The sequence below is a fragment of the Sphaeramia orbicularis genome, chromosome 18 (assembly GCF_902148855.1).
Source record: "Sphaeramia orbicularis chromosome 18, fSphaOr1.1, whole genome shotgun sequence".
Taxonomy (NCBI): domain Eukaryota; kingdom Metazoa; phylum Chordata; class Actinopteri; order Kurtiformes; family Apogonidae; genus Sphaeramia; species Sphaeramia orbicularis.
This window is the reverse complement of record NC_043974.1, coordinates 23,108,642-23,252,820: the sequence shown is the minus strand read 5'-3', so window position 1 is coordinate 23,252,820 and position 144,179 is coordinate 23,108,642. Positions and strand designations below refer to the sequence as shown.

Below are 144,179 nucleotides of genomic sequence, written 5' to 3'. Positions count from 1 at the left end.
GTGTCTGTGTTGTTCCTCCACTGTCAATGTGATGACATTGTCATTCGACTAGTCAACTCAACTTAGACTTTTTTAACAAATAAGTTGATTTGAAAAAATCTGAAGTCACTAATGCCCTAGTTTCTTTACTCAAACTATATGCCACTAACCAATGAAGAAACACATTCACAATTAATAGATTACAAGAAACAAATAGGTCACATTTTGCATTTTTGTTGAGCAAGAAAAGTCTCCAGAGAATTTTTTTTTCACAATTTCCCAAAAGCAAATCCTCTATTATGTCTATTTCACACACACACACACACACACTCACACCTGGATGCAGAATTTAGCAGTACTTCCAAGGAGGGATTTTGCACTATATCTGCCATCTCTCCCATATCATAAAATAGGGCATGATAAACACATCAGCTCACTGACTGACATGGCAGATCAGTGGCTAGAAGGAAAAGACATTTCTGCCAAACAGCCACAAGAGCTACAGGTAAATACACCCAAGATAACAACCTCCATCTCACTCTTTCTTTCTTTATTGCCACCTACTCTACCTCCTCCTCCTCTCGGCTCTACCCCAGTGTCGCCAACCCCCCCACCCCCCCCACCCCCACTCCCAACAACATCCTCCCCTAACCTCCCTGTGTGTTGTCGTGGCAACGCCGTGGCCACCCCATTATAATGCCTGTGTGTTTGTAAGTGGAGTTGTTGCTTTGCCGCTGTTGGTTTCTCTCTTCTTCTCTCTTTGTCCCTTTGAAATAGAGAATAAAAAACAGGGGCCGACAGACAGAGGAGAGGAGGAGGAGAGGAGGTAGGTTCGGAAAGGGGGTGGTGGGGGTAAAACAGGAGCTCTAGCAATCATTTAGCACTTTCCTCCCTTGCTTTTATCTGTCCTTAGAGCTGCTTTCTACATTTCCTTTTGTCTAGGAGGATGGAGGCTGCTCGCCGCTCCCGTAAAAGTAGCGGTGTGAGAGAGCAGCTGTGAAGTTTATTAGGTTGATCACACGCACACACTCACACAAGTATTTTACACTTTCTCCCTTTTCTTTTAAACACACGCACACTCTCACCATTTCAGAGGCCGAGTCTATAGAGCTATTAGATGCATTGATGAGCATGCGGATATCAAAGAGAATCAGCAATGAGAACAAACATACAGAGCAGATGAAAAACCTCCTTTGTGTTCGGCTCCAGGAGCACAACACCTTCTAATGAGGAGCTGCATGCAAAAGGTGTGCATGCGCATATGTGTGCGATTGCTAAATTTCTTGAGGTTTTTTTTTTTGTTTTGTTTTGTGTACCCTGCCAGCTCGTATTTGTTCAGAGTTGTGTCTGGCAGTGTGTCGACACAATCAGTCAGGTATATGTGGGTGTCTGTGTGTGTGTGTGTGTTTGTGTAATCTTCCAGATAAGGTGTGCAGATACAGAGAGCAGATAGACAGGGACGTTGGGGATGAGATTGCAGGAGGGGCTTAAATCTGAAGCTGTAAATCACTTAACCTGGGGCTAATGGGCTTATAGGCTGTACTACAATAGACACACAAACACAAACTCTACTGCAACCTAAACATATAAACACACACACAGTAACTACATTTCTGCTGTGCTGGGCCCTGAGGCCTCAATAACTCTTATCTGAAACGTTAACTATTAAATCACTTCAATGCAGAACCTCAAATGAAAAAGTGACTAATTTAGAATATGAGTGCACCATTGATGTATTGCTCCACTATGTTCATAATCAATTTAGTTTGTGTTTTTGTATGTGTGTGTGTGTGTGTAGGTACAATATTTAGTCCTTGTTGTCCCAAATAGTTATTCACCGTGGCTTACATTGGCGTTGCGTCATAATGCGTGTGGCTGCGTACATGTGTGGGAGTTGTACATGAATATGCAATATAAGCTTTCATCTGATGTACATGTGAATCACTGTAAAGCTCCTCCGGTGAAACAAAGTGGGCCTGATGCACTACTCAGTTTGCTTTGAGAGTGACAACTGACTCAACTCATCAAATTAAAATGCGTTTGAGTCATCTGCATGATAGGTTTAAAGGAAAAATATAAAAAAAAAAAAAAAAAGAGGGGTTGGGGTCTTTCTCTTTGCAGTGTGTCCTAAAATTGACAGTCAAGCGATAGATGACAGCGCTGGACATGCACACACGTAGAAACATCAAATGGTATATTATTACAAAAAAAGGCGTGCGTGTGTGTGTGTGTGTGTGTGTGTGTGTGTAAGGCAAAAAAGAAGCAGGCTGTACAGCACAAATACACACCCACAATGCAACACAAACACTCACACAAGGTACATAAACACATATTTCCTTCATGTAGGGTCACATATGGTGGGACATTCTCCTGGTCAGTAGCTCATTACATTTCTCATTATGTCTTTACACACATTTGGTCGATCCTCTGCACCTGTTGAGGTGTAATATTCTGACTCTCTGTTTACACCTGCTCCTCTCCTCCTCCTCCTCCTCCTCCACCACCTCCTCCCTCCTCTGCTACATCTCACCTTCCTGCCCTCCATCTCACACTTTTTCTCTCTATCACTCCATCTGTCTACCTGTCTCCCTCCCTGCCCGTCTCATCATCCTCCTCGTGTATCGGACGGAGACCACGCTGTTGCCAAGGCTACCGTAGCTATTGTGTACCCGGTTGCCAGGTGACTGGTCGCTGTGGCGATGATCAAGAATTCTGAAGCGCCACCGCCACTGCTGCCACTCCTCCTCCCCTCAATAGATAAATCTTCACCATTTTTTCTCTGCGCCGCCGTTGTCCTTCCCTCCCTCCTGTCGACACTTGTGGGAGAAAAACACAGCAACCTTTAAGGGGAACTCAACAACAATAGAGGGATGGGATGGATGACGGCTTGTTTGTTTTTATTTTTTTATGACAGTCTCTCTTGCTTTTTTCCCCCCTCTCTCTCTTACAGATACTCTCTTTCTCTTTCTGGCCCCAACTCTATTTTTCTACCTCGATCCATATAGACTCTGTCCACTTTAATAATGAATTGCATTCTGTTTTCTTTGTCGTTTCCCCTCTCTGCCCACTTGTTTGCTCACCCCTCCTAATTCCTCATGTCTCCCCTTCTTGATCCTTGTGTTTCATTTCACCAAAATGTACTCCATGAATGGCCCTCCCTTAGTCTCTCCTTATCTTTGTTCATTATAGGTGTGCACAATCTTTTGTTCCCCCCCATTTTCCACTCCTGCCCACCTTTGTTTTCATTGTGAGCACCTCTCTCCATCTCTTTGCCCCCTTTGTCCTCTCTCCTTATTACTGGACAATTTTGTCAGGCTTGTAGTGATGCTCTTATCCTTTTAATGCTTACTTTAATGTGTTACTTAATTCCTGTTCCAAATCACAAAGAAAGATGATGGCAGATAAAATTGGGGTGCAGCAGGGTTTGAAAATTATGTTTTTTTTTAAAGACTTATGAGTGTTTTTCCGCATTTCCATTTCCATTTCCATTAGCCTGTATTTGGGCTGAAATCCATTTAGAATTTGACAGTTTCCAGGCCAAAAAAAGATTAAACTATCTAGTTTTTGCTCGAAGGATTTTATTTGTGCCTTGAAGATGATGTGTCACTAACCTCTATTTTAACTTTGAACATTGACAATGATGGTGACAAGGAGAAAAAAAAGAAAACAAGGGCGGACATATCTAGAAACGTGGAATCTAATTAAAGTGTGAACTATATCAAATTTTTCATCAAAGGCCCGAATTAGTTCTCAGCAAGCTGATGTGCTCATTTATCCCAAGTGGCTATCAGACAGAGAGATGAGGGCAGCTACAGCAATACTTGAAACATAAACTATATTTATTGCATACATAGCTGTGCTTTTATTGCATCTCTCATGAGGAAATGCTAAAGAAATGTCTGCATTTTCAGTACATAATGTGTAAGGTTTTAAGGTAAAATGAGTGTGGACATCTTAACACCAATATGTCTTAGTTGAACATGTCATTCTAAACCCATTGACATTAATCTGCTATTAATAGCCTCCACTCTTCTGGGAAGCTTTCCACCAGATTCTTAAAACTGGTCTTGTGTTAATGAGGTTGGGGAATGTCAGGTGATAAGGCCTGGGTTGAAGTAAGTGCTCCAGTTTATCACAAAGGTGTTAAAAAAGGCCAAGGTGACGGCCCACGAGCATCCACGCTAATAGGATTCTGATTTGAAATACATAAGTTTTGCTGCATATGCATGGAGTGTCCGCACTACTGCTGCATTTTAAAATCCTTTTAAGTGAGGGAACATCAACATAGACGCATACATTCACTGTCTGATGGGGTCTTATGAAGAACTGTCGACCTTTCCTTGATGTCTTACGACCCTGTGATGTGACTCTTTCTGGAACAAGTCATGAGTCTTAACTGTCAGCTGTTACTACATCATGTACACTGATTTAACTTACAGTACCATTCTGTCATTGTTGTGTCTGCTAGCCGCTGGTGTAGTTAGACTCATTTTAATCATTATACTACTAATGAGTCTGGATTGGTGGAAGTTAGGGCTGCACGATATTGGAAAAAACTGACATTGTGATTTTTTTTAACCCTGCGATATATATTTGCGATATGAAAAAATACTGAGGAGGATATAATAGCTGTGTGGTGCCGACGTAAATAGTCGAAATAATTAGTTGTGTTTCCTCTCGTTGTGGCGACAGGTGGATGGCACTGTCGACACAGAACACGTGTTTCAGTATCATCCTTCTTGTCACCGAAATAATTCCAGATAACTGACGTTGCTTTTCTTTTTGGTACCAAGTTTTCATTTTCTGTGATTTTCTCTTGTTTGTTGCAAATTTTTCAGTGTTGTTACCAGCGACTCACTCCATGTACATGGGCGTGGTCTGCTTCGGCAAACTGATTAAGAACAATTGTGATTGGTGGATCGCTGCGTGCAGTGTGTGTCAGGTACTCTTGCCTCCTACATTGCAGATCCTGCGATGTGACTGTTGCGCACACGTACATTGCAATGACGATGCTCAAACAATATATTGTGCAGCTCTAGTGGAAGTACTCTACTGGAATAAGGATTCATTTTTCCAGCAGTGGTAGGATTATTATTCTCCTTCCTTCAGTGATCTGTGCATTGTTACTTTAAAAGCTCATTTCCAAGATCCAACAACACTCTGAAAACGGTATGTTTTGGCCATGACATGCATCTTTTTATTCCATTTTGTCTTGATGGTATTTGGTCATTGTAAGACCACAACATGCGCCAACAAAACCTCTTTTCTAACATTATTTTCCAAATGTATTGTCACAGCATCCCGCACTCAGGGCCGCCCAAGACTTAGACGAACAATGTGAACTTTTATTGGCATTTCAGAGCGATAGTGAACAATGTCGGATTTATTTACAGCACCGGCCTAGTGCTAACAAAGAGTAAAGATAGGTTTGGTTACTGTGAGACTATATGCAAACTGGACCCTCCTCCTCATCACCTCTAAACATGGCTTTGTTGAACACATTTTTCTGATTTATTTATGGCATCCAATACAATAGTGCGATGTGTTCTATAATTATTGTATTTTTTTATATATTATTAAAACAGACTGTTGATATGTTACAGATTCCCAACAGTAGAATCTATCCTTTTTGTGTGGAAGTGACAAAATACTTTCTTAATTCATTTCTTTAGTAAGTAGCCATGTAATGAGCGAAATAAACAGTCATTATTACAGAATAAACCCCTTCAGGGTGATTTAATTCCTTCATCACCTTGTCAGGGTTTATTTGGCTCGCTGTACATTATCCCTTACGTGTTGCGTCAGGTTTTTCCTTTACTGGACTGAGAACACCTTGCCAACAAACATGAACACTACAGCAGCTGGACACAGCTCTGGGAAATAGTGTACATTGAGGTAATCTTCACCAGCTTTGTGTCCTCAGATTGATTCCTTTAAATAGTTGCAGTTTGCCAGTAGTAATCAGCACAGCAGATTTTATTGTTAAAGTAACCTTGCCTGCTCACCCAACCTCTAAATGTGCTAGCACAAAGTGTGCGTGTCGTAGTGTAAAGGGCAGGTGATTGCAGTTTCCTGTGCCTGCATGTGGTGAAGTGATGTGTGGGTGGGTGGAAGTGTATGTGCAGCTTCATTGCGTGTGTGACCAGGCCTGTCCCCTGATGCGTCCCCTACCTAAGCCTGATGCTCCATTGATTTGTATGGAAATAGTGGCTGTTCACCCAGCAGGCCGCCCGCCCTCTCTCTCTCATCAGTGCCCAGCTGTGGGACTCTCACCGCGTCCTTTATTTGATTGTGTGTGTGTGGATGTGTGTGTCACAGATACAGAGTGAGGATACAGTACTGGGGTGAAATGATTACAGATGAAGGTGTGTGTGTAGCTCATGAGCTCATCAAATGCTTGTGCCTGTGTGTAAGTATAGGAAATATGTTAAAGTGTATTAACACTGATTTGTGCCTTGATGCTGCCTCCAGTTGAGTCCCAATTAAAAACTTTTCTTTAAAAACACTAAACAAGTTTTTCCCTGGAGTCAGCATGGATTCATTGGCTCTGTTTGGACCCTCTTAAGTACCCCAGTGGTCCTTTTGTGAATTACTGCTTTGTCAATAACATTTTAGTGCAAATGCAAGAATACTGTAAAAAAAAAAAAAAAAAAAAAAAAAATACATCAGCGTTCCAATAATTTAATTCCAATACCTTTCCTTTTGACATAATTTAGCTACATTAGCTAATATACGCATTAATTGTGCCTTACATGGTCTAAGTAGCTGGCATTAACCAGTGTCCAAGTTACTGTGTTGTCTGTTGTAAATAATTAAAGCACTAGTTTTGGTGATAACTTGGGAAGTTTGACCATGTTGCCTAAATATGGTCACTTACAGCTCCAAAAAACCAAGATGGTCACCTCTCTTTTGTCCTCAGTGTGACAAGGTTCAATTAGCAACAAGTGGCAATGACTCTAAGGTCGAACAAGCACGGACAGGCATGGGTACGGATAAAAGAAGTGTACATGCTAATTTCCATCTCTTTTATAGTCTGATGCTTTGACATGTGGCCTGTAAATAGCCTGGCTGAAACATTATTTATGGCTTTTTACAGTCACTTTATGTCATGCAAGATGCATCACAGGCATGAGAGAATGATGAGATAGCTTGTCCTGATCCGAGGGGAATCTACCACTCCCAGCTCGCCACCACGTTCATGACACAAAGCAAGGCACATCGAAATGAAAAACAGAAAGAGAAAATCATTTACTGAGATTGTGAAAAGAATTAGGTTTTTGCAATATCCACACTAATATGTCGGAGGTAAAAGCTGTGGACTGCTCCCACTCTTGCTCACACATGCACAGACACGACTGGACCTGCCCTGACAGAATCCATGGGGTAAAATATAATAACTAGAAGCACCATTCAACATCCTCCATCAACACCATCCATCCCTTTGTTTACCACCTATTTTTTCACTTGTCCTCCACTTCCTCCCGCACGACATGAGTCAGTGCTGCCCTTTTCCTTCTTCACATCCTCTTCTACCTCTCTGTCTCCTTCCCTTTTCTGTTTCCATCTAAGCCCTACTTTCTACCCGTCTTTCCTTCTCCTCTCTCATCTGTCTACTTTCTCTCTAACTGCCTCCTTTCTTCCTCCGTTTCACTGTCTCGCTCCATGTTCCATTAATGTCACGACCCTATTCTGTTCACGTGCTCATCACTAAATGACAAACCAGAGACAGCTTCCGCCTCTTAAAGGCCAGAGTGAGACTGTGCAAATCTATCTCTCTCAGCCTTTTTACCACTCATACAATATGTGTTTTTTTCAATCACCCTGGGCTTTGCTCTGTCTAAAACTACACGTAATGGCACTATTCACTCTGAATAAAGACCGCACAGAAAGAAAAGGTCTAGTTATTCGGTGTTACTTCATTTACTGTGTTAGAACATGGACCAACTGAGTGTTTCACCCTTTTGTTGCTGTGATGGGGTGGCTGCTATTTGATTTTGAAATATGTACACATGTAAATGACAGCCACCAAATCTCAAATCTCAGTGTACACCTTTTATTTACAAACCAGAATGTACCCGTCTGTTGAGGCTCCCATCAATATTTATAAGACAAACCTGTTGTCTACATCATAGCAAGTATCATCAAACAGACGCAGGTTATCTGAAGATAGGGTGTTCTAAGATGGTAGCAGTAGGAATTGAATTTTGTTTTTTTTTGTTTGTTAGTCTCATGATGGCCATATCTTTTTATCTTCCACCCTCTCTCCACTGCATAAAGGCACACAAACTCAACTTTAATCTTCTTTGTGAGGAATATTATATGCTTTTCCAAAATAACATAAGCCAGCACATTTTTTTTTCCAGTAAATCAACTGAAGAAATGTCTAGGAAAATACAGTACTTGCAGAAGCTCAACAAAATGATCAAATATGGTGTCCTACCTACATACCCCACAGTAGGTAATCAGAAGAAAAATGTTTCTCATTTATGCAGTTGTTGTTTCCAGCTATTTACCTCATACAAGCCTTTGAAGACATGCACCTCCTGTATAAAGTATTTGGGACTACAATTGGTTTACCGCTGCGTTTTGTGCTAAAGCAACAGTTTGATCTGAGTAACTACCCCTGCATTTATGAAACTGCACTGGGTGAGTGGGCTGCAGCGCTCAAAGTGATCTCACATCACTTGGACTCTTGAAAGCCTTGGTGAGAAAGCACAGGGAAAAAAAAAAAAAGAAAAACTTTTGATCGATTCTAATATAAAGGATAATTAGCTCCTGCTGGTGGCATTATAGTGCATGAGGCCGTCATGACATCACTACAAAGCGATCTGTCCTTCAAAATCTGTCTCCAGGCTGAGACTCAGCAGCACAATCCAGACCGTGCAACTACAAACAGCCATCATTTATGGCTGTATGTGATGACGACAGAAAGAGATTCACGTTATGGCTCAATTTTATGCTACTCGTTTTTCGTGAAGGGTGCGCAACAGGATGAGGTACAAGACAATATGACTATGTGGAGTTTGTGCGTGGCTGTGCATGGAACTAAAGCATAAATTGAACCATCATAAATTTGGTTTATTGTGGTGTGTCGGTGTATGTTTGTGTAAGCGTGAGTGGACGAGGCTTTTACAACTCAGTGACGCCAAAAAATGCTCCCGGGGGACACATAACCCTAAAAATGCAGTCTCCTGCGAGTCCTTTATCCTGCACTATATTAGAAAAGTGTCTGTCTTTAGGGTAGAGTGTATAGGTTAAGGGTGAGAATAGTCGTCACCAGTAAATTAAAACATGCCCTGAATGTGCACTTATTGCACTTCAACAGAAACGTGTGAAATTTAAGCTTTCATCTGGAACAGTGCTAAAAAACTTTACTTTCCCCATGCCCTTTGGTGTGTATGTGTGTGGTATTAACCGACAGCCATGTAAGTTCAATACCGGAATCAGAGTGATATTGGATATTGGGCTGTGGATGGACTGTAACATATTACACCACTTTACCGTCATGGACGACTGAGTGCTTATAGCAAACATCACTTACTGCACACACTCAAACACACACACTTACAGGCTGGTATTAGATAACATCCATTTAACACACATGCCTTTTATGATATTTAGAGCTTGAACGTAAGTGACAAAAGAGGAGGACGTTTAAGAAAATGTCTTCTTCTGAGACATTTAGGAAAGGGAAGTGCGTGGCGCGCATTAAGCATGTTCTTGCCTTTATGTGAGCTTGCATAAAGCTCTTTTATATCATTTTAGATAATTTCTCGCTCGTACAGGCTCCAGCAAAAGCATATTTCTTCCCTTTTATCAGCTTTTTTTTAATCGCTCCATCCTCTTAACAAGCATTTTCCTGTCTCCTTTCCCCAAGTACTGTCTTTTTCACAGGCTCTCTCCATTTTGTCAATCTTCCAATTTTGTCAACTCTCATTCACAGTCATCACACACACACACACACACTCTTTCTCTTTCCTTCTATCATCAGTCCGGTCCTTTCTAAGCATTTATGTACTCTTACATTTTTTTCTTTGTAGAGACGATACGGCAGAGGTGTAGCACACTATCTTCAATCACTCCTGACCTTTCAGAGCTCATAATAGAATCTTTGTGATGTTTTTATGTGTTTTAATGCATTTCAGCAGTTAATGCTGCCTGGGGAAGAATATTGCTGATTGAATTGTAATGTTTAAAATTGGATCTGTTCTCTGTTTGTCTTCTTATCCTGCTTCTCAGGCTTCCATCCATCTCTAGAGATTCCTATCTGCTTTTTGTTCGGTTTCTACCATCTTAATCTCTTTTTTCTCTTTCATTATTGCATTTTTCCTCTCTTTGGCATCTTCATTCATCTTCCTATAGTTGTCTATTACGATACCTGGTTCCACTTTGGATCTGGTTCTTGTTTGACAAATTAAGTAAAGACCGGCAAATGATTATTATATGGAATATTTTATTTCGACTTGTCCTTGTCTGGTTGAAATGGCAAACACAGCAGGTGGCAGATTATATCCCCAGCTGATAACAGACATTAAATCTGTATGGAACCTGCACGTCTTAATGTACAGATTAATTATTTCATGCTTTTTAGAATATAAGTCTTATTTTTTTCTTCCAAAGCTTCCGTTTTACATATATTTTTATAGCACAGTATTTCTTTCAAGACTCTTTTTCTGCCGTTGTCTATTGTCCAATATTATTGAGGTAGGTTCAAGCAGCTGCTTAGAGTTAAGGAAATACCTGGAAGAACAAAACTTTCCTCCTCTAGTAATGCACTGGATAAGAACTATGAGATACAAAATCATTCAATTTGGAAAATAATCCTACAGATAACAGGCTGGTTATTTGGTGAATACAATTTGCTCTCTGGCCACTTGACCAGAGATTGTTTATCTCTGTACACCATTGTACTCGCTTGATTGTTTGTGATGAAATTTGTGGCTATCTAGTTGTATGTAATAAGACCATCAAAATGGTAAGCCTTTAGTCAAATCTTCACATATGTTGTAGCCTACATTATCAAAAATGACATTCGGTGAAGAAAAAAAAAAGTCTGGTCTACTCTTATAATACCTTTCATGCAATTTCCTACTAATCATCTCATCTCATATCCTCATCTTGTGGATTTACTCCCTTTCCCACTATACACTCTCCTCCTGTCTCTTTATTTTATTTTATTTTTTTTTTTCCCGTATCATTTATTCCTCTTCCACTGTCTCCTTGTTTTGATAAGCAATACACTGACCTTCTTTCAGTGCCTGGATCTATTGTCGGACTTTTTCCTCCATCTCTCTCTGACTCTTTCTCTCTATCTCTTTCTCTCCATCATATCTGAAGCGAGTTGAAAAAATGGGGCAGACACTGCATACATTTATGTTACTGGCACACACATTAATACACACAGGAAGAGACAGACATGGGAAGCATAGCCACAAGGGAGAGAGAGAGAGAAAGAGAGAGAGAGAAAGAGAAAGAGGAGGAAAAGTGGGGAATAGGTGACACAAAAATGCTGTTGTGTTTATTCATATCATAAACACCACCTCATCTGGCTGTAGCTGCACTCCCACGGTGACACCCATCGTGAATCATAATACACGCTTGTCTTTTTTCCAGCAGCCACCGCATGATCACGTCATGTACATACAAAGACACAAATACACACGGTCAGGAGGGTTCGCAAACCTGTAGGAAGGCACACTTTGACAGAGATGCAAGAGCAAACACACACACAATGACTCACAAAGACACGCATATATGTGTCACTCTTGTCTCACATTGTGTTTGCTTACAGGCTTTGTTCCATCCATCACACCATGACAGCCAGTCGCTGTGGATTAGAGCCATGTCAACTACGACAGAGAAATCAATACTGAAATATATAAATAAGAACACAATTAAACCAATTGAGTGGAGGCGAGGCAACAAGTGGTGCTGAAGTGACACTTTCTGCCAGCAGAGGGTGCTGATGAGCTTCCCAGCCTCAGCAGAAGGAGGGGATGGTGGTCTGAGGTTTCCTTTGTTAGTTCTCCATCATTCTCTCCATTCCTTCAACTACAATGTGGGTACGATTGTAGAGAAATATGCTTGTATGTGTGCTGGCACTGTATGAGCTTGATAATGACCTCACCCTTGCAAATTGTTTTCGTCTGAACTTGAAAACAGCAGAGGAACGTATGCTAAAAACACAATCCTCTTTCTCACCATCGATCATTACACAGAACTCAAATGCACAGTTGGCCCCTGGAGCCCCCGGCAGCATCATTCAGAGGCCTGTCTGATCGTGAATAAAAATGATTCATGCGTTTTGGGGTTGGTGAAAAGCGAAGTGCTCGGCCTTGAAACTTGGAGAAGCTGTTGAGTGTTTGAAACCAAAAAAAAAAAAAAAATGTAAGAAAAGGAAAGCCATGGATCGAGTGTAAGACAGGCACACAGTGAGGAAATAAACTGAGAAATACACAAATGAATGCAGGAAACTAAAAATAGAAGAAGAGACTCGTGAAGAGGGAACTAGAGTGGCCCAAAAAGGAGAGAAAAGAAAAGGAAAAAGAGAGAAAATGCCGCCAGCTGCTCCTGATTCTTTGGCGGAGAAGTTGAGTGGCATTTTTATGAAGAAAAGGCACGCAAGCCAGGACACCGAACTGCACCCCCTTCATGACAGTCTGGTGAACACGCACTTAGGGGTAAAAGAGGCCTGCACTATTGCATACTCTACAAGTGCTTTGTGCATGTGTGGAAGCCATGATGTGATTGTGCAACTTGGAGCAGGAATGCACTAAAAAATGCTAATGCAAACCTCATCTCCATAACCTGCATTATTGTGCGTGTGTATTTCTGGCATTTCCAGGCTTCATGTTTATGGCTCTTAACAAGTCACTTTCATGTCAAATCTCAAATGGATGCACACACATACTCAAAATGTAACACCCCGGCGTGGTGTTGCTAATAGCACTAATTAATGGGCTAAATTCTGCTAATTGAACTCGCTTATGCTGAACCTCTCTCTTCTCTCTACTCCTCCACTTCTCTTTCATTCTCTCTGGACTTAAAGTCCATGCTGTTAGCCTTAATTTAAATTTGCATGGTGATTACATTACTGTTCCATAGACTAATGCAATCTCTGTTCTTTCATCATTACTGTAAATAATTTCCCAACCTTAATCCCACATTTGCTTTCTTACAACCCTCTCTCATTTTCAGTATTTTCCTCCTCCTTTAAGGCTTGTATAACCCCTTCAAATTTACATACACACATACACCTGCTTATGTTTGAAGCCTCGAGGAGTAGAGCTGGAGAAGAAGCAGTGTTCAGTTGAGTGAACAGAGTGTGGAGAAGAGGACGAGATCTGGGAGGGACATGGGGAGGGACAGCCATTAGCCACGCCAGCTGTTTCTCTTGCATATTAATAAACGGGTAAACACACACATATGCACACATGCTGGCAAACATGCAAACTCATACTGGGAGGACAAAACCAACCGAGACAGGAAGAAATCTGACATACTGTACTCTACATTAAACATCAAAGTCATGCACGAGATTTACAATGGAGACACATGCCACTGAATCGTGACAGATTAATGAGAACATGGGCACATGCATGCTATAAAAGGCAGGAGCACAAATCAGAAACAACACAGACAAAAACACAGGCACCAGATTTATAACGGATATGTCCATATTCATAAGAAGAGTACTCACATGCAAGAACACACATGCTCCCAAACAGCCTATAAAGACTAACATAGAAATCATGTGCATGAAAAGCAGATGCTTGGGATTTTCAATGTCGAGACAAGTAGTGCAGATACCTAACAGATACAGCAGAAACCCACACACACAAACAAGCTATCAAGACAAGCATAGAAATCAGACATTATATTATATCATATATATATATATATATATATATATATATATATATATATATATATATATATATATATATATATATACACACACACATACATACATACATACATACATACACACACACACACACACTGTATATATGACCAAACACACTCAAGAAAGAAGGGAATAATATATATGCACTTAACATGTTTGTCACAAGCTGGGCAGCGCGTTAGCTGAAGTGCTAGCAGAATCGCTGACTATCGTATGCTTTGCATTCGAGTGGTATTTTAAGCTGGAAGTGCTTCGGTGAAAAGAAAACTCCTTCCTACAGAGTGTGCATAATACTTTATGTCGGTTGACGGCCAACATGCTGTTTAGCGCCTTCCATCTTTACGGTTTGGTTCTGCTGCCTGTCACTACTGGATCAACTGCCCATTTGCGCATTTGCGACGCTAACTCTACTTGGACAAACTGCCCCAAATGCACTGGCAGAGATGTTCAGAGTCATTCTGCACTACAGATGGGTTAATTTCCTTAAACTTTTTAATCAGATTAATCATGATGATGGATTCGCCCGCGTTAATTTTGACAGCCCTAATATATATAATATATGCTTATACATACACATGCATACAGTACATACATTCAAGCCCTGGAATACACTCACACAGGAGACCCATGCTGTGCAGATACATATCAGATGTGGATGCACACAACACAGGAGTCTGTAAAAGAAGGAAGAAGCCAAGCAGTGCAGTGTGATGGGTAGAGAGAGGAAGAGAAACAATGAGAGGAGAGTAGAGAGGGCAGAGGGTGGTGATGATTGTGGCTGTGGCTCAAAGAATTCCCCGAGTGAGCATTATGTATTGAAAGGGGGATAAAGTGCAGAATTGCCTCTTCCTTTTTTCTCTCTCTGTTATGTTTCTGCCACAACGAACAAACACCACCACATCCCAGAAAGCTTTAAACAAAAATGTCAGGATTCTACACTATACTAGATGGAAGAAACACTAATGTTGGGTTAAATGTTCATTGGACCTGATTAAAGCACCAATCATATGGATAGGATCAGTAATTTTACACAGCAAGGCAAGAACATTTCCATATTTCTAGCTGGAATCTCAAATATTATCCATGGCAGTCTCAAAGGTGCTTGTTGATATATTTAAAACTATAAAGATTTTAGCCAAGTAATTTTCCAGATGCCCTTTCAGTTAAACTTTGTTGGACTAAAACCCTCCTGCATTCAGAGATCCATGTGTAAAATTTAAAACATTCCGACTGGTTTATTTATATGTCACTTTTATATGTAATCATGGGGTTCGTCAGCATTTTTATGCAGATTTGTATGTGTTGTTGTGCAATGTTGTTTGTGCATAAATTATTTGTGGTATTTGTATAGAGGCTCCTCTAGGGATCAGCAAACAAGGCTATGCTATATGACACTGTTAAATGTTGTATACAGTGCAGTGTTAGCCTATAAACTGCAGTACAGAAAACCATATCAACATCTGAGGTACATTTGGCTTTTGATAGTTTAGTTTAATTATTTATTTAACAGAAGAATCACACACTGAACATATGACATGGGCTGTCATTACACATTATTACATTTGGTTCATAATTTTTAAGTGCTTATTTTAAACTAATAAATAATATAATGTTATTACTAAAAGCTCTATATTAGTTGTGGCCCTTAAACGACATGCTTTAACATTAATATATATGTCGTACTACCAGCTAAGGGGTGAAAAAAGAAAAAGTCCTGGGCTCTGTAGGAAGTCTCCCACATGTATTTTCTCCCGCATCTATAATGCATCAGTGCTGCAGACAATTCTTTCTTCACTGTTGTATAGTGGAGGCAGTAGAGGCAGATAAGTATATTGAAATATAAAACTGAGCCTTCTCTCAGCCCTATCAGGCCTTTCCTTGTGACTTCTGACAGCTAAAAGGAGAGGAAAGCCTGTTTTTACCAAGCAATTGCTCATGGGGATGGTACAAAAGTGCAGCATTAGTTCAGATATCATGCAGCAGATAGCATCAAGGCCTTGGAGACCGTGCACCCTAATGGCACAGAAACCCAGGCAAAACAAGAAAAGCACCTGGATAAAAGACCAAAATGAGCAAAGATAGACAGATGAATATGGAGAAAATAATGTGTCATTTTACCCTAGACAAAAAGTAGACAGGCTCATGAAGCAAAAAGGACAAACAGAGTGAGAGAGAGGAATTTAAAGTAACACATATTCAGAGGCGGGGAGATACACTGTAAGACAGATGCTCGCAAAAGCACACATAGACAAGCACAGACACACACAAACGCACACAGCAGAAAGTAATAAGTGTTGTGACATAGATACTGAAACACTAAGACAGGGAGAGAGATGATCGTAATGTTAGCAGATACACAAACACGCATATACACACGTCTCCAGTGTTAGCTTGACTTATGAAATCCTAACTGTGGCTCAACACCGCAATATTGTCTGAAAATGTCAAGGCTTAGATGGAAGCCCCACTGGGACAAAATGTACTGTCAACACACACAGGGCTCAATCTGTTCTCGCAGAGACATATGGCTTTCATTCATCACATTCAATGCTCAGACAAATTATTTTCCCAAAACCTCGATGTGCAACACAGCGAGAATGGTAAAGATGAGGTAAAGGAGAGATGTCACTACAAGGAAACAAGACCGAAGAGCACCATAAGGCAATACAGTGTATTACTGCTACACCAATATGTCGGCTTCTTAATATACATCCTGCTCAAAAACACAATAATGTGGACATTTCTGTACACGTACGATCAATTTTACTTAGTCAGTGACTGAGAGGAAGATTTTTTGTGTTTACTGGGTGAAAACAGCATGATTACAGGTGAACTGGAGTTCACAGACAATTAAAAGCAACACAGACTAAATATTTTATTTATTAGACTTTTATGACTTCCCAGTTAGTTTAAAATTTGGCCCTGAGGGGGGGACACCAAACAAATCTGATCCCAGTCCCTTAAACTTCAGCTCAACATAATAGGTTTGTGTTTTTATAATTAACCTCCACTGGTGTACAAACCAGTTAAAAATACATACAAAATTAGAATCTGAGCATCAGCCCAGACTGAAATCTGCCTTCACTTATTTTTGTGTCTGTTATGCTTTCCAAGCACCACTGACTTGGCTTTAAGATGTTATAATCTGTCTCCATATACCCATAAACCCTTGCGTTCCAGAGCAATTTCCTGTTCAGATTATGTTCTTGCTTCTACCACAACATGCTGCAGTTGTCAGGGATGAAGCAGAGAAAGCTGCATTTTCTGATATTTCTGTTAACAAGAACAGCTTGGTTCTCACCTGGTCCGACAAATCAAACATGAGTTCAAGAGTTCAACCTAAAGTGCTGCACCACAAGCCGTGGTTTCAACACATCCTTAATGACAATATAGATCCAGTCACTCAAACTTCGGATTGAGATCTCCCAAAGGAAAATCTTTCATCATTCATTCCCCTAAAACAGAAAACAGAGATTGTAAATGAAGCTGTTGAATAAAAGCAACACAACTTCGACAACTCTGACACCTGCAAAAGCTTCACCTGAAACACTGCAGGGTGTGCAAACATACAGCACATAGTGTGAGCGATGCATAGTCGCAAGCACCATATGTGCAACACACACATCTTGATCCACTTCCTTAATTACAGTTGCCTATATTTTTCTCTACTGTGTTTCACGCTAATTAGACAGAAGTGGTCTGTCGCGAGATAAACGATCCCATGTGGCACCCTTATTTTGACTTACTGTACATTACACCCACACATGCATACACAAACACACATGCACAATCAAAATGCAGCAGCCCGAGTGTGCATCATCTCATTGGAGACATACACAAGACAGAAAATTATGACACAGGCGTGTACATACATACATGCACACACACTAAAATATGCTATGCAGACAGTGGATGCTAATTAGGACGTGCTGGTTTTGATGTTTATAAAAAGACAAAAACAAAATCCATCAGTAAACCTCAGTTTCCTGTTGAGAAGGGCTGTTGGACTTTAAAACATCTTTATTGGCTCTGAAAGCAGGGAGGTGCGACACGCTGGGTGCATGACGCCAGGCTCGTAAGGCTCACCGCGGCGCTGCCACTGTCGCCACCAGCCTCTAACCTTTACCTTCTCCCCCTCGGCACCACCCCAACGCTGGCCACAGGACCACACCCTACCCTGGGCCTCTGTTTATAGACAGGAGGTGAGCTGTGTGTATGTGTGTGTGGAAAAGCTTTCACTTTCCTCCCCTGAGGCAGTCTTACATTGTGACTCCCAGCTTGTGAAAGCCTGCGGTGTGGCAAGCGGGACACCGGAGACCCAGAAATGGCCCTGGCACTGAAATTTTATTTGGCCTCAAATTGATCCAAGATGGCAGCACAGATTCCTGACTAACAATGCAGATGTGAGCTGCTGTTGTTCATTAGGAAAGGCCATATTAGTTTAGCCCCAGGTTAGGGCACTGGGATGATGAGGGATATTAACTTTGGGCTCCTTTTCATTGGGGTTTTAACCTTCCCCCACCTTCATCTCCCTTCCATGTATTCTACCCTGACCTCTCCCTCTGCCCGTTTCACTTCACTTGACCTCTGACCTGTGAGCTCCACCCAGCCAACAGTAGGGCCCTCTGTGTCAAACACCGTCTGTGAAAACACTACCATCCAGATAAGCTGAGGAGAAAGCTGGCCAAACACGAGACAGCATTCAGACGTAGCAAACTACAGCGGGGCTAAGAGACCCCGCAGCCCTGCTCTAATGTGGACAACACAATGAGATAAGCCTAGTGAAGTACCAACACTGAGAAAACACTGCACCGAGATAAGACGAATAAAGTACTACACATTATGACTGCGTTTATTTCCAAGTTGCAGATAACAAGATGCTGCTGGCTGGAAGATAAGCTAGCGCAAGTAGTCAGACAAACATATTGCTCCAAGCCTGTATGCATACATGCAGAGTACAGTAGAGTGCTGCAGGTGGAGCTCCGGGCTGGTCACATGACAACATCCACATTATTACAGGAATTGATCAACATGTTTTAATTCCTGTTTGCCACTTTTCCCTCACCAGAAATTTGTTAGATTGTGAGGGGGTAATGTTTTACCATCCTTTTTCGCCCAAAGTATGAGTAGCATGTAACACCCCCCCTTACAGTTCTGATTAAATGCAGAATTGATAATAATAAGCATATTCATATTTCTAGCTAATGGGTAATTAAAGAGGTGAAAATAGGTGATAAGTATTTCTGGTTACATGGTATCTCTTCATAAGGAATATATCATCAAGACATTTTACATAATAACTACAATATTTTAAAGAGAAACCCAGCATATTCCCCTTGTATAGACAAAAGCAAACTTTTAATGGGAAGCAACCACCAAATGTTCCAGGCTCAAAGTGGGCGACCACCTGCCTTGAACAGTTAGGGTGAATGGAAAACCGAGATGAGAAATAAGAGCATAGAAAAATAATAAACAAACACCGAGTAGGTTGGAGGGGCCAGGAAGCAGGCATCAGAAATGTACAGCTCCAGAGATACCAGCAGAAAAGAACAGGGAGAGAGAGGACAGAGGAAAAAGCACAAACTAGAATGTGTCATGGGAGATTCCCAGCAGCCTATAGGTCCTATAACAGCATAATTAAAGATGGTTCAGGGTCACTGGAGCCAGCCTTCACAATAACTAACAATTCAGCTCAATCTCACAAGGAAAACGAGTTGCTCTGTTTGCATTCCCTTATCAGCTTATGTTTGTGTTCCTTGTTGTTTGGTGACCTCTTGTAGATTTATGAATAGGTGTGGGAGTAAAGAAAAAGTGACATTGTTAAATGGGGCTAAATCTAGAAAGCAGAGGAAAGATCTGACAGAATGTGAAAAGTTGTGGACTTGCACACAATAGACCAGCGTGTGTTTGTGTTATGCTCTTCGTTATTTCACTCCTCTCCTTCTCCCCTTTCCTTAACCCCAAAGACATTGTTTTTGTGCCTCACTGCACCCCTAACTAGGGATGTACCAATACCAGTATCGGTCCAATACTGAGTGTGTAATACTTGTGTGTAATACTTGTAATCGTAAAAAGGCTCCGATACAAACACACCAATACCACTTGACAGCAGCATGATGTTCACCTCATAGTGCAGCAGGTACGTGACCGAGGAGTAATGTCAGCAGTGTGGAGATTTTTTTAAATAAACGACAGTGACAAAATTAACAGTGACTGCAAGTTACGTTAAAGAAACAGACTGATACGAATGGAGCATTCTGTCCATCCTCTGCAAACATTTCACACACAATTCTGTCCATTTTCCGGGAGCTAGTGGATGCATACCCAGAGCCATATGAAGATCCTCATATTATCTTATATATATATATATATATATATATATATATATAAAAGGCTCTGTGCGTACACAGATGGAGAAGCAGTACCACCGGGAACTGTGGAGGTAGTGGATATTTTCAAAGAGTGACTGTGTGAGTTAGTGAAAAACTGACATATTTATGACAACTACCCTCATCAATATCAATATTAGTATCCATATTACTATTACCTCCTCTGTCGTCACCATGTTTTTTATTACCAGCTTTCTTCTTCTTCTTCTCAAAAAACATTACTCTTCTTCGTGATATTTGGCAAGTATGGTTAATTAAGAGTGGCACCCTCTGGTGGATTGATTGAAAAACAGTCATTCCAACACATTAAATGTCAGTAGCAGCACTTTGTTACAGTCAGACTAATGATAATGACAATAAAGCATATCAAAAGCAACTAAGAACTATAATGGTATTATTAAGTACTCATATCGATACTCAGTATCGGCAAGTAATCAAATTTAAGTACTTATACTTGTACTTGGTCTGGAAAAAAGTGGTATCGGTGCATCCCTACCCCTAACTATATGTTCAGGCAAGATACTTACATCACATTTAACAGTTTACTGAGGATAACAAACCACTCTACAAGTGCCTGAGAGTATGAATGGATAAGAAAAAGCATATATGAATAACAAACCTATGTGCACAAAAATGCTGGCTTTTATATTTTTGGTAATTCAGGAGGATGTTTTGGAGGTAGGCAACATGATTTTTCACAGATGTACAGGCCAATGAGTGGGGTGGTGTGTATACTCCAGAATGAATGAGCATAGCCTTGGTTATAAATCGTGCTAATTAGAGTGGGGCTGACTGAAGTCATGAATAAAGGACAGAAAGGAGGTTGTGAGCAGCTCTGAATGTGACAAAGCTGCATTACAATCATTCTCTAGATGCAATTTTCTTATTTTATTTCCCCCCCAAGCCTTATTTACTTTATTTATTTTACCCCTAAAAAAACCCTTTTTGTGTCTAAACATAACCAAACCCTAACCATGATACTTACACAGCCTAAATGCAATAGTTTTATAGTTTTAGTGAATTGGTATTTTATGTAACCAAATGTGTAAAGTGTGAACCCTAATCTAGTCGAGAGTAGGTGTCTGCTTCCACAGGAGAGGACACTGATGGGTAAATGTTCTCATTTTCCTCCTGGAAACTCTTAGAAATACAAGTAATCCTGCACTCTGAGAGCTAAGTGTTCTTGGGATAATACACCACGGTGAGGTCTTTAAGATATGATTGCTTTGTATGCAAGGAGAAGGATTTAAATTTCTAATCTAAATTCCTATCACAAATTCAAAGAGCCTACGGGAGCAACTACAAATTGCTTCACATGCTTTACCATCACAGAAAAATAGAGAAAAGCCTTACATGAGAGAAGCTAGGATCAGTAAATCTTTGGTGACTGGCAATGATTAATAGATTAATAGTGTTGTCAACTGACTAATCCTTTCTGCAGAAGTAATGTGTCACGCAGTTATGTACTGATGTGTTTTTTTTCTCTCTCCAATAATGTCAAAAGTAGCGCAATAAATTCCAATTTCAGATACCAGATTGAAGTAGAATTGTCATTTCTCCCATTTTCTTCAGAATTAGCTGTCAAATCTTTCTGCACGAAGCAAAATAAAAAACTATTCCTTCAAGGTTGTATAAGCAATATTATTGCTTTTGAAATGAGCAACATATTGAGTCATGTGTCACTTTTTCAGATTTACAAGCCCAACACTGCTCCCTGCTATGCTCTTTAGAAAGGCAAAAATGTCCAGCTCTTTCATTCTGAATAAGGAGACTCCAACAGGTTTCTGTCACTAGGATGAAAAACCAAAGCCCAGACACTCACCGCTCTCAAATAGAGAGCCTTTTAAATCCTCTGACAATGAGCGAGACAGATAAGGAGAGAGAGAAGAGTGTGGGAGACGCACACAAACAGAGGGAGAGAGAGATAGAAAGGTGTAAAATGGAGAGGATAACGAATGAGTGCGCCGCTGAGAGGGAGCCTTAATGATGTCAATGTGATAAGTCTAAAACGAGGTGAAAATTGAAATGAGTGCTGCCACGGCGGTGGTCGGCGGGGAGAGTGAATAGGAGGTGTGCAGCCGCTGCTGCCGCTGCATTCATTCGCCCAGATTAGCCGGGGAGAAAATAGAGAGGAGGTGAGAAAGAAGTGAGAGGGAAGAAGGAGGAGTAGAGGTGGAGAGATCTGTGAACCTGTGGATGGAAAGAAGCTAAATGAAAACACAGGTGAAAGAAAGTCAAGAAAGGTAGAACCAGCTAGAGAAGGACAGAGAATACGAATATAATACAGGAAGTAGATGTAAAGAAAAAAAAAAAGAAAGAAGGGTGTGACTGAGTGAGAGTGGGAGCTAAGTTCAAGCTAAAGTCAATTGAACAACTAATGTGAATCGATTTGTTGCCTCTGCTTTTGCTCTTTCGGGAGCGAGTGACATTTTAAAGGCATATTTTATTATTGGGAAGGGGCGGGGCTGTTTGCCTGGCAACTGAAGGCAGTGACAGCCTGCTGACAGCTGGACAGAATACACTGAATAGAAGAAATACTGCAAATGGTTTGTGTGTGCTGGAGCATCTATTGTGTGTCTGGTTAAGTGTGTGCATGTGTGTGTAAATGTGTCAGATAACATAGAGAGAACATCCCTGGGAAGTGTGGGGTTGTGAACACTTGCTTCAATGTAGGTTTGTGTGCGTACATTCTTGCATAAGTAGTATGTGTCTGTATGTTTACCTTCATGATAAATGTTGCAAATGCCCCGTGTTTTACTGTCATTAGTAAACATGTGTGTTCAATGTACAGCGGTCATGTTTTATTAGGTAGGTGTGCAGACTTGCCTCTGTGTCCACTATAGCTTTCATGCTCACATGCCTCCTGAATGTGAATGCTGATGTACTGTACACGTATGCATTTGTGTGTATGCGAGTGTGTTCTATGAGAATAATTCATGGCAGAAAGTGAGTGAAATGTGGTGGCCGTCCACGGGCAGCCTGGAGTTCTGCCAGTATGGAGGGCCAGCATTAATAATTAAAACAGTTTTACAGGGAGGATCTCTGCAGCGTCTGTTGTCAGCTGCCATTTCCAAGGGCATATTCAGGACAATCACACAGACAAAGTTGGGAAAATAGATCAGTGTTATGCAGGGAGGCCATGACAGAAAGACATCCACATGACTTGAACAATCATCCAACTAAAATTAGCGTCTTTTTCCGCCCCACAACCATCCACCTGACCGGGTAATCCAGTTTCTCATCTATTATTTGTAATTGATTCAACGTGTTTAGTTTGGTCTGTTCTTTTCCACTGACAATACAACTATTTCTGGTTTCAGGACAATAAAAAGTCAAAGAGGCGTCTCAGGAATTCACTCAGTCCCGAGGACCTAGTTCCAAAAGCAGGGCGCCAAAATAAATAATTGAATGGGAGTAGTCTTAACAGACCTCGGTAGACCTCATCTCTCAGCAGTCTTTGGTCGGAATCCAGTGAGTCTAGTAATCTACTTTTCATGGTATATGTAATCCCGGGGAAAGTCTTCCAAACAGCATGCTGTGCTGAGGAGTGGATCAAAACAAACAAACCAACATAGCTGTTCACCATCATGGCCATGTTCCAACCCAGAGGAGTCATCCTTAAACCCAAACGGCTCGCCAAGTATCTGCATTGGGCCAATCCATGGTTTATTGCAAACACTAATGACTAGCAAGGGAAATCAGCTTTTGCAACCACACACATTATTGTACATTGAGGACACTGGCACATTATTTTTTGATTTGTAGCTAATCAGAAATTAGGACATGCTCTCCTTAAAGAAACAAGTCAACAGTTTCTCAGTGGTGTCTTCTGTCTGCAACTTAACACATTTCAAATGGAATGTAAGAAATGATTGTGAGCTGTGCACATCATTTTCAAAGATAATTTAATCACTTCAATCAATTGTGAACACTCACATCATGTCACCTCTGTAATTGGCTCTTCAGCCCACGAAGTCTGAATAAACTAAGTGATGAATAAAACCATATGGAGACAGAAGCTGCAAGCCCTGAGATGGCATATGTGTCTCAAATGTCTCAAAAAAAAAATAAAAAAAATAAAAAAAAGAAAGAAAGAAAGAAACAAGTGTCACAGATGCAAATTGGTTACTGAAATTGATCATTTAAAAAATGTGTTGAATGAAATGTAATTTCATTTGTTTAACACTTTAACATCTGGTAACTCAGGAGAAAGTCACAGTTTCCCTGTGACTATTTAGCAAGTACTCAAATAATTGCAATTTGAGAATATGACAGCAGTGCTCTTACATGCCAAGTACAACCAATGCAGTAAGATCTAAAACTTCCTGCCAAAACAGAGCTCTTAGGACATGGGTATGAAATCATTAGTCCTACCCCAATCAGCAGATTAGCAGATGATCCCTCTGGTCAGGGCCATCTATGCATCTACACATTATTATAACAGGCTATCAATATCTCTAATTGTTACTGATGTTAATGTGAAATAATGCTGCTGCTAACTACAGCTCTCCAACAACTAAAAACATGAAAGCTGGTTTTAGCTGCTGCTCACGGTTTCTGAAACTGACAATCTGACAGTCACACCCACTTCATGCAGTGATTAGCCATCTGTGCAGAGGTAAGAAATTAAAAATATATATATCTATAGAAACTTCCCTCTCAAGCTGTCTTTTTCAGTCTTTACACCACTATTGCTTGCATTTTACACATGGGGACTGGTTGAAAATATGTTTTCTTACCCACTAAACTCATAACAAGTGCATCTTTCCACCGTTTAAGTTTGCTGTTTTAAACTTTCAAAGATCCAATGTGTATATTTTAGACAAATTTAAAGGGATGAAGAATATTATGTAAAAGTCTTAGGCCACTGATACGTTGTTAGAAAAATCTCCCAGTCTCTATTAAGATGCAACAAGAAAATATTGTGCACAGTATTAAAGAACTCACAAAAAATGTCTTCTACAGGCAACAGCCAGTATTTAGCGCCACCCCTGTTCTGCTGACAAAAAGCAGCTCAAACAAAAAGAACCATGTGACGTATGCTGAATGAAGCCTGGTGCAAAATGCCAGAAGATTAGTGCAGTAAATCTCATGTTGTTTGCCCAGAGGGGTTCATGTTAAGTACAAAGGGAGGTGACACTAAATACTGGACACTTTGGTGTGTTCTTTCTCTGAAAATCTTGCTCTGAATGCTGCTTATGTTTCTGACAATGTATTTCAGTTGCATCTTGTTACAGAGACTGACATATTATAACGTACATACGCATTTCTCTGAGTCTTGCTAAAATAACAAAAACCTACTGGTGGCCTAAGAATGTTGCACAGAAATGGAATTATGAACAATTCGGATTTCATTAGTGTGTAGTCACCCAAAAATAAGAATTATTCTTACTTTAGCATAAACCACTTAAACCTAATCTAGTGGGGCAGGTCAGATGAAGGCAAAGTGACGCAACCTCCTCTGCAACCTCCTCACTAGACATGACACTCTGAACGTTTATGTACCCATGGCTTCCAAAGCACAGAAAACACCATTAATCCATTGTGAAATTGAAAGAAACTGGTTCTAACAGCTACTCATGCATTGTTGAGTAGGTTGCTTTTTTTCTGCTTTTGCTGATGCTAACCTGTCTGTATTGACTGGTCAGCAGCCACCACTGCATTGCAAGCTGATTTTTATAACGTTCATTCATTCATTTCAGTTAACCGCTTCATCATCCGGAGGGTGAGTGGGGGGCTAGACTATACCCATATAGCATTGGGTGAAAGTGGGATATGATGTGGAGAGATCCACAGTTTGTCACAGAGCTGACATATGGAGGTGAACAACCTTTCACTCACACTTTCACACCTGTGAGAAATTTATAACAACCACTTATATAAAAAATCATTTCTGTAGACTGTGCATCCAATGTGACGACACCCAAACTTCTAACATCATGGCTGGTGGTGGTTTCACAGCCAGGACCTTCTTACTTCTCCATTTATTATTAACACAAAATAATGTCAACTTAAAGTGTTGTGGCAACAGCGTCAGTAAAAATATTTATGCTATTATTATTACTATTATTATTATTATTATTATCATTATTATTATTATTATTATTATTGCATTAACCCATTTCACAACTGATAAGAGGACAAGGCTGTTAGAGACTTTGCAGTACAATACATCATTCTAATCACACAGTAAAGACACTTCCATATTATTAAGAACAAGGCAGGTGAAATGTATCTGTCATACTCAAACTACAATATTTTGCACAGATATTACACATTTCTAATGTGTGCACAGTATGTTCATTTTGAATGAGATCAAATCAAATCAAAGAGCACTACATGAGGGAAAGGGATAGGAGAAACTAATCAAGCAGCGTGGAGTAATTTCTGCGTTTTCACCAGGGTATTATAAAGGTGAGCACCTTTTCCTGAGCTGCTTGACATTCTCCAGATGTCTTTGTAGTGGAAGCCAGAGAAGTGGCTACACAAATTAAAGGCAATATTGAGTTGTTGTTATCGACAAATCGGTAAAGTGAGGTAAAACTGTACAGTGCCTTTGTGCAGCATCAACATAATGGCTCCTCTTAATGAAAAAGAGACAAAACAACCCTGTCAGGCCTTGCGTTGAGTGTGTGTGTGTTTAGTAACAGGCACAGATGTTTGTCTTGAACGTGGATCTCGGGAAAAGAAAAAAAAAAAAACATGCCAACGTGTCAGTGTTCAGAGGGGTGTGATAGAAAGGCTGAAAATGAATCCCTTTTGCACACACATACAGATGCACACACACCCACATCCATTACCCACTACCCAAACCTTCCTTCCCCCATTCTCGTGGGTGTCGGAGTGAGAAATTAAATTTTTCTGATGAGAAAGTTTTTCCTGCCCCTATTCCTCTCTCTCTCTCCTCCCATCCATTCTCTAATTTATTCGTTTATTTATGAACTATTAATTTATGCACTGAGAAAGAAATTAACAGTTGTGCAGTCAAGTGTTCTGGTTGCTGCCACGCTCACAATAGATGATCATCACAGAGGGACTGGCATGAGTCACAGGAGCTCACAAAAACACGACACAATACGCTCACTCAAAAAGAAAGCAAGATAGGTGCATATTAATTAACACTAAAACAGCCGTCCGCCAATTTTGTGACCGAGGCGCCTAATTCCAGCTGCTTTTAAATGTTAATCTAAGCTTGAGCACTCCCAGCAATTGCTGTGGCTCTGTCAGTACTGGAGGTGTGTACCATGTTTTAAGTGAGGAAAACTAATTGAATAATCTGTTGCTTACATTCTGCTGACAGTGTGTTCATCACAGTAAAAAAAAAAATGCGATGCTAGTTTGTAATAAGGGAAATATCGTAAAACAGAGACATAATATTTGAGGACTTTTGAAAACGGTACCATAGGCCTATATTAAACTTCAGATTTTATTATTTTAAAAATTGTCTATATTCCAGTCCAGAGTTGACAGACAAACTGAAATCAATAAGTCATCCACTTTTTTGTGTCAAAAGATAATCCACAGCCATATCAGCATATCAAATTATTCATATTATAATGACTAGCTATAGCTGGGAGCAACAGTTGCCAGTAACTTCCCCTTGCATAAATACTATTATAATATAACTATTATAACAGTGGGTTTTTTTGGTCATACTAATAGTGTCACTATTCATTCCAGCCCAGTCAACACCCACATGGTTTGCTCTAGGTTCCCACGCCCACGCCATCCCAGCATGCTATATGTTTACCAAGTCATTTGTCTACATGGTCAGTCAGTAATTCAGTCAGTCAATTAGGCGAGGCAGTCCATCAGGCAGCCAGCGTGGGCGGGAATAAGATCGACACGCAGACAGGTCAGCCTGCCCCGTGGGGGTAAGCGGAACACGACACAACCCGTGCCGCCTCATTAGTAGGTTAACTGGCACGTGTGGGCGGCCAATGACTGTGTTTATATGTGTGTGGGACGGCAGAGAAGACAGGCGGAGCTATGAGTGAGTGACAGCGGCGTGGGCGGTGGGCTGTGTTTCGGTCGCCGAAGATCACCCCAGGGAAGGTAACAGTGTGTGTTTAAGTGTGCGTCCTTTGTGAAACCCAAGTGTAGGGCAATTCGGTCAGTTGCGGTGGCGTCTACAAGGTTCTTGGTGAAAGCGCTCGTGGGTGGACAGGCTGTTTGTCGAGCACTCAGTTCCCATTTACCAATGACAAGTGGATCACACAGGGCACCTAAATGACCACTCGGTCTGAGTGCCGACCTCCCTCTGGCAAGTCTAGACCAAAGATCTACCTCAGTTGACATGACTGTGCACCTTTAAGTCATGTGTGGATACAGATGTCCAGAAGACGCTGGTCCTGAATATTAACAAAAAAAAAAAAAAAAAAAATCGGTCTTCTGCAGCCAAGAAAATGCTGGCATTAAGATGGCAGCCGTCTCATACTTTATCACGGCAACAATGGACCAATTATTTTCTAGATATAGTTATGATGGAGAGGTCAGTGGCCCGGATGCATGCAGCCAGTCGAAAAACCCTTAGTTTGTGGGATGCTGTTTACATTATGGTTAAAGAAACAGTGCAACATAATTGTCTGTGACTATCCTGATCACCTATCTGTTTGTATCTGTAAATTATATTCATTTTCATCTATATACATGTATTTGTTTTTATTAGTGGTTTTCACAGGTTGGGATGGTATGGGGGTCACCATCGGTTCGGGGGGGGGGGGGGGGGGGGGGGGGGATGCTGTGTGGCACAAAATCTTGTATCATAAAATGTTAATTTCTCTCTTTTTTTGTATTGTACTTTTGGAGATGTACAATGAAAATAAATAAAAGACCGATTCAAAAAAAAAAGAAAGAAAAAATGGTCTAACCCATATGACATTACAATTAGCATGCCCTCCATCCCAAGCAGATTTACACTGTTTGGTTTAGATGTATTCCCTATACTGAGGTAAGAGTATGATATTCATTATCACAAGGTTTACTTTAGACCTTTAAGTAGTAAATTAGAATGGCAACTAACAATCATTTTAATTGATTATTCCCTTGATATATTGAATAATACTAGAAAGTTCATCAGAAAGACTCTAAAGTTCCATTTTCAAAGTGTTTCAACAGTCTACAACCCAAAGGTATTTATATAACTCCGAAGCTGACACATTTAAATAGATCAAACCAGACACTTGACTTGAAAAAGAAAGCAAATCACTGAAATGACTCTTATCACATACTTAAAACTAATTAACTAATAATTATCTAATTGTATAAGTAAATTAATCATCATCGCTACAGTACAAATAGTAGAAAAGCAACTGACATACTTAAAAATCCTGGCATTTAAAGCATTCTGCAACTAGCGTTTGACTTTCTCTATTGTCTTTGTTGCTCAACCTGAGAATGTTTTGAAGACCAAAGAGAAGGATCTGAGGCAATGAGGGAGCTGCTGACAATGACACCTTCAGATGAGTCAGTGTCACAGTGGAGCTAAATACATGCAGAGAGAACAGTGGCGTCAGGAACTTAATGGAAATTGTTAGAAAATGGCTCCTTCTGATGCTTTAGCGAAATCTTGCTAATGAGAACTGATATTAAACTTACTCCAACTTGACAGAATGATTAACTGGTGTTAAAATATTACTTACTCTTTCCCTTCAAACTGTGAATTAAAAGTGGATGAATCAATAAGCATGCCTTTTTTGTTTTTATTTAACTATTCACTTACATAAAACTGCTGTTTTCATTATTTAATGTCTTTTATCCACTTTATAAAAGCTGCAGGTGGTCGCCTAATGATTCTTTTGTTCCAACCGTCCCAATTACTGGACCACATGGGAAAATCTGGATGATAAAGTGCTCTCACCTCCCTCCACAATTAATGTCAAAGTACCCTTGAGCACAGCAGTTAACCTAATATTCAGTAGTAGTGGATTTCGGTCTGGGTAGTGTCTGTGCTAACCCTGAAGTCATAAAATTTCTTATCTGGTTGAATGAGAGGGGAAAAGAAAATCGGTCTAACTTCAGGATTATTGACATCAACCCATTTGCTAATATCACCAAGCCAATATTAGCAGGGATAACAAAGAGCATGAACTAATTGGTACCCACATTCACACAAGCTTAAGACAGATGGGGCAGGCAGACATGTAATATCTCATCCGCATAAACACACACACACGAACATAAGCCCCCTCCAGCGTCCTACATAGACGAAGCCAGACTGGACCTGTCCGTGCAGTAATGATTGACGGCTTAGCCAGAATGAAATGCTGCAGAGCTCTGTGCATGTGTGTGTGTGTGTGTGTGTGTGTGTGCAGCTGAAGGGGGCTACCAAAGTCAGTTATTGATCTGCAGGACCCCTTAAGGCCACGAATCAAATGAAGCGGACGCTGAGGGGACACAAGAGGCAGTTGAAAGTTTCTCAAGTTTCTCAGACTGGCTCTGTGTGTGTGTGTGTGTGTGTGTGTGTGTATAAGTCCGTCAATCTGTTGTTCTATTTGTGCATATATGTGTGTGTGTCTACAAGGAACCCAACAACCTCTCCGTCTGTCTGAGCCATCCATCAGCCCCAGTGACTGATGGGTTAACTCCAGCAGGTCTAGCTCCGCAGATGGACTTTTCCCCGCCGCTGAAGCCCAGAGGGAAAGGCCGTCACTGGGCCAGAGCTCGTAGAGAGGGTGGGTGTCTGGACCGGAGCCCCGTAGCTTGGGGATGTGAGAAGAGGATGAATGGTAGCCTTTAAATATCTCAAGCCTAAAAGAATAAATGTGGTGTGTGTTTATTTGTAGATGGTTGATGATAGATGGGAAAATAGTATGGATGGAACGGTAGAACGGATGGATAGATACTGACTATTATCTTGGCAGCAAATCTATAAAATAAAATGGCACTGAAGATGATTGTAACTTTCAAGGTTGTAATATACGATGGAAATATTGAGCAAAAGTACCCAAAAGACCATTCCAACTAATATCAGATACACAACGCCACAAGATGAGCTTTAACTCATGACTCAGCTGTGTGTCATTCCATTTTTTAGACCTCTCTGGTGCAGAATAATAAAGAAAAGATTTACAATAATCTTCAAAAAGAATAGCAAATTGCAGCCATTTGGAAGGGACTACCCAGTGTGTTGCAATATGCCAGGGTGCCGACCAAGAATACAGCACAATCACTGTTCCCACATCTGTTGCTGGGGTTAATCAATGACTATACAGTGATGCCGAATAGACTGCTGATTCCATATGCCCAGTAAAGAATAGACAATCATTGACTAATCAGAACTTGATAGAAGCCCCATAGGGTGGAGAACAGCTGCTGAGCCCGGTGAGGCTGCTGTAATCACATTATATATTATTGATCTGCTAAACTGAGGATTATGGGTTCTGATGTTTCTATTGTAAAAGAGACCAGACATAATTCCCAAGGTCAAAGTTAGAATGAACAAAGAATTATTAGTCCAAGTTACCATGTTATTAGGTCACTTATCAGAATATGCAGGTGCATCCTGCTGTGTATGTGTGACACGACACCAATTCTACCCATTTTCTAACTTTCTACATATACACATAGTGAAGCAGCCACTCTGCCACACAGTCACAAAAAGTTTATGATACATACGGACCAAAAAACTCTTAACACTTGAATATTGGAGGTGGTGCTTCGGGCATTAGAAGTGTAGCTGTAAACTGTCCACACTGCACTGCAGAGATATTGATGTCTTAATACAATAAAAAGCAAAATAAACATTATTATCCTGATCGTTATAATTATCTTCAGCCCAGAGGCTCAAACTGAATTATTCATAGAGTGCTTAATTAAATGGGTAGACTAGGCTGACTGTGTGTGTGTGTGTGTGTGTGTGTGTGTGTGTGTGTATATATGTGTGATGTGTGTTGTGTGAGTGTGTGTGTGTGTGTGTGTGTGTGTGTGTGTGTGCAGGCCTGTATTGCCCGATGTCTTTTGGACAGTAACAGCAAATGAGAGTAAATATTCAATCATTCTTGGGGGACTGAAAAAGAACGAGATGATGCTGTGACAGAGAGGGGGAAGAGAAAGCATGAGAAGGGGGGGATGGATTACACACACATCCTCGTTCGCCCTTCACTGCGGTCTCCATCGAGGAAAAGGAAGACAGACAGCTATTTAACGTTTCAAAACGACAGGACTCTTTTATGCACTTCATACATTTAACAGCTGGCACAATAAGCAACCAGTCACTGCACTCCACATAGCGATTCTCCTAAGGCCTTACACATTCTCAGACACACACACACACACACACACACACACACACACACACTACACACAAGTGCATAACGAAGCTGAATGCGACGCCTCAAATGCAGTCAATAATGAAGTCAAGGCCACAGTAGTTAAATGGCGGCGTAGTAGACAGTTATTACTTCTCCCTCACTGTGATTACTGTATCAACCACTGGATGAAAGCACTTTCTTTGGCCCTGACACTGATATTACTCTTTGAAAAATGTAGATTGAGTCACAGAGCCAATACAGACACACACACATACAGTAAGCACAAACACACATATTCAAGAGCATGTACAGACACACACAAAGTACAGCAACTTCAAGAGGCGATAACTTTTAGAAGCACAGATTAGGTCCATAAAATTCAGTCACACTTGAAGACATTAGCATATGTGCAGACACCATGCCCATACACCAACACAGTATACAGGGAATATGCATGCATAAACACCAGTCTGTATATGTAAATGTTCCTTATGCTAATATATTTGCACAGTCTGTATGTATGCACACGTATGGGATCCATCACAGACTGCAGGCGTGGAAAAGCACTTCTTGCCCTTTCCTCTCTTTCTTCAAACACATAAGTTGGCGTCCTTTCAGCAGTAACTATGTTTCCGTCATCTTTTCCTCGGATATTAGATATAGGGCTGCTACACACATACACGTACAACCCAATGAAGTGCTGATGTGCCAACAGGCGCAGTCTGGATGCTGTGGTAATGTAACAGCCCATTCACTTTATTATGCATTAGTACCAGGGCAGCTTTTTCATTACACCCTAATGACATTTGGTAAGGTCCACTAATCAGCCTCCCGGGACCCCTGCTGACTATCCAAACCTGCACACATACTATAGAATACTTAAAGATGTGCTTCCAGGCATGTATAGCCATATGCACACATATTGAAACTGGGCACACTCCTTTATACTGTTCTATACATTAGAACAAGCCATTTTTGCAGCAATTTCAACCTATCCTCCCAAGGCAAAAGTCTGCATTCTGTACATACTTATCAGACACACATAGTAAAAGGACCAAGGACATCTGACGCCCCTTGGAGTTAATATTCAGGCCAAACCTACAGCATAACATGATACATTACAACTGCTCCAAAAATGTCACGCAAAGGAGATCACAAATGGTGTACAGTATGTTGAGGAAAACTTTCTTAAACAGTTAATATGACAAAATCAGATTTAGAAAAAGGTTCTAAAACAGGGAGAACTCCTGCATACAGAAAGAGTATCTTAACCCATAAAGACCCAGTGCCACATTTGTGATAGTCCCCAAATGATTTTTTTCTCTATATTTAACCTTTCTAAAGTGATTAATTACCAGTAATTGTAATATTATCTTCTGTGTTTTGCTTTGTGTGTGTGTGTGTGTGTGTGTGTGTGTGTGTGTGTGTGTGTGTGTGTGTAAACCTGGTATTTTCCTGTATTTAATTCACTGATCATGTAAAACTCAGATTAAAATTGAGGGTTATTCAATCAAAAATAGAGAAAACTGAAGAAAAAGTTACTTTTAAAGCAAAATCTGTCATTTACTGAACATAATTCAAGTGTCTCCATCCACTGTCATTGATCAAACTCTATGGGTTTTACTGGTGAATCAATGTTGCAGAAGATGATGGTGTTTCCATGTTCACTACAGAGCCTCTGAACGTCCAAATGGGTCATATCTGATGACCATGAAAAGATGACAAACCGTATTTTACACCAATTATCTACATGTATTGATAGGATTAGTGGATCAACAGGTATTAAACAGTTTATATCAGTAGATGGTTTGTGTCACCGGTGGCTGTTTATGTCTTTATGGGTTAAATGGAGAAATTAGGACAAAATCAGCTTATTGTACTACAGTGTACACCTCTAATGTCCATTGAGCCAAAACGGCACAAAATAGACTGAACCTGATATAACTGGGTGCAAAAAGAGTAAAAATAGAAGACATAGTAAAAAGTAGAGCTAGGGGATGGCACAGTGTAGAAAATGGGGACACCCCTGCAACCAGGACAACAAACAAAGCCAAAATACTGTCATGTAAGTGCACATTGGCCAACAGAGCTCACAGAAGCATCCTTCAGTTTACAGACAGAACAGGCGTATGGCGCACACACAGACATATAAAATATAAAATGTTTACAAGGGCTCCTTACCTGTAATGCAGCAAAGGGAAACGGGTGAATGATGTCCGCCTTCTGGAGGGATATCACTCTCCTGGGATGTTGCGCAACATCGTATAGCGAGTAATTTAACCTTACTACATCCTATTTCTGTTTGACAACATACCGAGAGAATGCAGACAGATTTTATATGTTTGGCGTTACGTTTATAGTCTTCCTTTCCTTTTTTATATCCCGTTGTACCACTACAACATGCTAGCGCTTTTTTTATGCCTACCATGACGACAGCCGGTCTTAATTAGGTGCACCTGTATGACCTTATCTGAATGGTCATCTCCATTCAAGCAGCAGACTAATCACGTGACAGACGTAATCTCAAATCAGTGTGTGATTTGAGTCTGCAAAAATGAAATGAAATAAAAATGAATTTATTAATAAGTTGGATAAATTATTCAACACATGAATAATACATCAATATAAAGTAATTAATTAATTAATTAATTAATTAATTAATTAATTAATTAATAAACAAGTGGTGCCAGGCACAACAAACCCCGCCCCTCGCACTTATTGTAGTTTATTTTGGCATCAATCCAGCTGATGTCATCCTGTCTATGCACATGCTGATGTCAGCATATTAATTGCCTATATATATGTCTATATATATGCCTACATATACATACATACATACATACATACATATACATACACATATACATATACATACACATATATATATATATATATATATATATATACACACACACACACATATATACATACACACACACACACACACATATATATGCCAAGTTTGAAGTAATTTGAAAGAAAATGTATGTTTTTTTAGACATTTGAAATTTCAGCCATTATGAGTAAATGGGAGGAAAAAAGATTTTAAAAATTCATTAAAAATTTGAACTTTGACCTACTTTTCCCAAAATGTAATGCCATCTATTCTGGGTCACTGGCAATCTGTAAACCCAATTTGGTATGAATTCAAACAATAGGTTTGCTGCTACAGACATGTGAAATTTCACCCATTATAAGTAAATGTGAGGAAAAAAAATATTTTAAAAATTCATTTAAAAAATTTAACTTGAACATACTTTTCCCAAAGTGTAGTCAAATCTATTCTGCATCACTGGAAATCTATAAACCAAATTTGGTATGAATTCAACCAGTAGTTTTGCAGCTAGAGTGTTAATAAACAAACAAACCAAACCAAAAACAACAAGAAAAGCACTCAGAGAGCACAGACCTCCACCAAGACAGATCTGCCCCCCCCCCCCCACCCCCCCCCCCCCCCCCCCCCCCCCCACCCCCCCCCCCCCCATCACCACCAAAATTTAATCAGTTGTTCCTTCTGCCTGTATCAACATTTCCTGAAAATTTCATGAAAATCCATCCATAACTTTTTGAGTTATCTTGCTAACAAACAAACAAACAAACAAACACACAAACAAACACACCAACACACAAAGCAAAGTGATCACAATACCTCCTGGCAGAGGTAGTAACCCTTAATGAATAAATAAATCCTCTGCTACTGGGAAACAAATATTTGATAGTGACTAAAACAGACTGATCCCAAATCTGAAACCAGATTTTCTCCAGCACCTCAGGTTACATGAAAATTGAAAACTACAAATTTTTAAAAAGTTTTACTGCAATGTGATTATGATATGTGTTAAATTGCTCAAATGTGCTTAGTTATAAACCACATATCAGAGCCCATCATCTTGACTCAGAATTGTTCAAGTTTCGCGTTTCTGTTGCTGGCTGTGGCAGTTAGTAATCACCATCATGTTTGTGTTGAAACCCCTTGGTATCTGGTTTCCATTACCGACATATCTTAATGAAATCCGTCACCATGCTCATCTCTTACATCGCCCTAACTGTGTGGAAAATCGTCAAGGTGCGAATGGAGGAAATGAACACTGAATGACATGTTGCCTGTCCTCAAGCTGTTCATAATTCTGGGCTCTATGGTAGGAGAAAAGGCTTTGCACCTCTTGCACAAATGAATCTCAAGCTGTTAATTCTAGAAAATATGAGATTACCAACAATTTATTGATTCTGCAGTCCGGTGAAAATTCCATCTTCAGTTTTAATCACTTTGAAGTGCAGTTTTCAACAGCATCTAAGAAAAGAAAGGTACTGAAAGCATCTTAGAATTTATACGTAGAACTAAAAAATGAAATGTATGTGATACGCTGCAAGTGGCAATATATTGACTTGTGCATAACTTAACCCATAAGGACCCAAACATCCACTGGCAACCAATATTATTTACTGATATAACAAGTTTAATACCTGTTGATTCACTAATCCAATCAATACATGTAATTAAACGGTGTAAAATGCAGTTTGTCGTCTTTTCATGGTCATCAGATGTGACCCATTTGGATGTTTAAAGGCTCCATAAGGAATGTGGAACCACTGTCATCTTCTACAACAATGATTCACCAGTAAAACCCATGGAATTGGATCAATAACAGTGGATGGACACATTTGGTTTATGTTCAGGTAATGGTATATTTGACAGAAAAAAGTCATTTTTTTCTCACTTTTCTCAGTGTTTTTGATATAATAAGCCCCAACTTCAATCTTTGCTTTTAAGATTGTCTACATTATCAGTGAATTAAATACAGGAAAATACCTGATTTTTACTTAAAATGCAAAGGACAGAGGGTAATACTAGGGGGAGAAATTGTGATAAGTCACTTAAAGGTTAAAAATGGGGAAAAATTCATTTGGAATCTGACACAAAATTAGCTATGGGTCTTTGTGGGTAAAAGCTCAGAATGTAATATCAGAATGGTGATTAAAGTACATGATTAATAAATTTTTAAAAAATCGAGATCTGATTTCAAATTTGGAATCAGTGTACCTGATTTAGGGGAAAAAAATCAAGAATATCAGAAACATCTGAATCTAACAGCAAGATGGATTTAACCCATAAAACCCAGTGCTACTTTTGTGGCAGTCCCCAAATGATTTTTTCTCTATTTCTACTTTTCTCAACTGATTTACCACCAGTTTCTTTTATGATATTATCCCTTGTATTTAGATTTTTTTGGTGTAAATTATTTATTTTCCTTTATTTAATTAACATATAATGTAGATGTTCTTAAAAACTTAGAGTAAATTCAAAATTAATTATATCAAAACAGAAAAATGATGAAAAAATTACTTTTTGAGCAAAGATATCATTAACTGAACATAAACCAAGTGTCTCCATCCACTGTCGCTAGTCGCTTTTCCATTGATCCTCAAATTGTGCATAAAAATTTACAAATGGAAAAACGTCAATTTCGCCAAAAGTCTCATTTTTCGATTAAAAGTTTTTGCGCTGGCAAGGTGTTTTATTTGGGCGTAGCATAAATGGTATATCACGCAAAACTGCAATGGAAAGACCTTTTTTCGCAACTAGAGTCAGGTGAATTAAAAAAACAGATGTTGACAGATGTTACAACAAGCGAAGAAGAAGAAACATGTCGCGGTATGTGTGGACACACCAGGAAACCCAATCATGATTTAATTTAGTATGAGATAGAGGGGTAATATATAATAATAATGAATTTATCTGTAAATCAACACGATATTTACGTTCGTCGCTATGTTTATGGAATGACTTCTTGTGTCATCTCACGATAATAAATAAACAAATCATTGCATTTGTGATTTAATGGAAAAACCAACATTACGCACTTCTGTTTTTTTGACATTTTGTAAATATTGGTAAAATTTTGTGCAGATGTCCAATGGAAAAGCGACTATTGATCCAACTCCATGGGTTTTACGGTTGAATCAACGTTGTAGAAGATGACGGTGTTTCCACATTAACTACGGAGCCTCTGAACGTCCAAATGGCTCATATCTGATGACCATGAAAAGATGACAAACTGTATTTTACACCAATTATTTACATGTATTGATAGGATTAGTGGATCAACAGGTATTAAACAGTTTAGATCAGACAGAGGTTTGTGTCGCCAGTGGCTGTTTGGGTCTTTATGGGTTAAATTCAATCTTATATTTTCCTCTAAAAAAAAATGTTGTTGACCAGGGTTGTTTTCAGCCATAGTTTTTATCATTCTGGGACAATCAGTATTTGACCAGCCAGTAGAATTGTGTACAAAATACTGCACAGATTTTTATAAAACTTGGATGAGTATTAATAGGGCAACTGTTAATTCTGGAATAGATCCATAGCAATAAGCTTTGCTAGTTTTACCCCAGGCTATCTTAGAATCACAACATTTGTTACCATAGTTACACTGGTTACATTAAACATCAAGTGGTAAAAGAAAGGAAAACACAGGTCATAATATCTGGTTTGTGGTTTAATAATGTTATGGAAGGAGAAGTAGAGTGCACTATATCGGCCTTGGTGGAGGTCTATGCTCTCTGAGTGCCCTTCTAGTTTAATAATCATCATCATCACCATCTTGCATTATGATTTATTATTGTCTACTCATATATTTTAATTACTTTAATAAGCTCTATTAGGCTCAGCGCTGTATTAACGTCAGTTCGAATACAGTCAGTACACTCAGACATGAAGAGCTCCGATATATAAACACAGTCAAGTTGCGTGGATTTCACCCAGAGGAGAGCACATGCAGTATTTAAGCAAACTCTCCAGCTGTTTATTCTGATGATGCTCTACACCACAGCCCTAATATCTTAACATAAGAGAGTAATTTTCCATATTCAGTCGTATATAGTATATACACATGCTTGTATGCACACAAACACAGCTTCAAACACACAAGAAAAAAAGAAATGGGGAGATTAGATTGCTGAAGCCCTGCAGTTTTGCCTCCAGTGAGTAGCCTAACTGTGTGATTAGGTTTAGAGTTTCAACCTTGGGGCTACAGCAGACAGGGGACATTGGAGTGTATGTTTGTGTGGCTGTATAGGTGTGTGTGTTTGTGCGTGGGGTGCCTGAGGCCAGAAGTGTTATTGTATCGGGGCTAGGTGTATTGTTTCAACCCTGAAGTGTTTCTGTACACAGCGTTTTATTGACCCCTACCTGAATGCTCTTAAAACTGTTTTCAAAACCAAAGCTCTGGCACGCTTTCCCATAATCATCTAGAGAGAGTGCATCATTTGAAGGGCAATTTCGCCAACAGAGAGAACCAAGGGTGTTCTTTTATTACACTTTTATCCCTGTTTTGCTCTCTGTTGTTGCAGTGCCTGCTGACGGCAACATTAGTACTCCATGATGTACAAGCACCTCGTCTTATCACTAATTTTAACCATCAACTTTACTACCAATTACTGCTATCTAGCTATTAACTTTAGTACCTCAATAATACAGCCCAAATGCAATGTAAAGACACTTGTAAATAAAAACCCAACAACTCTTTTTTTTGTGTATGTTTACTGTGATTTAAAAAGAATTAACTTTATTACCCAATGCACAGCCAAAACATAATGTGAGGGTAATGGCAAATATAAAAAAAAAAAAAAACATCAACTATTTTTTCCTCTTTGTATGTGCACTGTGATTTAAAGAGAAGAGTGGCCAATATTCTGCATGATGACGTCTTTCTGCAGTGGCTTTTTAATTAAGTTTTGAAATAGTTTTCCTGCCTTACAACTCCTATAATAAAATTTCCAACAAGTTCCCACCACATCACTTGTAAATTAAGTTTTTTTTTTTTCCAGGAAGCAAAGACAATGTGCTCCCTTGGTCTCCAATCGAGCCAGAATGCCCTTTCTTTTTACTCACATAGTGCTATAGAGCTAATCTAATATTAGCTCTGCTCAATAGAGAAAGATGACCTTTTGTCAGGGCACTTTTAAGTCTGCCATGGCTTGAACAACTAATGGTGTATGTATAGTCTAGCAAGCAGCCACAGTCAGCTTCATTGGCTACTTAATGGTGGCTGTTTAATCAAATTCTTTTTTTCGCCCCTTGTCTCTTAATTGTGTCTTTCTTACTGGTAATGTTTTTCAAAGGGAATCTACTGAGTGCATGAGAGGAAAGCGGAGGTGGGAACCAGATGTACACTGGATGTGTGGTTGGTTTGTGTGTGTGCGTCCCAGTAGCTCCAAAAGGAGAAGACAATGGTGTTTGCTGCTGGCACTAAAGCCTCATCATGGGCGGCCCCTCCTCAGCTGATACACACAAACACAAATCTACACAAATGCATGCAAGGAAACACACACTCCAGCTGGGACGGTACCCAGCCACAGGCACTAGGACTCACAGATGCCCAGGTGGCGCAGGAAACCCTGGAGCGATGCCCACACTGGCATAAGAGATACTGCCTACACACACACACACACACACACAGAAAAAAAAAAAAAAAAAAATCAGCACACACACACATATACAGTTGCTAAGGCTTACACACACCTTTAAAGCTCATATTCCCGCAGACTGACACACACACAAAAGCATACCCTTGCTCACTCCCCACCTTCTCGCAATTAACACTGCTCTTATAGCTCGAGGCACAGAGGAAATGAGGTTTTGGTTTTGTAACTGTGTGTGTGTGTGTGTGTGAGAGAGAGAGTTGTAAGAGGTAGAAGGATTAAGGAGGAGGTGGGTGGAGGGTTATGGTTGGCAGAGGAAATATAATGTGTGGCATGGAACTATGTACTCAGGGTACGGTAGTGACTGTGCATGAAGAGCTGTGTGTCAGTGTATATGTGCGCCCGGATGTGTGTGCATACGTGCGCCCACATTAACTTGTTCCCACCCTTTCCCTGTGTAAGTATCATGTTCAGAGGCTGCAGTTCATTCCTGTCTGTCTGATTGTGTTGTTGTGCAGTCATGGCTAATTACCTTGATAGTCTGTTGACAGCGCTGAGACAATTAAACAGCCAAATGGAAAACAGGAGGGGGAACTTGTCTGAAATGTCCTCTCAGAGTTGAACTAAAGAGTGATTCATCTCCAACATGTGTTTATAATAGGAAATCGTTTACAGGCAAAAGGGATGGCGTTTGTTTAGCAAACTGTAGGATGCTCGCTCCAGTATTAGGATCAGAATGAAAACGATTACAGTTTTGTTTGTCTTACTGTTAAGGCGTATAAACATGCACATCTCAAGTTCAAGAAATTCAGTGTCTTCAGTATTCTGTCTAAGTACAATTAAACTAAAAGCAGACTGCCATTTATTAAAAAATAATAATAACAGTAATAGTAATAATAATCCAGATCCAAAGGATATTTCAGAGTCAAACAAGTCTGACAGTCTATTAACTGCTGGCTGTACAAGGTTATACTTACACACAACAATGCTTTGAGCTATTGTCCTCATGCTTACAATCACAATGCTAATCTGCTGAGTATTTTGGGTCAGTGTGTTAGTACACAATACAAAAGAATGTCAGGAGTTTGCAGGTATTGGCCTAATGATGACAAAAGATCAAAACTCATGTAATAACCTTGTAAGACTCAACATCTAATAACCACACATGCCCCAAACTGACAGCATATTGTGCCGTTTCACAGGAAAAAGTTACATTTTTTGACCTATTGTGCTGTAACTGTAGCAGGTCAGTTGGAAGAATGCCAAAAACACAATGTCTTATCTTCAGGGCACTGTATCAGTTATCACATTTCATAGCAATCCATCCGGTAGTTAAGCAATTTCTCCAAACCCCTGTGTGTGTGTTAACCCCTGTGATGAGCTGGCACTACATCCAGGTTATACCTCCGCCTAGCCTGGATAGACTCCAGCTTCCCCCCCTGAGGGCTAAGCAGTTTAGAAAATGAATGAATGAAAGGAAAATATGTTAACCTAGAGCAAAAGTGATCTAAGTCAGTACAAATATGAGCTCTGAACAAGGGGTAAGGACTTCCACTGTGAAACAGAAGCCACTGCAGAAGTATCTTAAAGTTGTAATACTGCTGATGACCACTAGGAGTGTCTTTAAAAAGCACTTGGCTTCCACAGACTTACTTTCCAAGATTCATTTCAGTCTCATCTGTTTTTCTGGGCACCTCTATTAAGTGAGCTAGTGGTACAGCTTTAATTTTGTCCCCTGTTGATTAGATCTCAGACTGAATAGAGGCTTTGATAGATTTGACTGACAAGCATGGATGACAGTTTGTAGCACCGCATTATATTATAATGGTGCAATATGTAATAGATTTTCACCTCATTTTGTGATAACATGCTGCATTTTGTAATAAAATTCTTAAACACATTTTGTAATAACTTATACATATTGTGTCTTCCAAATTTCAGTGCACCAGTAAGTTTCTTGTCAGTAATAAGTAGTGCAGCTTTTTCTAGCTTGCGAACACATTCTCCATTATAATGAATACAGTTATGTTTGATTTAGGTTAGACAAATGAAACATCCTAATAGTTTTTTCAAATGAATTCTAATTAAGCTGGAATGGTTACTGTTGTTCTGCTGGTATGATTGTTTTTCCAGTCAAGGCATCAATTTTAATGGTGTATTATATAATGCATCAAATTATTACATTTCCTTTAACCCAGAGGTGTCAAACTCATTTTAATTCACGGGCCACATTCGCCCCAATTTGATCTGCAGTGGGCCAGACCAGTAAAATAATAACAGTGAAAAAAGTAAAATTATATCATGATCAGGTTTACATCTACAAAGTTTCCTTAAAAATCTGAATAACATGAACAACTTGAATTGTCTTAAGAAAAACAAGTGCAATTTTAACAATATTCCGCCTCTGTTTATCAGTTTATCATTTACACATGTGCGTTACAATCGCACAAAACATTTAGTAACAGGCAGAAAATTGGTAAAATTGCATTTACTTTTCTTAAGACATTTCCGTTTGTTCATATTTGTTCAGGTTATTCACATTTTTTTTGTAAAAGTATAGTTTGGTAATGTAAACATTTTCATGTAATTGTACTTTTTTTACACCAATAAACAAAGAGAAAATTTGGGGTTGTCATTATTTATAGGTTATAATGATATTTTACTGGTTCTGACCCACTTGAAATCTAATTGGACTGTATGTGTCTGTATGTGGAACCTGAATTAAAATGATTTTTACACCACTGATTGTTTATATCTTCAGTGTAATTTTTGCTTTTCACAAATTCATCCCACAGGCCAGATTGGACCCTTTGGTGGGCCAGATTTTGCCCACGGGCCGCATGTTTGACACCCCTGCTCTAACCCATAAAGACCCAGCGCTACTTTTATTCCAGTTCCCAAATGAAATGTTCTCTGTTTCTGACCTCTCATAAGTGATACGTCACAATTTATTTATGATATTATCCTTTGTATTTTATCAGTTTAAATCTGGTATTTTCCTATTTAATTCAATGATCATGTAGATATTCGTTAAAAAAACCCAGATTAAAGTTGAAAGTTATTATATCAGAAACAGAGAAAACTGAAAAACTGTCTTTTTCAGGTCAATCTATCATTAACTGAACATAAACCCAGTGTGTCCATCCACTGTCATTATCCCAACTCCATGGATTTAATGATGAATCAATTTTGGTGTTTCCACGTTCACTCTGGAGCCTCTGAACGTCCAAATGGGTCATATCTGATGACCATGAAAAGATGAATAATTGTATTTTACACCAATTATTTACATGTATTGATAGGACTAGTGGATCAACAGATGTTAAATAGTTTAGATCAATAGATGGTTTTGGTTGGTGATGGATGTGATGGATCTTTAACCCTTTTATGCATAGTGGTCACTACAGTGGACAGCTATTCTCTTGTATATTCATGGATTTTGTTGTTTTAGTTCCATATCAGCGAACACAGTGGGCGCTCACATTGCAAAAATCTAAATCTGACCAAGTGTATTTTTCTCATTTCTAGTCCAAATATCTCATCACACTTAAAATAAGACACAATCACCTAAAGAGGAACTTTTCAGTGAGATATAAGAACTTATTTTTAGACAATAGATCTGCAAAATCTTATTTCAAGAAATCTTGCCAAGATAATTTTCACTTGTTCCATTGGCAGACTTTTTTGCTTGAATTAAGCAAAAAAAAAAAAAAAAAGTTACTCTATAGGTGATTGTCTTATTGTAAGTGTGATGAGATATTTTGACTAGAAATGAGAAAAATACACTTGGTAAGGTTCAGATTTTTGCAGTGCATGCACCATCCCATACACTGCAATTCATACCATTACTGTAACTTTGCTGTTCTTGACAAACCTGATCTGCACTAACATGTTTGAGAGTAAATCAGTTGCCTGTTATTGTTATTAAACTGTAATTAACAGGTTTTTGTGGGGTTTTTTTTGCATATTATCTCCATGAAGTGAGTAATGACTAGTATTAGTATATGATAAAAGATGAGAAAACATCAGATTAGCAGCATTAAACATGTTTTCATTTCATAGTTTTCACACAGTAAATACGTTTCTTTGCTTCAAAAATTTAATGCATGGTGTCCAGCTGAGTGGACATTTTTGCAACTCCATGAAAAATGGGTTCATAAAAACTATTTCAATTGCATTGTTTTTTTTTTAATGCCTCGAGGAATAAAAACACTCACAAATAAAAATCTTGATTAAGGCTCTTATAATTCATGCATGGAAGGGTTAAGGGTTAAAAAAAGTGCTACACCTGCATTTTGTAATAATTGTTGCAATATGTAATAAGTTATTGCAGAATGCGACAAAGTTTAATACAAAATGCGTTCAAGAATTTTATTACAAAATGAGGCATGTTATTATAAAATGCTGCGTTATTACATAATGAGGGGAAAAATTATGACATTATTACATACTGCACAATTATTACATAATGCGGTGCTAGACAGTTCATTCACCTGCTAAGTTGGACCTTGGGAATTTAAGGTTATTAAATAAAACACATTTTTCCCTGTAAGACAGCTCAAAAATACTTGCATTTAACAGGTTACATTAACAAGACTATAAAATTGCCTTATTACACATAGCCTTGGGTGATGTCACAATTCCTCGTCCACTGCTCGTATACTGGCTACAGCTCTGAGATGATCCACTGAGGATTAAAGTGACAAAGTGCCACTGATATTTTCATCCCCACAGCCATGCTGCTAGTATGATCATAACTTTGAATTTCCCTGACCTCCATTTGAGGTCTTGAAATGGAGGTCATGAAAAATGGACCAAAAAATGTCAGGTGTGGGTAAGAAAAATTATTATCATTGCATTAGTCAATCCACATCTTCAGGAGAATCCTTTATTTGCTGAAGTATCTCTAGAATATAAATCTACAATTCACCCCTGGTTACTGTGCTGTGCATAATCAGATTTACAGGCCTTGCTTGTCTGAAATATGAAACATATTTTCCCATCAGCAGTCTCCATATATAATCTTTATCAGCCCCTTTATAATAGAGAGGCCTCCATATAAGTCTGCTCTGTTCCATAGGTGATAGCAACATCCATTATGTACACACATTACGTACAAATACAATTTGCATAAACATGATTAGGGAATTAAGAGGGTTAGGAGTTAGTGTCGCTTGGAGACAAGGGGGTCGGACTGAAAATGGGTTTAAAAATGCATTATGGGATTTCAAACAATGATATTTTTTAGGCATTTCTTTACAGATAGTATGTTTTGATACAGAGGGTGAAAAAAAAATGGGATGACATGCTACAAAGGCTCCGAGTTGAATATAAATCCACCTCATCAGCTCTACATGATACTGTGCGCGTCTGCAAAAACACCAGGTTTCCCTTGGGAGTAAGTAAATTGTGGGTATGCGCACAAAAGGTTCTTCAAGGCTAATACTTGCCTATGGAAAACAATCTCTTCAAAAGTTACTGCTCCTAGCATTATGCAACATCCAGATTGATTTTCCTCCAATGTTTCACAGGAATACAAATACTCTCAAACTATTCAAACCTTCAAATTCATTTCAAGCTCTAAGCATTGTGCTGTGTGATCAGTCTTTTTGTCAAGAGCTCAGTCAACCTGCGTCTCACTCTGCGAAATAAACACAAACAAGGCCAGCAGCAGGGTGAGCTTGGCACCGGAGTTGTCGCTGTAGACTGCTTCCAGATTGGGTCTTCAGGGGTTGTGTGTGTGTGGGGGGAGTTGTGGGTAGATGGATGATGGGGGTGGGGGTACAGTTGGCAGAGTTGTTCACACACTTAGGGCCAGGCCTGAGGGTGTGTGTGTGTGTGTGTATGTTTGTGTGTCTGGCTCCTGGTGTGTGTTGGCAGGTTGTGTGCTGGCAGTACCCCCGTCTGACACCACTACAGTTGGTCCCCTCTGGATATCCTTCGCACCCCCTGTTCCCCTGCTCCACAACCTGGCCTCCCTCCTCCTCTCTTCCGGGGAAGAAGCATGGGTGCCTTCTTCCCTCTTTTCGCCCCCTCTTTTTCCTCCTACCCCTTCCTCCTTTGTCCCTTCATATCCCAGTTTTCCATTCTCTAAACCTGGTTCTGCCAATCTGTTCTTTGATGGCAGGCTCTGACATTTGAAGACCGAAAACATCTGATGTTATAGTCGCCGTTTTAATAAAGAATTAACTATAACCGAACAATAAAATAATGAAACATAGCTACGAAAGAAAATAAAACTTTATTGGTGGTTTTACAGGCTGTTTTCAGACAGCTGTAGTCAGAGGGGTACTGCCATCATATTGGCAGCGGATGATATGCAATAAAAAAGAAATGACCGCCCAATGTAACTGCAGATCATATATCTACCACAGATCTAACTAACCAGCACTGAACAACGACAGGGGAATTCAGTCTTTATTTCTGTTTGGAAGCTGTGCCCCTACATCTAAAAGTGTTCATGAAGTTTCCTCGAAGCTAAATTTCCTTTTTGACTGGAACAGATTTTCATTTAATTTTACAAGTTCCCACACAAACCTAATCTCTTTACAACTGAGTAGTACAGTATTCTTTTGGATTAAATAACAACTTTATATTTAATTGAATAAATAGATTTTTCACCAATTTGATAAGCTCAAAGAATTCTTTTAAGTTAAAGGTTGAAATTTAGCAAAAAGTGGAGATCTTTTTTCAAAGTTTGCAGCAAGCCTCTCCTTCCCCCATCGACCCTCACGATCCCTGATGTCTTTGTTCCCTCACTGCTCCTCATCTGTTCTACATTCAGGACAGTAGTCAGCCTGCTTCCCTGAGTATTTTCTTTATTTATAATAGGAAGTCTGAGACGGCTCCAGTTTAAAGGAGGCGGCGGACAGGAGGTTCTACATAGATCAGCCCCAGGCTAGCAGGAGCACATTTAGTTCTTGAGGTGTTTGTGTCTATACCACTTTGTGTGTGTTGTACTGGATGAGAGAAAGGCATGGAGAAAGAATAAAAAAAGAAGGGGTTGAGGGGTGTATGGGGGGGGGGGGGGGGGGGTTCTAAAGCCACTAAAACTTCTCTAGGCACCAAAAAGCACATCTGTGCAAAAGTGAACTCAAAATTTACCGTGAAGACACATTCTTTCTTTGGTCTGTTCCGTCCTAAGTTGGACCAGCCCCCACATCCCCCATACCCCCACTCAAATCCTACCTCCCTCTCCCTCAGGACAACCTCACCCCCAACCCCGCCCCTCCCTCTGTGCCTCTCTGTGGCAGATGGGCACTGTGTGTGACAGCAGGGTCATTGGGTCACATCCACATGGGGTTGGGGTCTGCTTTTGTGGGTGTATGTGTGTAATTTGACCTTTTGCATACACACATGTATTTTCTGTGGTATATTACATGTATGTGCAAAAATGAATGACCTAATGCATGTATTTACACAGATATTAGCTCTGATTTTTTGGTGTTTTTTTGCTTTGTGCTGTATATTTCTGCATGTCACTGTATATGTTTCTGTTCTAGTGAGAGTGCATAATGGCAGCCATATACAAGGAAACGGGGAAATGGTTTGTTACCCCTAAAAATGGTTCGTAACCTTAAGCATTCCCTTTTAGCCTCCGCACACAAGCACACACATACACACACACCCACTCCCCTGCCATGCCTCCAGTCTCAGACATGATATGCGTGACTGTGCCACACAGACACAGTCACGCATGTTTTCATGAGTGTCTGAGCATGTGTGTGTGTGTGTGTGTGTGTGTGTATGGGGGGTGAAAGACACAGACTGCATGGATAAGAGTATTTATATGCGGCAGTGTTTGTGTGTGTGTGAGAGCGACAGAGATAGAGTATTTGTGTGTGTGTTTGTGAGTGCCATTGTGTGTGAGACAGAAGCCTGAGGGCATGCTCATCAGCAGAGAGACATAGATTTGCATAATAAAATTCCCTCTATCGCACTGCCGCAGAGGACAAAATAAAACAAGACCCTTAACAAACGCTTTAAACACCTAGGTGGATGCAACAAAAGTGCACACACACACACACACACACACACACACACACACACACACATGCATACACTTAGTTTCAGACCTTTGATTGTACCTCAGACCTTGCAAGAGGCTTTGGAAGTTAGTTTGTGTATAGTAGGTGCCATCACTCCTGATGCGTGTGGTGTTTATTTCGTCTCGTGTGCATGACACTTGATTCACTCAATATGACAAAAAACACAAAACAAAACAAAAACAATGGTGTTGTGCTTTTCAATTGCCATCCTCTTCACAGCTGAAAAAATAAAATAAAAAAAATCATTCTGTGTCTGCTTATGACTATCCATAAGCCAGACATCATATGGAGCACATCAGGCCTTTCATGGCTAGATATGTCCATAAAAAAAAAATCTCATCGCTTTGACCGGGTCATTCAGTCGAAGAATACGTCTCGGATGAACATCATATGAACACCTCAGTCATGTCTGTGTCTGTGTGTGTCTGTGTGTGTGTCAGAGTGAGAGAGGCTCAGTGTATTCGTGCGCCATGGTGCTATCAGTGTATCTGTCAGGCGAGATGATAAAGGCAACCGGGGACCTTCACATGTGCACGGCTGGCAGACAGGAAATCTCCCATCACTACTGTTCTCTGCCTGCCTGCCTGAATGTAATGTGGTACACGCTTCAGCTGCAGAGAGAGGAAAAGAGAACAAGGGGGAAGGGTTGGTGGTGGTGCTGGTGCTGCTATGTGTTGGGGGAGAAACTGGTCGATAGAAGAGGGGAGTTGAGGGCACAGAAGGAGGCTGAGTGAAGGAGAAGGAAAGGCAGAGAGGGAGAGATCAGTTGTTTTGGACACGCATCATTTTTCCTCCAAAGGACACTGGCAGCTGTTGTATGTAATGGTGTGGGGGGGTAAGAAGGAGGGGAGCAGCGAGGGACAGGCAAACCACAGTAGAGAGCTGAACTGGGGAGATGTTGTGAAAGCACTGAGGAAGAAAAGCATCCTTTAGCTGTTATGGAGAAATCCTACAGGGAATGTGTATGTTTGAATAGTTGAGGGGGGTGGGCTGTTGGATCTATACAGTGACCACCTGTTTCATGAGAAAAAAATGACAAAAACATAAATTGAGCATGTTGGCAAACAAGGGCATAAGCAGCCGCAGATTTCACAGTTCTCAAAGATGCTATTCCTCTACATGTTTAGAAACTATAGGCTTCATTTAACCAGCACTGGCAGCAGGTCTCCCATACACAACAACAAGCTTGTGTCTTCCAAGCTCAAACACTACGCTTTTTCAAAATACTCTCCAGAAAGCAGCAGCCGGAGCGGATTGTGGAAAGGAAAGTTGGTGCCGTTTAAAAATTCTGATGCTCTATTCTTCTGATGTCATGAGGAGACATACGACTATTTTGTTTTTGTCCCATTCCTCTGTGTCTCCACAGAGCAGTCAGCTGGCTCAGCTAAAGTAGGACACTAAAGTTGGTGGTCTGTGGAACCCAAATGTTTTTCTGTAGAAGTTTTTGCAAAATGTGCAATTGATGAAACTTTAACCCATAAAGACCCAAACACCCAAAACCATCTAATGGCCTAAAATATTTAATAACTGTTGATCTCCTAATCCTATGAATACAAGTAAATAATTCAGATGAAATGCAGTTTCTCAGCATTTCAGGGTCAACATATATGACCCATTTGGACGTTCAGAGGCTCTGGAGTGAACATGGAAACACCACTGATGAAACTTTAACCCATAAAGATCTAAACATACAAGAGCATCTAATGGTCTAAAATATTTAATAACTGTTGATCCCCTAATCCTATAAATACAGGTGGATAATTCAGATAAAACACAGTTTCTCAGCATTTCAGGGTCAACAGATATGACCCATTTGGACGTTCAGAGGCTCTGGGGTGAACGTAGAAACACTGTTATTTCCGCCGATAAAACCCATGTAGTTTGTTAAACAACAGTGCTTGTTTTTATGTTCAGTTAATGATACATTTTGTTGAAAAGGTCACTTTTTCATCAATTTTCTGTGATTTGATCAAATAACCTTTGAATTTACTCTGAGCTCATATGAACGTCTACTTAATCAGTAAAATAAACCTTGAAAATACCTGATTTTCACATTTTTTAATAGCTGGTGATAAATGACTTGGGAAAGACATAAAAAATCATTTGGAGGTTGTGACAAAAATAGTTGTGGGTCTTTAAGGGTTAAAAAATATGCTTTGCACAGTACATGTGGTGACATGTAGAGCTACAAATGTGTCAAGTTTATGCAGCTACTATTATTTTTTGTTTTTGCATGATATATTTGGCAGCACAACATAGTTTTCCTTGCTGCTGTGGTGTGGTAGATCTGTATAGATAGTATGTAAAGTATGTGTGTATCAATGTGCATATCTCTGATGTGTGTATTGTTTAGTCTGCAAGTATCTGTAAGTACTTTGTGGATGGGTGTATGCTTAATGTGTGCATGGTGGTGCATAATGTGCTGTATGTATGAATGTATGCAGTTTCCTCTCTATGCAATATATGCATGTGTCCACACCACACCTACGCCATTATCCATGCTTTTCCACTTTCAAAGTCACACATGTGAACGTGTATTGTTTTATAAAAATACACTAAGCTGGAGAAGCTTTATTTCAGTTATTTTAATGGTTTTTCACATGTCTTTTACCCATTTAGAGGCGCTGTAGTGTTTTTTGACCCCGATCCATCTCATCCCATCAATGCTGCCCCCATCCCAGAGATAAAAAGTCTACACAACAGGCAAACTTCTTAACCTGCACCACTTCACTACACTCTTCTCTTGCTATTACCAGCCACTTACCACACCTCACACACTGGCCAGAAAATCAATACTTTTACTGGGTTTGTGTGTGTGTGTGTGGGGTTGGTGATGGTGGGGGGTGGCGGTGGGGGACTAGAGCCCCAGTTTGCTTTCAAAGCAAAACACACGATCATTGAACTCCCCCAACCCACATAACTACACACACACACACACACCCTCACACCCTCACACACACACACACGCACACACACACACACACACGCACACACACACACCTCATTCAAAGCCACCACTCAACTACCAACACCCCGCTCTCTTCCGCCCCTGCAACTGTTCAAATACACACACACATACACTCATGCACATCACTGAGACAAAGAGCGACGAACACCTTTGTCTGCAGCCAGCTGCATGGTGTGTAGCCTGAAATGTGCGTAGTTTGAACGCCAGGCACGCACACACAACGAAACACACACACACACTTGCCCAGATAAACTTAATGAGGACTTGGTGAATGTAAGGCACTATCCATACTGATGTCATTGGTACAGTGAGGAGCAGGGCCCCTTTGGTATGCTGGCCACACACACACACACACACACACACACACACACACACACACCCCGATGCTGGGCCTTGTGTTCTGTTTCCTTTGGCAACGGAAGTTTAGTATTTAAGAGAGCTGCTAGACAAAACAAATACCCCTATGCACTCCTCTGTTTCTTACTCCCTCTTTCCCATCCTTCTCCTTCTCCTTCACACATGCCTCAAACTCCTTCCCAGGTCTCTTTCTGTCTTTTTTATATCTCTTTATCTTCTCATCTATTTTCATTCTCCATCATTTGTCTTTCCTCTTCCTCGTCTTCCCCCTCTCCCTCTTTCTTATGCCCTCTCTCTGCCTGGTTCGCACACTAACACGGCTCAGTGCCTCCCTGGACACACACCATTCTCCATGCTCATTGTTCCCCCTGACAGCTTTTGTAGTGGGCAGAAAAAGCGACCTCACCCCCCCCCCCCCCCCACCACCACCACCACCCCTTTCTCCTTCCATAGTCCCCCACATCTTCCAAATTCACCAACTCTCCCTCCTCCCGTTCATTGCCTGCCTTCACCACTCTACTCCCCTTTACCATTGGCTCTAACCACTGCTGGTCCACGCACACACACACACACACACACACACACACACACACACACACACACACACACATACACACATTCCACAAGCGCAAAGGTCAAAGGGTGCAGCTGCCTCAATAAAGAGACTGAGGGGGAGGGAGAAAGGGGGAGAGATAGAGAGGGAGGTGGGTGACTCATTCACTTTCCTCCCTTTCTGAAATGAGGAGAAAGAGAGTTAGTGCATTGGAGTTGGATGGGGGGGGGGGGTTCAGTGGGGTATGAGGATAGGGGGAGTCGACTCGTTTTTTGGCTTGTTTTGCAGCATTTGGAATAGGGGTTGTTGTACCTCTTTCTCACACTCTGTTTACTCTCTTTGGCTTCAGCAGATGTAAACACAAACGGTTGGTTACAGCTATTTACCAGAGGAGGCTTGGCCATGTCTTCTTTGTATTTATGATCAGTAACATGCTGGTTGTGCTGCTGGCTAATGGACAAAATCCTCTATTGCTAATGTGTGGGTCTGGTTTCAAACTTTTTATATAAAACCAGATTGCGGCCAGTGATGTAATCTACCACTGATATGATATGAAGTTTTCCATTTGGCTGCAACTACTTGCAAAAAAAAAAAAAAAAAAAAAAAAATAACACTTTAATCCCTCAACACATGGGTGTAACTCAGATTTTTAAGTGAAGGGCTGTAGACGGTCCCCTTGCTTTTAAAGAGTTGTTAACACTGAGAGAATTTCATTAGCTGTGATTTTAGTGCAGACTTTTAAAACAGCAATAAAGAGAAGGTTAGGGACTAAGAAAGGTATAATAGAGCAGTGGGGGGGTGAGAGGTTGGGGGCCACTGAGATTGGTCGGGACCTACACTGATATGCATCTACTCCTATCCATGTCTTTTTCTTTTTCTCTATTTTACACTGCAATATTTGGGGTTTTTCTACATTTGCAAGTAGATAAAAAGGAATATTTGATTTTGGACTCTTTACAACAGTGAAAAGCACACATTTTAGATGTAAAACACATTTAAAACATTAAATATCTGACTTACCAGTTCTGGGGAAGAACTAATGTGATTATGTTGTCAGTCTACAATGATGGTGTTTATAGTAGTCCTTCTGACTGTGGTTTGCAGCCACTTGATTCTATACTTTTAACGTCATCAGTTCATATAACCTGTGTATACTTGTAAACTGCCCTGACACAAAGGAAAAAAAGTCACCACCTGGATTTAACTAAGCAAACAGGTAAGACCCTCCCTCTGGATAATTACTGCAGGGATTAATAGATTTCAGCTGCAACAAGTTTTTTAACCCTTACTCGTCCCTCACACTAGATCCAAGAAAGGGGAGGCAGCTTTTAGTGTATATGTCCCACAAAAATGGAATGTGCTGCCTGATAAAATTAGACTTCCCACATCAGTAGCCATTTTTAAAAACAGGTTAAAAATGTACCTTTTTTCCACAGCGTTCTGTTGAGTCGTGTGTGTGCATATGTGTTATGTGCGCATGTGTGAGTTTAAGTGTGTGTACATATGATTGTTTACTTGCACTTGCACTTTTTTAATGTTTGTTTTTTTATGTTATATACCTGTTGTGAAGCACATTGAGTCTGCCTTGTGCATGAAATATGCTCTATAAATAAAGTTGAATTGAACTGAATTCTTAAATAACTATGTTATGGTTGTGGAAAATATGTTCATTCTGTTTCTTAAGTGTCATATTATTGGCATGCATTAACCCATAAGGACCCAGTACTGTTTTTGTGGCAGTTCCCAAATAAATTTTTATATTTAACCTTTCTTAAGTGAATTTTCTACCATTGATTGTAAAATTATCCTCTTTATTTTGAGTTTTTTCAGTGTAAAGCATGCATTTTCCTATATTTAGTTCACTGATCATGTAGGTGTTAATTAAAACTTAGAATAAATTCAATAGTTTTAATATCAGAAACAGAGAAAAGAAGGGTTGCCAGTGGCTGCTTGGGTCTTTATGACTACGAAGTAAACTGAAACCACTAAAATTTAATCAAAAAGTGTCCAGTGCATCATTACAACCTGTAAGGACAGTGGTGAACCATCATTTTTGAGAAAGAAATATGGGAAAATGATAACAATTGAAAATCACTTAGAGGTTTAGTACAACTGTAAAAAAAAAAAAAAAATCTACATTAAAACTCAGAACTATGTTTAATATTGAAAGTAAGAGTGTTTCCTCATGCACAGTGTAAATAGAACTCAAGGGATTGGGACTAAATACTATGTAGCCTTAAAAAAAAAAAAAACAATCATTGAGGCTAATAAGGTTACATTTAGTAGAGGGTAGAAAGATCAGACTATGATAAATAGAAAAAGGTCATGTGGTCTGATGAGTCCAGATTGACCCTGATCCAGAGTGATGGGTGCATCAGGGTGAGAGGAGAGGTGGAGGAATTGATTACCCATCATGCTTAGTGCCTACAATACAAGCTCGTGGGTGTGGTGTTATGATCCAGGGTTGATCAAGGTCAGATCAAGGTTTAGTGAAGTTATATGTTCAAAAAATGACTTCACACAGTGGTCCGACACCCCCATGATCAGTAAACGACTCTAGACGGACTGTGCATGTTGTGACGTTAACTGTCACAGCATAAGCATCATGTGGAATAAATGATGTCATGGTAAATACATTCCAGAATCAACACTAGCATTTGTGATTAGTGCTGTTAACCCATTAAGACCCAGAGCTAATTTTATGGCAATTCCCAAATGAATTTTTCCTCAGTTTTTAACCTTTCTTAAACGGTTTGTCACTATTTATTCTAAAATTATACTCTGTATTTTGCATTTTTAAGTGAAAATCAGTTATTTTCCCAGTTTTAATTCACTGATTATGTAGATGTTCATAAATGCTCAAATTAAAGTTGAGGGTTATTATATCAAAAACAAAGAAAACTGAAGAAAAAGTGACTTTTTCAGTAAAATATATTATTAACTGAACATAAATCAAGTGTGTCCATCCACTTCCATTTATCAAACTTCATTGGATTTACTGGTGAACCAGTGTTGTAGAAGATGACAGTTTCCATGTTCACTGAACGTCCAAATGGGTCATATCTGATGACCATGAAAAGCTGAGAAAATACATTTTACACCAATTATTTACATGGATTGACAGGATTAGTGGCTCAACAGTTATTTCACTTTTTATATCAGTAAATGATATTGGTTGCCAGGGGATATTTGGGTCTGTATGGGTTAAGGATCAATGGCAAAGTCCTGAAACAGTTACACCACACCCCAAAACAAATCAAACTACTTTTTGTTGTTGCACAAATTGAAATCTCAGGTGTGAACCATCATGACTAAGCTCTACATGCAGAAATGTCTTCTTAAACATGTCCAACCCTCCTAGACTAAAAGACAGAACAGAATATTAAAGGTGAAACCATGAGTGACAGTATCCTGACACTATCCTGTCACTGACACCATATCATCCTGTTATGATGTAGATTGAATCAAGTGACAATTTTTCTATCCGTACCAAAATAGTTCTTGACTTTTTCGCTCAGAAATAGTCACTTCAGTATTCCTACAGAGGCCAATGTCAGCAAGTGTTTAAAAATGGCACATGAACCTTTTCAGAACTGCCACAGTCACACAATGATGGATATCTTTAATATCCAAAACACAGAGGGAGTTACTAATGGAGGAATATATTTGATTTTAAAGACATTTTTCTTTGCGGTTTGTCTCGGTTCAACTGGACTGGTTTAGACTGGAAGAACAAGAACGGTGACCTGGTCAAATGAGAACCTACACAGACAGATTTTAAAGACAGTTAATAACAAAAAAATATCTTTTTAAACACCTGGCTGAGGATGACAGTAGCTGTCCAAGGACGGTAAGTTCCAAAATCAGGGACTGAGCCGGGGAGCTGTGAAGAGAGAGAGACTGACATTCAGAATAAAATTTGACTCTCACTGACTGCTACTACCTGCAAAAGCTAATGGGAGGCTGCCACAGCACAACTGGTGTGAAATCCTTCTTGATGGATTGAAAAGTGTCTTTGGGGATCCAACAGCTCGTCTTCTTGAGCATCTCAAAGGGTGTGGTGCTAACCAGGATGACTTTGCCATGATCACATTTAGACTTTACTGAGTAAAAATTAAATCTGATTTCCTTTGAACAGGCTTTGCTTTGAACTCTGTCTGGGCATCATTTAGAGAAAGGTCTCATGACACAATTTGAACGTGGAAATGTGTGCAGGTAGAAATCCACCTCCCTGTGGTTAGTCCTAAACTTTGAACTTAACATGAAAAACTTCCCAGCTCTTCATGCAACCTCTCATCTTGTTATACACACACTTCCTCGCGGCTATGATGATGCATTAAAGAGTAGAAATAGGTGTGACGTGGGCCAATTTGTATGATGAAAACTATTCTGTATCTTGCATGTTGCACACTTCTTTGCCAAACAGAGAGTCTTTCACTGTTAATTAGTTTGGTTAAACATTACATAAAGATGCAGCATATTACAATCAAATTTATGCAAATGTATAAAAACTGCAGGTATGGCCACTCATTCAGGAAAAGAAGTTCTGCTTTTTATTCTTTCTCTGCAGGGAGGTAAGAAGTCAGGTTCTGTTGCAGAACAGTGAACCTAGCTGGTGAAGATTCACATCCAGAATCATCAAGAATGCACTGTTGTGAGGACTATCTGCATATTTTATGCGCTTCGCTAGCTTGAACTATAAGTGGAGATTTTTCATCTCAGTCTAAGACATTTATGCAAATCAAGTTGTGGCACAAACAAGACCTAGAGGAAGAGCATCCAAAAAGCCCTCTTCATCACCGATCGCCAAGAGAAAATTGCGTGCTTCAGCTGTTAAGACTGATCCTATGTCTGGCACCCAAACTACATCCTAAAACCCTGTGCAACTGCAGCTTTTTCTCATCTGATTTGTGATTCTTAGTTATAACACACTTTCTATTGCTTTTCCCTGACCTGCTTACAATCATTGATGTAGGCTTGGATTCTGAGTTTTTATTCCAATTTGTCTGTCCATTAAATATTAAAGGAAGGAAAGTCGCCAAGCACATTATAATAAACACTACATTTTAGTTTTCAAAACAGACATAGTTTCTTTTCATATTTCAACATTTTGAGAGTTTTAGTCCTGTTCAGCTGCAGCAGAAATATTCCTTTATTGCTTTATCTGACAGCTGTAGTTACCTGAACAGATTTGTTAGAATAAGTAAAACTTTTAAAAAATTTTAACAGACAAAAATGTGTTCGGTTCCAAGCAATTTTCTTTTTGATCGAATTTTCTCCAATACCTTAACAGGGGTATGAGCAATTTGGTGTATACATGTTTATTTTGGATGTTAAATCTTAACTAATCTAACTGTGCTCAATATGTTGTGACTATTGCATCATTTTTTGACTGTTACTGCCTTGGGCTTTGTGTCCCTTTACATAAACGTCCTCCTTCAAAGAAGTGGAACTGTTAGATCACCAACAAGCTTAGAGTACTTCTCTCAGGTTCATGCAATAATCCTGTAATTTTGTGAAAGAGATCAGTCTTTTAAGAGGAACGGTTTCATGTCTGATGCCAGCTCTTCTACACTTCCTGATCCAGTCGTTTTGCGCAAGATTCCATACAGGACAGCCTTGCTCAAGGACACTTCTGCAGTGTAGATGTTTGTGAATAAAGAACCAAGAATCCTTCAGCTGTGGGACTCTCTCTAACCACAAGACCACCCTGATGCCAGTAACACAGCCTCTTTGTCAGAAAGTGGGAGCATTCCTTCAGTTTCACAATGAACTTGAAATCCAAGTAGCCTTTTTTTTTTTTCTTATAAATGAGGTTCCTGGTACACTGGCAGATGAAACAATAGACGGGTGTTTTGGAAATAAACTTCAATCATGACACGCCCGCACAGCAGTGCTTAAGGTTTGTTTTGCTAGGTTACTCCTGGAATTTCTCTGAGAAAGCGGTTTATGTAAAGTCTGATTTTGGTTTGTTTATCAGGTCTGGGTGTCTGTGTGTGAGCGTGGAATGTATTTGTATACAATATCTTGCTGTGTTCTCATGCTGTCTTGTTTTAATGTGTATAAGAGAAAGTGAAGCCTGGAAAACTAGACTCTAACCTGTTACGTTACCCAAATCTGGAAAGGAACTATTGAGATAACCTTCAGTTTGAACTTTGAACACTAATAATATTTAATCCTACTAAACAGACGTATTGTTCAGGGTTTGGTGTCACTGCACCCACAAAAACAAACATAACAGCCTTGTAAATTTGTATTTTCTGATAATAATTTACTGCTTATTTACTATATATTATATCTTTATTGATATCGTAATTCGGATATAATTTGATATTGTCTGTCTTATTGAATACTGTGCAAGTGCTACTTTTTATGCACAGAGAGTAAGACACTAAAAGCATTCATAAATAACGATATTATCTTTCAGAAGCAGCAGAGGATCAAATTTAATGGCAAAGCTTTTTAATTGAATACAACCTACTTTGTTTATTTCCTGCAGCCTCAGTTGTGTGTGTGCATATTGCTTTGTGTATGTATAATGGGTGCATGTGTGCTGGTAAAGGGGCGGGGGGGGGGACATCGGGGGAGTTGTTTGCGTGACAAGCAGAGGCATTACCAAACTTCTGCTCGTCTCCAACAAGGCTGCAGTGGCTCTATCCACTCAGGAATATTAACAAGTTAATCATCTGAAATTAACGCTCTTATATCCTCCAGCCAAACATAATGTACAACATCCCCCCTCAACCCCCCCCACTGTGCAACCAAGCTATTTTCTAACCGTTTTCCCAGCCCCTCCCTCTCTCCCTCTTGGTCTCACACTCTCCATCAGCCTCACATTTGCAGATTGCAGCTGCACTTGTCATCAGGCCTGTTATTAACTGTAACATTTTTCTCACTCTGAGATGGAGGGAGAGGTGCAGAAAGTGAAAGATGCAGGGAGGCAAGGAGAAAAAGAGAGAGAAAAAGCAGGAGCAGGTATTGAGTTAGACACAGAGAAGATAACTGTGAAAAGAGGGAGGGCAATAAGAGGCACCGAGAAATAGCTGCCAGCGTCAGTGGTGTAAAATCAGGGATTTTCTTCTGATAATTCCTCCTCTGCTGAGCTTTAATTACTCTCTGCCTGAACTATCTGTCCGCCTCCAGGTCTGGCCACACACAGACAGGCCTTTGCATCCAATCACAAAGGTTTGGCCTTATAACCCTTCATCTCTCCTCCAATCATGACATGACATTTCGGGTCTGTCAGGTGCGAACCATTCGTGCGCCCTGCGAGCCTCTCCTCCTGAGGGTGTGAGGACGTTATACTACATTAATCACTATGACATTGTAATCACAGCACTTTTGCCCTGATTCAGTATGCAGATTCTTGGGTATATTTCTTTGATTTACAGCGTTGTCTCCCTCTCGCCATCCTTTTTTCTCCCTCTCCTCTTATCCTTGACCTTTGCTCATTCCCATGGTAACTGCGTCTTACTTGAGAATTGTTTTGTTGGTAAGTCAAGTGGGCCAATCCTTGGGTTTTAAGTTGCGCATCAGCGGCGAAGCTTTTCAAAATCTAATTTAGGGGATTATCTCTCTATTGATTTCACTTAAAACTGATTCTTTTCTCTTTCGATCCTTCTGCTGCTGTGATAAAGTATCAGGGAAAGAAGCGGCGGGTGTGTTTCTGTGTGTGTGTGGATCAAGCTTTCCTTCCTCCGTGGAGTTGAGGAGGAGGTTCAGTCGTCTCACTTGGCAACGCAAGAGTGTGCGTGTTCATCTTTGTGTACCAGTGGTTGTGCCGTTCCAACTTTGGGCGCATATCTGCATCTGTCTGTGTGTGTTCATGCGGCACACACGCGTGCTATCATCCTCCATGGCATTAATATTCATCTGTGTGTGCATTGAGCAGAACAGATTAGCAGGAGTAATGATGAGCACATAATGATAAGGGGACCACAGCAGTCCCGATAGTCTAAACAGGCCTCCTTTAAACCCGACTGGAAAGAAGCAAGCAAACTCATTAAGGCTTAACAGCCATTAGATTAGCATTAGTTCCTCTTTGAAGGGAATATTGCTGGTGGTTTCTATGGATTAACAAAAGTGGTGAGCCACTGAAGGAACATTATCACTACTGGTTTGGTAATAGAGTAAGCGACTCATTGGCAGCTACTTGCTTCTTCATTGTTAACCATTTTCCATTGACACTGAGTCATACAAAGACATATTTGGCGAGCAGGTATTCATTTATAGAACTAGTCAGAGGTGTGTTAGCTCTGATTTTATGGATGCTGTTTCAAGAAAGTAGCTGTGAGTGCCAACATAAGATACAATATGTGTATAAGCTGTGTATTTAAAGCATTTGAAGTTGGGTGGATCTAAACTGTTACCCATAAAATTGGAATAATTTGGTTTTCAGACACATTCCTTGTTTTATTCCTATTTATACACATGAGTAATCACTTTGGAGCAGGTGCAATGATTACATACTGAGTCCCAATTACACTTTGTCTATAAAAAATAAATCACATTGTCACAGTCATTTCACAAGGAGAGGTAAAAATATTTTATTCCAACTTTATGGGTGATAGTGTATATGTCTGAGAAACTATATAGAATATTATGATAAAGGACAAAAGTATATGTTACTCCCCGACAGGTGCAACCCAGCTAATGAGCATGAAGCACAGTTTGTCCAAAGAAAAGGTCTCTAGGTGTGCAAATGGTTTTATTTTTGCAATGTAATAACTTTTTCACAGCAGGCAAGCCGACATGTCACAGTAAGAAGAGCACAGGTGTGAGTAATAAAGATTTCTGAATCCATTTTCCTCCTTCAGTTTCAGGGCCTGATACTGTACATGCTGATTGACTGTCATGAGGGTGACTTGAGAACAGAGCCACTATCAAACAGCTGTGCCTTTCCTCATGTAACAAGATATCTGCTACCAAAATGACCCTCGATAACAGGATATATTAGTGTACGATTAGTAGATACTACACTAAACCTAGAGAACTGGTTTAATTTAATCTTACTGCGAACTTGTTTAATTATGATGTGGGGTCATGGCACAGCTCATTTATGAGAAATGTACAGCTAGAGTGTACAGAAGGGTAGAGAAAGGAGAGGCTGCAGAAGGTGACACTAACACTGACTGAAGGTGTTTGGTAGATTAGCAGCCTTAGCAGGTTGTTGGTGAATAGATGAGCTGTTTACTGTTTGCCAACCTTCATTGTATTTGGCTTCAGTTCCAGTGACAGGTTGTCATGGCAGAGGCAGTGACAAGTGTCTCCCAAGATCAATGCTGTTGTGCGTCTGTGCACAAGATTGCATTTGTGTTTGAACATGTGGTGGTGTTTGTATATGGGGCTGGGGGTCACTGGATGTGTGTGTTATGGCTTGTAATCTACTCACACACATCGCAGATCAAAGGGCAAAGGCAGCTGCCTGGTCATCTCATCCTACAGGCCACCCTGGTGGCACACTACAAACCTCGAAAGGATGAGTGAAAAAAAAATCTGAAAAGGAAGCAAAGAATGCTAAGAGTTGCCATAGAAATGTGCCACAAAGCTAGAGGAAGAGAGGGATAAATAGATGAGGAAGAGGGGAGAAGACAGAATGAAATCAGCTTGGTCAATATGTTGCCAAGCAACACTCAACACTAACGAAGCCAGGTTTGATAACTTGTTGATAAGACCAGTGGGAGAGCTAGAGTGTGTGTGTGTGTGTGTGTGTGTGTGTGTCTGAAATGGCAGTGTTATTAGCAGAGGCAGTGAAAGAGCCCCTGCTGAGACAAGCCTAAACCAGAGATAAGGGGAGAGACCTTCTATTAAAGGCAGGGTTACCAGTGGGCCTCTGAAACACACATAAGCACAGGAGCAGAACAAAAGACCTCAGCAGACCCTCACACAATAATGAATCACACAACAGGACCAAAAGAGTGGTGCTTAAACATTTTTGTTTGTTTTTTATTCAATCTTTTTTTTCCAAACCAGGAATGTACTAGTTTTTTCCTCTCTTTAGAGGTGTGTTGGGGGAGGGGAGGGGGCACGGGGGAGGGGAGGGAGGGGGATGGGGGGTACAGGGGTTGCTGTGATGAGTAGACAAGGGGGTAAGGAGGAGAGAGGAAGAGGAGGAGAGGACACAAAAAACCCCTTCTCACACAGAGGTGTCCCAAATACAAAGTCTCAACACGTCACATACGAGAGCCACCTTGCTCCACGGCCTCCGCTCGCTGGCTATTGGCACAAAGAAACACACACACTCACACACATTTACACACACATACACACACTTTCACCAACGGAGAGGTGAGGGAGCCAGGCGGTAACAGCTTTTTTTTCTCCTCAACACCCATTCCACATAAACAGCACTTTCTTCTTTCTTTTTTCAAAATGACAACCAGTAGCCGTGTCCATGGTTTTTAGAAAAGCCAACACGTTGAGTCGACCAGTCAAACACAAACAGTGAGAGCCAGAGACACAACTTTGAAATAACATCGACATGAAAATAAAACAATTAAAAAAGAAAAAAAAAACTAAACTTGGAGTCCAAGAGATAGTTTGACATTCTGCTGAGCGAGAGGGGGGAAGAGGGAGCGAATTGGACTGAAAACAGGGCAGTGGCTTCTTTTGTCGGAGTCGACGCCGTAAAGTCCGAGAAGTTTTGCCTTCCTCGCGGCAGCAGCCATTTTTGAAAAACAAAACAAAAAAAACACTGTCATTTTGGATCAGAGTGCTCCAAAGAGTTGCAGAAGAGTAAGTGACACTTCATTTGGCTTGGAGGATATTTTAAGTACTCTGAGCATGTTTAAATAGACATAGACTTAACAGCATACATTAAAAACACAACCTGGTAGTTGTACAAAAAGAAAACTTTGAGGTGTTTTCTCCTCATTTCATCTTTGAAATCAATTCTGATACAGTTAAATACAATTTAAACTCATCCATGGTATAAAAAATAGTTGAACATCATCATAGTGTGTTGAACAAATTCATTTTTAGACAAATGTGACACTTATTGTAAGTATGAAAGATACCTTGATGTTAGATACTGATACAAAACACAGCTGAGAAATGTGGTAAGGTCCAGAGTTAACACTGGCGTCACACAAAACATGGCTACATCACTGGAGGCCTTACAGTATGGGCATGTTAAAAAAATGCTTAAGCTCTCCACTGCCACTCAGTTTACACATAAGCCATAAACATGTTTGATTAACACAAAACAGCTTTATTAGTATGCACATGTGAACATATTGCACCTCTGAAGGCAGCAATGCATTATTGCCCTCCAAGGTTCAGGTGCTGGGCACTAGTGTGTTTCTGTGTGTGCGTGCGTGCGTGTGTGTGTGTGTGAGGGCGTGAGGGTGTGTGAAAGACAGGAGAAAACACACCACACACAATCACTCTTTTCATCCCTCCCATGTCCATCTGGTTAGTCGTAATCACACAAATACAGTCATATGAAAGAAATCAGCATTTTTGTCGAGCGTGGGTAAAAGTATGTGTGTGTGTGTTTCCAAGAGAAAAAGCCGGCGAGAGAAAGAGAGAGAAATGTATGTCATTCAATGCAATCAGTCGGCATTTGTGACAGTCATTAAAACGTGTGAAATTTGTGTTCGGTTGTGTGTGTGGGGGAGTTTGTGTCCAGGAGAAACAGAGTGTACCGACTGCCTGGGGGGGGGGGGTATTTCTCTTGTGTGTCCACAGTTAGAAATATACTGTGCAGCCTTAAGAACAAATGAGACAGTAAATGTGTGTGTGTTTATGCGTGATGCATAGAGGTGCATTTCCAAACAAATCCTGCAGGAAAAGAGGAGCAAATCTAAAATGTGCCACCTCACGCTAACATTAAGTGTGACCGAGTTACAGTGGATGTGTGTCTGTGTGTGCGTGAGTGTGTGTGATGAGATCTCTCCTTTCCACGGTTAAGAGTTCAACTGCTCTGAAATCCATTCTGGCTGTTGGTCCGTCGCCTCCGTTCAGAAATGCTCAGAAAAGGTTCCTCATCTTCGCTAGCCACTCTTTCATCCGGTCTCTCCATCCCGTCCTTCTTGGGATCCTTCATCTCACTCCTGCCGCTCCCATCCTCCCCTCCCTCAGCTTTTTCGTCTTTAGTGTGCAATTCCTTCACAGTCTTTTCTTTCCTCGCCTCGCCTCCCTCCCTCCCTCCTTCTTCTTCTCTTTTTTTTTTGAAAGTTCGGTATTCAGACACTGCTTTATTCCTCCTCCCCAGACAGCACTCTCTTTCTCGCCCTGCTCTTTTTTTTCCTTTATTCTTCTTTTTCATTTCATCCCCTCTCACCCCCCCTCCTCACCATCACCACCTCCACTCACCCCTCCCCCTCGCCCCTCACTTCTTTTCACTTCTGCGTTTCAAAAAAAAAAAAAAAGCATTTGAGAAAAAAAAAAAAAACAAAGAAAAAAACTTTCATAGATGGTTCTACCTCAACACTTCCACAAACGAGGTCTAAACTTCAAAACTACAGCATAGTACAAGGAGCTATAAAAATATACACAGAGTTCAGAGACCCTAGAGGGGAGGGGGGAGGAGGAGGAGGGGAGGGAGGGAGGGAGTGAATGAGTGAGGGAAGAGAGGAAGAGAGAAACAACCTCTGTTCACTGGGAAAATTAAAAAGGGGATTAAATTAATATACATTGCAAAGGGAAAAGGAAGGAAATAAGGTCATTCTACGGTGTGGAAAAAAAAACAAAAACAGCAGATAAAAAAATGTAACAGAAGTGTATTTTAACAGATTGGGTAAAAATCATAAAACAATAGAGAACGGGAAAAAAAAACATCTAGAAATTATTTACTGGATATTCATATATATAATCTATAAGTGTTGATAGCGATAAAAAATCTCACTTTTTTGATATTCGCTCACTATTTTGTGTTTTGGTATTTAAGACAAGTCTAAAGGACGCACACGTACGCACAGTCACTCACACACGAAGCGTACACATACAAACTAAACCCCACACGTGCATATGCAAACTCATATGCAGACTTGCTGTACTGAAGCGCACCGACTGCACACACACCTCTAATGTGGAGCAGCAGTGCCATAATATTATCCGAGTCCTATGCGCACACACACTTTCTCTCACACACACACACACACATTATTAAAATATACAAGATTCTGAGTGTCACCGTGACGCGATTGGTCAGATCTCCTCAGGCCTGGGCCTAGTCATGTGACTGCCGCCCGGGTTTGCTGATTGGGCGAGTCCGTAACCCCTGCTTCCTCAGGAGAAAACAAACACAAACAAACTAGAATCCTATTGGTGAATTAGTGGCAGGGGCCGGTCTCTGGTTGGCTGATGGAGCTCTGAGGGGCGGGGCAGTGGGCTCGGCAGGTATGGCCTCTGCGAATCAGAGTTCTCCGGTGCTAAGTAGGATCAGGGTTATAGTTTGTTTTGTTTTTTTTGTTTTTTTTTAACTTGTAGTTCTTCACTTTCTTTTCTTTCCCCTCTTTCTTTTTTAATACATCATAGGTCCCAGTGCCAGGTCCATAGTCCTTGGAAAAGAGTGTGCGCTGCAGACGCATACTGGCGTTTTGGGGATGACGGGCGGGGCTCTGAGTAAGCAAGAAGGGGGCACTCAGAGGCTCTTGCCCATTCACGAGGGCCTTGTTAAGAAGGGCGATGTTCGGTTATGACATTGCCCTAAACACACACTTAGTGGCCCACTCGTGTGAAAATGGGGAAGGGAGGTTGATTCAGCTAGAACACAGCTGTGGCCAGGGGGGTGGGCTCACGGGGCGGTGAGGGGGAGTCCAAGGGAAAATACTGGTAGTATTAAGGGGTGGGAGCTGTAATGGCAAGCTTTGCTGTGGCTTCATTTGTAGCGGGGTTTGGTTGGTAGTGGGTAAAGGGATGTGGGTGTGTCCAGTCGGCCGGAACTGGGGCCGTCTCATACTTTGTAGTAGATGTTCGCCGGGCTCTGAGGCGGCATCTCCTGGACGATGTAGACGGGGTGTCCGTAGTCCCCGCTCACCTTCTCGTAGTGCGGGCAGTAGGCCGAGTCTGACGTCCGTAGAGGGATGATGATGTCGCTCGGCTCGGACCCGTTGTTGTTGGAGCTGGTGATGCCGCCACCACCTCCTCGCTTGGGACTGGTGAGGGAGGAGAGCGACAGCGGAGGGTGATGGGTGTCCGAGTGCTTCGCGTGTCGCCGTCGATAGCACACCACGCAGATTACAGCGGTGACCAGCAGGAGGAAAGCAGATCCTCCGGCGGCCCCGGCGATTAGAGCGATGTTGGAGGGTTGGAGGGGCCCGTTGCCGCCGGTGTCATCGCTGCCGAAGTTGTTGGTTCCTCTAGACTGAGTGGTGTTCCCTGTGCCGCCTGAAACAACACAATCACAACATTAGTCCAATAACTACAACATCATAAACAGACTTATTACTGCAAAAACAACCTTAATACTAAGTAGTCAAATATCCTTAAATATAATTAAATCATGGATAAAGCAACACATTCTGGGGCCTCATGGGGTGTCTACATTTCATAAAAGTAGAACAAAAATCTAATTTGTGCAATTTAAGTAATTTGCACTTATGACAAGCAACAAAAACATTTCTTTGAGAGACTTTCTGAACATGGTCTCAGTATTACAGAAAAACCATGTTGCCTCTTTGCCAAAAACATGGTCTTAATAAGCTATCCAGTACCAGACCAAAACAATGTTAGACAGATTTTTTTAATGAGGCTATATTTCTACAATTTTTCTTTTGAGAAAAAAAGACAAATTTCCCAAGAACAAGACAACTTTTTTTGAAATTCCCTTTGTTCCAAAATTAATTTTGAGGGTTTTTTTTTCCCCGAGTTTGCTCCTATTATGTTTACAGCTGCTGATTTCAGCTTAGTTTTAGTACCTTTATGTGCACCCTTGTAGCTATCAAGGGTGTATCGACTGTGTATCAACTACTTTTATTCTGTTTTTATTTATTTTTTAATTCTTGTTTTCCAGGTCGTATAAGGAAGGCTGCGATTTTTAGAAGATTAAAAAAGGTGACATGAATGAATGCATGACATGAAAGATGAATTACAAACCTACTGTTTATTAAAGGTCTCCTGGTGTGCAAAGATATTGTTTTTTTGTACAGCAAGAACATTAACATTAGGGCAAAATAATAACATTTTTACCTACAATTCTGTTTAATTTTTCTAGATGTCCTGTTCTTAGTAGTTTCTATTTAACATTTAAAGGCTGCCATGTTGTTTTTATCTCAGTTAACATGCATTTTTTCACTCCTAGCTTTAGTCTTCAGACACTATAATAAGCTGCATTCACTGTTTCCCTTTGATTTATATATGCATATTAATCATCAAGACCATGCCAGAGCAATAACACAGCTTGCTTTCACAACTTATGCTTTCATGAGTTTTTAAATAAACACACCAATCCTCATGGCTCTATACCACTATAACATGAGTGATGGTGCTGGTTTAGCTCGGCTAGTGACGGCTACAGAGTCTGATCCCAGTGGTATGCAGTAAAGTATGCAGGAAATCTCACAGAGGCTCATATGTGGTCTCTTTATTGATGTGATGAAGTGGTCAGCAGTGCATATAAAAAGAGAGAGGAATGTGTGTAACCGTGTGAGTGTGAGTGCATTCTATAGTATATACTCTTGTGGACAGCACGGCTAAGCCACAGTGTGTATCAAGGTAACACACTCTATTTCCCTAACCTTAACAACTGTATTTACTTAGCATTACATCCAGCCACATGAAGAGAACCTCCCCACTCTGCTTCTACCACCAGACCACACACTCCGTCCGTCCATCCGCCCGCCCGTCGGCCTTCCTCCCTGGCTGCCTGTCTGTCTCTTGTCATCTATCGGTCTTGTTTTCAAACTGTCTGTCATTCTACCTTTCTGTTTGTCAGCTGATTGCTCCCTCTGTCTGTTGTGTGTCTGGCTTAAACCTAAGATCTTCACAGCCCCAGCGCTTGCAGTTTCTCCACAGGGGGCCAGGTCAGAACTCAGCAGGTGGACGCAGGTCTGGATATGTGTGTGTGTGTGTAGGTGTGTGTGTGTGTTTACGGAGAGGAGAGCGGGTAAGGCTCTGGCACCGCACCGTGTGAATGTGTGTGGTGAACTGGTTAAGGCCGGTAATGGGAGCCTCTGCTATATAGAGCCTTCGGATTGGTCTATCATTATTCTTGGCACACATCCCTTTCGTTTCTCCCTGTCTGCTTCTCTCCTGCGCCTCCTCTGGTTCCTCGCCCTCCCTCGCTCCGTGGTTCACTCCGTCTTCAGGTTATTGTTGCTGTAATGACCTACCTTGCTCGGAGCTCAGTGCCTAGCAACTCGAACACACCAACCGACACACTCACACTAAGATATGGACATACACAACCGTGTAAGCAAATACACGCAAACACACCTCATCCCCTCGGCCCCCTGTCGCGCTGGACTGGCTGGAAGCAAAGCACTAATACCCAATGTGGATTACACTGCCTTCTCCTCCTCCTGCTTTCTTCCTCCCTCCATTAACCCTACATCCCTCATTCTCCATCTCCATTATGACCGCCGCCTTTCACCGGCTCGCTTTATTATATCCCCTTCCTTCACCTTTCCTCCTCGCTTCGCTCCCTCTACTTTCTACTCCCTTCACCTTTTTTTGTCGTGGGTTCGGACTTCCAGGGCTCTTTTTCACCCTCCCTGTTTTATATTTCTTTAGTGAATCTCACCTTGGAAGGAGGTCAAAAATAAAAGACCAGGTCAAGGTAATCTTGTGACATAATCTTATTTACCTTAAAGCCACCTGTTGTTGCCTTTCTTTTTCTTTCGTATTATTCATTTCTCAGGAGGCGACTATGCTACAGACAGTAGTTGGTAGTTTCTCCCACTCAAGAGCCTCTCAATCAAAACAATAAAGTAGTAACAGAGGACACTGTGATACTGTGTGATCATGGGAGTTGTTATCGCCATCAGTGGTTAAGTAAGTCTATCCAACATGACAGATGAAGCAGCGCATTTAAACTCTTCATCACACTGAATGCATGATAGATATTGTGTTACGTCATTTCAAAATCATTAAAAAGCTGCAAGAAATTCAAAATGTAACATGAGCAAAGAGGATGTGACACCTTGAATATTAGGTGAAGAAATAAAATGGGCCTTTTCATTGCAGACTTACATATTTCTCAGATTTTGGGCATTTTTGAAAAAGTGATATAACCTAAATACATAGAATAAGTCAATAAAATGTACAGTGTTGATCCTCCTGGTGGCCGGCCGGGTAGAAGGTCATAACAAAGAAGATTGATGCTCCGTCTTACAAACAATGGCTTTCAATCATAGATGATATACTTGTCATGGAAGATTTTACACATAAACTGAAGTTGAAGGAAAATCTGTGTATAAAAAAACTGGGGAAAATGGCTGACATTCAGGGAAAAATGTGTCTATTAAGGGACCTAAACACATTTTGACACAAACACAGGCAGTTCTATTCATTTGTTTGTTTTCTGTTCTTTTGTTTCTTTTCTTGCTCCTCAACATGAGGAGATTGGATTGTATTATACCGATAAAAATGAGAAATAAATAAAAATTGTGAAAATTGGTGGAATATTTTTACATTTTGAGTGTTAATGTGGAACTGCTATGTAATGTAGCTTCATAATATGTGGCATTACTGTCTTTAAACTAACAAAAATGAGTGAAGCACAATGGATTAAAAACATTTTTTTTGCTACTTTCCATCTAATTTGTTATTTTTCCTCTCTAGATAAATGTGCCAAAATAAATCGCCAACATTTCAGTGTCACATAAATTGCCTTTTTTTTTTAAATAATAACTGGGATTTTGGTTTTTCTACAACAGGTTCCTCAATATATCAGGTCTATTCGACAAAGATCTGTTTCCTCCCGCCATCTTGAAATGTGTTGAGTGTGATTAATATTAGCAACTGTCAGGGTGTTGTGGTCACGTAGTAGTGCGTGATGCGTGTCCACATTTTGATTCCAGTTGCTTTGTGACAAGTTGAGAGAGAGTCTGATGGTGAGCACTGTCAGAACTGTTGGCCCCTGAATGTGTGAAGATCAGATTAATTACAAAATCACAACATGACAGCAACCAGTAATCCAGTATTTAGCTGGGCCAATGATTTTGAATCATCCTCAGTGTGCTGACATGACTGTTGTGCCAGGAGTTTGAATATTTTCAGCTATGTGGTTAAGTGTGTGTTGATATGTCCCTTTTCTGAGGAAAAAAATGTGTAAAATGCCTCATTATGTGATGCAAATCACTCTAAAGCGTGCCCCGGTAAAAACAATCCACACTGCTTACTTCACACATACCGCTCTCACTTATGCAAGGTATGGACAAGTGATTGGACTATGTGTAAATGCCCATTTCACACATTTGGTATAGCGCACAAACTCCCAGCAAAAACCTGGAATGAACAGCAGAGAGAGTAAATAGTGTTTTCTGTCCTCCACTGACTGGCTTTGAGATAGAGCATGAGTCTAGCTTCTCTCCATTTCATCTCCTTGTTCTATTCCCTTCTCCTCTTTGCTTTTCAATTATTCTTTTCTTTGTCCTCCTTATGAGCCTCCCACATCTACCCTCTCTGTTCCATCACTCCCCTATGTCTCCTTCTCTCTACCCTCATCTTTCAGTAATTCTCCTTCCTTCCTTTCTTTCTCTCTCTCGACGGAACTACAGAATCCAGGCCGTACAAACTAATGGCAATCATAAGTTTCTCAAATGTCGCCGCCGGTCTAGCCCTCACTCCTGCTGCCCCTTTTCTCATTCTCCTTCTGTCTCTTTCTTCCTCCCTCTCTTTTTCTTGTCCTTCTCCCAAGGTAGCTATTAGCAATCCATTCCCCGCCTGCAGCACTTAGCTCATAGGGCCGGTCGCAGAGATGAAGAGCAGAGGGATAGAGAGCAGGCGAAAAAGAGAGAGAGAGTGAGAGGGAGGGAGAAAGATATGGAATTAAATAGAGAGATCCACAGATGTCACCGCTGCACATTCTCCATCTGTCGCCCCGTCCCTCCCTCTCCCTGCTGCTTTTCTTTTTATCTACCAGTCTTTGCCTATTCCCTCCATCCATTTTGTGGATGGATCTGCCGTGGATTATCTCCATTTGGTCTTGTGCTTACCTGAGTTTCTGTTGGTGGCACGTGGTGGTGGCTCCGGCTTCTTCGGAGGCAGCCCATATGGACCTGCGGAAGAAAAATATGGGTGGAAATGTAAGCAGAATGGCAGAAATACCGAGATAGACCCTATCTGCTTTTGCAGCCAAGGCTCCCGGAATTGGAACCAATAAGTGACAAAGAAGGTGCCAGCCAGAAAGATAAAAAAGAGACAGAAGAGGTTTAATAAAGGCTTCCCTCCCTTCAATTCCCATTATAGGGGAGCACATATTGATTGGGCTTGGATGTGTTACGTATGAGCACTTTTCCATTTGTTTGAATGGGAAACTAAAGAGAGGCCGTTTGTTGTTTTGGCCAGAGTGAATTTACACAAGGCCATAACGGCTTGTAATCTGTAGTTGCTAAATCAGGCCATCTGTCTCGCAAGCCCTCGGTAATGGTGATGGTATTAAAGTGCATTTATGTGACACATGCAAACGCACACGCACATGTATGCACACACGCTCACGCACAGATGCAGCCATTGTAGAAGTGCCACTCCTCACCGCTAAAAGAGATGGTTCAGAAATACTAATTTTGTTTGCTTCGGAGCCATCTGGCCAACAGTAGGCGCAAGAATAGAGCTTTATGCAAGGGTATGACTATACAGTCCTGCAGGTTTCAAAAAGAAAGCCTGCTATTGGTCGTTGCAGCAGCTGGCGAGATCAAAATGGATATGATGATAGGATGAAACTATAGTAAACCCACAAAAGGTGCATCACACCCATGCACGCGTAGTATATACCAGTGTGTATGCATGTGCAAAGCCTTCAACCTATATAGACTGACATTTAGAGATGTGTAAAGCAATTGGCTGGTGTTCCCACATGACAGACAACCAAACAGAAGATGGGGCGGCGCTGTCCCGATCAATAGGAACTGCTGTGCGGTCAGCAGGGGCTAGTGGAAGGAGGTATGGGCTATATGTGCGTGCGAGAGTGTATGGATTGTGTGTGTGTGTGACAGAGACAGAGGGGAAGCAAGATAGATAAAAAATAAAATAAGAAAGGACAGGTCAATGCTTGTGTGTGGGAGGCCAAGAGTGCAAGAGTGTGAGTGTGTGTGTGTGTGTTCCTCAGAGCTGAACAGACCGCCATATCTCATCAGAGATCACCATGAGGCGGCACACTGCTTATTTAGACGACAAACAGCACAGACGTGACCTTTCAGCCACACAGCAGATAAGAACAGAAAGACAGAGGAAAAGAAAAAAAATAACAGAGATGGGGATTGAGAGGGAGCTGTAAGGAGAGATGGCAAGCATGCAAAGTGAAAGGGAGGTGATGAGGATGGGGAAAAAGGGAATTTGAAAAGGAAATGGGCAATGTTGCTTGAATGAAAAAGGGGTTAAAAAAAGAAAAAAAAATGGGCAAAACAGAGAATGAGCAGCTAAAGAGGAAAGATCTATGTTTGTAGAACTTCAACTGTGTTAAAGTGTTTGTGTATCACAGGGAAGAGCACTTCTGTCGCCTGCGTGGTGAAAGAGCAAGAGGAAAGAAAGTGTGTGAGTGTGTATGTGTGTGTTGGGTGGTATTTCTATTGAACTGAGCTGACTATGCTGATGGTATGGGCTGATAGAGCTATAGAAGCGCCACTTGGCTCTTTACTGAAGAGCACCTACAACACACGAGGCCTGATAACACCGGATTGGCTAAAGGAATAGAAATGGGCAAGTGTGTGTTCATGTGCATGCGTGCGAGGAGGATGGGGGGGGGGGGGTCGTGTGAAGGACAGGTGCCTATTATGTGTAGGAATGTGCAGGTCAGTGAAAATGCTTAAATGGGCTTTTTTCAGCAGCTTTTTTTTTTTTTTAAACCCTGCATGTGAGGGTCATTACCTGAGAATATTTTCCAAACAAATTAGAGTGTGCAGCCACGAGTCATTAAAAAACCAAAAAAAAGAAAAAAGATTGTGCTGAATGGAGTCATTTTGTTATCAGGCTTTAGCTGTGTGTGTTCTTCTGTGCATGTGTGTGTCCATATGTCTGAGTGAACACATATCGTCTGCGCCATGTGTGTCCTGGCTTGTGTGGGGTTCATGCTTATGGTACTAATGTATATACCACTGTGGGATGAGTGTGTAGAAGTGCATCTGTGAGTGTGTGTCCGGCATGAGTCTGTAGTAGTTAAAAGGCAGAGTGAGACGGGAGTCAACAGGGCTCATTAGAGCTGACTGATCCCACACTTCTCCACTGTTCTCACCACTTAACGAGCCCTAATATGCTCAGTGAGAACACACACGTACAAAGCGAGGTGCGTGTGTAGAGTGTGCGAGTTCGGAAAGGGGAAGATAAGAGATGGCTTAAAACTGGAAGAGGCTGCATGTCAGATAACGTGCAGTAATGAATGTGTACTGCTCTGTACTGTACAGATGGGAGATGATGTGAGATGCGGTGGACTGGAGCCAATCTGTGTTAGTCACACTGTGCGATAAGTGAAGGATTGTGTGTGTTGCATGAATAATAATTTGTGTGTTTTGTGTATTTGTGAATGTGTAGAGAGGAGCGAGTGTGTGTTGGAGCTCCAGGAGTTGGACATATGGGATAGCTCACGTGTGGGTGCTTCAGAGTTTGCGGGAGAGAAAATAAGGTAGAGAGGGAGTACTTACTTTGTCCCACTTTCAGGACCACCTTCATGCCTTGCGTGGCACACACTCCCCCTCTCATGCTATCCAGGCCTTGGCGCGTCCCATCTGACGTAGCTGCAGGGATGGAAAGACAAAAATTACACAATTAGCAAAAGAACAGGGTGGCACACTCACACACAGACACACACACACACAAAATAGAAACTCATCTGTTAAAGCCACACAAAATCACTCACTCTCAATCTATAGCCCACACCAACAATAGCTTCTATTCATATGGTCGGCCATTCCGGAGAGTCAGCGAGTGACATTTGCAGAGGCAGCGATTTAAAACTCCACCAGAAGCTCTGAAATGTCAAACTATGAGGCAGTAGTGCTTTAATAAGTCTCATTTAGCAGGCTGCTGGAATTTATTAACACCCCCGCCACGCTGCATGGACTCAACCGCTCTCAGTTAACTGCAGTTGCTACTTGGGCTGGAGAAATAGCAGGAGAGGGGGGGTAATCTAGAGGGGCATAGACTGGCGGATGGAAAAAAGGGAAAGTAATCCAATCAAGGGTGCATATAAAATAAATAGAGCCCCTGAGACACTAAAACACTATGTGCAGAGAGAAAGTGAATGAGAGGATAGAATACACACTGCGTTGAATGATTTAAAGCGCCAATAATACCTCATTAGCTTTGCTTATGTTTTAATTTAAGTGATATTAACAGAATTTTGATTTGAATTTGGGGGCTGATGTCAAAACAGGCGGTTTAACAGGCTTTTTCACACTGGAAAATTAAACAATTACATTTAAAGAAAGTGTGGGATTACTGCATATTGCAACAAATAAACATCTTAACATCACACTCTGTGTAATCAAATCAAAGATGTTCATTTCGAGGCCCAGAAGGATGGAGAAGCGGCTTGTGACTGAACGGCTGCAGGTTCAAATCCCCAAACCAGCGGAGAAATTGTGTGCCCTTGAGCTAGGCACCACCTGTTTGCTCCCAGTGCACCTGACATGGCAGCGTACTGCTCCTAGTCTGCAGTGTGTGGTGTGTTCCTGCAGGTTCAGCTAGTGATGAGGGTCAAATTTGATGCGTGTTGCATGTCCATAATATAAACTGAATGTTTAATGTTCTTCTTGTTATTATTTCTAGCAATGATGCGTAAAAGGAGGGAGGTCAAGCTGTACTAACCCGATGCATTAGTGCAGATATTCCTGTTACATTTAATTTTAGATAAAGGGTGTGAGTAAATGAATTAAATATAAGTAGTCTGCGGGCTGAAGGCATTGAAGTTCTTATCTTTAAAACTTTATTTGACAATGTGGCCAGAGTACGACTTGGAGTAAACGTAATTTTCTTGACTCCAGCAACCTCCCTGGACACCTCAGCCCACACCACCCATCCTGTTTTATTTTCTCTGCCAGAGCCCCTAAAGCTGACCCTCACAAACTCTTCTTAAAAAAAAAATTAAATATACTGTATATATATATATATATAAAAGTCACCCCCCCACACACACATACTTTTTCCCCTCAGGCTGTAGATTAGCCTGTCTGAGGAGCGGCGGAGAGGAAGGGATGGCGGATGGCTCGGGCGAGAGAGAAAAAAGGGAGGTGTGAAAAAGAGGCAGCTTTACTTCTAACACCTCCCTCACTCTCTCTCCATCGCTGCAGGATGCAGAGTGTGAAAGCAGGAGGAGGAGAGAAACAGGTGGAGGTCAAGCTGAACAGCAGTGTGGTGGGTAAGCCAGGAGACGGGGATGGATGGAGGGACATAGAAAGAATCTTTACAGGAAAGGCTGTGAGAAGTTTGTGCAGTCCTCAAGTTCGTCCACTATTTACTCTGTTGTGAAGTCATTTTTAATTCATAGTATTTCTTCCTCCCTGAGAGGCCTGTGTAATATTTTCTGCTAAACTTAGGTAGGAGGAACACATTTTTTAATGCAGTGCAGATTAAAAGTCTGCCAAATTGAGAACTAAACTGGGATTTAGACAAATATTTTTGGTTTAATCAGATATCATATTCAGGTTGTGGCAACATGCACTGAATATTATTTATAGATACTTAATTTCCATTGAGAAAACATTTTGCTAAATGAAACCAGCACATAGAAATAGAAACATTTTGGATCAATATTACCTTTCTGTGATATATTTTGGGTCTTTAATGCCTGTGTTTTGATGGGAATGAGGAGAGATAACAGGAATCTAGGGAAGTTTAACTTCTACTTTAACAAGTAAAAGCTGACAGACACATTGGAGTTTTGTGATGGGCTGTTAGTTCAACTAAAGCCCACGTTGAGAAATGAAGAGTGGAGTAAATACCCTTAAACGGGTCTATTTGAGAAAAGAGGACAATGATTTCAGAGAGTAATAACTCCTGACACACGAAGGAGGACAAGAGGGTGACGGGAGATGAGGGAGGTGAGGAAGAAGACGGCGAGGAAGAGCGAGGAGGAGCTGGGGGGGCGGGGGAGGGGGGGTTGGAGACTGATTGCCTGTGACAAGCTGTTGGTGATATGATGGGGACAGGAGACTATGTGAGACGATAGAGATGAGCCCAGTGGACGGACAAAAGAGGAGGGAGGGGGAAGACGGATTTTAGAGTGAGAGGAGGAGGAGGAGCAGAGTGACAGAACAGAGATGAAGTGGAGAAGTTAAAAACAGAAAGTAAGGAAGTAAGGAAAGAGTTTAAATGACATGATAGATAGCACAGAGGTAAAAGACTCTGATGTCTCCATTATGGAAAAGTGGAACAGTAATGGATACAGAGAAGTGGGAGACACAAAGACAGAGACTGAAAGCAGGGGAGCCAAATTGACCCAGGAGAGCCTCCACAAATGTCATTTTGCAAATGCAAGCTATTTTTTAAACATAATAATCAGCAGGTCACAAATATCACAAAGGCAATTTTTGTTAAAACAGTGAACTGTATCACGACAAATCCTCTTAAATCCATTAGAAATGTCACAGGTGCCACTATTTCAGTAAATCCTCACAATTTCACAGGAACACAGCGAACAAAGAGATCACAGCTGCTCTGGAAAAATATTCCCCCGCAATCTTAGTCGCTAAACACTGAAAATGCTGGAAATTTTGTCGCACTTCAGGGGGAAAAGATATCACCAAATCAAAGCAGGAATAATCACAGAACATCTGTGAAATCCTGGAGTTGCTGATGAGAGGCAGAGATGACAGAGAGTTGTAGTCATGGTGAGCATCGCATCCTTCCCACCTCGCTGTGGGAGGGCAGTGAGGGAAAGAGGGAGCGAAGGGAAGAGTGGGATTTTGGGATCAGATAAGAGGAGAAAGGAGGAAGAACAACGAGGGGACGGGAGGGAGAGGAGGGATGAGTAATTGAGACAATGATCAGCAGTGATGGGGGGGATGTGAAGCGCCAGAGGACGGAGGAGAGGAAGGGCGTCGCTCTGCCACCCTCGTTCGACAGGAAGACAGGAGGGAGAGGCGGAGGAAGTGGAAAAACTTAATTAATGAAAATAATACTGCAGTCAACCTCAATCAGACTGCACAGCGCTGTAGCAATGCACACAAGGAGGCAGACAGTCAGGCAGGACGGGGTGGGGGGGGTGTATTTAGTCCATATAAAGGATCACAGAGTGGATGAGAGTCTTTCTATGTATCTCACTTGTTATTACCAAGGTCAGCGCTCGGCCAAACCTCCATTATCGCTGGTCGAACTCGCCCACCCTCACCAGCTTTATAACACTGGATGGTGCCATATTGTTCCTCCACGCAGGGACTTAAACCCTACATCTGACTCCATATTGACTGTCATTCGCTGCAGTGGACTATGCAAAGCTACTTCATTTGCATCAAGACGCATCCCAGACCTCAGTGTTTGCACTCCCACTCTATTCCTTCCCCCTCCCGTGGAGCATTTTGCAGCCCTGGTTATATATTCCACACATGCTGAGTGACAGCCGGCCTCCCGCAGCAAAACACCCGCTCCTATGTGAGTGATGTGAATTTGTGTACATGCTGATGTTGTTATTTCCAGCACGTCGGTCTGTCTATCTGCTTCGGGACGCGACTTCCATTTAACTCCAGCACAAAAGTCACAAGAAATGCAGTTTTATCGCTCGATTTCATAGATTTCTGGTTGAAACGGGACATTGGGAATAGATGCTATGTATACATTATTTCAAGTGGAAGTAGAGTTTTGCTTGTGGGTGGCATTTAGAGCTACTGGAGCTGAAACTGGTGGTGGGGGGGGTGTTTGAATTTGACAATACACGCACCATCCTTCTGCAGCTCGGTCCAAATCACGACTACATAATACAAATATAGACAGAAGATGTTTTTCCATGTTTCTATGTTGGGACACAGACAGGGCCTGAAGTCATGTCCGGGTCACATCTGACTGAATCTGATCAGGGATTGGCCATTACAGCTGTCAATCACATATTAAACCCTGCTACCAGCTAAAATCAGAGCATTAAGGTTTTCTACAGTCCAAAAACACAAGCAAGGAATAGATGCAAGAGTCTCATTTCCCCTAACTCTCTTGAATTACAATACACTGGGTTATTTGCCCACAGACGCTGAATACTATAAACCACTACAGCTTTAAGTAAAAAAACTGTCAAAAATGTATCCAAGACAAGAAAATATGCAGTTTGAACTATGGTGCAACATGCCAAGAATCCAAAAAACTCAAGTTTGCTTTGTTTTTGTTGGTTTAGTGTAACATAAATACAAAAAATGCTTTAAAATATGTAGAAATTACAGCAAAGAGCAATATCAAATGAACCAGACAATAGCTGGGTGATCATAATATACACCAACCTGAAACGAACCCTGAGTTTCTGTTACAGAGGCTATTTTTTTGTTCAGACAAAGTAGTAGTAGAGTGATGTTCTCATACCTGACATGGAAGCGGGCCAGCGGTACCATCAACTGGGACAAGTGGGCGTACATGCTCCCACACACTTGGGACTCCCTTCTCCAGAGAGCATCACACGGTGTGTGTGTGTGTGTGTGTGTGTGGGGGGGGGGGGGGGGGCGTGGCCGTCCCAGTGGATTTGACCAGTTCACTGGGACGGCCACGCCTCTGGGTAAAAACAGCTGATAACACGTCAGCTGCAGCGACAGCCGAAACATGTCAGGTATGAGAACATCACATTACTACTACTTTGTATGAACGAAAAAGAAAATAACCCCTGTATCATTAAGATAAGAAGACAAAATGAAAACTCTTGAACCGAGTTTCTGTGTTTTTGTTGTTTGGTTGAAAATGATAAAACACTATATTTATATCAGGTAATTAGAAAAGATTGTTATAGGGATAATACAAGTTCATCATGTTCTGTGTATTACATCCACAGTCAACCTGGACAGTTCAATGTGTTGTTTTTTTTCCCTTCATACCATATAAAACAAAAATACACTGAAATTCATTTTGCATCCTAAGGCAGTTTCTGTTTTAGGTTGATTGAGCTTTTCTTTTAATAACTGTTGTTTTTGTGTGTACAGCATGTGTGACCATTCTGTTGCAACAATCCAAGCAAGCGCACACTCAAATTACACACAATTGGCTTTAGTGTGAAATGGGAACATGTTTTTTTTTTTTTTTGTTTTGTTTTGTTTTTATGACAGCTAGATTAAAGGGAGCAAAAAATGAGAATGTGGTGTTAAGCAAAAGAGCAGATTAAACATCTAACACAATAAATTAACAAGAAAACAAGGGTTGGAAAGCAGCAAAGCTCAGTGTGTTTGGTGTGTTTGTTAACATGAGTCCGCCTGCCTCTGGTGTACGGTGCGGAACGTGTTAGCTGCATCATGAGTGTGTCTGAGTTAACAAACGCAATAATAAAGAATGCAAATGCAACGTGAAAGACACAAATGCAAGTGGGTGTTCTGTTTAGCTCTGGGCACAGTGGTGCATGCGCAGACTGGAGTGGTGTCAGTGTGTGTTTGTGTGTGTGTGTGTGTGTGTAAAGTGTTCCCCTGTGTGCAAAGCAAGCTAAAACCAATGTGTTGCTTCACAGCAGCTTTGCCTTTAAAACATTCCCTTTAGTTCCACTTGTTTGGCTTTTGGACCGCACTCTCCGAAAATGACAACGAATGTAAGTTTGTCCCTTGGACGGACTCGGAGTGTGTGTGTCTGAGTGTGTGTGTGTGTGGGCACTGAGGGGATTTGGGGGCGGGATTTATCGCTGCCTTCCTGTTTAAATTTGTAGTCCCCACTCTCTGAGGGTCTATGAGCTCCATGTGTGTCATCTCGATGATGAAGAGCATATAACCTGATCCCCCTTCCCTTGAGGCAAAGCTGAAGGATTCATTCGCTCTCCTTCTTCCTCCCCGCGTCCCAGCTCCCCCCTAAAAAAAATCCTGGATCTTGCCATCGAAATTTCCTGTAACTAAAGACGTCTTCATAAATCTCCAATGGCGCTTTTATAACCTGGCTATGACGCATTAACGAAGCTATCACAAGCCATTACCTTGCCGCGGCAGAAAGACGGGGAGAGGCATTAAGTTGTGTACTGAAACAGAACGGGCATTATTTTAGCTCCCACCTTCGCAAAAACACCCCAGCAGAGTATTATTTTCACTTGCATTCCACCTCTAAACACACAACACACCATTACTTCCAACCTAGCATGAGGTTTTTCAAACTTGTTTTTCTGCAAAGGGTGCAGGGTTTGGTTCCATTGTTGCAAACAAAGGGTCTCTGTTGACTGTTGTGGTAGCACTTGATCCACAAATGGGACAAACTACAAACAAGGATATGACAAAGGCATCTGCGTGTTTGGCGTCTGTGTTGCACGGTGACATGATAGTATGTGGTTTAAAGACATGAGGAGTAAAACGTGTTGATGCATGAAATGATGTGAAATAATGAAGCCATTTGTGCAGATCAGAACAAGTGTTACTAAAATGTTCAAGACTGGATCATTTATTTTCTATATTTCATCAACTTGTCACCAAATTACTAACTTTAATATAACTTTCACAATAATATGTGTACTGAAAGTCAAGATTTAAGAGATTCTTCGGTTTCTAGGATTAATGATTTTGCTGTAAAAAAAAAAAAAAAAAAAAAAAAAAAAAAAGAATGTGGCTGTCTTTACTAAAGAGTATGCCTATTTAATCTAGCCTATGCATAACATGATAGGGATTCTCTATAATTCAGATTCTATTAATGTTATTTAAAATGAGTTGTGCACCAAAACAAGTTTGATAACATTCCTTATGAGCAAGGTTATTATCGTTAACGAAAACTAACGGAATGACGAAAGCTAGAATTGTAAAAACATTTTCGTTTACTGCAATAAATAAAAACTAGAATTAACAGAAAAAAACAATAACTAACTGAAACTGTATTGTGTGCTTACTAAACTAAAACGGATAAAACTTATGGATAAAATTCCATTCGTTTTCGTCTTTGTCAATGCGGGATTGATACGAAATCGATTTATTTCCCTCAAGCAATTTTAGCTGACAGTTATGACAGTTAACAGTCCATCACTTGTCGTTTAGAGTTGTCTTCGCGTCCTCACTCTACCTGGAAATATGGAGACTAAAGTTGGGAGAAAGCAGCAGAGTCCTGTCTGGGATTTATTTGAATATGACGACAAAGAAGATAAAAGATATAAAAAAAAAATAAAATTAAACTAAAACTAAGCATTTAGAAAATAACGAAAACTAATAAAAACTAGCAAACCTGCTGTAAAAACTAATTAAAACTAACTGAATTAGAGAAAAAAAAAGTCAAAACTAAATAAAACTAAACTATAATGGAAAATCCAAAACTATTATAACCTTGCTTATCAGTTCAGTGTGCTCTCCTGCAGTCTTCATGGATTTGTGTGAGAGGCCACAGGACCTGGACAGGCCAACATTGGGAACAAAGTCATGGTCACACGTTGAACTCACATGACACGTCACATGCTGACCACACACACACACACACACACACACACACAGATAGATATAAATTCACAGGGAAGAATCTCACGCAAACCCCTAATTTCACACATACCTCCATTATAATCCAAATGCAGCTCATACGCGACCTCACAGACACACAACGGGGTAAAACGTTCTCAGTGTCTTTGCTTGCGTGTGGTTGATCTCTCCTCTTCGCTCGATGACATTTTAATTCTCAGCAGTTATTTGCTTTCTAGCCATCCCGTTCCATTACAATCAACCCCCCTGCTCTTCATTCGCCCATGCCCCGTCTCTCCTCTACCCCCTTCCCTCCCCTCTGTCTCTCCGTCGTTCCGTGTCCTGTGAGCTTGGAGGGTGGGCGGCTCAGAATCACATCGTATTAACCTCCAGCACCAAAACACACACAACAAACTGGGCCATGGCACAGCAGCTTCCACTTCCCTGCCTCCCCTCACCCTACCTAAACCCCTGTCAGAGTTCCAAAAAGGAGGACTAGAATGAAGAACGCACCTGACTTCCACATCTGACAAACACACACATGCACGCAAGGCAGCCAGAGTCTGATTGCTTATGACAGATCTGCTGCCATTTCATGGTTAAGTTCTGAGGCAGCGAGTAAAGACGCTGTTGCCGGCATAAAAATGCTGCTGTTTGCTGTCACAGTGTTTTCTTCGCTTTGTCTAAATCCATATCATGATTTATTAGACGGCACTGCATGTGTCACACTGTCATTCCTGCTCTGTATCTAGTGTATACATCACTGCATATCTGTGACATTACTGAACATGCGCAGCACATCCTTCACAGAACTAGCACATCTAAATGTTTCATGAACATGTGCAAAGGTCATCACTGTGTACATACTGTATATGTCCGTGTGCATGAGAGGGGGAAGCCTCCAGCTGATAATCTGCTTCCATGCACGATTAATGATGGCTGACCTCTGCAATATTAACACTGTATGGTCATTGTGTCTCTCTGCATCAATAAACAATCTATGCATAACCCCTAAAGCAGCTTATAGCCTCTATAAGAGAGATATTTATAGCACAGAGGGAGTGGGGGGGTCAAAAGAGTGTGTGTATGTCTGTATGTGTGTACATCAGTAGGTTGAAACAGAGTCCAATTTCATTCCATTCATTCTCACGTTAATTAAATGACGCAAAGCAAATCATGGCCCAGCACACGTAATAAGTCTGACTGCCCGTTTCGGAAAATAATCCACGCCAAATAAATGTGACTGCCAGAGCATAGACATGCATAATGGACCAAAAGAAAGACAGCCAGGCACAAAGCAAGGGAGAAAAAAAGGCAAAGCAAAAGAAAAGAAGGAGCAGGGCCATTAAAAAGAGACCTAGTGACTGCGTGGATGAGCCTTGTGTAACATCAGTAAAGTGCTAGCCATGTAGGACAGTCACGACCAATGTTCCTTATAACTGGGTCAATGTTTCCGTCCCGGGGCAGCGAGGGCATTCTGCGTGGTTGTTTTTTTTTTTTTTTTTTTGTAGCGTGTAGTGACTATATCTGTTAACTTCCACAGACCTGCTAGAAACTGCTATACCTGCAATCCCTGTCAAGTGCACCTCGAAGTGGACCCCCATACATATTAAATGAATACTTCAATGACTACTTATCAATACTTAATGAATACTTATCAGCGAATCCCTGAGTGACTTCTACAGCACTGATTTTTTTTAAAGGCTTTTAAAAGGCATGCAAAGCCTTTTTAGATGCGGCTCGCTACGTAAAGCGCTTCAACGCCAGCGGGGCAGTGGAGAAGTGGCTGAGCTGGCGGAGCGGGCCGCTGAGTTCATGGTCACGTTTGAATGTCTGAGTGGGATATCTTCCCGTGGCGGCTGAGGTGATGCTGGGTTTGGCGTAGTCACACAGAATGAAAACGAACACTTGAAGATATTGCTGTGCTGTGTGTGTGTGAATGTGTGCGTTTTTTGTGTTGGCGTCTGCCGTCATGTGTCCGTCTCTGTCTGAGGATCGTCTGTGCATCTGGGTAGCTGTTCTCCATTATATCAGCCACTAGATTGGAGGCCTGGAGAAATGGGTCAGCACCAGCCTTGTCGTTCTTTCTCAGTGTCTCTCCTGCTCTGTGCTCATGTTTTTTTTTCCCAGCCTCTCTTATTCCCAAGTCGCTCCCAGAATAAAAACGAAACACCTCCGGTTGTCCACTCCTCCTGCGGCTGCCTGGATCTGGGTTAAACCAGAGAAGTCCATCACTCAGTCCCCCTTTTTCCTGTCTCTTCTTTGCTCTTTCACTTTCCTCTTTTCAATAAAGAAACTTCGAGAAGTCTCTGCAGCCTTTCGTCCATGTATCTAATATTTTCATCTGTAGGAAAACAGATCTTTAGACAAAACAAATGGGGCTCAGTGAGTGGTGCTGCCTCCTGACGTTTATATAATAGATAAAAGAAGTCATGAACACAAGTTTAGATCTTAGCACAACCTGCTCACCGTGTTACGGTCAACAACCATGAGTTTGTTAAAAAATATATTTACAACATTGCTGAGTAGATGTCTGTGTCTCAACATTTTCTTACGGAAATGCCCATTGTTGTCTGTGAAATTGCCTGAGGAAGATCTGTTTGGGTCGAGATGTTTCCATGTAGGAGAAAGCATTAAATTATTTACTAGGAGCTAACAGAGTGCAGACTGTGATGTCTTTGATTTCTGTCTTGCACCTGTATACTTTGGACTGGAAGTGTGCAGTTTTCTTTTCTCTCACATTTTCTTAACAAAAAGAAATCTCTGCACATGTCACAGTAAATTTCCATCTCACTCTCCTTTTTGTGTATCTTTGTTCCACGGTTTAGTGTCTATCTCAAGGTGATCAGAGCTAAATGTTTTGTCAGGGAGCCCCCCCCACCACCACCACCTCCCACACACACTCACACACCTGTTGAAAAACCAGTTGGAGAAGGCAGTATGTAACAGAGGTAACAGGATACTATAGTTATGACTAATGGTACTGGGGGGATGCCTTTCTCTCCCTCTCTTACATTATTGCCCCCATCATTTATCCTGTAAGTCTTCTTAGGGCCTGTATGTAACCCCCCACCCCCACCCCCTTCACCCAAAACCCTCCCTCCACACAATATCCATTACATCCCATAAAGGCCACACCACCATCCTACCGCAAAAATCCATGTACTAACACATTCCCACACAAATTACTCACCTGTGTGAGCACACAATCACAAAATAAAAGCCCACAGTCTCACATTAGCCTGATTTACTGTCTCAATTTAGCCATGAATTCTGTGCAGCGAAGAGGAAAACAGGAGACTACTACACCTAACTCGTAGTTTCACGTCTCCTGTCACTTTGTCATACTTTCATCACGGGGGGGTTGCAGCAATCACTCTCTTCCAGTAGCTCTTTGGCTTCCCTTCTCTCCAACATTTCCCTCTCACTCTCCCTTCAATTGCCTTTATGCTTCCAGTCGTCCACTCTTTGTAGGGGCTTCCTCTCAACCAGAACCTCGCTGTGACATTGTCTGTCATTGCAGGATTACAGCATTGGCGTCGTGCCATGAACATGCCGTAGACGTGGAGGAGGCGACCCTCGCCACATGCATTCTGCTCTGCCACGGGGTACAAACCCATCAACTAGAAAAAACAACTTAGAAAGGAGCAAAAGTATCTGAAGCCAAAACTTCCCTCTGGGACGCTGAGCTGTCAGATTTTCTTAACATAAATGACTTTGAATCTACTTTGTAGCTGATTGTGACTTTTAGACAAAGCTACTGGTGGAAAATTAGTATGCAACTACAGTTTAGTGGGTGCACCTGAAGAGATAAAAGTAAAATATGATACTGTTCTGAATCTTTTCTCTAAAATTAAGAGTCCCCTTAGTATTTAATACCAAATTTACCCTATTTACACCAAACTAAGTGGAAACCCCAGACAAGTAATAACGTCACACTGGAACAGCAGCAAAATCATTTTGAGATTACACAAATTCCCTCTGAAGGACATGCGGTCAAATAATACGGGGCCTACTTCTTGCTTTTGGGTTGAGTATGTAGGTTATGTGTCTTTTGGTGAAATAGAAATTGGGAGAGGAGGGGGAACAGGCAAAAGAGAGGTTGCTCGACTGAAGGGCAAACGTCTGGTAGAACAGAAAGCTAGGAACAACGTGAAAAAAAGAGGCAAGTGGGTCAACGGTCTGAAGGGAGGAACGTGACAGCGATCTGTAACATGTAGCAGGAGAAAAAGAAAGCGAAAGCAAGCAGGAAGATGGCGGCGGGCAGGAAGGAGGGGTTTCTAAATTAAGAAAAAGGGAGGCAGAAGGGTGTGAAGGAGGAGGAGGAAGAGTGAGGGTGAAAATGTGAGACAAGCAAAGGCAGAATCCATGGGAGGCAGGAGCTGTTAGAGAAAAGGGCCTCATAAATGTCACTCCTTTCTGGGTGATATTAATGGCAAATGTCAAAGACGGAGAACTTACAGGAGGTTAGGTCTCCTGAAAACACACAAACACATGTATGAACACTCACACACACAGAGTTTCTCCCTTCAGACAATGACTTTTGAAAGGAGGCAGTGAAGGAGTGGGCCTGCAGAACGGCAGATGAGCTGTACATCTTAAAGACTGTAATTACACATAACTGTCAGTCTAATTAAGGCTTTTAATGAACTCCATGAGAGCTCAGAAAGGACAAAATGTGCCAGCCGTTGGAACTGTGTTTGCACGCGCATGTTTATTTGCATGTTGGTGATAAATGATGTGTTCATGGACGAACGTGCACATAAACGCCAACACAATCAAACATTTTAATGAGACCAGAGTGCAGCTTTAAGGTCCACCATCTAATACCTGTTAGGGTCTCACATCCTATTGCAACACACACACACACACACACACACACACACACACACACACACACACACGCATTAATTATTCCTGTCGCACTCTTGATGGTGATAAAGTGTTAAAGCCCTGCCCACTGCAGAAGCGTGACTGAACTTATAGGAAAGACCTTTAAAACAATTGAATTTGCCATTAAGAAAAACTTTATTTGAAATTTAGCTGAAATACTTTATATTAGAGGGTAACGAGTTAATCAACATTATACATCATTAAGCCTGGCTGCTAACACTCTTGGCTGCACTCTGCTGTTGGCTGGCATAAGTATAGGAAAATAGATTGCACTCAAAGGCTGGAAAATGTTAGGTCTTGATCTAGTGGCAGATACAGGGCAATAACCAGAATCAAACAAGGTTTGATTTTGGGTGGGCGAGCTCAATTATGCATAATGATGGAACAGAATACACTCTCTGCTGCTCTCTGGTGTGCAGATTTTAACAGGTCAGTACACCCAAATCACTTTAAAAACATATTTTTTTCATTTAGGTCAGTCCTGCAAATAGTTTTGCTTTTATTTATCCAAGATTTAATATCTCTTTGACATTTCAAAGCAAGCCGCTGCAACGTTTTCATATAACTCAGCATTAAAAAAGCCACAGTTGCAAACAATTCTTTGCAACTACGGCAGTAGAGGCTGCAATAACTGCACTAATAGCGGTAATAATAATGTACTTATGCTACTTAGTCAAAAATCATGGGTCTGCAAGATTTCCATTACATTTAACAGCTATTATAATTTCTTTCCATGTCAGGGGTCAAAGCAAAGTTCCCATTTTAGGGCTCAAGCTCATAGATCAAGAAGCTCAAACAATAACAATCAGCCTTTTCTTTCTCCCTTAAGTTTTCTTCCTCCATTGCATGCCATTCTTTCAACCAGTGGCTATGTCACATAATGTAGACACTGTGTAAATACACACACAATACACACACAGAAGCACTTTAAACCTGGCTCAGTTTTAGTGTTTAAATGCACCAGCCAAGACTCGGCTGTAACACAGTCCTGACGAGCATGGAGGTCCTTCTAATGGATCAACACAGATCCAGTACAATGCGGCAGTGTATATGTGTGTGTGTGTGTGTGTGTGTAAGCTTGCCTTAAATGTCCTTGAACCATGACTGTAACACATGAATAAAAAGTCATGCATCAGTGTGTGTGTATGCTCTAAGTAATATATGTTTATGCATATATGAGAATATACATTGTAATTTAGACACTTTTTCTTAATCTTTAACAGTCTGGCCCCCTTCTTCTTCCTCTTCCTCACCACCCCCTACTGTTAGTCTTGTTTCCAAAAGAGGAAAGCAGGAGAAACACACACACACACACACACACATATACAGAACATGGGAGCCAGCCAGCCGAAATAATACATCTTGACATCTGTGCCTGCATACTGCTCGAGGGAGAGACTGGAGAGAGAAAAAGTGGAAAGAAGAAGGGTGAGATATGAAGGGTAAGATGATGGACAGCAGAAAGCATAGGGCAATTATATATTGTTTGTGTGCGAGTGCATGTATGGTGAATGTGTGTAGGTGTGTGTGTGTGTGTGCGTGAAGGGCTATATGTGCACAGCAGTAAGAGGAAAAAAGAGTGATGACAGTTGTGTTTGTTTAGCTCCTCTGTGATTAAAGCAGGCTGCTAGAAGCTGTGTGCTTAGCTGTATGGCAGTCTGTCTGTTTTATTTTTTAACCCTCCGTGTGCGAGTTTGTGTGTGTGTGTGCACATGCATGCTCGTGCTTGTCTCGGCTTTTTAGAAATGTGGGTGTATTCGCGTTATATGCATCAGTCTGTCCTCAGTTTTGAAGTGTGTTTATTTGTGTGACTTAAATCGTATTTGCATGTCATGAGTGTGTCTTACGGATGATGCATGTGAGCGTTTCAGTCTGTCTGCATCTCCTCCCCGAATGTGTGTTTTACTGTCTAATCTCCCGGTCTCGTACATTTAAGTCAAACCATCCACGGATGTCTGGTGCATGTGGGACTGGAAAAACCTGTATGTGCTCATTAGTAAAAGGTTTCTCTCAAGGCAATCCTGAGGATTGTTTACATTCTTGTCTGTTTGATTTCGTTTATTTAATCCGACAGTTGAAAGAAACCTGTCTATCTCTGTCGATCGCCTCAATTTTCAAGTTCAGCAAGCTTTATTAGCTTGATAAGATCATTCTTGCACTGACAGAGTAAAGGACATTGCCAAATTGTGTCAACGATGATAAAACAAACATACTAAGCACACCCTTACCTAACAACTGCAATGGTTAAGTCTAAAACAATTCTGACATTTATGTCACTGAGTTGTCAGGTGATGAAGGAGACAATGACCTGTGTTTGAACCTACATACCTCAATTATAAAAAAAAAAAAAATTCTTTATTCTTGTGTTTTTCTTTTCCTGGTATGAACTTGCTCAGTCTTGCAAGATGAACACATGTTAATTACATTCATGAATGTGACATTGAAGTATCATAATTCAAAACATCCTCCAAGTCGAACTTTGCAGTTGTTATGATCATAATGAAGTCAAAATCAGAAAAAAAAAGTATTGTAGTAGAGAGTGTAACTTATGTAAAATAGCAGTCATCAATCATGAATTCACTGGAAGAATTTTCTGATTTAATCATTTGACTTATGCGTTGAAAATTTACAAGTGAAAAAAGTACATTTTCCACTATATATGATAGCTAAAAGAAGTCATGTATCTCTGCGCCGATCACTTTTTAATGCTGTCTACAACTGGCAGCAGGAACCTAAAACAGGAAAAGGAGCATCTAAAAGAGTAATACGAGTGCAGTACAGATAGAGAGCTGCAGAAAGAGTGACAGACACAGAGAATGACAGAAACTGAGAAAACCACAGTGATACGGAGGAGAGACGGAGCTTCCCACCTGAGTAAAACTTTTAACAGGGTCAAGTGTGGGGCTCTAGTGTAAAAACAGCTCCGTCTAATTCATGTTTTACATGTGCCATTTACACACAGCACTGAACAGCATGTCCGCTACACACCAAGCTCCCGTAGGATCACAGGCCCACTATTCTTACCTCCATGGACTGTTAGCAGCTCTATTAAAGGCCTGGGTATAAAAAAAAAAAAAAAAAAGCCACAGCATATGCCAAAACGTGGCAGATGAGAGACATTTTCCACTCACAAACAGTCTGACAAAACCTCACAAAAGAACCGATTTGATGGTGAAAGTATTCAAATAAGTGTGATGCACTTGGTTCACTCAGGCAGCAAAGTACACTCCAACGTCAGTGTCTTCAATGACGGGTATTTAGCTAAAAATATCAGTTTCACAAGTGTACTGGGTAATAAAAAGGTAGCACAAATCCCAGCAAAAAGGCAGAATCGTGTTAGCATCTCATATAACGTGTCAGCTCTAAATAGACTATGACTAATTTGTCACTGGGTGTCGTATTTGTGGGTTGAGCGACCTTTTTCTCTCCAATGCTGTCGCCAAAACTTCTTCGATTACTTTATCAGTAATCCGTTTAAAGAGGTTTGCTCCAAGTGCTGTAAATCTGTCCTGCTCCTCTAATCTTCAATTCATCACACATTTTCTAATCACACTCCAAAAATAACAAACCTGGAATTACTCGCTCTTGTTTTTCTATAGAGCAACAGCTAGGCCAAATGCGAGCTATAATGTTTATGATGTGTATATGAATCACTAAAGACCAGAAAACTACCCTGTTTGTCTTGTTACATTATAAAATAAAAGACAAAATAGGGCTTTAGTCTTAATTACAGCTTCACAAAATTTCAAATGGACCTACAATAATGTAACAGTGCTTTCCTGGCAAGGTCAGCCTTGTAAAAACAGTTCTTAAATCTTCAAAGGGACGAACCTGGATAAATAAAGGTTAAACCAATAAAACAGGCCTCGCATTCCCCATTAAACCTCGTCCTTCCTCCCAGCAGGCTGGCTTCCAGAGGCAATGACAGCACAGCAGTTGCTGCAGATGAGGTAAGATGCAATTTGCAACAACAGGGCCCTCTTCTGCTGCAGCGCCACCAAGAGAGCAACCTATCAAAGCTGGAGGTGCCAATGAATTAGTTCACTGTTTTCACTCATTATACCAAACTGACTGCCTCACTTTTTCTGTCTTTATTTACGCCCTTTTCTTCATCTCCGACTTCTCTGGCACCACACACACATAGCCAACAAAGACCCCGCTCATAATGAGGGCATAGCAGTGTCTGAGTGTGTGTTATTCTTTGTGTGGTTAGTATGTGTGTGTAGAAGGAGGAGGATTATGGCAGTTCCAAAGCAGTGAATAGGGGCTAGGCTGGGCCTTGGCCCTGGCTGAATTAATTACTCTAATTAGCTTCTTAATTGCATATATTAAACCAGTGGTTAGCAGGGCTGGAGCCGCGGTTAGGGTTTGGATCTAAAGCTGGAGCCTGGGGTGGGTACAGGCGGACAAAGGGGTATTACACACAAACACACATACACACATATGCGCACACACAGGCACAGAAGTGGCAAACTAGCTCCACCTTCCCCCACCACTTGAGGTAGTCTGAAGTGGAGATACGAGACCAAGCGCTCCCCTTCATGATGAGGATATTCAATTATCCAACCCCCACCCCTCATCAATATATAATCAGCACATACAGCAGCAGCAGATGTGTGGTGCTAATATGGACGATAAGCCTTCCCACAGGGAACAGAGAGGATTAATATTAAAACTACAGGGACTAGTTGAAAACGTCTTCATCTGAAACTCTTTACTGTATCACTTACTCAGCGCTCGCTTCCTGTGACATTTAAGAAGCCAAAACCCCACTGCTGATTTGTGACCATCAAACCTCGCCCCGTCTGGCCCTGCAGCGCGTCACACTGACTTACATGGACCATGACATCAGGACCATTAGTTCCACTGCTTGTTTTACATCCCAGCTTTTTTGGCTCGTATGTTTTGTGCATTCGAAGCGATTATCCAACCTTTGGCTCTCCACAGAGGACAACATGCATCAAATTAAACTTTTTTGGCTTGTGCTGACCCAAGAGTAAAATAAGCCAGACCGAAAGAGAGAGAGAGGGAGAGGGAGAGATCCTCCAGCCAATAAAGTTGGACTGTCTGCGTGTGTGGGGAGGGGGAAAAGAATCAGGAGGGGATAAAAATTGCCGAAAAACGCTGTGTTGTATTTGTGAAATGCACCCAAAGTATCTCACAACAATGACGATTAGTTGAGAACAAGTAAACAGGCAGTCCGCTAATGAAGCTCTCTTCAATAAACAAGGGGAATACACGTGCATGCACATATACAATGTGCATGTGCACGAGCACCCACTGATAATGATGTTCTTTGTGGAGATTTTTGGGGTAATTAGGGCTGCTTAAATGGTGGTTGAAAAGGATTTGCAGCTGATTGTTTGTCCTTGTGTCTTTGAGCCGTTGGCCCTTTTGCTCTGTGGAGTGTCAACAATGTCTCCGTCTACTGTCTCCTTAACAGTGCACAAAATTCCCTCTTTGATCATCCCTTCAGCCAAACCTTTCTGCGCCTCCATTTATTCTTTCAACTTTTCTTCTGCATGTTCAAATTATTCTAGCTTGTCTTTTCCCCCTATAATTTAGTCCTTCTCTCACTTTTCCTCCTCCCGCTCCTCCTCTTCCTCTCCATCTTCTTCCACTGAACAGCTGCCCGCTCCATTCCTCCTCCAAGAACACTATAATCTCTCTCACACATGGCAAAGATCACGCCTGTTCCTTTCATTAACAACACCAGCAGAGAGTCTTCGCCTGAGTTCTTCTGAAGGAATAACTTGACATCTTTTGGAAAACACACTAATTTGTTTTGTTTCTGAGAGTGGTGGCTGCATTTCTTAAATTTACTTGGATTCAGGCATGCTGTTTGCTGTTTGATTTTACACTAGACTAGGCTAACCCTTCCTCGGAAAGAAGGCAATAAAGCAGTTTTCAAAAATGTTGAACTATTCCACTAATGAAAAGGGGAGGACAGATGGTTTGTAAAGTGTCGTTTCAACACAATGTGCATGCAACACACACACACATCATGTCGAGCTACACATCTGCCTGTGTGAATATGTTCATTATGTTGATAAGGGTCATGTTTGCGTGAACCTGGACACTAAATCAAAGCTATATTAGCGGGCTAACGCGTTCTACTGATGGCAGGGGTCAGCTAAGAGGTGCGCTTACTTTAAACACATCCTTCTGCAAAAGGTTCCTCGGCAGAAGGCGGAGGCACAATGACGCCTTTGTCTGTCAAGGTTCGATGGGGAACGAGAAAAGTTTGTGTATGAGGCAGACAGACAGTGTAGGAAGGTTAAATGAATCATACAATGTTAACCAGGCCCAATCCAATTAGAGAGGGATTCTTCTTGTCTGACCTTTAGCAGGAGAGATGTATTCACACTCACTCACGCAATCAGCCCCCACCGCAAGACCCGACACAATTCGGCACACTCACACCGCGCTGCACAGACAGCGGTGCACACAAACAACGATCACGCAACCGCTCACCGACACCCACAAGTGCACTCCCCGTCCACACAACATTGCATGCATACCAAAACACACACGCGCGCACACACATACACACACAGCCAATCTCACAGACAGTAGTGCAGCTCTGATTGCTGACCTAAATCGGCCGGGCGATCTGTCACTTTCTTTTACTCACACTGAGCACACATCTTTTTTTCATCTTTTTCCACCCCTTTCTCTCTCTCTCTCCCTCTTCTTTTTTTTCTTTCCCAAATATCCCCCGCTCTCTCTCAGTGTCACTTTCCATCAGCTCACACCCCATCCCGCGCCTCTCTCTTATTATCTTTACCAGAAATGGTTTGGCCTCATTTGAGTCCAACAACATAGATGTCAGTGTACAGTATGGTGCATGTTTGTGGTGGTTTTATAGTCATATGTTTAATGTAATTATGTATCTGGGCATAAAACAAACAGAAAAACAGCCACGCTTAAGGGCATCTCTAATTCGATCAATTTATTTACTCACTATTCAAGTTAATACACCCATAACATGTCTTTCTCTTACTCACTGACAGATGCAGATATCCTGTATCTCTATAGGGGAAATTAGTTGGATCCATTGCATCAAACCCCTGCTGGCCTATTCTATTCCATTTTCCACTTTTGCACTTTATTTGAGGCTATTTTTACACATGAGAGTTTAACTGAGGTTCTTCGCCCCAAGAATTCGTTGTGTTTGGTGGAGTGTGAAAAATGTGTTGCGGGCTATAAAAAAAACAAAAAAAAGAAGTCTCCCGTCCACCTCAGAAGAGATGTCAGGGGCCAGGCTTCAAGCGAACTCTGTGGATGTCCCCCGAGGGCCTCAGTGGACATAAAAGCTCAACAGATTTGATACTGAATAATGTGTCAAACAAATTCACTGGTGTGGTTCTTTTTACATGAAGATTCACAGCCGATAAGAAAGGGAAGCTGTGGGGTGTTGGAGGAAATAAGCAAGTAAAAAGTTTGACAAAGGATAAGCATTTCAACTTTTTAGATTTTGTCATTCGGGATTGTTTACAAAAAATGTGGTGCATTAGATGTTTGTAGTTGTTAGCCCAGATTTTCTCTCCATATCATGAAACATATCAGGATGGGACAACATAGTGCTTCACTCCTGGTTTCACTTCAGCAGGATTTTAATGTGGAAAAACTCACTATCCTTGCCACCAGCCCCTCACTGTAGTCCTCTTGTTTCTCCTTCCTTCATATCTCATCTCTCTCCTTCCTGCAGGTCTTTCTCTTCGCTCCCCTGTGTCTACGGTTGCTTTATAGCCTGGCAGGAGGCTCAAATCAGAGGACATAAACTTGATCAAATATTCAGCAGATATAGATTTCTCAGAGTCCCTGGATTCCCACCCCTTCCACCTACCTGCTTTCCAACCCTCACTCCCTCGCTACAGTCACAAACAAACTTGTGTGCTGCACAAACACACACAAACCTGCACAGCCACGCACGTATGCACACGGGGAATCATAAACTAACGCAGAGTGGCAGAGAGGTGCAGCTCGTTTGGGCTGCAGTGCAGCGTTTCCCTCCGCTTCCTCTCCTCTATTGTCTTTTGTTTCTCCTCTATTTCACTCTTGGTTTTGCCGTCGTTCACCGTCTTCATCTATCTCTCACTGTCTCTCCCCTCTTTCTGTCCTCCCTCCCTCTCTCCCTTCTGGATTCTATGTCATTTATTTCAGCTTAACCCTGATAAATAAACCAGTAAGTACCTCTGCATTATTGAACACTTCGACATTGCTGTCTGCACGCACTGCGCTGGCCCCGTGCTGTCCAACAATTAGACCACACACACACAGCCCCACCCCGCCCCGAGCTGAACATGGACACGCACAAAACCTCATTAAAAGGACAGAAAGGTGACACAACGCATAGAAAATGCACCAAACAAATTCATAAAAACTCCCCCACTTCCACCATGTTTCAGATTTCACCCATTTCTAGCCAAACTCGACTCATTACAAAGTACTGAAACACACAATATCAACGTAACAGTAAGAAAATCTATACAATCTCCTCTGTTTCAAGGTTAGAGTCGCCACTTATACTTTCCATATTGTGTGAAATATGGTCACACACTCCCCTTTAGTTCCTGAGTTATGGCCAGAATGATGGCCAGAAAAGTGTTTTTGCAGAACATTATTACAAAGCTGATGTTTGACCTTTAGGATATAAAATGTCATCACTTCATCATTCAATCCTATACCACATTTATGGGAAATTTATTAGAATTAGCATATGAATTCTTTAGGACAAACGCATTTTAACCTTTGACCACCAAAATCTAATTAAGCCATTGCTGAGCACAAGTTAAAGTTTCAGTTCAATTATATTTCTACATCCCAACACGATGAATCAAAGTCACCTCAAAGGGATTTACCATCTGTGCAATATACAACACCCTCTTTCCTCTGACCCTTGGGTCCATTGACAAAAAACTCCCTCCAAACAGATGTTTTGTTCACAGACAGACATACAGACATATGACTAGACAACCTGAAGGCATAAAACATACAAAAAGAGACGACTGATACATGGGAAAGACAAATAAATAGTTAAAGAAGGGGAAATGAAAATGGAGGCAAAGAGAGGGGAAATTAAGTTAGAGAATGAAAAACTGCCGTATGCAAATGATTACCAGACAGACACACATGCTCCAGCACACCATTAACTTTCTCCAAAACTCGTAAACTTGCTCAAAGACACACTCATGAAAACCAGCACAAACACGGTTATTTTTCTAGGTGTGCAGGCTCCAGTCAGCTCTTCTATTATTCATATTAGTGGAGGTTGTTTATCTCTGCTATTGTGTGATGGCAGCACCAGGCTCTCCACAAAGCCCCAGGGGCCCTGCTCCCTAAAAACACCACTGGGAGTTATTCATGCACACACGCAAACACAGGAAAAGGCCTTCATGTCCACATACGTACATGTGAACACACCAGCTACATATTCAAACAATGCATGTGTACCATACCTGTATGTGCCGACACACACTTTCACACACACTACCATCTGTCACAGTACGCAACAACAACAACAACAACACTGCAATCCCACGGCGACTGACCCATTCATGGCGACAGATCTGACCAAACTGGGTGTCTTTGGTGTGTGTGTGTGCACTATTTTAAGCCTGTTTTGTGTGTATTTACAACCACATGGCTGCTTGTGGGCCAATGTGTGTGTGAGTGCATATATTAATGTGAATGCCCCTGTGTATGGTTATGTGAGCATGCATATGTTAGTGTGAGCACCAAGGAAGATTACTAACATGAGTGTGTATGTGTGGAGAGAGGAAAAAAAAGCCAAAGAGATCACTCACATATGAGGTCATATGTATGTTGACTGTGAGCCTGCAATCACTCAAAGCTAGCTGAGTGTGTTCACATGTGTGTGTTAACGCGTGTGTGTGCATTCATCGGATTGTGTGTGTGTGTATGTGTGTGTGTGGGGCAGTCCCCTGACAACAGTAGCAGGGATTGAAAGTGACCGAGCCGTTTCAGTGTCACCCTGCAGATGAGATGACACTCACATCCCATTCACATCAGCCTCACATCCAAACTGACCTGTCTGTCTGTTTTCTGCTCCTTTGTGTCCCGAAAGTTTTTTTTTTCTCTTTTTCCTCTTTAATCCCTATTTATCACTCTTCACCTTCTTCTTGAACTCCCCCCTCGTCTAGAAACGTGCTCTTCCATGTTTTGACTAACCCTCCCTGCATCTCTCCAGCCTTTTCTTCTATCACTCAATCTCCAGAGGGAAAAAGAAAGCATTGGCTTCACTTTCAACCAATACTTTTAATAATATGGCAGTCATTTGTGGTGTACGTATTTAATGGATATGTATTTGTATAGGTTTTTTTTTTTGGTCCTGTCAAGATAATTCATGCAGCATAAACATCTCCTACTATAAAAAGCAGTTTAGATAAAAAGAGACAAAACAGAGGGGAGTGTGGAATAACCTGCAAATTTCCTCTGAAAGGAGATGTTTATCGTTTCAGCTGAAATCTCAGAAGGAATCTTCTTAAAAAAGGGGCAATTCACGTTTATTTACACACACACTTTAAGGTCAAGTGATCCTGTACCACGTCCAACAACACCTCCTCTATTTTCCATGCTTGTACGCTGTATTTTAAGCTGCAACCAGATCAGCAGCATGAGGACTGTTTCCTCCTGCGGTCCTCATTAAGAAGATGCACGTCATCTTGACCGCACTCTGTGAATGTGTGTTGCTGTGCATGGATGCATGCAGTGTGTGCTGCACAAGGCCCTGGCATCTGCTTTCAAAGGATTCATTAAAAGTGGTCAAAGGCTTGATTTGCAGTATGAGGTTGATATACTCGGCATGTCTACGTGTGTGTGTGTGTGTGCCTGTGTGTGTGCTCCTGAGTTTCAGTGGTAAAAGAAACAACCATAAAGGACGAAGTAAAGGGTGGAGAGACCGAGGCCGAGACAGACAAAACAGAAGGAGAAGGAGAGTGTGAAAGAGAAATGGGTTTACATAAACTCTGACCTTGTGTTATGAATAAAAACATCAATCAATGACTATAACTAATCAATTTCCCCACTCTTACTCTCCTCTCTGCAGGACCGGGAAGTAAAGAATTATATTTAATGAGATTCAAGTAATCTGATTACAAAAAGGCGACACCTGTGCTGCATTAGTGACTGGAACAACAAAGGAAACTTGGGATTATTCTCAATTACTTACTGGATTTTCTCACACACATTGTTTTCTTTCGGAATCATGAGTGGCACTGCTTCTTGGTGATGACAACAGAAATTTAATGTGAAAACTGAAGCATAAAGACTAGTTTTCATTATTTACTTTGCACTGAAGCTGAGCACTATGCTACAAAACCCCCCCAAAAAACATGTTTAGATTATTTTAACAGATGTAAAATGTGATGATTTAGTTGGCATGGTCATTTTTCTATTTCATTTTCACTGGGATATTATAAAAAAACTATGAAGACGTGAAAGGCACATTCATCCGCAGAATATGAGATATAGGCCAAGGACCTCCACAATGTGTCTGCTAAGTTTCAGCAAGTTGGACTAGGCCATTTTAATCTTATTTCAATTCATTGTTCAGCCCCTCTTTGCCACACCCAATGAAGATGATTACCCAGTGGACCAGAAGTGGGTTGCTGTACCTGTAATGGATTTAACTTTGACATTAACTGTCACTGTTTTGCTTCCTCCTGCTGTTCCATCAGCCAATCTTTCACCACACATGTGCTTCTTACACATGCACAGTCCACAGTGCGCAAATTGAATCATGCTACACTATAGGTTAATTAAAACAAGATTTCCCTGGAGGCTTTTGCATACATTGCTGACCTTACACACACACACACACACACACACACACACACACACACACACACACACATATACAAACACATTTACAGTTGGTACGTCAGCATTCAGGGACAAAGCAGTCCACAGTGTGTTCAGTGTCCTCCCTATAGGGCCAGTTAGCATACACAAACTACTCCAAATGAGCGGGAAGTTCAGCAGTTATTAATTATCTCAGAGCCGTGCTAAGCCACAGAAGCTCTGCCGAGACACTAAATACCATTCCTCATTAAAGACACATGATCAAAGACCGTGGTTCGCTATAAACAAGCTATCTGGTGACGTTATCAATAAGTTATCAGTAGCAAATGCTTTCTCCGATCAGCTACTCCCCGGTCTTTTCACCTTTCTTTTCAGTGTCCCCCATCATACGAGTGACAGCTTATGTGTGTGTGTGTTTATGTGTGTGACCTTGTGTTGCAGCTGTCATTGATCGGACTGGAGCTGTCCATCGATCAGGTCTGGTCTGTTGGTGGAGATAAAGGTGTTTCTATCTCTGGATTTTCTGGTTGCCATATGGGACTGAACCGGACAGGTGGTTAAAATGAAGACCATGGACAACATTTGGACGGCTTTTTAACACTGGGAAGAGTTGAGAGCTAAAATGTCCTATTTCTGCCTGGTGAAGGAACCTGCTGATGCTTCCCTACTTGAAGGAAACATTCCAATTTGTCCAGGCTTTGGTGTGTTTGACACTTTTTTACTCCCTATACAAACATTTTAGAAAAGAAGCCACTCTAGATTTATTCAGGAATGCCAAAACTAAAAACACAAAGTGATTATGGTGCTTAACAGCTATGACTTTTGAGACCTGGTGACTTGACAGGCAACATTCAGAACTTAACCAAGGGATTTGTTTTGGCTTTATTAACATATACTTTAAGATCGCTGTCGGGGAGTGTTTTGTGGATACAGCAGGTGTCACTTTCTCTGATGGAGCTGTTTGACTGTTCAACATCTGTCATTCATCGCATGAGGTATCAGCGGGTTTTAGATTGCGTTAATTTTCGTCTCTACTTATCGGGCCAAAATGCCTGTATCATTGGATCTGAGGTGCACAAACACAGCCACATGCATACACACATATATACGGTGGCTTACAGCACCATAGCATGCAATCTCACCTACTCATATCTAATCTGAAAGAAATACTTGTGTGCTGATAATGATACAGGGTGCAAGAGAAAAATGCCCAGTGCCTCACCTCTCTTCACAAACACGCTGGGTATGAAGCCTGATAGCAAGAACCAAACACACCTGAAACTGCCGAACAAATACGGAACACAAAGACGCACGAGGGACTTCACAAACGACCAGAGATCTTCTGTTCTTTTTGTCTCTTTCTGTTTCTCCTTTCTTACTCTATTTCCTGATCCCTGTCCCAACTCTTTCCTCCTCCTCCTGGCTGTGCTCGCACCATCATTTTGGATTTTTTTTTTTTTTCTATCCGTGGATAAAAGAAGCGAAAAGAGCATTTGCACACCTGAGTGAATAGAGCTCGCAGGTGCGTGGGAGGAGAGCTATGGGAATCAAAAAGGGGCTCTCTCACTCTCTTTGTGTATCCTGTTCACTCGCTCACTCCTGAGGTGTTTTACAGCTCATGTGTTTGTATTGGAAACTCGTGGGTGTGCGAGAGTGTCTACATGCATGCACATGAGTATTTGTTTTCTGTGTATTTTGCGTACATTTCTTAAATTGTGACTGCTGAAGGCTCTCGGTTTCCAGGCAGTATTTAGAAACAACCCATAGGTTTCAGTTGACGCAACCTTTACTTGTAGATTGCTCCGTCCGATACAAACGCTTGGCCTGGCTTGTCTTGATGACCTCACCAGGTCTTCACACAGCCTAACTCCAAACAAACCTTCTGAATAAACCAAAACAAACTGTGCCTTCGCCATTTGCGGTCAGTGCAAGGCTGGCAGTAACAATAAACAGGCCTGAGGCCAGCACAGCAGTCGAGCAGGACAAAGACAGACCCATGACAAGCACACACACACACACACACACTCTTATGAACAACACTGAAGCATTCATGCAACAATTCTTAGCTACACACCAAATGCCACACAAGCAGCAAAGAAGAACAAATCCAGGGACACTGCAAAAAAGAAAAACTTCCTTTCTTCACTTTGCTTTAGAAAAACTTGAAGTGTGTTACAGTCTACTGAACTGAAACAAATGAGTGAAATGAAATTATATGTAGGTAGAAAAATAAACATTTCTTTAGCTTGCCAAATCTAAAACGAAGTTAGAGGTCGACACAGCTTAAAATATACATGTATATTCTTTTAAATATCTCCAGCTGGTCATTTCTTACAGTGTGCGTCCTGTACTGTACCCACCCATGATCCACCGGATCACACACAATCCTCAAACCTAATTACTATAAACACACCCGTCCAATCATCACCGTCATCACTGAAATAAACAAACACACTCAAGCACAATCAGAAATCAGTCATGTAATCATAACAACCCCCCCATCACGTCCCCACACTGCAATAAACCTCAACACACACACACACACACATATATATATACACACAGCCTCCGTCCCCTAATCGCCAGTGTTCGTTCTGCTTCCCAGACTCACCGATGATGTAGTAGTCGTGCATGCTCTTGAACTCGTGGCCCCAGAGGTTGGGGGAGAACTCCTGGAACTTGATGGTGAAGCGACGTTCACGGGTGGGTTCGTCGCAGGTCAACACGATGTTGGGGGGGCCTGTCACCTCGCAGCGGTCCGCCTGTTCCCGTGACGACACGAGGTAGAGCTTGTAGAACTCGTACTCTGGCGTGGATCTGGCTGTGTCCAAGGGAGGGCAGATGAGGTCCAGCCGGTCCCCGATCTGAGGGTACAGAACGTAGCCCTTATCGTCCCTGAACCTGGAGAGAAGAAAGAGAAGAAGAAGCCGGATGATTACTTCAAGTGTTTTTACTTCCTGGAGCTGAATGAGCAACAGATGGGTCCTTCAGCTCTCTTATTTCCCCTTCTTCTTTTCTACATGGGGAAAAGCTACCTTTGCTGAGTAACTGATGTACACTCAGCTGCAAAAAGAATTTTTTTTATACCTCACAGCCTAATAAAATCCCCTGTTGACCCCATAAAGCAGTAAAGGAAAAAGTAAAGGAAAATAAAACCAGCAGTTGATGACCCACCAAAGGAAAATAAATACGACTCCAAAGCTCTAATACCTTTCATTATTAGATTTTTAAAGATATATATATTATTTTTTCTTTTTTTTTTTTTTGCACTTAAGCAGAATTTACTTTTTAAAAATATATAGTTGAAGTCTTTCCATCCATATAAACATGACTTATTTCTGTCCTCTTCAAACTTCAACACTTTGATTACACTGGTCAACAACAAATTTATTGTTTAAGTTTTTTGAGCTGATTTAGGATCATTTTGGTGTGCTGAATCCAAAAATCACATTAATTTTGCTCAATCAGGTCAACTTTCTGAACTATGCTACATATTGGCTTTTTAACATTTTTGCTTACATTTATGGGCATTTTCACATCATATGATACAAAATTCTTTCATATTTCTTGCAATAAACAAGTTCTGAATATTTTACTTTTGCCAATTTATAATTAATGTTTTTTTTTTTAATATTACAGGTGAATGAAATGGCTTCGACTAGAAGATCTTGCAAAAATAAGCCTGACGTATTCTGCTACATCTGCAGTGAATACACCATTGTACCTAACAGGAATCAAGTCACAAGTTTCATAAAGTGGGCTTACCTATCTTATTTTGGTATGAATGTAATTAAATGTAATCAATTTTGTGAGAAGATCTAATTTTTCAAAATCAAATTAGCAAAAAACCCTGACCTGATTGAGAAAAACAGATGTCATTTTTGGATTTAGCGGTGCAAAATGGTCCTAATTCAGTTGAAAAAACCTAGACAACGTGCAAAAAACATTTTTTTTGTAACCCAGTGTTATGTTTTCATTGAAATAACTGCTTTAAGGACTGAAAGAATATGTACTGCAAATAAACATGAAGTTAATGAGTGAATATATATGCATAAGAAATTAGCACAATCAAAAATGTGTATTCCTTGTGATGGCATATATCATTGATTTTTTTTTTCCAACCGTTTATTTTTTGGGTAGCGAGAAGTGAGGTGTATCTATGCAGGAGGAGACAGGCAGTCAACTATTACAGCAGATAAGCGGAGCGATGCAGGCACGGCCAGATCTCAGGTATGTACAGCTAATTAGTTTGCTAATTAGCTGTCTTGATGTCACTCAGTCAGTGTCACCCACTTCAGATATGAAAGATGTGCAGTTTGTTCAGTTTGTTTATAGCCCAACTGAGGATTTGACACCTGTCTAAGATGACAAACCTGCAGCCTGAAGTCATCCCATTTGCACGTAAATGCCACACAAGTTTGCATTAGTATGGTTAGTTATAATAAGCGTAACATCTGTCGAGTGCTTGAACAGTAAATTCAACTGGGTTTTGAGGAAATGTACGACAAGAATGATCAGTTTCAATCTATTTAAGAGCTTGCAGGAGGAGTTTTTTTTTTTTTTGGCAGATTTTGGAGGTCCGCTGGGCTCAGTGTGGCTGCATTGCTTTCAGGGGTCTTTCCAGAGCAGAGAACATGAAGCATTGCAGTCAGAGGGGCAACAAATGACTCAGACTGTGTCATTCCCCTCACAGCACAGGGCCACCCCCTCACTGATAAGGCCAAACACTATGAGTTATCAACTTAGATCCTGAAGGCAATGATGACTTTAATGCTGTACGCTAGCACACTCGGCTACCAGTGGGACACACCATCACCCAAGCACACCCATAGTGGCTGAGGTTAAAATACGTGTCACCACCTACAGAAAGGCAGACACTGTTTATACGAGTGGAAGCTAAAATGGAAGTGAGAGGTTTTCTCGGTGGTAGCATTCGTATAGAATGTTAAGTGACACTTTGATGTGGAAGGAGGAGGAGGCAAATGCTTGTAATGCTAAGAAGCACATTTTCTGTTACTTCAGACTCTGTGTCTGTTTCCAACAAATCCACAGGAACACATGGGACCAGCAGCACTCAAACCTGATTAATTATTCTCTCTGTTGTGCTGTCAGACAACTGTTTGACCATAAAAAGTACTGCACTGTGGAAAAAAAACGAAACCCCACCAATGTCACATTAGTAACAAAAGGCTTCTTTTGTTTAATCCGTCAAATTACTAAAAATTCTGCTCACCTTTAAGTACAAATAACCCAAATCAGAGGATAGTCAAACTGCCTGTTTTTATGTACAAAACTCTCCAGGATTATTGGCACTGAACCTGTGAGCTTAAAAGGGTTCTGTTTAACTCAAAAATGAAACTCTGGGTCCAGTCTTGAATTTGGAAACGGCAACTGGAAAAAGAATGTTCACCACCACAAGGTCTGTTTAATGGAGCTTTTGATCATATCACACAAGCTTCAAAAGCAGCTGGAGTTGTATACTTGTCGTGGAATTTCATCCGTTTATTAAAAAAAAAAAAAAAAAAGTACAATATGTAGGATTTGCACATGCTTGTGTGCTTGCGTGAGGTTTGTTTTTGAGTCTGAGCTGTGTTTGTAGCTGGTTGTTTGTTGACTTTAGAGGACTCCGTCTCTAAGCAAACTGCAGTTAGCATTTTTTTTTTTTTTTTAAATCTGCCCAAGTGACTCTTCATCTATGTTCACTTCTGAGTCTTCAGTATAGAAATCAGTGTACAGGATATAATGCATAAGCCAACCGAGGCAGTCAGGGAAGGTGCTACAAGCATGCAAATGTTATATATTAAATTTTTAAAAAGAAATTTAAGCTTAAAAAATGTTTCCACCCATAACAGTTCCATGCTAACCCATGACTTCACCAGTCTAAATAACACTCACTCAACAAAAGAGCTTTTGAGATAAGATAAGCTTTTTGGTCGCTATTATTAGTCAGCTGTGAGTTTAGTGCTGATGGACAACACCATGCAGAGGCTAAAAGTAACAGTAAGGCACATAAAGGTAGTGGGGTTTTTTTTCATTAAAATTCAGATGATGAACTCTAGAACAAAACAAAACAACAAAAAAAAACAACAACTCTAAGCTGATATTGTACCAGCATGTTTCTGACCACATCCTCTGTCTGTGTGCAGCCACACTGGAAAATATCAAAATCTCACCAACTGTATTTTTCTCATTTCTAGTCAAAATATCTCATCACACTTAAAATAAGACATAATCACCTGAAGAGTAACTTTTCAGTGAGATATAAGAACTTATTTTTAGACAACAGATCTTGAAAATCTTATTTCAAGAAATCTTACCAAGATAATTTTCACTTTTTTGCTTAATTCAAGAAAAAAAATCTGCCAGTGGAACAAGTGAAAATTATCTCGGTACGATTTCTTGAAATAAGATTTTCCAGATCTATTGTCTAAAAATAACTTCTTATATCTCACTGAAAAGTTACTCTTTAGGTGATTATGTCTTATTTTAAGTGTGATGAGATATTTTGACTAGAAATGACAAAAATACACTTGGTAAGATTTAGATTTTTTTCCAGTGCAACATCTACCTGTTCTAATCCTACAGCATTACATCTGCTGTAAATTGAGATGTAAGCTTTATCTGTTGGTTTGTTAGGCTGGCGGGGTACACCGGAGGGGAACTAGAGAATGCAGGCAGAACGGTGCAGGAGCTTTAACCGAGGCGGGCCCAGAGGCCTGCTGGGAAGCCACTGTTCCACTTCTCATTACTGAGGTCAGTCAGGGTTATCAGGCGATACTTAGACCAGAGAGCTATGCACTCAGCTTCACTCAACACGTACACACATACACATATTTCACCTTTGTGTCGGGCTGTGAGAGGGGAGCACACGCGCTCACGCCATTTATGGAGACTGAACTGTAAACATAGTGGCGCTTCCTGAGGCTTCTGAAGCAAAGCCTAAACACAAAAATCTATCCCAACACACTCACACAGGCCCATACAAATGCCCTCCTGCTGCACACAAAAGATTTGCCCAAACACATCCACCCACTTCCAAACACCCAGGTTAGATTTTCCCTTAACATCTACACTGAAACCCACACACACACACACACACACACACACATATATATGCATACATACAGGTATATATACACATAGGGATACACACTGTCTTATAAAAGCAAGCACCTTTTGCTTCCTGCATGACGCATTCTGTGAGTGCTATCTGATGGTACCCTGAGTCACAGTCGAGCTGCAATGCAGAATGGCAGAGCAAACACAGAAAGAGAGAGAGAGAGAGAGAGAGGGGGAGAGAGAGAGAGGGGATGGGAGGAACGTTGAAATGAAATGCCACTGGGCAGGTGCAGTGCTCAAAAAAAAAGAAAAAGAATGAAAATAGAAAGAAAGAAGGCAAAATCAGTGAGGTGAGAGAGGAAGGGGAGTGGAAGATGTGAGAAAATATTGAACATGTCAGGCATTGTATGTAGCAACAACAAAGAAATGTGGTGAACCAGCAGAAAGGAAACACTGAAACAAAGGGAAACGCTCCACAGAAGGAAAAAAAAAAAAAAACAACCTGCAAAACTATGACATGAAGAAGAGGGACGAATTGATATAAGAAGAAAAAATGAAAGTAATGGAAGAAGGAAAATGTACAAGATAGAAAGAGATAAAAACTGACAGCGAATTCCTGCACAGAACTCAATTTTCTGATAGGCTCCATGTTCAGGGTGTCAGATTTGTTGAGTTAACCCAGGTTAACCTAGTGTGTGTCAGCAGATGATAGTGTGCGTCTGTGTGTGGATGAGGTACAGAGACCTTGTCCCAATCTAATCATGGTGTAGAGTGAAAAAAAGGGAGGAAGGGGGGTGGTATATTTATCTCAGAATTCACACTTTCCCTCTTCTGTGTGAATCCCTTTGTGTCAACAAACTGCGCTAAACAGTCACAAACTATAGCAAGTACAGCATGCCGTCTCTCCGTTTGCAGGCTTTTTCCCCACTAAATCCACCCTCAAGTCCAGTTTAAAAGGCAAAGGACAATTTATGAGTCTTGTGAAGAGAACAGACAGGGATGCTGCAATGATGTGAGACTTGTTTCTGCAGGAGACGAGGAAGAGCAAGATGGAAAAGTGAAGTGAGGTGAACTTATAAACAACTTTATAGAGTTCATCTCTGCCAGCATCTAAATAAATCATTCCATTCATACAAAGCTCTGAGCAACATTACATCTTCTCTTTTTTCTTTTCTTTCAGGCAACATTTCACTGTCTCTTAAGTGTCCACTTTTTTTTTTTTTTTATCCACACTCGCTCTGCTTCATCTCTCTGCTGTCCACTCTCTCCCTCTCTCCCCTTCCCTTTTTCTCAGCCCTTGACAATAGAGCCATTCATGTGGCCACACTTTGAAACATGGTGTGGGGGGTTGGAGAGGGCCAGAGGTGACATGAAGAGGTGGGGGAGGGGAGGGGGAGGAAGGAGAAGAGATGGAGGGGGAGGGAGGGGGTGAGCTTTCCTCCTCTTTCTTCTCCGCAGCTCTTTTATGAGGGTAGAAACATCATTTTCTCAACCCAAGCGTCGCCCCGTCGCGACCCCTGAGCAGAGCTGAGAAGACTCAAGTGTCAGTCTCCCTGACCTCCCTCCCTCGACCTTTTACACCTCCTGCTTCTCACCCGCCAACGCTCCCCCACTTGCCTTCCCACTCAATTCTATTGATACAGTTGGTAGAGCCAAACGTGTGCAAACCAAAAAACTTTTTAATGAGTGATCAATTTCCACTTTCACTTGACAGATCCTAGATAAGGCATTAACTAACAGTTTGGGCACAAAGTGTGTTTCTCTTTTTTTCTCTCGTCCATCTGTATGATGTATACCTGCTTTGGGCGGCGCATTGGACGGCCCGAACATTTCCTAGATTCCACAGCAGCAACCCGAGCCATGTCCGGACCAAAGCCGGGCACACAGGTGCAGCCGGCGGTGGAGACAAGAGAGGGTGTGTGTGCATGACTGTGGGTATGTCTGTGCGAACATGAGAACATGAGAATATGATGGCGAGGCGGGGTGACGGGGATAGAGGGCAGATGAGTGCGATCGCCTCATTCGTGAGGGAAAAGGATAGTGAGCAGCAACTCTGGTGAGAATGAAGCCAGAGACTGAACAGAGAGGTGGGATTTGAAGTGATAAAGCTTTGAAATAAACACATAAGGACAAAGAGAAACCAAGGAGTGTGACAGATTGTCACAGAACTAAATGTGGAAAAATAAACTCAAGTGTAAAAAAACAGACAGAAGGAGAAAAAAAAAAAGAAGAGTGGGAAGGACACTGGCGGCTGGTGGAGAACACAAATAAAATAAAATGAAATCAGCTTGGAGGATTTACTTGAAACCCTTCCTCAACTTTGACCCCCACCATCCGCTGTGGGGGTTTTGTCCTTGAGCTAACCACAACCTGGTGAGAGCGGGAAGCCAAGGAGAGACAGCAAAGGACCGATCTATTAGGGAATAATAAACGACGACAGTGTTCGGTTCTGTGGCGGGGGAGATTTATGGCGGGCGCTGTGCATAAAGCTGTCTGCACTAATCTCATGGTATACACAGCGTAATCACACACACAGGGGCCCTGAGTGCCTCCTCCCTCTTTTAATGTACACACTGTGTCAGATGCACGGCGGGGGTGCATGCACGTGAAAGGGTAGCAGAACCGATCGGCTACGCACTCTGTAGGACAAGCGTACGCACACACCCGCTGAGCTGCAACACCTGCAGGCCATCTAGTAGCTGTCTAAAGTAAATCCGCTGGGTCTCATTTGCTGGAGAGGTGCTTTCCAAAAGAATGCCACAATGAGCAAACACACACACACACAGCGGAAAACGTCCATTTTGAAAATGTCATTTAGACGCATATGGAATCTTTAAACCTCACTTCTGATAAATCAAGTGAAACATTTCAGCCAATTTCAGCCATCATTCACTTTGTTCCACTGCACTTTCATTTGCTTTAATGGATTTCCTATCAAACACGTGTAAATGTCTTGAAAATTAAAAAAAAAAAAAAAAAAAAAAGTTCTCTAGCACAGAGAACATGATCCGCAAGATTTGGAAATGTAAAATTATCTCAGCCTACTGACAGGCTGTTTCACCTATTGCAGGAAAAATATTATTTCAAGCCTCAGTTGTGGATTAAATCACTTGCTATGAGATTTTTTGCAGAGCAGCCACACAGTGAAGGGACTTGGGCAGCGATCATTTTCCACCGTTCTGCTGTAGTAATCAGTACCGCTTTATGCTGTGCAGCTCAGAAACATGAACTAAATCCATAATGTGAAACATATGGTCAGGAGTATATAAAGCATACCAACATGAATCCGACGAATGCACAATCTGTCTTTGACACAGTATTTACAGGAACAGCAGCTCCATCAAATCGACCTGTTGAGTTCAGCACGTTCGCTCTGCACGCCTCACCTCTGTCTTCCGCCTGCTGCTCTGTCTGAAGGGTTTACAATAAAGATTCGGGAGATTTTAAATTTTACTCGTGTTTTGCTCTTTTATCTTGACCCTATCTTTGATCGGCTGTGAAAAAGAAAAGGCTCATACAGGGCTGTTTGAAGCTCATATTCTAGGCTTAAATAGTGTCCTTGCATAAAAAAATCTACAGGTGTATCACTGTGCGAGGTCACACTTTGAAATGTATTACTATATTCACAATTTTATGTTATTAAGCCACATATCAGTGCGAGAATGTCACAATTTTCATTCAATCTATTAAGCACCTGGATCTCTTTGTATATGGAACACTGAGCTAAAGGAAATGAATGTATTTATCTTTTTAAATCATTCCAAGAATAAATAATCACTCATCATAATTGAATTATTTTAAACTCAGCATACTCTGAAAGGATCCTCTGCATGCAGACACTGCAATTCAACTTCCATCAGTGCACGGGGCAGACAGACGGTTTTAAAATATCCATAATCATTATTAGTGTCTTCATTAAAGAACCATATACCCTGGAGAAGAGCAGCAGAATTGGTCTTTGACTGTGTGTATAGAGCTGGAGAGAGACAGAAATACATTTGTTCGAGGAAGAGAGGGAGACAGAGAAGGGTTACGGCGAGACAGAGAGTGGGGAAGAGAGAGCTATAATGTAAATTGATGAGAGTTTGAGTCTCTCTAGAAGGCATGGCCCAGATACCTCTGAACATTTTTATTATGGATGGAATGGTGAAATGGATGAGGTTGACAAAGAGAAGGCCAGGGAGAGGCAAAGTTACAAGAGTTTCCTTCCAAGAACTTCTGCTCCATAAATGATCAGGTATTTAGTTTATAAAGTTATTCTGGACTGGAAAACAAGCATATCTAAACTTACAGTGAGGAGAGGATCAATACTGAAATACTGATATCTCTGATACAAGATCTTAAAGGAGTGATAGTTTGCCTTTTTTTTAATGGAACTCTGCATTTTAAAACATTTCCCTGTAGTCTATATAAACTGTAAATGCTATGCTTGGGTCTGAATTCTTCATTAATTCAACTCCACAGATCCATCTTCAACCCTATTTCTGAGTAATGACACCAGAGAGGTTGTTTTGAGCGCTGGCCCTTTAAATGCACATGAGCCACTTCACGCCCCGCCCCCTCCAGGTTGTTGGCTGTGCTGCTCTGTCCTGTTCAACCAACAACTGAAAATTGTAGGTAATCGGCTCAAAGTTTGGATGTATTTTCTGTATGGACTACAACCGCTGCTGTTGACAAACAATTATGGCGTACTCTGAGAAATGTTCGTTGGAAGTCTTGACCTTATATGTGCAAATGTTGTGATGTAACTAGTTATAAATGTAACAAATTAGGCAAGAATTATCCCATGACACGTTCTTATGTCTTGGGATAACTGTTGGTATTCTTGTTCTGAAAATCCATTCCAGTAATATTGTATCCCCTGAAATACCTCTGTTGGACTTCATTTGTTAAATGGAAATGAAAATGAAAATAACTAGAAAAACACTTGGAGAGCGCATACCTCTGCCACGGCAGATCAGTGCCCACTCACCCCCCCCCCCCTCCCCCGATCACCACCAAAATTTAATCATTTGTTCCCTGTGCCAGTATCATTTCCTGAAATTTTCACCCAAATCCATCCATAATTTTTGGAGTTATCTTGCACATGGTCAGACAGACAAACCAACGCCGGCAAAAATAACTTCCTTGGTGGAGGTAAAAAATTGATCACAAAAAAACAAACAAGGCAGGAATTAAAATGGGTTGTAGAAATCCACTTGATTTTTGGAAAAATGAATATAAAGATAGCTTTGCAGCACCTGGAGGGTTCAAATTCAAACTTTATGAACTATTAGGGTCTCCAAATACATAAATAAATGTACCAAAGACTAATAAAAATGGGTTTAGTAAAACATGACCCCTTCCACACTCTAGAATCAATTCACAAATCAAAATATATCGATACTTTTGATACTTCGGTCATTTGAGGTAATGTATATTAGGAACACAGAGGAAAGAAGCTAAAGTATTGGGATCTTGTCCAAATGATACGTGATTGGTGGGAACTACTTCCTCTTCCGCCTGGGTAAGTGTGTACTGCGTCACACTTCTCAGTCAGTCAACTCACTCAGTTTGTAGAAAAAAATTGGCAGAACGGAAAAGGGGTCATGTGTGGAGCTATTTTAGCTCCGCAAACAGCCAAGAAGATGATTAATATGCAAGTTTTTGTTTTTAATAATAGTTCTTAGTAATTAAACAAGAATTAAGCTCATGTCTTGTATTTTTTATGAATGATTTGAAATACACTTTTTTTTTTTTTTTTTAATTTTCCAAATATTAAGTGTATTTGTACAAAGTATCAGTATCGGATCAGTATCGCCGATACCAGCCAGAATTTTACTCAGTATCGGATTGGAAAGGAAAGCCACGGTATTGAACATCACTCATGACTAAGAGTCTGGGCATACTATATATGTTGAAATACAAGGATTATAATCCAATATATTGTGATACATTTAGTGAACTTTACAAAAACGTTCAAGTGTAAAGAATAAACGACAAAATGCATAAAATCTAAGCACGGCAAAGTTTACTTTTGGGGTCAGCATTTGCATTAATTTAGCAGTTGGAGGCTTAAAACACAACAGAAAATGAACCGCTGCTGCTGGCCATAAATCTTTGCAAGCACAATACCAATTAAAAATTAATAGCGTTTTTGAGAATTACTAACATACATAATGCCATGATAATCAAATGTATCAATATTATGTTATCAGTCATAAACACCACAACAAACCCACCCTGTGCAGCTCAACCACACTTTTTTTTTTTTAATTTTTTGATGGTGAAGACACAAGGGGTTGGAAAGATCATGGTCCAAGCGAGGAGCATCCATGATATGTCAGAGAGAACTGAAGATAATTTTTCCAACCATTAAAGGGGTGAAAGGTAGAAGTGGATCACAAGAAGTCAAACAAAACAGAGAAAAAAAAAATAAAAAGGGTGAGAATGGTGAGATAAGGGAACTATGAGGAGCAGTGTGAACAAGAAGAGAGGAGCACAAGGTTGATGTAAAGTCAGTGAGCTCTGGAAAGCCCTCAGGAATGTTGGTGGTGAGAAACGACAACGGCGGTAATAGTTTCCATATGGCGAGAGAGAGGAAAAGAGACTGTGAAGAGAAAAGTCGAGTGACGCTGATGAGGGATTAGGAGAGAGGGGAACAGAGAAAGAGAGACAGATAGAGAGAGAGAAAGGTGTGGTGGCAGTCAGCGGGTAGGAATACAGCGCTGTGTTTCAGTAGTTAGTTGGCGTAATTGGACTTTGAAGGTAACCGCGTCCTTGTCAATACACACACATACACCCTCCTGTCCAGAGGAGGTCCAGAATGCTGCAGCGTCTGTGTCACATCCAGTACATATCACACCCAGCGTAACCACGGAGACACAGGATGGAAGCACGCTGGATGCCTTGGCATTTCCAAAGAGCACGTAGACACACAGACAGACACATACTGTGTTTGTCTCTCCCATAAACACACACACACATATACACACACCAACAGGCTCCATCTCCCTCGCCGTTGTGCTCCTGCTGCGTTCAATACATTCCATACGATACAATGCAGGAGATGAGCGTATCACATTAAACTGAAACTTGTAGCTCCACCATAAAGAGAAAGTAGAACCAACTAACCAACTACGGAGAAAGACTTTTCTCCTCTTTGAACAAAGCTGAACAACGCAGCCGTATTCAGGTCAACAGAAACTTTTCTCAAGCAAACATCTCCCTTTCTCCTTTTCGTCATCGCTTTCTCATTTGCATTCTTGTTCCTGTTTTTTTTTTTTTTTTTGTTCGTGTTTCTGTTCCTGCATCTCCGGCTCAGAGCGTTTGTTCGCCGGTTCTTTTGACTGCACCAAACACTCGCATTTCACTTAACGCATTTCACTTCTAGAAACTGCTCTACGTTCAATCTTCTGCTCTGTTGTATCACACCGAGCCTTTCCCTTGCTCCATTTCTCATTCCTCCACCTCACGTTTCTCTCCTCCCATTCTTTTCTCTTCAACCAACCATATGTCACTTCAGTTGTTTCTTTGATTCCAGTTTGTTCAAAAGTGAGCGCGGTATAGAAAAGAATTTATGCAAAACAAAACAGACCATAAGAAATAAACACAGTCGTTGAAAAGAGCCTTAAAGAAACAGTTTAATAATCTTTTATTATTTATCTACAACTGAATTAAAATAGTGTTGTTACTATGCACTTCCTTTCCCTCGGTTATACCGTTTATTTTTCCTGTTTTGTACATTCACTATATTCAAATGTATATTATTTCCAACTGTATCTTGTAAAATCTTTTTACAAGTGCCCCAGTCTCTGCTCAAAATGAGTTCCTACATTTCAAAGGGACTTCCATAATTTAATTAAATGTTTATGTGCATACTAAATCACATAATCAACAGTGAAACAGCACTTTTATATGGCTGTAATTCCTATTTATTTGGATTAATCAGTGCATTTTTAACCCCGTTACACACCAGATGTCATTGCCAATATCATATCTTTAAATTACTTGTTATGCAAGTATATTAAATCCACCCTGATATAAAATGAGTAGCAAAGCTTGACATTTAGGAGCTAGGAACAGCATTTATTTTTCATTTTTGCCAATGCAACACTTAAAATGAATACACAAATAGTAGGAAGAAAACTTACGACTTACTTAGCATTGTCGATGCCCTTTTTTTTTGTCTAAACTTTTTCCACTATTGTTGGCCAAATGTCATACTTTCTGGTGGAAAAAAGGCTATATTAACATACACTTGGCAATATGTTCATGCACTAGCCAGCAGCTACATGATGACGGTGAAGACACTGTATCCAAACTGATTTTTTGAGACCATATAATTCCTCCGGGTGACCGTGAACGTTTCCTGAATTGTACCTATTCTGGGTTTCTTTCTTTTCCCCTCCTCGACACTGTTCCTTCCTGCTCCTGTATCTCTTTTCTTCTCACCTGACCTCCCTTTGCCCCCCTCCCCTCTCCCTGTTTTCAGCATGTACTCTGGATGATTTGCGGCAGTCTGGATTGGTCCCATTAAGGTGGTCTAGTGGAGGTGTGTGGTGATGGAGCACTGCAGGCCTTGACAGCTCTGTGTGTATGTGTGTGTGTGTGTATGAGGGAAAAACAGAGAATAGAGAAAGCAGAGATTGAAAGGGCCCCCCAGTCCACAAATGATACACCTACACATGCGTTCCTCTCAACAGAGGCTAAAGGAGACCCTTGAGACATGCGTATAAGCTGTAGACCACCTATAACTCCCACTGAGGTCTTTAGTGTATTTAAGTATATAGCTTGTGATGACATATACACACAGACATTCATACATTGATACTGGCAGCTGGTGTTTATACCTGCTGTATGAATACTCTTTGTACTTCAACTCATTCACCTCACTAATTTAATTAGGTCAGCCAGGGCTCTGGAGGAATGAAAGTTATAACGCATGCAGCGGTTTTCATTCTCTTTACACACACACATAGAAAGTGAACTGTCCAAGAGTCATCCCTGTGGGAGTGGGGGAGTGAGGTGAGACGCTGACCTGCCACAGTGTGGGTCACCTTCATTTCCAAAAGTTCCCTGTGTGTATATGTGTGTGTTTGAGTGCAGCCACATGCGTTCATGCATGTAGGCGTTCTCCCATGGGCCCCCTCTCTCCATCTGTGACCTGGGAAGGCCGGGCTCTGTGTGTATGGAGGCTCAACTTTGCTCCGCAGAGGCCACAGGGTGCAGGGAGGCTGAAACTTTAGCTAAGAGCGACTCAACATTAAGCTCAGTCAGGCCACAGTGTCAGGAGAGTGGTGTAATCCATAGGGGGCCCCTGGGGGCCACCAAGTATGCAAGGCTCATGGGACTTTTTTAATGTGTGTACGTGCAACACACACAAGTAGCAGTTGTGTGTTAAGTGCTTACTTGGATGTGTATTGATTCCAAAAAATAGCTGAACTGAGTTATCTCTTAATATTTAATGCTATTCAGCCTTAGGCACACTATCAAACTGACTACTGGCAACAAATACTCAGCTGGTCATTGTAGTTTTAGCAAACATCAGTCAAAAATAAGACTATTTTCATCTGTGAATGAATACCCATTTGGTGTGACAGATGAGAATTTGCAGCAATGCAACAGTAAAAGAATGCTTCACTTAGGACCAAGTGGAGTGATTATAATTAGGATGAAAGAGCATGTCAGTTTACATTTAACAGCACGGAGCACTGCTATTCCTTTAATACTTTATGGGAAAAACAGACAAGGTGAATTCAGATGTTAAAATGAGTTACTTTTTAATCATGGACAATGCAAATTTCCCTGTTGTGGTATAAATAAAGAATTATCTCAGCTCATGGTCAGTATTTCCTTTTCAACATCCACCACTTCCTGTCTAGGAGCAGGAACAATAGAGTAACCCGTGAATGCAATAATCACAGTTATCAGGGTAAGATGATTCTGCAATACTTAATAAACTGTAAAACAATCATCTGACACATGATGGTGCCTGCACCACTGAAAAATACCCTGAAAAATGATTGCACTGTGCAGTGTTTGACAAGTGTTATGCAACAGTGTATATAAAAGTGCATGAGTCTTAGCTTAGTGCCTTTGTAACACACAGTGACTGAAACTTCCACACCCACATACGTACTAGGGGTTTTAATAAAAACATCAATATTTGGAGCCAGTCTATCAATAATGGAAGCACTACAATACGTTCTAGTAACAATATTTTGTCCTGCGTTTTCTCCAACCCTTGCTTCTCTTAGAGTTTGAGCCAAACTTTAGGAGCAAAATAAGAAGCAGCAAGTTGGAAGGATGAGTTATGTTTATAGCAAGGGAATTATTATATTCACAAGACAGTCTTCATAAGGATATAAGTCCAAGGATATGTGTGTGTGCTGTGTGTATCCCAACAGGGGCCTTATGTATCTGCAGCAGTTCTTAATCCACCATTTGAAATGGGAACCTGGCTTCCATTCGGTTTCCCCACAGGCTCTGTGCAGCGCTACGCGACTCCCAGACTCTCAGCTACTCCGACTCCAGTGGAACGCATCTTGAAGCGATTTGGGGCTCAAACCTTCTCTTGCTCCCTCTCTTTTTTCCCTCCCCCTTCTCTTTCTGGCTCACCCCCCCCCAACACACACACACACCCCCCACACTCCACTCAGACGCCGCCACCCGTTCTCAGCTGAAGGAAGCTTTAAGGGCTTAGGGGAAAGCGCTGGAGCGGCAGTCCCAGCTCGACCCAGGGGTTGCGGAGCCCTGCGGTAAAATCAACAGTTAGATGGCCACAAGAGCAGAATGAGTCCCACAGTGAAGGAGGGAAGTGTCCGTGAAAGTAGGACAGAGTAGGTCTAGAGTGAGCAGACGTCTGCAGAAAGACATAAAGACACAAGTACAATCACACACACACACACACACACACACACACATACACACACACTCGCCTGCGCACAAACATTCTGAAAGAGAAAGCCTCCAGGTCATCAAAAAATCCTATTCACTATCGTCAGGATATTGAAGTGTGTCATGCCAATATTTCACTGTTGATAGCTTTGCCAGAGTGTGTGTATGTGTGTGTGCATGCGTCAGTGTGTGTGGGTGTGTGCTTGAGCACGTCAGCGCGTACACCTCGCCACTTCTCTCCTACTTTATTTTCTAAAGAGTGGCTTTTTCAAAAGTCACCCGGGTATTTTCAAGGGGCCTGTCTAATTCATGCAGGTGAAGTGTTTTAAAGTTCCATTCCCCGTTTACCTGCGGGGCCTGAAGAACACACAGCAGAGGTGTTGAAATAATACCCCTCCCCACCACCTTCCCCCTCCCTCCTTCTCCTCTCACTCCACTTTTATCACAACTTCTATCCTTTTGTCCTTCACTCTCCTCCACTCCTTCCATACCTGCCTCCTCTTACTGCGCTCCCTTCTCTTCCTTTCCTCCTCTCATCCTTCGTTCTGTTGCCTGCTCCTTAACTCCCCACCTCCCTCCGACTCTCTTTTTACCTCATCCATCCCTCAACCTCTCTCTCTGCCTCTCATACTGTTTGAAGCAGAGTGTTTGTCTCTAGGGTTGGATGATTGACAGCAGAGAGAGAGCCAGGCAGCTCTCTGGTGACAGATAAGGACTTTGGCTCTATTACTCACTGGGTCCCACAGACACACACACACAAACACACATATATAAACTCTCACCCATCCACATGCACACAGATTCACTCACTTCCGCACGCGCACACACACACACACACACACACACACTGGAAACACAGACTCCAGGTCCCATGCTGCTTCCACAGTTCGGCAGGGAGCAGACAAACCTATTTGCATTAGGAAGCAGTGTGTAAAATAAATAAAGAATCGGATGAATCGAGGAATAAATAGACAGGAGGCACGGCTGGGGATGAGTATGACTGATTTGCAGTGTGTGTGTGCCTATGTGCATGCTCTCTTTTTCAACCTCTGGGTTCCCGAGTGGGGAGAGCAGCAGTGCAGTAAAAGAAACACCCTGCACACCCTGTTGAACACACACAAACACAAACACACACAGTCAAATATACATGAAAAGATTCTACAAAGCCCAAATCATTATGGTAATGAAAAATGAAAGGGTCTAAAAATACTGTTTTATTTCTCCCTTTGTTTTGGGGGGAACTCCAGAGAGACCACTGGCTGACAATGAGAGGAGGAAAGAGTTAGATGCAGAGAAAGAAGGAAGGAGAAGTAGTTTTCCTCCTATGCATGTTCATTTCCATGAACATCTCCCACTACAGCCAAACAAATCTCTGGATTGCAGCACTCTCCTTTCTTCAGAGAGAAACTGGATTGAGTGCAACTGGTTCAAATTGGGTGCATGTTTATATTCTTGGCAAAAGAAACCTTAGTGACTTGTTGATTGACAGCTAAAAGTGCGAGGAAGAGAGGACGGCGGCGAGAAGGAGAGGCGGCAGGCGTATAAACAGGTGCAACATCAGATACGGAGAACAAGAACAGGAAAAGAGAGAAAACACAGAATTACAGAAACACGAGGGGAGTTGAGTACTTACGTAAGTTTGTGCAAGAGTGAAAAATAGGATGGAAATTTTTTGGAAAATGGGTGGAAAATGACAAAACAGAGATGCAGAACAAGGGGGAGAGAGTAATGAAAGGAAGCCGGGATGGATGAAAGACTGCGAGGTGTCATGCTGAGTTACAGGTGTGTGCGTCGGGGAGTCATGGAGGGGGGAAACGGAGGGAGAGGGAGGAAAAGGATGAGTGAGGAATAATTAGGCCGACACCCAGCAGAGGAGTGTGGCAGGTGAAAGGACAAATGGAAGGAAAGGCGAGGCGAAAGCAAGGGGAAAGATGGATGGATGGTGGGGAGATGAAGGGTTGAAGGCAAGGACGCTGTGCCATAGCAGGGGGATGGAGAAAGAAAAAGGAAAGGCCGAGGCATGACTAAAGAGATGGCAAGCTCAGTGTGAGAGAAAGAGGGAAGAAAGGAGAGGAGGGCAGCCTGGAGGACAGAGGTTTAAAAGTGAGAGGAGAGAAAGAGGAGGAGGAGGTGACAGAGATAGACGCAGAGCATGAAAATGGCCTTTGTCATCCCGTCTTAAACACAGAGCCGGAAGACAAAGGAAGCGTGAGTGCGAGCTGCTTTTTCCAGCATCTCTTAGATGACAATAGCTATTTGTCTCCTCATCAGAGAGAGCAGAGAGGGAGAGAGAAGAAAAGCACAGAACATACTGTTCTTCGTGTGTCTCCTTCTAAACTCGCTCTTCATCTTCTTCCCTCTAAAACCTTGATTTTTTTTCACCCCTCCTCCCACATTTCTGATACATAAACAGCATTAAACAGTTTATCTCCTTTACATGCCATAGATATAAATAACTCTCCTAATGGGTGTCTAGCCTGGGGGGGGGGGGGTGTGTGTCGTTGTAAGAAGACCTCCACACCCCTGTCTCTTACCATTTGAGGTTAGAGGTTAAGGGTCACGCTTGAGTGCTGATGGTGCATACAGCCAGACAAAGCAGATTAACACACACATCCAGGCAGAGCACTGGTATGTCACCCTGTCACCCACCCCCTCAGCTTGTTCCCAAACCTCGGTCCCATTGGGTGAGATCGTATCATATGTTGCAGGTTGCACCAATGAGAGGTCAAGGCCCCGATTGTGAATGCGGTCAGCGGTCAAACCACCTCTTGCGACAGGCGCTGATGTCACTGCCGAGTTAGTATTCATGGCGAACAAATTAAAAAACAAACAACAGACGACACGCTCTGATTCTTGTTGTTTTTTTTGCGCATCGTTTCTCATGTCAGACTCTCTCATTAGCCAATCACCGGATGCTTTTATCCACCAAAATATAGTCTTTCAGCTCACACTTAAATTATCAGAAGCAGTAACTGAACCCCTGATCCTGACGGCACCGGCACTGCCCCCCCCACACTGATCTATAAGAACACAATAAGAATCAAAAGAATGTTATCTAGCAAGTGTTTAACTCTGACTTAATTTCATTTAGTCATCTAGTCTGACCCTGTTCTGGCAGCAAATTTAAAGATAAGATTGTATAAAATTGCTTAATATAAAAACGTTTGTGCTATCAGCTTAAATAATGTGATATGTGATCTTTTTACAGTAGGAAATTGGCCTGTCTCACTAACCTGGGAAGTCAAACTAATGGAATTAGACAAAGTGGCTCATGTTATGAGACACCGACTATGGATTCGTTGTAGAATCACTGTTGCAGTTCTTTATGTTAGATTTTCTTATAACGTGATAAAAGGTACGACCACTTGTTGTCAACATTTTAAAGTATTTTTGGCTTTTATTCCGAGAAGTCAGAAACAAATGCAGCCTGAAGATGATATCCACCCAACTACAGGACACACCATTCTCTTTCTTGATGGACTGGAAAACACACACACTTTCGAGTATTTCCTAGAAACACTGGATCTGGATTCTCATAATTTAAAGGGGTCATATTTTGCTAAACCCACATATTAGTCTTCAGTACATTTATTTGTGTTTGGGGACCATAATAGTTCAAAAAGTTTGAATTTGAACCCTCCAGATACTGCAAAGCTATCTTTATATTCATTTTTGGCAACAATCAAGTGAATTTCTACAACCTGTTTTAATTCCTGCTTAATTTGTTGTGTCTATAACTAGTTATAGTCACAAAATTTGGACATATAAGGTCAAGACTTCCAACGAACATTTCTCCGAGTACGGCATAATTGTTGATCGGCAGCAGTGGTTGTAGTAAAAACTGAAAATATGTCCAAACTTCGATCCAATGCCCCTGGACTGTAGGACTTACACACTTCACACTGCATTGTTTACATCGCACTTTATCCTTTGCACAGACTTATTCATTGCACTGACTCTAAGCACAACAGTCTCCTTTTGCACTGACTCCTTGTGGAAAGTTAAAGTGTATTCTTTTTCTTTTTACGATTGTGTTCTTACTATTGTGTTTACTACTGTTTGTTTTGAAGTTTGTGGATACTGCTGGAACCTGTACATTTCCCTATGGGATGAATAAAGTTTCTTTCTATCTATCTATCTATCTATCTATCTATCTATCTATCTATCTATCTATCTATCTATCTATCTATCTATCTATCTATCTATCTATCTATCTATCTATCTATCACCTAAAATGTTCAGTTGTTGGTTGAACGGGACAGAGCAGCACAGCCAACAACCTGGAGGGGGCGGGGCGTGAAGTGGCTCATTTGCATTTAAAGGGCCAGTGCTCAAAACAACCTTTCTGGTGTCATTAATAGGGTTGAAGATGGACTTGTGGAGTTGAATTAATGAATAATTCAGACCCAAGCATAGCATTTACAGTTTATGTAGACCACAGGGAAATGTTTTAAAATGCATAATTCCATTTAAAAAAAAGCAAAACATCACCCCTTTAAAAGACGTTTCCCAAAATAAGAAAAAAACAAAAACAAAAGAGATTTATGGGAAACAAAGTGGCCAATTCCCAATGTTATTTTCCACTTGTCTTACGAGAATAAGACCTCAAACCCACAGATTTCTGCTGTGTAAATACATAATTTAGAACAACAGCAAATCTGTTTTTGATGTCCCTCACACCACTGTTGGGCAGTGTGTGAGGTCCTCCCTCTGATCTGGCATCAGTGGGCAGCCCTGCCAGTGTGTTTAGAAGTGTTAAATGCCCCCCTGACCTGCTGCAGTCTGTTATTAGGCCTACCGACTGCCAGGCCTGCTAACTCATACTGGCAACAACGCCCACACCGGGCATCTCACACACACACACACACACATACAAACACACACATTGGTCAGATACACAAACTCCCATGTGAAAACACTTTAAGGCAAACATGTTGCACAAACACACACATACGCAGCGACGGGTAATCGACAGAGGGTGAATCACCAGTGATCCTCTTCCTCCTTCCGCCTTATCGCCGAGTCGAGTTCCGCCTTAGCCATGCATACGGTACAGTCATTAATCATGATTCTCATTAATTATCTATGCACCCGACTGGCTAATTAACACATCAGCTCAAGCAGAACTAATGCTGCATGCTAGTTCACCTCCCACTCACACCCAACACTCTTCAGCCAAAACTCATACACACACACAAACACACACACTCAACACAAACCAACTCCAACCATTGCTCCTCCGGAACTTCAGCTCATTTCAGCCACGAGAGGAAACCGACTTACAAGAAAAAGCTTTAATGTGACGATACGGCTACAGGGGGAGCTTCGAGACAACCCACTCATATGAGAATAAAGCTAAAATCTGCCATGTGCAATTACTGACATCTCTGTTGACCTCATTTTTTATTTGTCAGCTAAAGTTTAAAACCCTTGAATGCAGCAACAACTTCACATGAGGAAAAATTCATGGTCAAAAATGGGAAATTCATGTAGTAATGTCAGCAAAACGTATATGTCAATTGTAGAACTTGATCCGTCATTAACTATGCTGCCCCTTCTACAGTTGATTTGATAATCACACTCCATGCTGCGCCGCTAAAAGCTGAATGCATGAAGCAATGATTATTAATCTACATGCAAATTTACATAAAGACTGCAGCTAATGATTGCTTTTTATTATTAATTAGCCTGCTCATTTTATGGCGTGCAAAAAATGTCCATCACAATTTAGAGCCTGCAAATTACTTGCACTTATAATCCAAAAGATAGCCTACTCAGCTGAGGACAACTGAGCAACTCCATTAGCTGGGAAATGTTGTGAGATGCAGCCAAAGACCATAGAAAAAGCTAATTACAATACATTGAATTACTAGATATTCAACTTTCAATTAAAAATAGGAAAAGTAGCATATTTCCAATAAAGGACTTAAGTTAGTTTGGTATTTTTGCAGTAATAATTTTCTTTCTTGACTAAAATCATTACTAATTTGTTCATTTCATCCCTATTAGACAAGCGTATTTTCTCTCTATAAAGCATTTAATGTTGTGTTGTCCTTGTACTTCAAGGTTTATATAGAATTAAGAAGCACTTTTTCCACAGGAAATCAATTTTCTGTGACTTCTAATGCTTAACTTGAAGAACGTTTGGGCTCCTCTACCCGTACAGACTTGCTGGGGCTGTTGATCATTTTTATAACTTTACAGGACAACAAATCCGGAAGAGGAAAACCCACATCCCATAGCAATCAGCACAGGGTGCAGATGAGAGTATAAGGCAGGAAGTTTTCTCTCAACCGCTCTTCTATCATTCCTTTCACGACTACTTTAATCACTTGTGTAAACACAAAGGGCTGCATTTGCTGCATTAATGGCCCCAAAACTAGTTTGTTTCAGGGGACATTCCTTCTTGTTTAGACGATAAAGACAACATGAAAGCAGTGAGAGATAACATGCAGGGAGATGAATGCAAACTGACAACATTCAAAGCACAGGGGGAGGTACCACATCCTACTGGAATGACTGGCCTCACTCGTGTGGTTTATATGTTGGTCCAGCCTCCACACTATTTACTCCCTTTAATCTCCCATGAGGCCTTGGGATAGAGTGAGAAATATGCCTGGGGGTAAAACTGAGGGTAATTCACACTCAGACATGGAGTTATAATGTTTCCATGCTTGAAGCCTCTGAATAATTTACAGCATTCAATGGCTTAACATTACTCATCCTGTGAATGTGGGCACATGCACACATGCATGCACAGGTCTGGAACCACCCAACCCGTGGTGCAGATTTAGTCATCGCCCTCGCCTCACCAGTCTCTCACTGGTGCATCACTAAATACAGCCCCCCTTGTCTCGTTCTTTCTGACAGCCTGTGCAGCATATAATTATGTCCCCCCTGAAACCAGGGCAGTAATCTCACACACTTGTCTGGCCATTATTATGGAGGCTCTGGCTTTTCTCTGCCCACACCCTGCCTCCCCTCAACCTCTCTCATCTACCACTTGTTCTTTCAGCTGCGCTCTGATTTCTCTATCTCTACTTCTTCATATCTCCCTCTCTCTCTCTCTCTCGACGGGCCAAAAGCCTGAATGAGAGAAAGGAAGACAGAGAGGAAGAAGCGCCCTGACATTAACGAGATTGCTTGTTAAGAAAAGAGGGAGGGGGGAAGAAGGAGAGAGGAAGGGAGGTGGAAAATGGAGTGGCCGTAATTGGGAGGTTTTGAAAAGGAGAGAAAGAAAAGACAGAATTAGGTTTCCATCCGAGGCCCATCTCAAAGTGTGTGTGTGTGTGTAGCAGATACAGAAGGGGACCAAGTAGAAGGTTGAGAGAATGACTTGTAGGATTTCTCAAGAGGTGTTAAAGGTCAGACACACCTCCACATCAATCAGATTCATACAAAAGGCCCAGGTCCATCTCCCTCAACCCCTCACACTCCCTCCATCTCTATTCGTGGAGACAAAGAAACTCTTTACAGTAACAGGCTTCTGGAGACTATTTCCTCCAAGCGCATGTAGCTGCTGCTGCTGCACCGTCAGCAGGCCTATTACAGAAATGCATTTCATTGGCATTTCACTTCTCGTTGGGCAGGATGGCTAGAGAGCTGCTTCGCAACACCAGACACATCCTGTGGAGAGAGCCTGCTTTATAGCAGCGTAAAGAAATGTTGACTTTTCTCTCCGTGTGGGGAAAATATTTACTCTCTTCTCCAACACATTAAGCCTTAAGGAGTGATGCACCTTTTGTTTGTGTGTAAGTGTGTGGGAGGGTACACTTCCTGTTTTTTCTTTTTCTTCTTAAACTTTTTCAGCTCCTAATATTTGCTAATAAATTTATGGAAACTGATATCCCAGAGTCTGAATGAGCCACCCCAGATATACCCGTGTGTGGTTAAAAGCATGCAGTTTTGCATTTCTTAATATCCAAACATGTGCCAATAAACGTGTGGATGGATGTGTATGTGTGTGTGTAAATCGGTGTAATCCCTCGCTATGGGACACCCTCCCTTCTTCCTGTGCCAGATGAGGAGATATTTTGCCAAATTCGACGGGCAAGTGGGCTGCCAACTGTGAACATACACTCTCAACCGCACACCGAAATCATACACTGGTTGGCATGTGATGCATGCATATAGGACACAAAGAGCTGAATGTGTGTGTGTGTGTGTGTGTGTGCAGAAACACATTCTTGGCTGGGTGTGGGCAGGTTTATTCTAGTCTATAGGTCTGGAAGAAATGTTGAGGGATTAGGGAGAAAGCCCACAGAGAGGTGGATGAAGGATCTGCAGGAGGGATGGAAAGATGGAGATGAAGGAGAGGAAAAGAGAGCAAATAAAAAAATATCGCAAAGAAGAGATGGGCGGAAATTAGATCTGGGAGCTTGATGACGAAGGGATAAAAGCAGGCCGAGAATCTGGTATGAAACGGTTAACTTCATGGTTTATACAACAGGATGGATTATCTCTACCTCTACCCCCCCTCCTGTTCCAATCTCTTCATTGTGTGCCACTATAGAGCTCTATGGAAGCAGCAGCAGTGTAAGTGGGGGGGGGGATTGAAAGAAATTCCCTCTCTTTCTCTAGCTAAATTAATAATATGAAGCTCTCTATCCCCCTCAGTCTGCTTTATCTCTTTATTCGCCCCCCTTCTCCTCTTTATCTCAGAGTATTCCTTGATTCTATTATTCCCTTGGCTGTATGCTAGAGTTATAGGAGTATATGCTGGTGTGTGAGAGTGTGTATTCAAAGCAAGCTTGACAGGCTGCACACCAAACTGAGCATGAGAACTTTTTTTTTCTTGTGCTGGTGAGAGACTGCAGGGTATGAAAGAGAGAACGGGAGAGAAATGGCGAGAGATAGATACAAGTGTGACAAAGGGAAAGCGGAGGAGAGAATTGGAGAGGATAGGAGGGAGACGGTGGGAGGGGAGGAGGAGTGAGAGGGAAAGAAGACGTGCAAAGGCTGAGGTGTGAGATGAGACCAAATAGATCAGAGTCGCAGTTTCTAATAAGAGGTATGACACGCTCACATTTCACATTTTTTTATCTTTCTACTTTTTATCCCCTCTTTCCCTCGTTCCATTCCTCTACCGCTTCCTCCCTTTATCTGAACTCACTATCAAACTGCAAAGTGTGCGTTTACAGTATTTCTGAGCACCATCCATGCACAAGATGACTTATTTGCGACAAAAATATTAATTACAGACTCCATTCTCTCTGCGTTCAGCCCTTTTGTTTTGATTCCAGTTGCATCTCTGAACTGCGAAGTTTCATTTCGTTTCACTCCTGCGTTCCTGTTTATACTTTCAGATGCCACCTTTAACCGTTTACTGATCACTTTCAGTTATAATCACTGCTGAGTTAAGCAAGAATCCCATTCCTCTGCACCGTGCGTGAGGAAATGTATGCAGCAGCAGACATTTGGAGAAGTCTGTGTGCATTTCTTTTGTGCTGTGTTATGTTTAGCAAACCACAACTAACAGAATAAATCAATATCACCCTGGCACAGCGTAAACAAACCACTACAACCAATCATTCATGAAGCAAACTAGCTGCTAGCTGCCCCTATGGCTGCTCCATCTTCTTCTGTTTTGAACCCGACAGGTCAACTAACTAATCGCCTTGGTTGACATGCAGACCCTTCTTGAGTTTTTAAAAAATGCAACCTTACATTGACAAACAAAAGTATTCCATGAAAGTGAAAAAATAAGTGAGGGAAATTAGCTTTTTTTTTCTACAGAGAAAATATCTACAAGAAAAGAGATCTTCGCTCCAGAGAAGCCATCTAAATTCATCTTAATAAGATACAGGTATCAAAATAAACAATGGTTTGCATAATATGCCAGCAGAGGAACAAGCACAATTCAGTTAAATGTCAGCATATTTTCACATTTTAAAGGCCTATTGTGATCTTTTGTAGACTTATTCTTGTTTAAAGAAATCCCACAAAACTAAATATGTTTACTTTACGTGTAGATTTTTCAGTTTTAGAGTTATACAGTTGTACAGGAGTGATAATTTGCTTTTTTTTTTTTTTTTTTTTAAATGGAATTATGCATTTTAAAACATTTCCCTGTGGTCTACATAAACTGTAAATGCTATGCTTGGGTCTGAATTCTTCATTAATGGGCTCTATCCTGTCTTTCATTATTGGACACACTCATTAATCCAGGTGTGTCTGCTACTTCTTGTTGTGACTACTGTGGTCGAGCACACCTGGATTAATCAGTGCGTCCAATAATGAAAGACGGGAAATAAAGGAGCCACCTGAAGTTCAGGAAGTAGTGGGGCTGTGCATAGAGCCCATTCAACTCCACAGGTCCATCTTCAACCCTATTTCTGAGTAATGACACCAGATTGTTTTGAGCGCTGGCCCTTTAAATGCATATGCTTCACTTCATGCCCCACCCCCTCCAGGTTGTTGATCATGCTGCTCTGTCCTGTTCAGCCACTTGTGTTTGTTAATACAACCAACAACTGAACATTTTAGGCAACTGGCTCGAAGTTTAGACATATAGTCACGGAAAAAATTATTAGACCACCCCTTGTTTTCTTCAGTTTCTTGTTCATTTTAATGCCTGGTACAACTAAAGGTACATTTATTTGGACAAGTATAATGATAATAACAAAAGTAGCTCATAAGAGTTTAATTTCAGAGCTGATATCTAACCATTTTCCATGTTTTCTTGATAATAACCAAAATCACTTAAGTTCTTCCATCAATATCTGTGACATTGTACTGCCAAAAACAGTGCTTTTAGGCGTTCCACGTTTTCTTTTCTGTCTGTTTTAGTCACATGATACACACAGGAGTTAGCACTTCATTGCATAACCATTGTTTTTGATGACTTTTGATGGTCTAATAATTTTTTCTGCAACTGTAGTTAGTTTTGTTCTGCAAAACACTGGTTATGTTTAAGCAAAGAGAGGCTGTTTTTGCAGTGTATGTGCACCTTTGGTTATCCATGTCTGTGAAGATGTTTAGGCTTAATTCCAGCTTTACTTTTCTGCTGATGTAAAGTCAACATTTCCTGCCCTAACTGCTTCACATTAATAATTTTCCCTCTGCCAACTAGCAGATTACTTTTATTGTGAAGTGTTGAAAGTGCAGGGTTGTTTGTTAGAGACTTAGTGGGTGCAACAACACTAATTTTCACGCCGGTGCTCTCGACACGTCACCGACCATGCTGTGTGGAAAATCATGTGGAAAATCAGCAGTATGAGAAACAGCGTTACCATAACTGTACCTATGTTAATTCAGTAGCAGGACTAATTTATAATTAATGTTAGCCAGCACACCATATTTTTCAGTCCTGTTCCGATTCGACCAGGCTTCACGACTATTTCTCCCCCCCCTATACCCTTCTATCTCATTTCCCTCCTTTCTCCTCCCTCTGTCTCCATCTCCCCCCTGCCAGTGGATGTCTTTAATCAGAGCGTCAATCATGAGTGCGACGCGTGTAAGAGAATGAAGCTTAATCCAATATGAGATACACAAGATAATACAGCTGTTAAAACCATCAGCCGCCTGCCAGATAACAACCCTGTCACCCACATTAAGGCCCCCCCCCCCCCCCCACTTTCGGTGCTTGTCACCGTCTAATCTCACTTTCTTAATGGTAAAAATGAACGGCTGTTAAATCTCCGCATCTCTCCATCTTTTTCCTTCCATTTGCATCATAGTCTCCTTCAGGGTTATTACGGTTAACAAGAAGTCTAAATCCAGCCGTGGAAAAACACTTCTGTCTAAAATCCAATTTCAGTTTATCCAGAAGTAAATCAAATATTAAAATTAAAACAAAACCCTGTTACTTGGAAAAGAGGGAAATAAAAATCAAAATGACATTGTTTGTCCAGAATTTAAGAACTGGTCAAAAACAACAGTAATATCTTTAAAATACTAAACATCATGGTAAAACCGAACATTACTACATTTTTATCATGGAATACCAACTGGCCGAAACCTGAAAACAACCTAAAATGAAGCAGAACTTTAATTACAAGTTGTTGTGGCACTGTAAAAGCTTTGACCCTTTAATTTCTCTTTCACTGCTGGCAGATGAGAACAAACCACATTCATTCCATGCAAGGATGACTGCCGGATGCAGGATTAAAAGAGTGAGATTATTCGTGGGATTGAGGAAGATTAACCAGTTAACGTCCTGCAAAGAACTGTGACCTACTGCCCGAACTGGTCAGATTATCATGCAGTGAGCCCAGGAATAGAGGAAGGGAAAAAAGATAGGGTAGGTGTCTATGCAAAGTAACATAAAAACAAACAGAGTGTTAAAAAAAAAAAAAAAAAAAGGACCACAGGTGGTTGAGGCAGTTGAAGTAGGCGAAGAGTGAAAGCAAAGTCTGAGCGCTGACAGACGTTGAAACTAAACAGACATTTAACAGACTGATAGATGGGGAGATAGTCGGCAAGGAAAGGGGGTGGGGGAATTAATGGACAGTGACTGAGGGAGGAGGGGCTTCTGTCACCACCTGCAGGAGCCGATGGAAGCAGTGCTTGGGTTTAAAACAGCATGGTTAAGGACAGGGAGATAAGATAGCACTGCGAGCTATTCATCACATTTTACAGAAAGGGTGACATTTAGCAAGGTGACATTTTAGTGCATGTGTGTTTTGAGGGTGCACAGGCCATGAAAAAGACAAAAAGTAAAAAAAATACATAAAAGTGTGAGTCATGGCTTGCATGGAAAAACTAGGTTTTACAGCATCGATTGTGTTCTGCATCTAAGGCCTCGTTTTGAGTTGTTGACTTCAACTGATGACGCCTTTCTTGGCCGCATTCCATTCATTTGTCCTCGCAATATTGTTCTTTATTAAAGAAACAACAAGGTCAGAGTAAATTCCAATGTTGTTATCAAAAGTAATGAAACTGAGCTCTAAGGTTTTCTTTTTCATTTGTGGACCTGAATTGTTTCGCAGAGTGTATGGATCACCTGTCCCCCCCAAAACAAACAAACAAAAAAAAAACTTTTGCGCACACACACATACACACATGCACAAACACCTGTCCCTTGTCTAGGTGAGAACTAACGTACGGGTGGGACGAAGAGATAGAGAAAGAGCAAGAAGGGCTTTGGAGAGAGAAAAACAGGGCTTATGGAGGACAGAGGGAGAACGGATGGAAAGCTGAAGATAAACTAAGCTTCACACAGCAAAGCAAAATGTGTGTTGGGAGAAAGTCGCACTTTGTTGTGAGAGGACACTGGACAAGGGGACTGACAGGCAGTTTTGAAGGTGTCAAACAGGGGGCAGGACCAAAGGGATGGCATGGGAGAAAAAGCCAGAAATGAGGAAGAAGAAGAGAGGGGAAAAGGCAATAAGAGGAGGAAAAAAGAGGGGTGAGGGAGAGGAGGGAGGGTCCATGGGTCCGTAATCCCCTTACAGACAGCTTTGTTGAGTGATTGACAGCCCAGTGCGCCACGTTTGAGCCCAAGCACAGGGGGGGCAGCATGACTGGAGGGATTATCTCTCCCCTGGCTTACAACCCCCCCACCCCCCCCCACCCTCCTTGCACACAACCTCATCACCACCTCATCACCCCTGCTCAATAGGGTCAAGTGGTACAGGCCAGTTTCTGTTGTTTTCGCGCTCTCTTTTTACGCTCGCCCACAAACCTTGCTTTGTCTCCCATGATTGTGTTGTTTTGCAAATAATGCTTAATGCGGATATGGAAGGGGGGGCTAGCAGCTCGCAACAGGGGGTGTACACAAACCCACGCAGGGCATGTACACAAGCGCATGCACCCACGCATGACGCATGCCTGACATCCACACAATCACAATCACACTCGCACACACAACCATTAACACACACACACATAAAACTATTCAGCATGCAAGGGCATCATGAGGGAGCAGAAGCACTTAAACAAGACCTTGAATGAATTCTTTTGTTCTAGGTAAGTATCACCATAATAGAGTTAGTTCACCCGTTATAAGAGTGATTAAATTTAACAGGATACATAAGGAGAAAGCAAAGGTTTCGATTACACAGATAACATAAAAATACAGCTGATTTGCAGCACTCAAGCACGACGGCGGCATTGTTTGGCCACTCGGCAGCAGCTACGTTGAGGCTTTCAGGAATCAGATAATGTGTATGATTTACCAAGTGCCAGAATACACACCAGAGACTGGACGGGTTGCAATGCTCAGCTGTGTACACACAAACACCACACACACACACACACACACACATATATATATATATATATATAAAAAACGGCCACCCAAGACTTAGGCTCCAGATCGACTAGGCCTAAGTGGGACCGGTGGCTTTACTGAAAACACACAAAATGGGGAGTCAAACACAAAAATCACTGTAGCTATGTGTGTGTTATTGATGACTCAGACATGTACTCTCCAAAAACCAGAGACCATACAACTGGGAGTTTATCAGTAGCGCCTAACAGAAATAAATAATCTATCCAATTACCCACACACACACACACATCCACAAGGTACAGGACTACAGATGTTAGGCACAGTGACCCACAGCCACCCATCCATCAACCTAAAAATCAAAGAACACAGAGAGAAACTGTCGAAAAGGAAGGCTTTTGTCCCTTCTCCCCCTTTTCCCCCCTGCACATATGCATTCTTCTGGCTTGATTTTCTTTGTGGGGAAGGAGGGAGAGGTGGATGAAAGAAAAAAACAGGGGGAAAGAAAGGAAGAAAGGAGGGCGCTCCATCTGTTTTTTTCTCCCTCCTGTGGCTGGGGACCTGCAATACAGCTGCACTCCAATGGAGAGCAAGGCTGATATAGAATAAAACAAGAAAGACACATTTTTTGGAAGGAAGATTGAAGGCAGGATAGCACATGAGAGAATGGCTTTCTGATTTCTGGGATTTTGAGGGAGTGGTGCATCTGCTCGTGTGTGTTCCCAAATTACTTTGACACTGTGGTGATAAGTAATCAAGATTATTCATCCTGTCTTCACCACAGAAGACCTATTTACTGCTGGGCAGTGATGAGAGAATAGGAAGAAAGACAGACTATAGATCTAAAACCACCCACAAAGAAGATGATAGACAAAAGCGGCTGTTAAATGAAAAAAAAAAAAAAGAAATGGCAAGAAATAGATGAAAGCAATTACTAAAAAATGGAATAAAACTTTACTGTCTGCCAAGTAACTGTAACAGGATAAGGGATGCAATTTGTAGAGAGAGAAATTTACACTTGTAGTGAGCCTGGCAACGAAAGAGAGAAAGTGAAAATAAGACAAAAGAAATGAAGGGGGGGATTAGTGCAGAGAAGTGGACTGGTTTTGCAGACGACAAGAGGGGTAAAAGTGCGTGTGGGAGAGTGCGAAGCTGGAGAGTCGAGAGTGTGTGTGAGGGCTTTCAGTGGAAGCGCTGGGAGGGGAGCTCTTTTGTTCACGGGGAGCAGTGGGAGGAGGCTGGAGTGAGGGAGCGGAGGAGAAGGAGTGGAAGGAAGGAGTGAACGATACGCTACTGATGGAAGGAGAGGGGTGGGGAGTACCTCTGAAGAAACTCTACCCCTGCACTTGGACTTTTTCCAACCCTGGGAGCAATAACATTTTTCATCTGTGCATGCATGAATTTGTGTGTGTATGTGTGTGTGTGTATACAAGCTCTCTACTGTGCATGCATGCTTGGATGTGTGTCCGCCTGTGTATATGAATGCTGGTGTGTGTTACCGCTGACTGAGACATGAGGACAAAGGCATGACGAGAGTAAAGGAGGGTAAAACAGCTAGAAAGTAGCTCCGTCGCTTCAAGCGCACACACAGTCTTGCATTATAGGCAGAGCTGGGGTATCAGATGATGGCATGTAGACCGGCCAACAACAATCCACTTCACTTCTCTTTCTATACAACATGGATCTTGTTAGAATTACTCGTCCTAGACAACAAAGCAAAGCGCTGCACTCCATATGCTGCAAAAAAAAAAAAAAAAAGACCATTTGGAAGCAGACAGCTTGCTTACTTTTGCACTGTGAATCACAATTTTGCTTGAGGTTATCGGCAAAATGTCTGCCGTTTAGGATGTAGAAAAACAGCCTTATTCTAGTTTGACAGCTATATACTTTGGTGATTATCTAATAGAGGTTTGAAAGTGGTTCATAAACTCAGGAGACAGAATAATCATCCCTGTCCAAAGAGGAAAATTCCCTACTTCAGTTGCCGTTAAAAAGGAGACTTTGCAACTTTTAAAAGAACTTCCTCACTTCATTATCAATAAACACAACTCTTTTCAAACACTGAAAAGGTTACAGTCCAAGCATCTGGACTGCCAAGTTGGCAAACCTTAACTTTAGTGGATTTATTTTCCTATATTACTATGCAACAGCTCACCATTACATCTCCAACTTTATGAAACTAACTTTTGACTTTGTCTTCAAGCAAAAATAATGAGCAAAATCATCAGATTTCTCTTACAAATGCCTTATTCTAAAGAAATACTATCCCAAACACTGGCCATTCTAAGCCCTTAGACAAATATTTCTCAAAGCAAATCTAAAAAAGAAATCTTTATAAACTGTGACAATTTTTTTTCACAGTTGTTGTTTTCTACAGAGCAGAGCAGACCTTGAGACAGAAGTGCTAAACCGCACTGAGAGTTAGGTTAAAGAAACTGAACAGAAGCGTTTGCTCTGCTGTATTCAGAGAGATTTTTATTAACAACGATACACCTGTCAGCTTTCAGTGATACACCCACACAAAACCAAACATGCAGCCAAAAAAAATAAAAAAAAACCTTTAATCTTTAAAATCAATCTTAATCTTTCTCTAACGTCAGTCTTACTTAAATTATATTTAACACAGAACCCAGGAAATGGAGCATGATTTTTTTTCCTGCTCTGCTAGCCAAGGTCAATTTCTCAACAGACTGTAACAATGATGGTCTAATGCCAAAGCCAGATGGACTACGCTCACTGTACGCTCTTTTAACTTCCAATTAGAACTATGCATACATGCCCACATACGCACATGAGCATCTGAGGAGAACGCGTGAAGCCTGGAAAAATAATCAAGGTGCTGATTGTAAAGGATGGAGAATACTACAAAAGATCTGAGGCTTTTAAAAAACGGGCCTGTGCTCAGACAAGGGAATAAAAGTGTTCGTTTATTACGTAGCCACATTTCAAGATGACTGGATGTTATTACAGCAGGGCAGAGCAGGACGGGGTTCAAAACCAAAGCCTCTTAACATGAGGATCATCTGTGACCCATTGTAAGTCAATGGGTAAAGATTATCTTAAAGTTAAGATGCTTTGGAGTAACAGGTCTCCGCTTCTCCCACACAGGAGACCAAACATCTACTGCAACAGCCAGAGGATCCACACCCCCTCGAAGGCTCCCCATGCAAATAAAAGTCATGAATCGTTTTGTATTTGAGCAGTGAGTAGTTGTTCTGCTTTGTTACCAGGCTCCTTGCAGGCAGGGTGATTCATGTGTGCTTACTTTTTACGTCTCGGTGTTACTGCAAATCTCTGGATAACAGCTTTTTATGCTAAAAATATAAATATAAAATGAGATATTTAAAGAAAACTCCACCTGTAGCCACTTCATCACATACCAGGCAGCTACCGGCTGTGTTGCTCAGAATTTCTAGGTCCATTACATTGTTTGACTGTATTTTTATTTTTTTTTTGTTATTCCCGACATGACTTAGCAAGATTGTGTTCCACTTCAGCTACAATGGAGGATAATAAAAGAAGTGTTGTGTCGAACGTCAGGTTTTGGTGTGTGTAGAAGAACCAAAGAGGGAGGACTCCCAGACTCACCTGCGTTCAACAATGGCACAGGATGACTATTGGAAATGAGGCAGAGACACCAACAAAGTGTCGTCTCAAAAGAGAAGAATGCAAGATGAATAAGGAACTTGGCTTCTGCTATGAATCAGAAAAACATGGCCTTGATTCTTTTATTAGCCACCTTTTCCCCTAGATGCGACAAAACTAATCACAACACACTCCAGGGAATTTTTTGACATCTGAACTTGAAGTAGGTGAAACACGATGCGGTAGGTTCACCAATGAATGGAAATTACAACACTTCATTCTGAAAAGCAATGGACTTCAGATATTGATTATTCAGTCGAGCAGTACAGTTTTTCTTAAAAGGAATTGATTTGGCTTTTGGCAAATTAAGTCTATCAACATGCCGTTCGGCTACGAGACATCTGGGATCATTTCAGAGTCGGTGAGGGTTAAGCACACACTGTGGGTTAGCATCATTTCAACTGATCATATAAACTTGCATTTAAAGTTGATCAAAGGGCTCATTCTACTCAAAAAGTTAATGAATTCCTTAAAAGATTACCAAGTTTCATGGTGGACTTCACGGGGATAAATATTATGGGACGTGTCAGTAATGAGGAATGAGCAGCCGGCTCGGTTGAATGTGAGCAGGAAGCAGCTAGTCATGGTGGTGACCTATAGACCATCAGTCACTCTCCCTGTCTGGGCCATGTCACAATCAGCTAGTACCGTACTCCCAAACCATCCATCTCACTCTTAACTCGCCTTCCTTCACTGTCTTTCATGCTTTTTGTTTCCCTCAGTCGCTGTCAGCCTCCTCTACCCTCTATCTACCCCTCCATCTCACCCTGACAACGCTCACTTCTTTTTCTGCCCTCTTGTACATATCGTTAGAAAATGTTTGCCGAAACTTCAGCTGTGACAAGGAACAGCTGTCCGCCCGCAAACCCGCTCATTTGTCTCTCTTGTGTAGACACCCTCTTTAACATTCAGTTACAAACCCATTTTGGGCTCATGTCCAATCAAAGCTGCATGTTGACGTCCACTGGCAGACTGACAGAAAAATGATTTGCGTCTCAGTGTTAATGAAATTGTATGGACAAAGAGACTGAAAAGTGAATTAATACTGCCCGATGTGAAAGAGACTGAGAGATAACAGGAGGGAATATTCGTCTTTTGTTTTACATTTTACAAGGTGTGCACAACCATGTGGGAGGCTATGCAAAAGAGGACTCCACCCTGACGCCGCTTGTGACAAAAGCAGGTGTGAAAACGCTCCTGTATTCACAAAAACATCCAAGTGATCAGGTCATTTCTACAACAACTGCAAAGAAAAAAATCCTCATTTCTTTCATAAAAAAGGGAAAAGGTCAACATTTCAATTTGTTTCTTTCTTTTAAAATTGATTTTCCAGAAACAAGCAAATCAAACAAATAACTCGCCAAATGAAAGTTTTGAAAACCCAACACAGCCCAAACAAGCTATGTTTTTTTTTTACTGTAAACAAACTAAATAAATGCCCCAAGCATCTTTGATTGTTCTACAAAATAAGCCTCGCTGAACTCGATTAAGGACAAAATTGACTCGATTTGAGTGAAATCTTTTTTGCAGTGCAAATGTACGTGGCATACACAGGATGGCTCAGATCTTGGAGATCTTTCACACAGTTTAATATTCATGGCACATTCTCAGTTACAAACCAAAATCCAGACACGAACACACACACACATATGACAGGATTGTCAGCTCCCTCCTGTTGCTATCCTGTTTATCTGGAATGATGCCGAAGCCACAGTAGCTGTTGCAATATGAGCCTGACCCTACGTTGAGCTGGGAGTCTCATGACAGTGAGCCAAAACAACACTGAACAGTGAAGAGGAGAGATGGAGGGATGACAGAGGAGGGGAAAGAATGACGGAGGGGAAGGGTTAAGAGACTGGAGGGAGAGGAGAAGAAAAGTGGATGGAGGTGATGGATGGTGAGGGAGGAAGCCCCTACATTGTACACACCACCGGCCTATAAGTCAAAGATGGGTCACACACACACACACACACACACACACACACACACACACACACACACACACACACACACACACACACACACACACGCCTTCAGACTGGCTTCTCATCCCACCAGTCCTCTCTGTGTCACCCGGGGGAGGAGGATTGACCTGGCCCAGTCCAAATGCTGCCAGGAGGATTGGATGATCCTGCTTAGGCAGGGTGTGCTGTGAAGCAAGCTAATGAGAGGCCAGTGTATGTGTGTGTGTGTGTTGGCTGGCTTTGCTAAAGGCCTCTGGGTTCAACCACCCAGGGCAATCTGCCCAGTGATGCTGGGACACATGTGACCCCTTTAGACCTAAGGCCTGGATTACTGTTACCACTACTACCATTGTGAGTGTGCGTTTTTGCACCCAAGAGCTGGTGCATGCATATGTTTTTTGGAAAAAAAGTTGCTTGTTTGTGCATGTGTTCCAACATTCTGAATTTGCTCAGCCAGCAACACGCTTTTTAATCTCCTTCATCCAAATCATCAGCACTTTTAACAATTACCAAAATCCCAAAGTCACTTCTAAAGCCCAAGGGACTGGGGAAGCAAATTAGTTCTTTAGCTCACCCCAGCATATTTACAACGGTGCTTTATAGCCGTTATGATGTTGATGAATGTGCACTGCCCCTGCCAAATAAACTTATAATCGAGTGATAAAATAATGAATGAATTCCGAGTGGAACAACAATCCATGACGCCTGCCAATTTCCTCACCTCTTCTGTGTGTCTATGTGTGTGTGTTTGTGTGCATGTCTGCCCTCCTGTGTTTACCGTCTAGAGGTAGTGATGTGAGTTTAATGTTCACTTGCACATGCAACAAAGGAGATACATTAGGACCACACACTCTTTACACATGTGTCCAACAGAGATGGGAGGGAAGGTCGAGTCCCTTGAGGCACATTTAGTGTGTGTGATGTGCAGGCCTCTGCTGAGAATGTACGGCTGCAATAGATCTGTCTGTTCACATGTCTGTATTTTCACAGTCGGACCGCATTCCTGTCTGTCCATCTGTCTGCCTGCGATGCCTAAAGAAAGCCTGGAAGAAAGAAAAAGGATTGCAGCCTCTGGTCGGATTGGCTGCCTTCTCCTTCTCTTTCCCCTGGCCTTTCCATTCTGCCACATCAGCTCAAACCTCTTTTCACAGCTCCTGTTGCTTTCAGCTCGTAAACTTACACACACTCCTCTTTTTCACCAAGGGACAGGGAGGTAGGAAGAGAAAGAGAGAAGGGGGAAATAGAGGGGGACGTGCTGCCTACTTGCTTTAACAAGCGGCTTCAGCATTACGGTTCATATTCCTTTCTTCTCCTTTTCTCCACTACATTCCCTTTCTTGTTTTAAACCTTCCATTTTAATATAAAAAACTACCCAGTGGATATTCTCTAATCATTTAGCCTAAGGATGCATGTAGGCTTACCAGGCTCCTGCTTACTTATCTACACAGCCAAGAAAAGCCTCAGTGCATATATGCATTATTCAAGAGGGGGAAACCTACGGGTGGATTTCTCAGGGTGAAACTGGGTGTGGATTTTCAATCACACAAACAATCAATAAATGGATGTTTGGATGCTGCTGCTTTGATTTGACAACCTGTTTGACCTACTAACATTCATTTCACTCTTCTAGTTCAGCAAACCCTCTGCGAAGACGGTTTCCAGTGATTTTTTTTTTTGGGGTGGAGAGGGGGGGGTGGGGGGCTTTGCTCCATTTTTTTTTGTAGTTGAAACACTTAGCCTGGTTAGTTAGTCTTTTATCCGGTGCCAATTAGCCGGCGATTAATGAATTATTGAGAAACGGGAAGGGGGGATTAAATTTTAATGTGGATCTTAGGGGGAATAGTTGTATTACAAGTCACTGCAAGCGCCAACGAGGAAACGCCCACCCTCGGCAGCCGTTTACAATAATCTACAGTCGTTTACTTAAATATGGAAAGAGAAGAGAGAAAGAAAAAGAAAAAGAGGCAGACTGTGTGGGGAGGGAGGGGTGAATGAGAGGCCTTAAGAACAGATACTGAAGTCGAACTTGCAAAAGGGCCAAGAACTACACAACTCCATATGCTGCGATCAGAGGAGTGACCAAAGCCAACGCTCTGCATACTTCGATTTCTTTGTGTTTGTGCACTTGGTGGTGTGACCTACTGTTTTTGATCTCCTGTGTGTTTCACCCTCCACCCAAGTCTGGATCCACTCCGCTCCTCCTAATGTAAGATTCGATCTTTCATTATGGCGGCTGTGTAAGGCCGATAATGGGAGATGCTGGGATAAGGATAATGTATGTCTGGTGGTGTGTGTGTGTGCGTGTGTGTGTGTGGTGGTGGTGGTGGGGGGGTTGCTCTTTCCAAGGTGATCGTTCTGGTTCAGTTCTCTCTTCCTCAAGCAGAACCTGTATTGGCACTTCAGACTTAACAGGTATTGATTTACTTAGGGTTAGGACTATCTCTACGCTGTTTCTCTCTACTGTTCCTTCAGTTTCGCTTTCACCTCTCAGCACCTGTCTTTGTTTATATTCCTCTCTTCACACCTCTTTCTCGCCTCTTTCTGTTGCTACAACTGATTGAGCGGTCAATAAAAAAAAGTGGATGCAGCCCTATATGTGAGATTTCTCATGCTATTGTACTGTAAACATACATCCACCTGAGCACTGTTGCTTATTTTGTATTCCAGGAAATAATCTGGTGCGTGAAAGAGCAGCCAAATGTATCCTCCAGTACACCCATGGGTGCCTCCTCCCTCCCCTTCACCTCTGTCACTCCTAACACATCATTGGGGCGCGTCAGTAGCTTGCTGTAGCGCCATAATTAGTAGCTGGATGTGACACATGTTTCTAATTTGCTACGTCTGGTCACTGCACCAGAGGAGGGAGTGACAGAGCGAGGTAGAGAGGAGACACCGACAGACGGAAAGTGACAGGAGGAGGAAGTGGGAGAACGAAGAACCCAATCCAGAGGGGGTTGGGGGCAAGGACACAAAGAGGAACATGGGAATAAGCAGCTAGGGCGAAGGAAAAATATGAGCGAAGGAATGAAAACAGAGCATATTTGGGCAAGGAGATGAGGCTGAGGAAGTCAAGGAGGTGGAGAATGCTCACAGAGGCAGAAATAAAGAGAAGAGGTGGAGGGAAGCTGCAGGTGGACGGTCCAAACTTCAAAGCAGAACATTCTCAGAGGTCTGGAGGTTAACAACGTGCCAGTCCATTTGCTACACAGACAAGATGTGAACCATACATGCGCTCCTGCACCTGATTGATACAGACTGCTGCTTCTGCTTACTTTTTGCCTCATTTCAGAAGCACAAACCAGATGTGTGTGGGCCCAGCGTGGGCTGTTAGCATATTTCAGCCCAGGGCCAAAACCTATTTTGCCTTGAGGCAGCTGAAACTTAAGCATTACTCTTGTCATGTAAAGACTGTGTAGAAACAAATACATGGACGTGTGTAAAAGAAGCAAGAAAATAAACTGCAGGAATGACTAAGCTGATTAACTATGAATAGTAAGCTTTGTGAATAAGCCCCATACTGCATAATAGGCTTTGTATTTGGAATATATGATCTGCAAAAGTGTCTGTAAGGTCTGGCGTTAAAGCCACCACCCCTCTAATTGCCAGTCAGGCCCATTCACTAAGCCATGACACCCACCTAACACTAAAGTCCATTAGGAAACAATGGCGTGGAATCACCTGTAAGGCCTCAAAAGCCTGGGCTGTTAGCTTCTCAGTGAAAATTACCCCCCCGTGTCCAACTCTGCTCCCTGTTGGGTGAATCCACCCACTGCTGACAAAAAGCCCTCATTAAGGGCTTCATGCCTGGCTCCACAGTGGGGGCCCACGCATAGTCCCATCTATAGAAAGAGGAAAGACTGGGCAGACCAGCACCTACAGCACAGTGAGGTACTGAAACGCAGGGTGCGAAGTGGGAATGGAAAGATTTGAGTGACTTTAAATAGGTCTCCAGTTCACTTTTTAGCTCTATGAGAGAGAAAAGATGAGCAATAGATAAAAACTAGTCTAAAATAAGTAATAGTCCCCAGTTGGATATTCTGTGACCTCCACTAGATTCTGTCTGGTGCCTCTAAAAGCCCCCCTTTTCCTTCACCTCCATACAAGCAGCCTTGTTATTCTCCAGCCCCTCCTCACCGCCACCGAGCGTCTATTCAGAAGCATGAAAACTGGCAGAGGTGTGAGAAAAAGTAGTGTCAGTCGTTAAGGCCAGGCAGCCGAGAGGTGTTTAAAATGACATTTCCTCAGCTAATGCCTCACACCTTCTCCAGAGGGAAAAGGGAAAATGCAAATGAGTGGGCAGCAGTGTAGTTGGAGAGGCCTGGACTTTAACCAAGGTCATCCAGCAACAGCTATTAGAGCATCACACAAGTCTTTATCATCCTACACACATACACACATTTGCCAGGGAAACTATCTGGGTTTTGGCTCAGAGCTTACATGGACTTTACCAATATTAAGTAGTAGAGCTGATTTAACCACTAGAATCAATGTGAGTGTGACAAATTCACAACAGCTGTGAAACACTGATTCAGCTCAAGGTGTATACATTCATCAAATTACACTGTTTATGTTGAGCTCTGGCTGTAGAGCAAACAAAAGCCGACTGACAGATGATATTTGGAGAGGAAAGTGTAATAAATGGGGAAATAAAACTAAAAATAATGAAGTCCTTTTACAGGGACTGACTGGGAAAGGCCTGCGCTCTAGTAAATGACAGCCCTTATCCAACTTTATGGACTTTTATTTTATTACTGTCATGATTGTAGGCTTATTTGCATGCATACGTTACTATTTTTACCATGAAATTAACCCTATATGTCTGTTTTTATTTTTCCTGGAAACTTCAACATCCAACCCAAACAGTAACATTTAAGATCTGCTTACCTTTCGTTCAGGGAATTCCAGTAGATAGGCTCCATACTGCTGGCCGTTGTGCCCACTAAATCCAGTAAGAAAACCAGCAGGATCACCACTCCATTTCCACTCAGTCGACACGCCATTTCAACCCTGACACCCAGCATATGCAGCCCCATTTATATATATAAAAAAAAAAAAAAGAGAGAAAGAAAAAGAAATAGGGGAGAATATTTTGTGTTTCTAAAGCGGGTGTAAGGAGCCTCTGAAAACAATGGATGTGCGTCTACAGCCGAGCAGGCTATAGGTACAAGGCAGTCAAAGTGTAAAGTAAAAACCTGCTGTGCACAGCCTCATGGATTCACAATTCAACAAACTGAGCTGGATCAAACCAAAAATCACACTCAGAAACGTGTAGGACAAAGTTGTTCAATCCGTGCGCATGGATCTCCAAAAAAAAAAAAAAAAAAAAAAAAAAACGACGGGGTTTTTGTGCGCGTCCACGGCCGTACTATTTCAGTGCCAATCCCATGACTTTCCCATTAATTTGTCATTAGTCGTTCTTCTTCCAAAAGCAGCACTCCTCAGCTTCAATATAACTCCACTGGATCGAATTTTCTGAATTTTATCGCCACTCAGGAGCTATTTCTGCTGCCTTTCGGTGCGCCCTAATTGTCTTTTTTGCGAACAATGTTCCCTTGTTCTCTGTGCCGACTCTGTGTGATTTCTCTCCCATTACCTTGTTTTCTTGCAAGAAAATCTACCTGCCAACATACCAGGCTGGACTGAAAAGGAATATTGTCAGTCTGTTAGAAGGAAACAATCGAAATCAGGCCAAAAAAACAGAAAAAAAAACTGAAAAGGCGAATGGTTTAAAATGGAAAAGATGTCACTCCTGTCCACAGCTCCATCCTCATAAAAACATGTTGATGCTCGGTGCAGCTTAGTCAATGCGCATTACAATCCTTATTCTCCTCTTTGAGAAATACACAGGTTCAACACGGCTGTAAATCCGCAAATCCTTAAAGCAACGGATGGGTGAAAATTGAGAAACAAATCACAGGATCCAGGAATGATAAATCCAGGGATCTATGAAATCTACAACACAAGAAAACTGAGATGGAAGCAAACCAAACAGCTAGAAAAGCATCTCCACTCTAATAAAGCCGCACAAAGGCCAACGTGAAACTTGTGAAGTGATAAAAAAACATAAAAAATAAAATTGTGCGCATTAGTCCCTTTTGGAAATTGACGCCTATCTGATTTTAGCGCATCATTTGGAGAGCAGGACGCGTCGCTTTTCGGGCAGAGGAAAGCGGTTCTTTCGTTATCTCATCCGTCTCTCTGCCTCAAAATCCCACTGGTTTGACTTGCACTAATGCTCGCAGCACATTGACAGACCGACTGGGTAGTTTGAGAGAAGGAGGAGGGAAAAGGGGACGTGGATGAATGGAAAAAAAATCCCCATCCTCAGACTGGCAGGCAGCGCGCACTGACGGAGCGCAATTCTTCCAGGCTTTTTCGGGGGGCGGTATCGAGTCCCTTTCAGCACCTCCTCTCTCCTCCTCCTCTCTGAGTTTCAGGGGGCCCCCCGACTCGGACCTCTGGACTCCCTGGCGCTCTATTCTGCCTCCTTTCAAACACTACAGAAGAACCCACCACCTCGGTAGACGCTCAGCAGTGTGCGTCTTCCTCTGCTCAGTGCGTGAGGGAAGAGCAAGAGCGCCCTCAATGCATACAGTGCGCATCACATGTGGTACTAGAGTGGTGTGGACTGAAGAAAACCTGCACAAATGCTCCAATAATGTTAGTATTTAAGCGATACAAGTTACCATATGAGGTCACAATGCAACACCTTAGCAATAACTAAAACAATCACACACTCATATTACACCTTAACAGTAAGAAAATATGTCCAGATGTGATCACTGGACTGGAATCACCTCATCACTCTAAGGCTCAGTCTAAACAAAACGAAGAAATCCCCTCTTTCTGTGTGGGAGGATGTGGCCCTTAGTCTGACATGGCAGAGGAAGAGTCCTGGTATGCAGCTCCAAACGCTTCAAAGTGGGCCATTCAACTTGACAAGGTACAGGAGGAGCTGGGTGACAGGCCCCCACTAAGGGCCACACACACACCACTGTTTACACAAGGGCCCCCAGTTGCCAAGAACACTGACACTTATTCACCTGCACACATATACAAACACACATAATGTGTATGAGATGGTTATAACTGTGACTATACTGCCCTCATGTGGTAGAAAAAGTGCATGGACCACACAGCACTGCAGGTCACTGTGATCATCACTTTAAGAGCAAATTACCTGGAATTAACTTTTATGTTCTTGTTAAGCTTACAGTTGTAAAAAGATGCACTTTAGTGATTAATTAAATA

General features: G+C 41.5%; 1 protein-coding gene across 1 annotated transcript; it reads right to left on the bottom strand.

Moving 5' to 3' along the window:
* Positions 1-65,231: 65,231 nt before the first annotated feature.
* Positions 65,232-143,441, bottom strand: efnb3b (ephrin-B3b). Its single transcript, XM_030162300.1, has 5 exons — positions 141,813-143,441; positions 101,824-102,113; positions 74,613-74,705; positions 71,973-72,035; positions 65,232-67,203 (listed from the first exon to the last, which is right to left on the bottom strand). Exons 1-5 carry the CDS (start codon positions 141,959-141,961, stop codon positions 66,770-66,772), a joined length of 1,029 nt encoding a protein of 342 aa, XP_030018160.1. The 5' UTR covers positions 141,962-143,441; the 3' UTR covers positions 65,232-66,769.
* Between the last annotated feature and the right edge of the window lie 738 nt (positions 143,442-144,179).

Coding starts and splice junctions, on each gene's coding strand:
- efnb3b (XM_030162300.1), bottom strand. CDS start 141,961: ATGGGGCTGCATATGCTGGGTGTCAGGGTTGAAATGGCGTGTCGACTG. Junction 72,036..74,612: donor GGTCCTGAAAGTGGGACAAA/GTAAGTACTCCC, acceptor TTTCTTCCGCAG/GTCCATATGGGCTGCCTCCG. Junction 67,204..71,972: donor TGCCACCAACAGAAACTCAG/GTAAGCACAAGA, acceptor GTGTTGTTTCAG/GCGGCACAGGGAACACCACT.